Source organism: Salmo trutta, chromosome 18 (assembly GCF_901001165.1).
Source record: "Salmo trutta chromosome 18, fSalTru1.1, whole genome shotgun sequence".
Lineage (NCBI taxonomy): Eukaryota > Metazoa > Chordata > Actinopteri > Salmoniformes > Salmonidae > Salmo > Salmo trutta.
Window position 1 is genome coordinate 49,300,849 of NC_042974.1, and position 144,179 is coordinate 49,445,027.

Genomic DNA, 144,179 nt, shown 5'->3' on the forward strand with positions numbered 1-144,179 from the left:
AGCCACAAGCTCTGGGCCTGCTCTGCATAGCATTTCTTGTTTCTTTTTTCACCATTATTTTAATTAGGCCTACTCGGTTGTAATTATTTAGCCTGCTCCACCCACAGTAACCAGTAGCCCAGTAATTCATTTTGTTTGTTAATTTAAAAAGAACCTCTATGTACGTATGTGCATTGAACATTCTTCTTGATAAAGGCATAGAAGGATAGAGAGACTTATGTTCTGACACTTGAATAAAGGTGTGTTTTTGCTATTGTCTGTTGTCAATTCAGTTTTAACAAGCAAACCATGTGGCTGTAATTTGATGTAGGCTATTACTCTAATCTCATGTTATTATCATGCCACAGCTATTTTACCCCCCTATATCTGAGCAATTTGATAAGATGTGATTTGGTACACCCTGCACACTTCAAAGAAAGAGAGTGCACATGTAGTAAGCTTTCGATCTAGCAGACCTCCATTAGAACATATAGCATACGTACAGCCTGCATTACATACTGACACTTTCTCTGGACTCTATAACCCCAGCGGCTATTTACTTTGTGTGTTTGGGATCAGTTTAAATGTGATATTTTACTATAAATATCTTATTAGTGCAGTAAACAGGCACGGGTTATTCCTCTTTGGTAGTTTATTCCGTTATTCCATCAGGGCATAACCTGCAGGGTCTCATTATAATCCTGCATAAAGCAGTATTGATTCATGACCTGAAGGCGTGACTCAATTTTGTCATCTGCAGGAAGATAACGAGATTCCAATATACCATAGTACTCTATTACATTTAAGTAAGGAAGTATAATCGTGAGTCCAGTAGGACAGTGTCACAAGGCTACACAGTGTGATGGAAATATTATTGGTTGTGCTTTTCTAATAACCAATTTCTGTGTTCATGCAAGTGACTGATGTCCTCAGGCCAGGATGTCCTCAGTCGTGGTCCAAGAGTCTCAGGTCCGCCGGAAGGAGAGACAGAGAAAGATAAAATATCTGGGTTAGTGAGAGCATGGCAAAGACCATAGTACACCACATGCATTGGGAGTAGAGAATAATCAATAGTGTTGCTGTTAACACAAGATAATCTGACTAACACACACACTTGTTTGACCTCGCTGCGATACTGTAGGCATACTTATGTTATTTTTCTGAGGCAGTTCAGGTAGCATTCAATGTCCAGCGTTTGTGTTAAACACGGCAGCCAGCACTGTAAATAAAGAGATGTGCAGAAAGATAATCTGTGTCTGTGGATTCTTTTCCCTTGAATGTATTTTTCATGTCAACCAGGCCCATCTTTTCAAAGAAACACCATTTATTTCAATCTCTAGTTGAGTAAAATAAGGAGTCTATTGCTTGAGTCCTTGTTTCGTTTTCACTTCTTGTTACCTGGTAAATAACCAACAACCATGGATGATCCCAATCATTTAGGTAGTCTAGTAAACAGTGCCCCCTCTGGTATGTTCTATTGCAAACTGTCTGGGACTCGTTTCCCTGTTACCTACTCAAAGATATTTTACTTATTAAGTCATAGAGGAAATTAACTGCAATAGAATGGTCTCAAATATATTAGCATTACTAGGCTACACAGAACCACAGCGGAGCCATTGTATATTGAGAGGCTTTTCTTTATTGTAAATTGAGAGGCTTTTTTTCATACTATAAAACGTGTCCCAGTAATCTGTGTTCTCTTTTGGTAATATCAGCATTGCGCATGCCCTCGGTGACAGACTGTTCGATTACAACTATGAAAAGAATCCGATACTGGCCTTGATTAGTTATATTAGGGTGTTTCTATTCTATATATTGCCTACCTAAAGCATCCATTAATACATTTGAAATCCTTCAAAATAGAAACTACATATCTTAATATTAGAAAGTAGAATATAAACTAGATATGGGCTACTGTGGGTGGGTTCGGCTAAATAATTACAACCAAATGGGCCTAATTAAAAGAATAGTGATAAAGTAAATGAAAAATGCTAGGCAGCAGAGCATGCCCAGAGCTTGTGGCTGAGCAGTACCAGAGAGAAATTGGACCGGGAGAAAATGCAGACACCATTTTTGAAATCTGCCCAATTACGCTCTCCTCATCGCTCCACTCTTGCCCACTTACATGGTTTGGCATTCAAAAGCAGCCCTGTTTTAAGCAATCAAATAACTGTCAATAAATTATCATATCCATGGATGGATAATGACACCGGAGGAGATGGCTGCCGTTTTACGATCTCCTAACCAATTGTGCTATTGTGTGTTTTTCGCGTTATTTGTAACTTATTTGTACATAATGTTTCTACCCCTTTCTCTTATGACCGAAAATAGCTTCTAGATATCAGGACAGCAATTACTCACCTCGTACTGGACAAATATTTTTTCTTAACAAGTCGCACGCAAAGGATTTACTTCAGACACTAGACAAGGCCCACATCCCTGTCATTGGTAGGAGAAAGAGACTGAGATATCGGGGACGTGGGTCGGGGTGCCTTGTAAGTATCCAATGGCTAGTGTGTAATCTGCCTCTACCATCAGTCCTATTAGCCAATGTACAATCATTGGATAACAAAATAGACGACCTACGATCACAAATATCATACCAACGGGACATTAAAAACTGTAATATCTTATGTTTCACCGAGTCGTGGCTGAATCAGCAAGATAGAACAGCTGCCTCCGGTAAGGGGGGGTGGCAGTCTGTGTATATTTGTAAACAACAACTAACTGGTGCACAAAATCTAATATTAAGGAAGTCTCAAGGTTTTGCACGCCTGAGGTAGAGTATCTCATGATAAGCTGTAGACCACACTATTTACCAAAAGAGTTTTCATCTATATTTTTTCACAGCTGTCTATTTACCACCCCAAACCGATGCTGGCACTAAAACTGCACTCAATGAGCTGTATAAGGCCATAAGCAAACAGGAAAATGCTCACCCTGAGGCGGCGCTCTTAGTGGCAGGGGACTTTCATGGAGGGAAACTTAAATCCATTTTACCTAATTTCTACTAGCATGTTAAATGTGCAACCAGAGGGGAAAAAATCTAGACCACCTTCACTCCACACACAGAGACGCGTACAAAGCTCGCCCTCGCCCTCCATTTGGCAAATCTGACCATAATTCTATCCTCCTGATTCCTGCTTACAAGAAAAAACTAAAGCAGGAAACACCAGTGACTCGTCAATAAAGGTGTCAGATGACACAGATGCTAAGCTACAGTACTGTTTTGCTAGCACAGACTGGAATATGTTCCGGGATTCTTCCGATGGAATTGAGGAGTACACCACATCAATAAGGGCATCGATGACATCGTCCCCACAGTGACAGTACGTACAAACACCAACCAGAAGCCATGGATTACATGCAACATCCGCACTGAGCTAAAGGGCAGATGGGACGCTTTCAAGGAGCGGGACTCTAACCCGGATGCTTATAAGAAATCCCGCTATGCCCTCCGACGAACCATCAAACAGGCAAAGCATCAATACAGGACTAAGATTGAATCATACTAGAGCGGCTCTGACACTCGTCGGATGTGGCAGGGCTTGCAAACTATTACCGACTACAAAGGGAAGCACAACCGCAAGCTGCCCAGTGACACAAGCCTACCAGACAGGTTAAATTACTTCTATGCTTGCTTGAGGCTAGCAACACTGAAGGATGCATGAGAGCATCAGCTGTTCCGGATGACTGTGTGATTACGCTCTCCATAGCTACGGAGAGCGTAATCACACAGTCATCCGGAACAGCTGATGCTCTCATGCATGCTTCAGTGTTGCTAGCCTCGAAGCAAGCATAGAAGTAATTTAACCCGTCTGGTAGGCTTGTGTCAGGTCAACATTAACAAGGCTGGTTAATTTAACCCGTCTGGTAGGCTTGTGTCAGGTCAACATTAACAAGGCTGGTTAACAAGGCAGGTCAACATTAACAAGGCTGCAGGACCAGACGGATTACCAGTACGTATACGCCGAGCATGCGCTGTCCAACTGGCAAGTGTCTTCACTGACATTTTCAACCTGTCCCTGACTGAGTCTGTAATACTAACATGTTTCAAGCAGACCACCATAGTCTCTGTGCCCAAGAACACCAAGGTAACCTGCCTAAATGACCCGTAGCACTCACGTCTGTAGCAATGAAGTGCTTTGAAAGGCTGGTCATGGCTCACATCAACACAATTATCCCAGAAACCCTAGACACACTTCAATTTGCATACCGCCACAACAGATCCACAGGTGAGAATGCTATTCATTGACTACAGCTCAGCGTTCAACACCATAATGCCCTCAAAGCTCATCAATAAGATAAGGACCCTGGGACTAAAAATCTCCCTCTGCAACTGGATCCTGGACTTCTTGACGGGCCGCCCCCAGCTGTGCCCTGGACACCATATGTGAATTGATTGCCCCCCATCTATCTTAAAAGCTCGTGCTGTTAGGTGACCTAAACTGGGACATGCTTAACACCCTGGCCATCCTACATTCTAAGCTTGATGCCCTCAATCTCACACAAATTATCAATGAAACTACCAGGTACAACCCTAAATCTGTAAACACGGGCACCCTCATAGATATCATCCTAACCAACCTGCCCTCCAAATACACCTCTGCTGTCTTCAACCAGGATCTCAGCGATCACTGCCTCATTGCCTGTGTCCGTAATGAGTCTGCGGTCAAACGACCACCCCTCATCACTGTCAAACGCTCCCTGAAACACTTCAGCAAGCAGGCCTTTCTAATCGACCTGGCCCGGGGATCCTGGAAGGATATTGACCTCATTCCGTCAGTAGAGGATGCCTGGTTATTCTTTAAAAGTGCTTTCCTCACCATCTTAAATAAGCATGCCCTATTCAAAAAATGTAGAACCAGAAACAGATATAGCCCTTGGTTCACTCCAGACCTGACTGCCCTTGACCAGCACAAAAACATCCTGTGGCGTACTGCATTAGCATCGAATAGCCCCCGCGATATGCAACTTTTCAGGGAAGTTAGGAACCAATATACACATGCAGTTAGGAAAGCAAAGGCTAGCTTTTTCAAACAGAAATTTGCAACCTGTAGTACAAACTCCAAAAAGTTCTGGGACACTGTAAAGTCCATGGAGAATAAGAGCACCTCCTCCCAGCTGCCCACTGCACTGAGGCTAGGAAACACTGTCACCACCAATAAAGCCACGATAATTGAGAATTTCAATAAGCATTTCTCTAAGGCTGGCCATGCTTACCACCTGGCTACCCCTACCCCAGTCAACAGCCCTGCACCCCCCACAGCAACTTGCCCAAGCCTCCCCCATTTCCCCTTCACCCAAATCCAGATAGCTGATGTTCTGAAGGAGCTGCAAAATCTGGCCCCCAACAAATCAGCCGGGCAAGACAATCTGGACCCTCTCTTTCTAAAATTATCCGGCAAAATTGTTGAAACCCCTATTACTAGCCTGTTCCACCTCTCTTTCGTATCGTCTGAGATCCCCAAAGATTGGAAAGCTACCGCGGTCATCCACCTCTTCATAGGGGGAGACACTCTAGACCCAAACTGCTTCAGAACTATATCTATCCTACCCTGCCTTTCTAAGGTCTTCAAAAGCCAAGTTAACAAACAGATCACCGACCATTTAGAATCCCACCGTACCTTCTCCGCTACGCAATCTGGTTTCCGAGCTGGTCATGGGTGCACCTCAGCCACGCTCAAGTTCCTAAACAATATCATAACCGCCATCGATAAGAGACAATACTGTGCAGCTGTATTCATCAACCTGGCCAAGGCTTTCGACTTTGTTAATCACCACATTCTTATCAGCAGACTCAACAGCCTTGGTTTCTCAAATGACTGCCTCGCCTGGTTTACCAACTACTTCTCAGACAGAGTTCAGTGTGTCAAATCGGAGGGCCTGTTGTTCGTACCTCTGGCAGTCTCTATGGGGATGCCACAGGGTTCAATTCTCGGGCCGACTCTTTTCTCTGTATACATCAATGATGTCGCTCTTGCTGCTGGTGAGTCTCTGATCCACCTCTACACAGACGACACCATTCTGTATACATCTGGCCCTTCTTTGGACACTGTTAACAACCCTCCAGACGAGCTTCAACTCCTCCAACTGATCTTAAATGCAAGTAAAACTAAATGCATGCTCTTCAACCGATCGCTGCCCGCACCTGCCCGCCCGTCCAGCATCACTACTCTGGACGGTTTTGACTTAGGATATGTGGACAACTACAAATACCTAGGTGTCTGGTTATACTGTAAACTCTCCTTCCAGACTCACATTAACCTGTTAGGGCTAGGGGGCAGTATTTACACGGCCGGATAAAAAACGTACCCGATTTAATCTGGTTACTACTCTTGCCCAGTAACTAGATGCATATATGCATATAATTATTGGCTTTGGATAGAAAACACCCTAAAGTTTCTAAAACTGTTTGAATGGTGTCTGTGAGTATAACAGAACTCATATGGCAGGCAAAAACCTGAGAAGATTTCATGCAGGAAGTGGCCTGTCTGACAAGGTGTCGTTCTTCTTGTCTCTGTTTATTGAAGAGTGAGGATCTTAGCTGTAACGTGACACTTCCTACGGCTCCCATAGGCTCTCAGAGCCCGGGAAAAAGCTGAACGATATCGAGGCAGCCCCTGGCTGAAACACATCATTGCCTTTGCCAAGTGGCCGATCAGAGGACAAAGGGCTTAGGCGCGTACCCCATGCTGTATTTTCTTTCGTCTGTTTACCTAATTGCAGATTCCCGGTCGGAATATTATCGCTTTTTTACGAGAAAAATGGCATAAAAATTGATTTTAAACAGCGGTTGACATGCTTCGAAGTACGGTAATGAAATATTTAGAAATCTTTTGTCACGAAATGCGCCGTGCACGTGACCCTTATTTACCATTCGGATAGTGTCTTGAACGCACGAACAAAACGCCTCTGTTGGAACATAACTATGGATTATTTTGGACCAAACCAACATTTGTTATTGAAGTAGAAGTCCTGGGAGTGCATTCTGACGAAGAACAGGAAAGGTAATCAAACTTTTCTAATAGTAAATCGGAGTTTGGTGAGTGCTAAACTTGCTGGGTGTCTAAATAGCTAGCCGTGATGGCTGGGCTATCTACTGAGAATATTGTAAAATGTGCTTTCACCGAAAAGCTATTTTAAAATCGGACATATCGAGTGCATAGAGGAGTTCTGTATCTATAATTCTTAAAATAATTGTTATGCTTTTTGTGAACGTTTATCGTGAGTAATTTAGTAAATTGTTAGTAAATTCGCCGGAAGTTTGCGGGGGTATGCTAGTTCTGAACGTCACATGCTAATGTAAAAAGCTGGTTTTTGATATAAATATGAACTTGATTGAACAAAACATGCATGTATTGTATAACATAATGTCCTAGGTGTGTCATCTGATGAAGATCATCAAAGGTTAGTGCTGCATTTAGCTGTCTTCTGGGTTTTTGTGACATTATATGCTAGCTTGAAAAATGGGTGTCTGATTATTTCTGGCTGTGTACTCTGCTGACATAATCTAATGTTTTGCTTTCGTTGTAAAGCCTTTTTGAAATCGGACAGTGTGGTTAGATTAACGAGAGTCTTGTCTTTAAAATGGTGTAAAATAGTCATATGTTTGAGAAATTGAAGTAATAGCATTTCTAAGGTATTTGAATATCGCGCCACAGGATTCAACTGGCTGTTACGTAGGTGGGACGATTTGGTGCCACCTGCCCTAGAGAGGTTAAGCATCTCCAGTCCAAAATTAAATCTAGAATCGGCTTCCTATTTCGCAACAAAGCATCCTTCACTCATGCTGCCAAACATACCCTCGTAAAACTGACTATCCTACCGATCCTTGACTTCGGTAATGTAATTTACAAAATAGCCTCCAACACTCTACTCAGCAAATTGGATGCAGTCTATCACAGTGCCATCCGTTTTGTCACCAAAGCCCCATATACTACCCACCATTGCAACCTGTATGCTCTTGTTGGCTGGCCCTCACTTCATATTCGTCGCCAAACCCACTGGATCCAGGTCATTTATAAGTCTTTGCTAGGTAAAGCCCCGCCTTATCTCAGCTCACTGGTCACCATAGCAGCACCCACCCGTAACATGCGCTCCAGCAGATATATTTCACTTTTCCTTCCAGTTCTCTGCTGCCAATGACTGGAACGAACTGCAAAAATCACTGAAGCTGGAGACTCATATCTCCCTCACTAACTTTAAGCACCAGCTGTCAGAGCAGCTCACAGATCACTGTACCTGTACATAGCCAATCTGTAAATATCCCATCCAACTACCTCATCCCCATACTGTTATTTATTTATTTTGCTCCTTTGCACCCCAGTATCTCTACTTGCACATTCATCTTCTGCACATCTATCACTCCAGTGTTTAATTACTATATTGTAATTATTTCTCCACTATGGCCTATTTATTGCCTTACCTCCCTTATCCTACCTCACTTGCACACACTGTATATAGACTTTTTCTATTATATTATTGACTGTATGTTTGTTTATTCCATGTGTAACTCTGTGTTGTTGTTTATGTCAGTCGCACTGCTTTGCTTTATCTTGGCCAGGTCGCAGTTGTAAATGAGAAGTTGTTCTCAACTAGCCTACCTGGTTAAATAAAGGTGAAATAAAAAAATAACAAAAATAAAAGTTAACAACACATCTGCCACGCTGATCCTCAACACGGGGGCCCCTCAGCGGTGTGTGCTCAGTGTTTTCCTGTACTTCCTGTTCACTCATGACTGCATGGCCAGGCACAACGCCAACACCATCATTAAGTTTGCCGACGACACAACAGTGGTAGGCCTGATCACAGACAACGATGAGACAACCTATAGGGAGGAGGTCAGAGACCTAGCCATGTGGTGCCAGGATAACAACCTCTCCCTCAATGTGATCAAGACAAAGGAGATGATTGTGGACTACAGGAAAAGGATGACCGAGCATGACCCCATTCTCATCAATGGGACTGTAGTGGAGCAGGTTGAGAGCTACCACATCACCAACAAACTTTCATGGTCCAAACACACCAAGACAGTCGTGAAGAGGGCACGACAAAGCGTATTCCCCCTCAGGGGACTGAAAAGATTTGGCATGGGTCCTCAGATCCTCAAAAAGTTCTACAGCTGCACCATCGAGAGCATCCTGACTGGTTGCATCGCTGCCTTGGCGTCTGACCATAAGGCGATACAGACTGTAATGCGTACGGCCCAGTGCATCACTGGGGCCAAGCTCCATGCCATCCAGGACCTCTATACCAGGCGGTGTCAGAGGAAGGCCCAAAAAATGGTCAAAGACTCCAGCCACCCTAGTCATAGACTGCTCCCTCTGCTACCGCACGGGAAGCGGTACCGGAGCGCCAAGTTTAGGTCCAAAATGCTTCTTAAAGCTTTCTACCCCCAAGCCATAAGACTCCTGAACAGCTAATCAAATGACGACCCAGACTATTTCCATTGTCCCCCCACCCCTCTGTTATACTGCTGCTACTCTCTGTTTATTATCTACGCATAGTCACTTTAACTCTACCTACATGTACATATTACCTCAATTACCTCGACTAACCTGTGCCCCCGCACATTGACTCTGTACCGATACCCCCTGTATATAGCCTCGCTACTTTAATGATTTGTTATTTTTGTTACATTTTTCACTTATCTATTTTTTACTTAACACTTATTTTTCTTAAAACTGCAGTGTTGGTTAAGGGCTTGTAAGTAAGCATTTCACTGTAAGGTCTACACCTGTTGTATTCAGCGCATGTGACAAATACATTTTGATTTCATTTCATTTGAATCACCTGTGACGGATCCCCGGGTACTGATGCTCATTCTGTTCACCAGTTCCGGAGGTCTAAGTCAGCAGCTTTCTAGGCTTCACTGAACGGAATTCATCATCATCAACCCCGGACTGTCATGTCTGATTACACACACCTGGTTCCCATTTCCCCTGATTAGTATGTTATATATGTGCCCTCTGTCTTTGTCGGTTATTGTTCCCGTGTCCGTTGGTTGTGTGAGTACCTATGCGTTGGTGCAGCTGTTATGCTGCTTGCTTTATATATTGTGTATTACGGGTATCGTGTCGTTCAACGAGGTTTACCCTTGCTGTTTTGTTTGGGTACAGCCCAGTGTTTTTGTATACGTGTTTGTTTTGGGTGTATTAAAAAACACTATTGTATATTCCTGCGCCTGTCTCCAAATTCTTTATACCAGCGTGACATCAGCGAATGAATGGCTAACAACCAGGGGTACTAGGACCCCTGGGGGTACTTGGCCTATCCACATTGGGTACTTGAGAAAACTCATGAGACCATATGGCTACTGGTAAATGCAGATGTGGGGGTAATTCAAAGGTTCTCCAGGCAGAACAAAATTCAGTTGGTGGTACAGTCACTGGAAAAGTTTGGGAACCAATGCATTACATCAGGTATTCCCAAACGGGTACGTGCAATGCCGTAGGGGGTACGCCATATAAAAATGTGATTCACATTTTTAAAAAATCGGAATAATATATACATTTTTAAATATTCACATTTTCAAACAGTCCATTTATATTTTCCAACAGGGCTATACATTTGGGTGAGGATTTTCTCTCGCCTGAGTAGCCTCGTTTCACTGCCAAAAATAAAATGAAAGCATCTAGTGTTCAGCGAAACAACAACACAATGTCAAATACAGGTAGCCTAGTCAAATAATTAACAATCACATTAACCGTTACTCTCTCACGGGAATTCCACTAACGGTCCGTATTGTAGCCAAACGTAGCTGCTGCTCATTCCGTTTGCTCGAAAATTGATAAATGGTTAAAAAAAGTAAGGCCCGCATCCATAGAGACACATACCAGCTCTACTGGTAGTACTGCTACTACCAGCAGTACTACACCTGCACCTTTCGATGACACAATTTGTTCCGCTTCCACGAGCACATCCAATGCTAGAATCAGTAATTCTACACTTGTTAGCCCAGCTAGCATGGACACTGACAGTTGTGAATCTGATACAGCCAAAGAGCTACTCACCTGGGAAAGCACCGAACAACAGACAGGGACAATGGACCATCGAAGAGGCGCAAATGTGATGAGAAGTACATTGATTTGGGGTTCACTTATATTGGGAGTAGTGTTATGTGTGCAAAAGTACTATCCCACAACTCAATGAAACCTTCGCTCTTGCGCAGACATTTAGAAACAAAACATGCCAATTTGAAAAATAAGCCACAGGAGTTTTTTGAGATTCGAGTAGTAAGACATGTATAAAAGCAACAGATACCATTAATAAGAAGGGTCTAGAAGTATCTTATATGGTGAGCTACCGAGTGGTTAGGACAGGCAAGCCCCATACTACTGTGGAGGACTTAATTCTTCCTGCTGTCGCGGATATGGCTGGGACAATGCTGGGGGGAAAAGGCCAAGAAAACTATACAGACAATACCTTCATCAAACAATACTGTTTCATGACGCATTAGTGACATGGCAGGAGATGCTTTGAAACAATTGTCGCTTTGCCTACAAGCCAGTGAATTCTATGCGTTACAGCTGGATGAGTCAACAGATGTGGCGGGCCTGGCACAGCTCCTGATATATGTCCGTTAGGACAACAGGAGAGGATATTTTTAAAGTATTGGACAGCTTTGTGACATCAAATGGACTTTGGTGGTCAAGATGTGTTGGTATCTGTACTGATGGTGCAAAAGCCATAACAGGGAGACCTAATGGAGTGGTAACGCGCAAGCAGTTGCTCCTGACGCCACTTGGGTACACTGCAGCATCCACCGAGAGGCTCTTGCTGCCAAGGGAATGTCTGACTGCTTGAAAGACGTTTTGGACACTACAGTGAAAATGGTTAACTTTGTTAAAGCAAGGCCCCTGAACTCTCGTGTATTTTCTGCAACATGCAATGATATGGGCAGCAAGCATGTAACACTTTTACAACATACATTGTATAATTTTGTGTGTGCAAATGAACTAAAGCTTATGGACAATGTCAAATGTGATATAGCGAAGCACCTGAGTGAGTTGGGTGCGCAATTACGCAGGTACTTTCCCGAAATGGATGACACAAACAACTGAATTCATTATCCCTTTCATGCCCTGCCTCCAGTCCACTTACCGATATTTGAACAAGAGAGCCTCATAAAAATTGCAACAAGCGGTTCTGTGAAAATTTTATTTAATCAGAAGCCACTGCCAGATTTCTGGATTGGGCTACGCTCAGAGTATCCTGCCTTGGCAAATCGCGCTGTTAAGACACTGATGCTCTTTGCAAACACATATCTATGTGAGAGTGGATTCTCAGCCCTCACTAGCATGAAAACTAAATACAGGCACAGACTGTGTGTGGAAATGTATTTAAGACTGAGACTCTCTCCAAAACAACCCAACACTGCAGAATTATGTGCAGCCTTTCAAGCACACCCTTCTCATTAACCAGGGGTGAGTTATTCACAATATTCAATGAAGTTTGATATGTAAGATGGCTAAATAAAGAGCAAAATTATTGATTATTATTATATTATTATTAGTGCACTGGTCCTATGAACTCTATGTCACTTCCCACAAGCCAGGTTGTGACAAAAACTCACACTCATTCCTATGTTTAATAAATGTATCGTATACTGTGTGTGTGGCAGTCTTACAATGATGGCAAAAAACAACATTTGAGAGTGCGCTGACCCTGGTGCTAAAGGGGGTACGCAGCTGGAGGTTGAATGTTTGAAGGGGTACGGGACTATTGAAAGATTAGGAAACACTGCATTACACGTTCTGACAAGCTTTGTAACAAATTAGACAAAATAGCAATTGTCTTTCAAACGAGATACTAGTGCCAAGTGATAATATCTCAAACAAGATAATTCCAAGAGTAAGTTTTAGTAGATTTTTTTTGCCTTGGGCTTCAGGGCTTCCATATGTCTTTGTAGGAGGACTCTTATTTAGAAAATTAAATAAAACCAAGATTGTGCTGCCAGCATAATATTCTGCTGCCAGGAGAACGGTAATGAAGTGATCAGTGAAAGTCCGAAGTGCATGCACAAGTTCCCTGTAGCTCAGTTGGTAGAGCATGGTGTTTGCAACGCCAGGGTTGGGGGTTTGATTCCCACGGGGGGCCAGCACAGAAAAAAAAAATGTATGAAATGTATGAAATTGTATGAAATGTATGCATTCACTACTGTAAGTCGCTCTGGATAAGAGCGTCTGCTAAATGACAAAAAAATTAAAAAAAATAAAATGTGCTCACAACCATCTGCACTATTTCCTGTTCTCTCCAATTCCCCAATAGTGTGTGATTGCAGCCCACAATTTGGGGCATTCCTGCATGTGGTTATTCCCCGACCCTTGAGTATCCCATTGGTTCCTGCATGAACACCCTCCCCTCGAGCGTCCCATTGATTGGGTGGGCCTGAAGAAGTTTGGGTGGGTAGAGAAACAGTTAACCTCTTGCAATTCTATACATTTTGCCATGAGGCAAAGAGAAAAATGTGCAGTTTTATAGCTAATCTCATGCTATTCTACACATTTTGCCATGAGGCTGAGAGAAGATTTTGCATTTTTAAAGTTAACTAAAGCTAAAATATAGGTGATAGAGTCACTATATGAGCTCTCTTGTTGCTAAATTAACAAATGAAGTAGGCAGTGGCATGGTGCATATAGCCATAGAAGCACAGCAACATTCTTTGTGTGTGTGTATATATATACAGTACTAGTCAAAAGTCTGGACACACCTACTCATTCCAGGGTTTTTCATTTTTTCTCAATTATCTACATTGTAGAATAATAGTGAAGACATCAAAACTATGAAATAACACATATGGAATCATGTAGTAACCAAAAAAGTGTTAAACAAATCAAAATCTATTTTATTTGAGATTCTTCAAAGTAGCCACCCTTTGCCTTGATGACAGCTTTGCACACTCTTGGCATTCTCTCAACCAGCTTCATGAGGTAGTCACCTGGAATGCATTTCAATTAACAGGTGTGCCTTCTTAAAAGTTAATTTGTGGAATTTCTTTCCTTCTTAATGCGTTTGAGCCAATCAATTGTGTTGTGACAAGGTAGGGGTGGTATACAGAAGATAGCCTTATTTGGTAAAATACCAAGTCCATATTATGGCAAGAACAGCTCAAATAAGCAAAGAGAAATGACAGTCCATCATTACTTTAAGACATAAAGGTCAGTCAATCCAGAAAATGTCGAGATGTTTTTAAGTTTCTTCAAGTGCAGTCGCAAAAAGCATCAAGCCCTATTATGAAACTGGCTCTCATGAGGACCGCCACAGGAAAGGAAGATCCAGAGTTGCCTCTGCTGCAGAGAATAAGTTCATTAAAATAACTGAACGTCAGATTGCAGCCCAAATAAATGCTTCACAGAGTAACAGATACATCTCAACATGAACTGTTCAGAGAAGACTGCGTGAATCAGGCCTTCATGCAAAGAAACAACTACTAAAGGACACCAATAAGAAGAAGAGACTTGCTTCGGCCAAGAAACACGAGCAATGGACATTTGATCGGTGGAAATCTGTCCTTTTGCCTGATGAGTCCAAATGTGAGATTAATGGTTCCAACCACTGTGTCTTTGTGAGACGCAGAGTAGGTGAATGGATTATCTCCACATATGTGGTTCCCACCGTGAAGCATGGAGGAAGTGTGATGGTGTGGGGGTGCTTTTCTGGTGACACTGACAGTGATTTATTTAGAATTCAAGGCACACTTAACCAGCATGGCTACCACAGCATTCTGCAGCGATACGCCATCCCATCTGGTTTGCGCTTAGTGGGACTATCATTTATTTTTCAACAGGACAATGACCCAGACCACGAGAAACAAAATGATCTGGTCTGATCAAATCAAATCAAATCTTATTGGTCACATACACATGGCTAGCAGATGTTTTTACGAGTGTAGCGAAATGCTTGTGCTTCTAGTTCTGACAGCGCAGCAAAATCTAACATGTCATCTAACAATTCCACAACAACTACCTAATACACAGAAATCTAAGTAAAGGAATAAGAATATATACATATAAATATATGGTTGAGCAATGGCAGAGTGGCATAGGCAAGATGCAATTGACAGTATAAAATAGAGTATATACATATGAGATGAGTAATGTAAGATATGTAATTCTGGCCTGATGACTCCTTGCTGTCCACAGTCCATCTGGTCGTGCTGCTGCTCCATTTTCAACTGTTCTGCCTGCAGCTATGGAACCCTGACCTGTTCACCGGACGTGCTACCTTGTCCCAGACCTGCTGTTTAAAACTTTCAAGAAACAGCAGGAGCGGTAGAGATACTTTGAATGATCGGCTATGAAAAGCCAACTGACATCTACTCCTGAGGTGCTGACCTGTTGCACCCTCTACAACAACTGTGATTATTATTATCTGACCCTGCTGGTCATCTATGAACATTTGAACATCTTGGCCATGTTCTGTTATAATCTCCACCCGGCACAGCCAGAAGAGGACTGGCCACCCCTCATAGCCTGGTTCTTCTCTAGGTTTCTTCCTAGGTTCCGGCCTGTCTAGGGAGTTTTTCCTAGCCACCTGCATTGCTTGCTGTTTGGGGTTTTAGGCTGGGTTTTGTTACAGCACTTTGTGACATCAGCTGATGTAATAAGGGCTTTATAAATACATTTGATTGAAATTTGATTGATTTGATTGATGTAAACATTATTAAAGTGGCATCATTAAAGTGGCCAATGATTTCAAGTCTGTATGTAGGCAGCAGCCACTCTGTGTTAGTGATGGCTGTTTAACAGTCTGATGGCCTTGAGATAGAAGCTGTTGTTCAGTCTCGGTCTAAGGCACTGCATCTCAGTGCTAGAGGCGTCACTACAGACCCTGGTTCGATTCCAGGCTGTATCACAACTGGTCGTGATTGGGAGTCCCATAGAGCAGCGCACAATTGGCCTAGTGTCACCCAGGTTAGGGTTTGGCCGGGGTAGGCCATCAATGTAAATAAGAATTACTTCTTAACTGACTTGCCTAGTTAAATAAAAGTTAAATAAAATAAAAAACGAAAAAACTGAAGACAGACCAATAAACTGTTGTGTGCAGAACAGTTCAAGTGCTGTCCAGTAGAGGGAGTCCCAGTGCAGTCATTACATGCAGTCCTCAGTAGAAGCAGTCTGTGTGGGTGGACCACTTCAGTTTGTTCGTGATGTGTACACCAAGGAACTTAAAACTTTCCATCTTCTCCACTACTGTCCCGTCAATGTAGATAGGGGGGTGCTCCCTCTGCTGTTTCCTGAAGTCCACGATCATCTCCTTTGTTTTGTTGATGTTGAGTGTGAGGTTGTTTTCCTGACACCACACTCTGAGGCCCCTCACCTCCTCCCTGTAGGCCGTCTCGTCGTTGTTGGTAATCAAGCCTACCACTGAGGTGTCGTCTGCAAACTTGATGATTGAGTTGGAGGAGTGCATGGACACGCAGTCATGGGTGAACAGGAGAGGGCTGCGAACACACCCTTGTGGGGCCCCAGTGTTGAGGATCAGCGGGGTGGAGATGTTGTTTCCTACCCTCACCACCTGGGGGCGGCCCGTCAGAAAGTCCAGGACCCAGTTGCACAGGGCGGGGTCGAGACCCAGGGTCACGAGCTTATTGACGAGTTTGGAGGGTACTATGGTGTTAAATGCTGAGCTGTAGTCGATGAACAGCATTCTTACATAGGTATTGCTCTTGTCCAGATGGGTTAGGTCAGTGTGCAGTGTGATTGCGATTGCGTTGTCTGTGGACCTATTGGGGCAGTAAGCAAATTGGAGTGGGTCTAGGGTGACAGGTAAGGTGGAGGTGATGTGATCCTTGACTAGTCTCTCAAAGCACTTCATGATGACGGAAGTGAGTGCTACGGGGCGATAGTTGTTTCGCTCAGTTACCTTAGCTTTCTTGGGAACAGGAACAATGGTGACCCTCTTGAAGCATGTGGGAACAGCAGACTGGGATAGGAATTGATTGAATATGTCCGTAAACACACCAGCCAGCTGGTCTGCGCATGCTCTGAGGACGCGGCTAGGGATGCCGTCTGGGCTGGCAACCTTGCGAGGGTTAACACGTTTAAATGTTTTACTCACGTTGGCTGCGGTGAAGGAGAGTCCGCAGGTTTTGGTAGCGGGCCGTATCGGTGGCACTGTATTGTCCTCAAAGCGAGCACAGCACAACAAGGTGAGTCCAAAAATGCATTGTATGCCACTGCCTAAATGATGTAATATGCCAGGGAGATATGTATACTGTAGCTAAGAAAGTAATTCTAACTGTATGTTTTGTAGTAAGATGTTACTAGTCCATGTGCCTCACCTTAATAATTTGGTCTATTGGTGGTGCACATGTAGCCTATAGCCTGTTTTAGAGAAATGTAATCATCGAATATTGTAAGAGCTTTCATTGTCTGCTTAAATGCCCCCTTTATTTATCCTATGGTTCCGACTTGGTGTAAAGGGAGAACACTAAGAACGGCCCATGTTCTGAATTCTGTCACTGTACATTTCAAAAGTGCTAAACAAATAGTTATATTGATTACGTCCGTCCTAGCTCGCTCAACAATGGCTTAAACGAAATGATGAACTGCCTCTTATCCGCTTGTCGTCCCCTTATTCCATAGTTTGTACATCTCAATTATCATTAGAAACCACATTTGTTTAAACAAGTCAGCCTTATCAGCTGTTTTTTAAAAAGGCAATAAATGAGGCTGAATTGAACTGTTTCGCTGCCAGATAAGGCTCCGCTGATAGCCAGGTGTAGCAGCAGTAAGATGTTGGGACAGCTTTATGTAGGCCGTTTGCGGACACTGTTTGTCAATGTTATAGTGCAGTTAATGTATTTAGTGGCATTGCTGGCATGCATCCCACTTATTTTTTTTGCCCCACCAAGATTTACATGCTAAAATCGCCACTACCTATTTGATACATTTGGGTTAACTTGCTCATATCAAGCAACACATACCAGTTTGTGGAAAGGTAAAAATAACAAGTGATCGTTTTTTGAATGATCGGACAGCGAAACCAAAATAAATTGGTAGCTAGCTGGTGAGACTTATTTATTTCCCAATTAATTTGGTGATGAAGCTGAAGCTGGTTTCCCAAGTCGTTCAGACGGTGCTAACTGCTCATGCCGGCGGCACGAGCTAGCTAGACAGATGGCTCTGTAGAGCATCTGTGAAGTCACACACGCAAGAAGGCTCAACCAATCACCCAACAGGTACTATGTTTACAGATGAATATTCAGGATATTGACTGCACCCTTCTCGTTCAACCAGTTTTCAACCCACTAAAAAGTAAGAAATTCAATCCAAATGATTTTGAATGTCATTCCTTTATTACTAAAGTCTCAAAAACACAAATGAACACAAGCATGCTTGAATCATCACTTTCAGATCAGGTTCAGTTATGTGCTATAGGGTAAAGGTGAGTACATAAGATCAAAGTACATAGGTATGTCTCTTTGGCTGACTGCATTAATAAGTATTAAAGGACAGGCATTAGAGCAGCACAATCTTCTGAACGTTCTAAGCAGTGCATTAGATTGTTTTAGAGGGACATTTTGAAATTAACATAAAAAATAGAAATCTATTCAATCAACATGCAAAGATTATACATTTCAGAGCCTTCAATTTTCATTCCATATTTGTTTTTAGGAATGTTTGATCTGTAGCGAAGGCAGCGGTAGAAGTCCCAGTACTACAACATTTCAGCAAAACAGTCTGTCCATGTACATATCAGAAATTAAACAAATTTGACAATTTTAAAGAAAATACCTGAATTTCAAAGTAGACTTGAAACAAACTTCAAAGTGAACAATAATATACCATTGAAACCGAGCGGAATAGTAACATTTGTGATTCTAAACTTTTTATACAACGCCATTTGGTAGACATTTCCAACAGCATTGCATGTGGGTGCGTTTGGTAGCCAGGATTTATTTTCTGACCAGTGATATACAAAAGCATGATACATTATCATGCTGTCATGTAATAACAGAATAAAATAGAGACTTGAAGCTTTGCGCCAGTGTATGAAAAAGACATGGACATTGAAAAACAAATAAACTCCTCTTAGCTTGATGAAACACCAAGAGGTACTTTATTTACAACAAAAAAATTAAAATATTAAAACATTACTTTGGAAATTCCACAAGTTTCTCAAAATCAAGTGCATTAAAACTAAAATATTCCAGCATATACTACTGCCCACCAAAAGCTCATGAACTGTGGAGCAGCGGTCTAAGGCACTGCATCTCAGTGCTAGAGGCATCACTACAGACCCTGGTTCGATTCCAGGCTGTATCACAACCGGTCGTGATTGGGAGTCCCATAGAGCAGCGCACAATTGGCCCAGTGTCACCCAGGTTAGGGTTTGGCCGGGGTAGGCCATCAATGTAAATAAGAATTAGTTCTTAACTGACTTGCCTAGTTAAATAAAAGTTAAATAAAATAAAAAACTGAAGACAGACCAATAAACTGTTGTGTGCAGAACAGTTCAAGTGCTGTCCAGCAGAGGGAGTATCAGTACAGTCATTACATGCAGTCCTCAGTAGAAGCGAAGCCAAGGACTGACTAACTCCTATATAAGGCATACATTTCTGTGTACAATTGGCACAATAGTTTCTACAAGAATTGTGTTATTATTTACAATCAGCTTGTTTGCTTTTTTAATCAAATTGACGGAATTAAACAAATTGAATGAAATAACGTTAACTGTTTTGTCGTTACACATTGTTATTAAAGGAAGGATAGGATAAGTAAGCGAGGCCTTGGCGTGGCAGTTTCTATTACCACTGCCTAATTAAATCCTTATCGGAAGAGCCCTTTAATAAATAAATAAACTAAGAATAGCGTCATGTAAAGTGACAATGGAAAAAGTCATGTTTATATTATGAAAAACAATGGACATACAGTATTATTTTGTTATAGTGATGCCTATTATACAGTTGGCTTTGTATACAAATAAATATTAATTCTATATAGGGATACTCTACAGTTGGCCTTCTCAATACATAGCTATCTATACCCCTTGTGTAATCTATAACATGGTATAAAAGGCAGTGTACACAAAAATTCCTCTGAATAACAAGCTGTCCCAACAGAATTTGTTTAAGAAAATCTAAGGAAAATGTAGTACACTTGCAATCTTTAGGTCAACTACAAAAGACAATACAATATTGGTTCTTCAGGTAGAGCAGACAGGACATTGACCTGATAACAGATGTGTTGCTCCACCTAAAATACCTATTCGATACCCCTGCACTTGTATCAAGTTTGGCAACAATTTGTGGAACTTTTGCAACAACTCAAACAAGCAAAACAAATACAGCAGACACCTTGGAACTTCGCATTCAAAAAAAGAGAACATTAAACATGTATGGCTAAGTAACCATCACTAAAGACCTAAACCCTACATCATCAACATATCAATCAATTGGATAAACACTAATCACTCTTCTGTAATGAGTACTTTGTAATGAGTACTGAATATTAAATCTGCTCTCTAATGCTGGGTTCACATGCTTCTCAGAATAGTAAACTCTAAGCTATCTTACTGGGAAGCTCAGACTCAGAGAACGATACATGTTATTGTTACATGTGAAACTCCCCACTCCTATTTACTACTTGGAAACTCAAAGAACGTTTTTGGATGTTGTAAACTCAGTTCTGAACATTCTGGGAGCTTTTGGGGAGTTTCTCTGTCCTGAGATGTCAATAATTCCAAGAGCACATGAGTGCAGCATAACATCTCAAACAGAGAGCTGAACTCTTAACTCTAGTCAACTAATGGAAGATTACATCGTGTTGAAAAGGGATGCTGGACACTGGACATGCAAATGTACAGAATTGGCTACATTTATTATGTAACAGGCCTAAAGGTTTTAGGGAAGAAATCTATCGAGTTATACTTTATGGCTGAAATAAAGGGGCCTCCATTTCAACATCCCCCATTTATATTTTTCTCACCTTATCTGGCTGCAAGTTCTGATGCACGCATCAATAGAGCAAGGAACAAGCAGCACAAGAAACAAAACTGCTTCTCTCTCCCAATCTCTCTTACAGCTGTTTAGTTAGGAAATGAGCCACATTATTTGGACAGAATTGTAGAAGCCCATAAACCTTAACAGCAACAAGTGCTTTGTTTGAAAAAACACTCCCCTGCTTGATGGGTGAGTGAAAGGTCAAGGTCTTTCCATACCCATAGCAGATGGCATGATGACCACCACAAGCTTCCTATGGACTAACATTCACCCAGAGCCATCCCAACAGAGTCCCATACACCCAGGTTCGGACATAGAGTTTCCTGCCAGACTCCGTCAACAGCATTGGCAGTGTTAGCCCCCCCAAAAATAGCAGCGATGGCAACGTCTTCATAATACTCAGATGGGACCTTTGACCTTCTCCAGGGAATTTGCCTTTTTTGTCTGGATCCTCAGACTCATAGAAAGTAGTCAACATCCTGTGGAGAAAGAGAAGGTTCACTTTAGAGTTAACACATATCCCCAGTTTGTGTATAAAATTAGCCTATCATACCAATTTATAACTGTAAATGGTCAGTTCTAGGTTTGCAAATTTTCGCTAATTCTGAGATTTTCCAGAAATTATGGTTGAAAGATTCCCGGCATCAAATGAGAATAACCAAGAAGTCCGGAATCCTCCAATCAGGTTTTCCCATAAACCTGGATATTCTGTGCACACTTTTATTGTGTAGTCAGGGCACTCATATGATTGAATGAGCAATCAAAACAGACCAGCTCTAACATCCTTAAAACTATCATTGCAGTCCACCATTTGAAGTGGTGGCGGCATTTCTGATAAATTTTCCTAACATGATGAACTGAACCTTGGCCTACATGTGGAAATTGTGTATAGCAGGTTGGTCAGTGTCGTAATGTCAGATAGGGTTAGAGAGAGGGGGTAAGTAAGAGGATACTCACTGGTCCTTGATCTCAAATCGCTTGTGCAGCCACCCACGGAAAAACACAGACTCCGGAGGAATTTCCTTCATGTCCACACGTTCAAAGTGGATGTGAACTCTTGGAGATTCCTTACACAGGAATTCTATCAAAAAGAGAAAACATGAATGAGACACAGAACAACATGAGGAAGAGGATAGGAGCCAAAAGCCACGTAGTCAGCCATCAAATCAAAAGTGTGTTCAACTGGTTGTTAATGAGGCACCATGTAGGTTCAGAAGATTATGGATGTGACCCTAATTAATTTCCTAATTAACTCCAAATTAGGAAATTAAGCGACTACAATTTACACTCAGGTGGTTTTCCCCATAATTTCCAAAACACTATAATCTGAGCATAATTTCACTGCCCATTTTAAGAAACTATAGAATCCTCAAGAGCCCTGCCTGCTTTGTTTTTCTTACAGGCCCTCAGATAGGCCTATTCTTAATCATAGCACTTATTTGGCATTTTCATATGACTCAACCAATCAGCCAGATCCACGAGGGCAAAGCAATCATTAAAATCATTATTGCACACTACTAGCTGGATTGTATCATGAAAACCTCCTGAGATATAAGAACCCAAGTCACATCAGGCCAGAAGAGTCAGCCTTTGCTGTGGCCGCACTCCTAGTCTCCTTCACGCTTTTCAGATTATGAACATACCGGTCCCAAATCTTTCTCCATGTTTCTTTGATATCGGTGCTCAAATTTCATGATCTCTCTCTCCAGCTATCGTCTTTTGCTTGCTTGTCCGAATACAACCGCATCGAAGGGTTGTAAAGGTTCTCGTATCGTCTCACCAGCTCACACAGACACTCCTCCAAACTGGTCAGACAATGGCGCTTAGCCATCTTCTGTGTTTATACCAGAAGGGATACCGGAAAAGATGTGACGTTGACACAGGGGCCGGACTTGCTCAATACTGCCGGTCAGTCTTTAAAAGGAATGATACTTCGGGTCTCAATTTCCAGGTAGGAAAAAACTGTGTTGAATGACGGAGCTTATTACAAGGAGCTGCCCCTTTTGTGACAAAAAACGGCATTGCAACACTGCGCTATGCGCCGTCGGCCCTGTTTGCATATTGTCTGTAGACCCGTTTAGAGTTCAGAAATCGACATTTTCAAAAAGCAGACCTTCCAAAAATCTGCGTTTTAAACAATTTCACCTGCGTTTTATATTGAAAATCAATCGAGCGTCAATCGAGTGATCAGGGGCGTGCAACTATAGTTTTCCTTCACAGAAAATACATTAGTGCAACACATTTGGCAGAAAAAAAGCTTAATTTTGATCAGATTACAAGAGAAGTGCAATGCTATCTGGCTGGCAGGTCTTTTTTTTCAAAAACAATGCATGGCCATCACATTTCTAATGTTTATCATAGAAAGAATGTAGCCAATGTTTTGCTAAAAGTTAATCTTGTATTTTACCTGAGAAAAGTAGGCTACATCGAAAAGTACCAGAGAATGTAGCTACACATCAGTCCAGCACTGATGTCTGCTGATCGAATGCCTGTTCCTGAATGTCGAGCAGAAATTACAATAAAAAGCATTTTAGATCTTCGTTTACAAAACACAGCAAGATAATTCTTATGCGTTTAGTTTTTTTTCTGAGTGAAAAACAAAGAATTCTGCGTTAACCCCGAAGCTTAACTTGTTAGTCATCCAAGTAAGTGGCTGAATTGAGAGATGGGGCATTATATACCGCTAGCTTTCTGCCATCTGAAATCTGTACAGCTGCCACTGCTATCTTGATTTCCTTGCGTTTTTTTCTAATCTCTGTCTGTCTGCTCCACCCCCCTCTTTTCTGAGCAGAACAGGCAGGCCCGTTGCCCTAGCAACTCCAGACTCCACAGTGTGTACACATGCTGCTCCAGGGCCAGTACAGTTCTTCCTTCAAACAAGCATGCATCAACATTTTGTTAATTTGCACAATGTCTCTTGTTCACATTCACTTGTAAATGTCAAAACAAAAAAAAGGACATTCGGTAGCTCCTACCTACACTACCTTCCAAAGGTTTGGGGTCACTTAGAAATGTCCTTGTTTTTGAAAGAAAAGCAACTCTTTTGTCCATTAAAATAACATCAAATTGATCAGAAATACAGTGTAGACATTGTTAATGTTGTAAATGACTATTGTAGCTGGAAACAGCAGATTTATTATGGAATATCTACATATGCGTACAAAGGCCCATCATCAGCAACCATCCCTCCTGTGTTCCAATGGCTCGTTGTGTTAGCTAATCCAAGTTTATCATTTTAGAAGGCTAATTGATCATTAGAAAAGCCTTTTGCAATTATGTTAACACAGCTGAAAACGGTTGTTCTGATTAAAGAAGCAATAAAACTGGCCTTCTTTAGCCTAGTTGAGTATCTGGAGCATCAGCATTTATGAGTTTGATTACAGGCTCAAAATGTCCAGAAACAAATAACTTTCTTCTGAAACTATTATTTTTCGGAGAAATTAAGGCTATTCCATGTGAGAAATTGCCAAGGAACTGAAGATCTCATACAACGCTATGTATTACTCCCTTCACAGAACAGTGCAAACTGGCCCTAACCAGAATAGAAAGAGGAGTGGGAGGCCCCGGTGCACAACTGAGCAAGAGGACAAATACATTAGTATCTAGTTTGAGAAACAGCTGCCTCACAAGTCCTCAACTGGCAGCTTCACTAAATAGTACCCGCAAAACACCAATCTCAACGTCAACAGTGAATAGGTGACTCCGGGATGCTGGAGTCCTCTGTCCAGTGTCTGTGTTCTTTTGCCCATCTTAGTCTTTTCTTTTTATTGGCCAGTCTGATATGTTTTTTTCTTTGCAACTCTGCCTAGAAGGCCAGCATCTCGGAGTCGCCTCTTCACTGTTGACGTTGAGACTGAGCCAAACCCAGATGGTGAGTGAAGGCAACATCACCTCCGCCACGCTGACCCTCAACACAGGGGTGTGTGCTTAGCCCCCTCCTGTACACCCTGTTCACCCACGACTACGTGGCCACACACAACTCCAACACTATCATCAAGTTTGCTGACGACACGATGGTGGTAGGCCTGATCACCAGTGACGATGAGTCAGCCTACAGGGAGGTGGTCAGTGACCTGGCAGTGCTGTGCCAGAGCAACAACCTCTCCCTCAAAGTCACTAAGACCAAGGAGCTGATTGTGGACTACAGGAAATGGGAGGGCGAGCACGGCCCCATCCACATCACCTGTTCTGCCTGCGGCTATGCAACCCTGAACTGTTCACCGGACGTGCTACCTTGTCCCGGACCTGCTGTTTTAGTCTCTCTACCTCTCTCCACTTCTGAATGCTTGGCTATAAAAAGCCAACTGACATTTACCCCTGAGGTGCTGACCTGTGGCACTCTCTACAAACACTAATTATTATTTGACCCTGCTGGTCATCTATGAAGGTTTGAACATCTTGAAGAACGATCTGGCCTTAATGGCCATGTACTCTTATAATCTCCACCCCGTACAGCCAGAAGAGGACTGGCCACCCCTCAGAGCCTTGTTCCTCTACAAGGTTTCTTCCTAGGTTCCTGCCTTTCTAGGGTGTATTTCCTAGCCACTGTGCTTCTACATCTGCATTGCTTGCTGTTAGGGGTCTTAGACTGGGTTTCTGTATAAAGCACTCTGTTACATCTTCTGATTTTAAAGGGGCTTCATAAATACATTTGATAACAGGGCTGCAGTGGAGCAGGTCAAAAGCTTCAAGTTCCTCGGTGTCCAAATCACAAAAAACTTAAAATGGTCAAAACACACGCGACAGCACCTCTTCCCCCTCAGGAGGTTGAAAAAGTTTGGCATGGACCCTCAAATCCTCAAAAAGTTCTACAGCTGTACCATTGAGAGCATCTTGACTGGGCTGCATCACTGCCTGGTATGGCAATAACACCGCCCTCGATTGCATGGCGCTACAGTGTGTGGTACGGACAGCCTAGTACATCACTTGGGCCGAGCTCCCTGCCATCCAGGACATCAATATCAGGCAGTGTGGAAGGAAGGCTGGGAAAATCGTTAACTCCAACCCCCCAACCCATAGACTATTCTCTCTGCTTCCACACGGCAAGCGGTACCGTTACATCAAGTCCGACACCAACAGGCTCTTGAATAGCTTCTATCCCCAAGGACTAAGACTGAAAAATAGCTAACAAAAAAGCTACACAGACTGAGTTAACCTTGTATCTTTATTGACCTTTTAGTATTGCCCTCTATTCACACTCACAGGACCCTACACACACACACCATCAACTCCTCACTCATAATATGCATACTTTTATACTGACTCTCCACATGCACACCTACTCACATACAAGCTGCTGTTACTCTGTTTATCTTATGTCCTGTTGCCTAGTCACCTTACCCCTATACATATCTACCTCCATCACTCCAGTATCCCTGCACAATGTAAATATGGTATTGGAACTGACCCTGTATATACAGTTGAAGTCGGAAGTTTACATACACCTTAGCCAAATACATTTAAACTCAGTTCACACAATTCCTGACATTTAATCCAAGTACAAATTCCCTGTCTTAGGTCAGTTAGGATCACCCCTTTATTTTAAGAATATGAAATGTCAGAATAATAGTAGAGAGAATGATTTATTTCAGCTTTTATTTCTTTCATCACATTCCCAGTGGGTCAGAAGTTTACATACACTCAACTAGTATTTGGTAGCATTGCCTTTAAATTGTTTAACTTGGGTCAAACGTTTTGGGTAGCCTTCCACAAGCTTCCCACAATAGGTTGGGTGAATTTTGGCCCATTCCTCCTGACAGAGCTGGTGTAACTGAGTCAGGTTTGTAGGCCTCCTTGCTCGCACACGCCAATGCAGTTCTGCCCACAAATTCTCTACGATTGAGGTCAGGGCTTTGTGATGGCCACTCCAATACCTTGACTTTGTTGTCCTTAAGCCATTTTGCCACAACTTTGGAAGTATGCTTGGGGTCATTGTCCATTTGGAAGACCCATTTGCAACCAAGCTTTAACTTCCTGACTGATGTATGGAGATGTTGCTTCTATATATCCACATAATTTCCTCATGATGCCATCTATTTTGTGAAGTGCACCAGTCCCTCCTGCAGCACATCAGAATATTCTAAAGCCATAACATCATTTTCAGGTATTTTCTAAGCTGTTTAAAAGGCACAGTCAACTTAGTGCATAACCCACTGGAATTGTGATAGTGAATTATAAGTGAAATAATGTGTCTGTAAACAATTGTTGGAAAAATTACTTGTCAAGCACAAAGTAGATGTCATAACCAACTTGCCAAAACCATAGTTTGTTAACAAGAAATTTGTGGAGTGGTTGAAAAATGAGTTCTAATGACTCCAACCTAAGTGTGTGTGTGTGATATATATATATATATATATATATACACACACACACACACACACACACACACAGTACCAGTCAAAAGTTGGCACCTACTCATTCCAGTTTTTTTCCTACGTTGTAGAATAATAGTGAAGAAATCAAAACTATGAAATAATACACATGGAACCATGTAGTAACCAAAAAAAGTGTTAAACCAAAATACATTTTAGATTCTTCAAAGTAGCCACCCTTTGCCTTGACAGCTTTGCACACTCTTAGTAAATAGTCAAAATAAATTAAAACCCTTGAATAAGTAGGTGTCCAAACTCTTGACTGGTACTGTGTGTGTGTATGTGTATGTGTATGTGTATGTGTATGTGTATGTGTGTATGTGTGTATGTGTGTGTGTGTGTGTGTGTGTGTGTGTGTATGTATATATATATATATATATATATATATTCAAAAAAATAAAAAAAAATACATAAAATGATGCCAGCTGATTCATGATTTCGACAGGCTGAGAAGTTCTGCCTGCCAGTCCGTCTCATCCTGACACGTTCATTACATTACAGCTGGAGATCGAATTTGAATACTGAAACAATCCTGCAAATGTCAGAGGCAGACAGCAAGGTTTATATAAATCTCCGCTGTTGAAAACTAAATATTAGTCTAAAAGAAATGTGAGAATGTCTAGATGCTTTTTACAGTGGAGATCAAGTTAATAAATTGGTGTTTAAGGCTGGGTTTCTGTACAGCACTTTGTGACATCAGCTGATGTAAGAAGGGCTTTATAAATACAATTGCCTGGCTGGACCAATGAGACAGTTGATTGCAAAGTCAGATGGAGGTAAATAGGCATTTTAACGCCGTAGATTTAGCTGGTGGTAACTTGTGGAATAGACACGGGCTGGAATGCAGTTTTAACCAATCAGCAATCAGGATCAAAACCATCTTTATAAAAAGAGTAAAAACACCAGGAAATCTGCTCCAAGTGATTTTAATTTAAGAAATCTGTTAAAGTACTCCCATACATAATAGAAAGACACATTAACGTATACAAATGTAAGCAAGGTTTGAAATGATTGTCTTAGTCAGATATATGTTAGGGCTTCTTGGTCAATTTTCAGTCTACAAATGATTTGTAATTATATTGGAGAGAGATGGTAAGGATACAGCACAAAATCCCAGCGGATGGTGGCTGTATTACATACATTCAGCAGTTCCTGTCAGTCTGTTTGATGGCGATGTATTGGACGTGTCACTTCTTGGTAGAAGAGGTTACTGAAATTTTTCTTGATTATACATTGTTTAAAAGCTAACAGTAGTGGGTAAGTGCTCAACATACATAATCAGTAACCTATAACGATCATTATCACAAGCGCTGTTTGGCGCAATGGTAACGCATTTCAATCGCAGACATGACTCATGAAATCTCATTCTAACCAAAAACGGGGCATGCTAAATATAAATACATTATGATTTAGTATCAGTATCAGACTCTCTTTTATGATTTTGTTTGCAGTGCATACACTCTGGCAGCTAACCGCCAGTTCACCCTATGAACACAAGGGAGAATTGGACGAGGTGTATGGTGTGCCATCCCTGCGCATGCCGTCTCTTCCATAAAGGGCAAGTGGCATTCACATAGGGTTTGAATAAAACCAGTTAATTTAGTAAATCTAGCCTGCTGTAATGTTTTCAAGACATGGGCCTAATTTGAGTGTGGTTACATTTCTTCAGCCCCATCCCTCAGCTTTTTACCGAAAGAGGAGCAGGGAGAACACTTTATTATTTCAACTGCTGATTGCCGCTTTAAGAAGATAAATTGCATATTTAATACCAAAATATGTTAAAGATACTATAAAAATGTCACATAACTCACACAGTTAGTGAATACACAGCATAGCAAAAATTTTACAAATCCCTTTTCACATCAAAATAATAACCAGTGGTTATAGAAGGTGCAGCGCTTCACCCCCTCAGGAGCAAATGTCAGTTGGCTTTTCATCGCTGAGCATTCATACGTCCAGACAGCAGGTCCGGGGGGTAGGAGGGTGAAAGTGTCGAAACTGCAGGTCCGGGACAAGGTCGCACGTCTTTTGAAACAGGTAACAAAAAAAAATCTGTATAAAAACAATTCCACTCAAATTGCCTCTATGGATGGGTGTATTTTTGAATTTGCTGTTGAATGGCCTGCTCCTTCTCCATTTTCAGGAACATCAGCCCGCTTCCCCAAAGTGACCACCGCTCTCTCTCTTTGGGCACTCAGGAGAGTCTTCTGGGATGGTCCTAGAGACATAAAAGTTATACAAATAATTTTAGCAAATTTCTCTCTCCATGTCTACATCTGACATAGTCGTGGCCAAAAGTTTTAAGAATGAAAAATAATATTTGTGTCAAAGTCTGCTGCCTCAGTTTGTATGATGGCAATTTGCATATACTCCAGAATGTTATGAGGAGTGTTCAGATGAATTGCAATTACTTGCAAAGTCCCTCTTTGCCATGCAAATGAACTGAATCCCCCAAAAAAGGACCTGCCACAAAAGGACCAGCTGACATGTCAGTGATTCTCTCGTTAACACAGGTGTGAGTGTTGACGAGGACAAGGCTGGAGATCACCATCATGCTGATTGAGTTCAAATAACAGACTGGAAGCTTTAAAAGGAGGGTTGTGCTTGGAATCATTGTTCTTCCTTTGTCAATCATGGTTACCTGCAAGGAAACACGTGCCGTCATTGCTTTGCACAAAAAGGGCTTCACAGGCAAGGATATTGGTGCCAGTAAGATAGCACCTAAATCAACCATTTATCGGATCATCAAGAACTTCAAGGAGAGTGGTTCAATTGTTGTGAAGAAGACTTCAGGGCGCCCAAGAAAGTCCAGCAAGCGCCAGGACCGTCTCCTAAAGTTGATTCAGCTGCGGGATCGGGGCACCACCAGTACAGAGCTTGCTCAGGAATGGCAGCAGGCAGGTGTGAGTCCATCTGCACAGCCAGTGAGGTGAAGACTTTTGGAGGATGGCCTGGTGTCAAGAAGGGCAGCAAAGAAGCTACCTCTCTCCAGGAAAAACATCAGGACAGACTGATATTCTGCAAAAGGTACAGGGATTGGACTGCTGAGGACTGGGGTAAAGTCATTTTCTCTGATGAATCCCCTTTCCGATTGTTTGGGGCATCTGGAAAAAAGCTTGTCCGGAGAAGACAAGGTGAGCGCTACCATCAGTCCTGTGTCATGCCAACAGTAAAGCATCCTGAGACCATTCATGTGTGGGGTTGCTTCTCAGCCAAGGTAGTGGGCTCACTCACAATTTTGCCTAAGAACACAGCCATGAAAAAAGAACGGTACCAACACATCCTCCGAGAGCAACTTCTCCCAACCATTCAGGAGCAGTTTGGTGACGAACAATGCCTTTTCCAGCACCTTGCCATAAGGCAAAAAAGTGATAACTAAGTGGCTCGGGGAACAAAATATCGATATTTTGGGTCCATGGCCAGGAAACTCCCCAGACCTTAATCCCATTGAGAACTTGTGGTCAATCCTCAAGGGGCGGGTGGACAAACAAAAACCCACAAATTCTGACAAACTCCAAGCATTGATTATGCAAGAATGGGCTGCTATCAGTCAGGATGTGGTCCAGAAGTTAATTGACAGCATGGCAGGGCGGATTTCAGAGGTCTTGAAAAGAAGGGTCAACACCGCAAATATTGTCCTTTGCATCAACTTCATGTAATTGTCAATAAGGTGCAATCTTACTGGCAGCAATATCCTTGTCTGTGAAGCCCTTTTTGTGCAAAAGCAATGATGACAACACGTGTTTCCTTGCAGGTAACCATGCTTGACAGAGGAAGAACAATGATTCCAAGCGCCACCCTCCTTTTGAAGCTTCCAGTCTGTTATTTGAACTCAAATCAGTATGACAGAGTGATATCCAACTTGTCCTCGTCAACTCTCACACCTGTGTTAACGAGAGAATCCCTGGTTTGATGTCAGCTTGTCCTTTTGTGGCAGGGCTGAAATGCAGTGGAATTTTTTTGGGGGGGGATTCAGTTAATTTGCAAGGCAAAGAGGGACTTTGCAATTAATTGCAATTCATCTGATCACTCTTCATAACATTCTGGAGTATATGCAAATTGTCATCATACAAACTGAGGCAGCAGACTAATTAATGTGTCACTCAAAACCTTTGGCCACGACTGTACTGTGGGGACGATGTCACTGTGGGGACGATGTCATCGATGCACTTATTGATGAAGCCGACGACTGAGGTGGTGTACTCCTCAATGCCATTGGATGAATCCCGGAACATATTCCAGTCTGTGCTAGCAAAACAGTCCTGTAGCGTAGCATCCGCGTTATCTGGCCACTTCCGTATTGACAAGTCTCTGGTACTTCCTGCTTTGGTTCTTGCTTGTAAGCAGGAATCTAGAGGATATAATTATGGTCAGATTTGCCAAATGGAGGGCGGGGGAGAGTTTATTATGTATCTCGGTGTGTGGAGCAAAAGTGGTCCAGAGTTTTTTTCCCCTCTGGTTGCACATGTGACATGCTGGTAAAAGTGGAATAAAACTGATTTAAGTTTGCTTGCATTAAAGTCCCCGGTCACGAGAAGCACAGCTTCTGGGTGAGCATTTTCCTGTTTGCTTATGGGCTTATAGAGTTGGTTGAGTGCGGTCTTAGTGCCAGCATCGGTCTGTGGTGGTAAATAGACGGCTACGAGTAATACTAAGTACTTCCCCGCACAAAAAACACACTGGGCGATCCTCATTATGTCTCAAAGTTTGTATGAAAATGAGAGCGTAACTCATCGCTGTATTTGCGTTCCATGGCGATCGAGCTCAGTCAGAACTTGTGGCTAGCTTGAGTCCATTTGATGAGTGGTGAGTGCTGGCGAGAGGGAATGACAAGTCAGTGGCTGACAGCGCATCATCTGCTGTTGAAAGACAGTGCTGCAGCGTGTGGGTAGCGGAGTGATCTTCAAGAAAACTGCCGGGGGAAAAAAACAAAATCTGATAAAATGCTTAGCAGGCATCTCCCTCTCGCACAGCTGCCAAACTGAGCAGAGAGCGCACTGAACAGTGAGCGCATTTGCACTTGGCCAAAACAACAAAATATTCATTGACTCCGACACATCGCAACCCACCATTAACAGGTCCGTGACCCACTTTGGGTCGAGACTCATACTTTAAGGCTGCCACAGACAATTTGATGATTCCTGCCAGTGACTCACTGGCGTCAGTCATTACTATTGCAATTTAAAATGGCGCTGACCATAGCTCAAATAAAGGGAAAGGGGGATACCTAGTCAGTTGTACAACTGAATGCATTTTGAAATGCGTCTTCCGCACTTAACCCAATCCCTCTGAATCAGCCTTGTCGATGATCAAAATACTAAATAGAGCGTTTATGTTAAATGCACATGTTTACTATTAGTGGATTGAATACATCGCTTTGCTTAGTTTTACTTCCTAAAGTGTTCCCATTCCCCTTTAATACCTGAAAGAATTGAATTGTCTCGAACAACTTCATACCTGGCATGGTTGGGGCAGGTTGTCTATCACTGCTTTTGCCCAGTGTTGCCTCATACACAACGGTGATATCATAAACAGCATCCAGGTGATCCCTCATGGTCTCTATGGCAACGTGAGAGGCTTTCATTCTTGGGGTTAGAACATGGTCTAAGGCAGCCAGCCCTGAGGGAAATAAACAGGAGAGCATTGGTTAACTCTGATGTGCCAGGCAACATGCAGTGGTAGCCCTTTACACTCGTACATGTATACGTGTTAAAAATGGCAGATTTGGGCACTAATATGTGTCTCAAATGGAACGTAGTAGCTGTACAGTAACATGCTATACATGACGTCAGAGCTCGGGCTCTGAGCTTCACAGTGCTGTATGGGTTTTGATTGACAGCTGTTCTGAACTTGAGCGTGACAAGTAGTCCCCCTCCTCCCTCCCAGTAATTGGGAAACTTTTGCAAATATTTTGTCTGAGTGAGGGAAATGCTGTAAATTAAGAGGACTCAAAGTATTTTGAAAGATGAGACATTGAGGATTATAATAAATACTGCTTTGATGTCATACAAGCCAAACACCGGTGAGTCCAAATGTGCACTGCACATTTCCAAATCATTTAACTCATGTCATACAGTTGAAGTCAGAAGTTTACATACACCTTAGCCAACTACATTTAAACTCAGTTTCACAATTCCTGACATTTAATCCTAGTAAAAATGCCCTGTCTTAGGTCAGTTAGGATCACCACTTTATTTTAAGAATGTGAAATGCCAGAATAATAGTAGAGAGAATGATTTATTTCAGCTTATTATTTATTTATTACATTCCCAGTGGGTCAGAAGTTTACATTCACTCAATTAGTATTTGGTAGCATTGCCTTTAAATTGTTTAACTTGGGTCAAACGTTTTGGGTAGTCTTCCACAAGCTTCCCACAATAAGTTGGGTGAATTTTGTCCCATTCCTCCTGACAGAGCTGGTGTAACTGAGTCAGGTTTGTAGGCCTCCTTGCTCGCACATGCTTTTTCAGTTTTTTCAGCTTTTTCCTCCTCATGATGCCATCCATTTTGTGAAGTGCACCAGTCCCTCCTGCAAAGCATCCCCACAACATGCTGCTGCCACCCCCGTGCTTCACGGTTGGGATGGTGTTCTTCAGCTTGCAAGCCTCCCCCTTTTCCCTCCAAACATAACAATGGTCATTATGGGGCCAAACAGTTCTATTTTTGTTTCATCAGACCAGAGGACATTTCTCCAAAAAGTACGATCTTTGTTCCCATTAACAGTTGCAAACCGTAGTCTGGCTTTTTTAATGGCGGTTTTGGAGCAGTGGCTTCTTCCTTGCTGAGCGGCTTTTCAGGTTATGTCGATATAGGACTCGTTTTCCTGTGGATATAGATACTTTTGTACCCGTTTGCCCAAGCATCTTCACTTTTCGCACCAAAGTACGTTCATCTCTAGGAGACAGAACATGTCTCCTTCCTGAGCGGTATGACGGCTGCATGGTGTTTATACTTGCGTGCTATTGTTTGTACAGATGAACCTGGTACCTTCAGGCGTTTGGAAATTGCTCCCAAGGTTGAACCAGACTTGTGGAGGTCTACAATTGTTTTTCTGAGGCCTTGGCTGATTTCTTTTGATATTCCCATGATGTCAAGTAAAGAGGCACTGAGTTTGAAGGTAGGCCTTGAAATACATCCACAGATACACCTCCAATTGACTCAAATAATGTCAATTAGCCTATCAGAAGCTTCTAAAGCCATAACATTTTCTGGCATTTTCGAAGCTGTTGAAAAGGTACAGTCAACTTAATGCATGTAAACTTCTGACCCAATGGAATTGTGATCAGTGAATTATAAGTGAAATATTACTTGTGTCATGCACAAAGTAGATGTCCAAACCAACTTGCCAAAACTATAGTTTGTTAACAAGATATTTGCAGAGTGGTTGAAAAACAAGTTAATGACTCCAACCTAAGTGTATGTAAAGTTCTGACTTCAACTGTATATAGTGTCAACATTCAACATACAGTTACAAGATATCATGCCATACCCTGGGTTGTTCTGAACATAATTAGCCTGTTTATTGTGAAGAAAATTTACTGCGGCACACACACTTGCATGCACTTGACTCCTTTCTACTCACACAAAAATTACAGAATCGGTTTCTCTGAATTGCCTAAGATCGTATTTCATAACTTAGCTTAAATCATGCCCAAGTGACCCAGATTGCGATTTTATAATGGCCGTTTTTAGATTGTGTAAAATAAACAGGATTTGTGTGATGGGGGGGGTGCAGGGTTGTGTTCCAAACAAAACTACAAGTGTGCTTGTTCTAGTTCCTCAATGGCACTGCTGGGAGACCTAAAAAAGTACCTTTTAGTTGAAGACTTATTTGAGTCAAAAGTGCATTGAAATTGCTTAGGAACTGTGCACACTTTGGAGAGGTGCATGGCCACTTGGAGACACCAGTCCTCTCACTCAAACCCTTGTAGTTTGTTTATTTAACTAGGCAAGTCAGTTAAGAACAAATTCTTATTTACAATGACGGCCTACCAAAAGGCCTCCTGCGGGGACGGGGGCTTGGGATAAAAAAAAAACATACAATATAAATATAGGACAAAACACATCACAAGAGAGACAACACAACACAGAGACTTAAGACAGCATGGTAGCAACACAAAACATGGTATAAAACATTACTGGGCAGAGTCAAAAGCACAAAGGTCAATTAGGTAGAGACAATACAACACACAAAGCAGCCACAACTGTCACAAAGTGTCCATGATTGAGTCTTTGATATAAAACTGTCCAGTTTGAGTGTATGTTGCAGCTCGTTCCAGTTGCTTGCTGCAGCGAACTGAAAAGAGGAGCGATCCAGGGATGTTGGTATGTTGCACCTACCCCACATTTTCCAGGAATATTCCTCTCACGTATCCAGAGTATTTTCTGATTTTGCTAACGAAAATGAAAAGTACAGTAAATATAATAATTTACCACCACAGTAAATGTAATAATTGTACCATTATCTCCAAACTGTTCCCTTTCAATTTCTGCCATGGTTATGCAAATGCTTTTTGGATCTTTCAATAAATGCTAACAGCAATACAGCGCTCCATTTAAATAATCAGGTCACATATCTGAATGGTAGACAGTAGACAAATTGCAGGATCAATGGACAAACGAGCCCATACTTCACTGACAGGTGACTAATGTCTTTCAAAAATGTCACCCGGTTGTTGTAATCACTAAAATCAGATAGAATGTCGGCTGCACTTGAGACCAGCAATTATCTAAAACCATATATGTAATGGCGCCGAAGGATGGCTGCCGTTTCATGGGCTCTTCACCAACCGTGCTATTTTGTTTGTTTTTTCGCATTTTTGTAACTTATTTTGTACATAATGTTGCTGCCACCGTCTCTTATGACCGAAAAAAGCTTCTGGAAATCAGAACAGTGATTACTCTCCTTGAACTGGACGAAGAATCGCACTTTAACAAGACGGACGAGAGGGATTTACTCCAGACACCCGAACAGGCCCTCATCTCTGTCATTCGCAGGAGAAAGAGATGGAAAAGATATCGCAGAAAGAGATCAGGGTGCCTTGTGAGGATCTGCCGACGAGTGGCTAATCTGCCCTTGCCATCCGTACTACTGGCCAATGCACAATCGCTGGAAAATAAACTGGACAAGCTAAATGCACGTTTATCCTACCAACAGGACATTAAAAACTGTAAAACGAATGAACAACGACATGATTAACATACAGCTGGTGGGTTACACACTGCATCGTCAGGATAGAACAGCAGCCTCTGGTAACACAAGGGGTGGCGGCCTATGCATATTTGTAAACAACCGCTGGTGCACAATATCTAAGGAAGTATCAAGGTTTTGCTCAGCTGAGGTAGAGTATCTCATGATAAGCTGTAGACCACTCTACCTGGAGAGTTTATCTGTATTTGTCGTAGCTGTCTACATACCACCACAGACTGATGCTGGCACTAAGACCGCACTCAATGAGCTGTATACAACCATAAGCAAACCGGAAAAAGCTCATAAAGAGGCGGCTCTCCTAGTGGCCGGGGACTTTAATGCAGGGAAACAAATCTGTTAAACCCAATTTCCATCAGCATGTTAAATGTGCAACCAGAGGAGAGAGAAAAATACATTTTAAACTCTAGCGACCCCCTTTACTCCACACAGACGCTTACCAAGCTCTTCCTCGCCCTCCATTTGGCAAATTTGACCTTAATTCTACCCTCCCGATTCCTGCTTACAAGCAAAAACTAAAGCAGGAAGCACCAGTGACTAGATCAATAAAAAAAAAAAAAAAAAGAAAAAAAAAAAGAGGTCAGATGAAGCAGATGCTAAGCTACAGAACTGTTTTGCTAGCAGACTGGAATATGTTCCGGGATTCCTCCAATGGCATTGAGGAGTACACCATATCAGTCATCGGCTTCATCAATAAGAGCATTGATGTTGTCCCCACAGACACTACATACATACCCCAACCAGAAGCCATGGATTACAGGCAACATCCGCACTGAGATAAAGGCTAGAGCTGCCCCTTTCGAGGAGTGGGACTCTAACCCGGAAGCTTATAAGAAATCCCGCTATGCCCGCCGACGAACCATCAAACAGGCAAAGCGTCAATACAGGACTAAGATCGAATCATACTACACTGGCTCTGATGCTCGTCAGATGTGGCAGGGCTTGCAAACTATTACAGACTACAAAGGGAAGCACAGCCGAGAGCTGCCCATTGACATGAACCAACCAAACGAGCTAAATTACTTCTATGCTCGCTTCGAGGCAAGTAACACTGAGACATGCATGAGCGCACCAGCTGTTCCAGATGACTATGTAATCACGCTCTCCACATTCGATGCGAGTAAGACCTTTAAACAGGTCAACATTCACAAGGACGCAGGGCCAGACGGATTACCAGGACGTATACTCCGAGCACGCGCTGACCAACTGGCAAGTGACTTCATTGACATTTTCAACCTCTCCCTGTTCGAGTCTGTAATAACAACATGTTTTAAGCAGACCACTATAGTCCCTGTGCCCAAGAACACTAAGGTAACCTGCCTAAATAATTACCGATCCATAGCACTCACGTCTGTAGCCATGAAGTGCTTTGAAAGGCTGGTGATGGCTCACAACACCATTATCCCAGAAACCAAAGACCCACTAATTTGCTTACCGCCCCATCAGATCCACTCCACACTGCCCTTTCACACCTGGACAAAAGGAGCACCTATGTGAGAATGCTATTCATTGACAGTAGCTCAGCGTTCAACACCATAGTACCCTCAAAGCTAAGCTAAGGACCCTGGGACTAAACACCTCCCTCTGCAACTGGGTCCTGGACTTCCTGACGGGACGCCCCCAGGTGGTAAGGGTAGGGAACAACACATCCTCCATGCTGACGCTTAACACGGGAGCCGCTCAGGGGTGCGTGCTCAGTCCCATCCTGTACTCCCGGTTCACTCATGACTGCACGGCCAGGCACGACTCCAACACCATCATTAAGTTTGCAGATGACAAGTGGTAGGCCTGATCAACAATGACGTGACAGCATATAAGGAGGAGGTCAGAGACCTGGCCGTGTCGTGCCAGGACAACAACCTTTCTCTCTCTCAACGTGATCAAGACTAAGAAGCTGATTGTGGATTACAGGAAAAGGAGGACCGAGCACACCCCCATTCTCATCGACAGGGCTGTAGTGGAGCAGGATCAGCGCTTCAAGTTCCGTGGTGACCACATCAACAAACGAACACGGTCCAAGCACACCAAGACAGTCGTTAACCTGTTTGGGATAGGGGGCAGTATTTTCACGGCCGGATAAAAAACGTACCCGATTTAATCTGGTTACTACTCCTGCCCAGAAACTAGAATATGCATATAATTAGTAGATTTGGATAGAAAACACTCTAAAGGTTCTAAAACTGTTTGAATGGTGTCTGTGAGTATAACAGAACTCATATGGCAGGCCAAAACATGAGAAGATTCTATACAGGAAGTGCCCTGTCTGACTATTTGTTCTCCTTCTTGGGCATCTCTATCAAAAATACAGCATCTCTCCTGTAACGTGACATTTTCTAAGGCTTCCATTGGCTCTAGGAAGGCGCCAGAAACTGGAATGAGAGCTCTCCAGTCTCTGGGCAAAAAAAACAGCAGGAGTTTGTGAGTGGTCCTGCTGAGAACAATGACACTGAGGCGCACGTGCACGAGACGACTCCATGTTTTTCTTTCAGTGTTTGAATGAATACAACGTCGCCGGTTGGAATATTATCACTATTTTACGAGAAAAATAGCATAAAAATGTATTTTAAACAGCGTTTGACTTGCTTCGAAGTACGGTAATGGAATATTTTGAATTTTTTTGTCACGAAATGCGCCCGCGCGTCACCCTTCGGATACTGACATGAACGCACGAACAAAAAAACGGAGCTATTATTTGGATATAACTATGGATTATTTCGAACCAAAACAACATTTGTTGTTGAAGTAGAACTCCTGGGAGTGCATTCTGACGAAGAACAGCAAAAGTAATTACATTTTTCTTATAGTAAATCTGAGTTTGATGAGGGCCAAACTTGGTGGGTGTCAAATTAGCTAGCCATGATGGCCGGGCTATGTACTCAGAATATTGCAAAATGTGCTTTCACCGAAAAGCTATTTTAAAATCTGACACCGCGATTGCATAAAGGAGTTCTGTATCTATAATTCTTTAAAAAAATAAATGTTTTTTGTCAACGTTTATCGTGAGTAATTTAGTAAATTCACCGGAAGTTTGCGGTATGCTAGTTCTGAACATCACATGCTAATGTCAAAGGCTGGTTTTTGATATAAATATGAACTTGATTGAACAAAACATGCATGTATTGTATAACATAATGTCCTAGGAGTGTCATCTGATGAAGATCAAAGGTTGGTGCTGCATTTAGCTGTGGTTTTGGTTTTTGTGACATATATGCTTGCTTTGAAAATGGCTGTGTGATTATTTTTGGGAGGGTCCTCTCCTGACATAATCTAATGTTTTGCTTTCGCTGTAAAGCCTTTTTGAAATCGGTAGCGGAACGTCTGTCCCTAACAGGTTTTAAGAGGGCACGACAAAACCTATTTCCCCTAAGGAGACTTAAAAGATTTGGCATGGGACCTCAGATCCTCAAAAGGTTCTACGCCAGAGAGCATCCTGACTGGTTGCATCACTGCCCTGGTATGACAACTGCTCGGCCTCCGACCGCAAGGCACTTCAGAGGGTAGTGCGTATGGCTCAGTACATCACTGGGGCCAAGCTTCCTGCCACTCAGGACCTCTATACCAGGCAGTGTCGGAAGGCCCCAAAAATATTATCCAAGACTCCAGCCACGCTAGTCATAGACTGTTCTCTCTGCTACCGCACGGCAAGCGGTACCAGAGCACCAAGTCTAGGTCAAAGAAGCTTCTAAACAGCTTCTACCCCCAAACCATAAGACTACTGAACATCTAATCAAATTGTTACAAAGACTATTTGCATTGTCGTCCACCTGCGGATATTGCTGCAGTCAGCATGCCAATTGCATGCTCCCTCAACTTGAGATATCTGTGGCATTGTGTTATGTGACAAAACTGCAGATTTTAGAGTGGCCTTTTATTGTTCCCAGCACAAGGTGCATCTGCGTAATGATCATGCTGTTTAATCAGCTTCTTGAAATGCCACACCTGTCAGATGGATGGATTATCTTGGCAAAGCAGATATGCTCACTAACAGGGATGTAAACACATTTGTGCACAACATTTGAGAGAAATAAGCGTTTTGTGTAAACAATTTCTGGGATCTTTTATTTCAACTCATTAAACATGGGAGCAACATTTTACATGTTGCGTTAATATTTTTGTTCAGTGTAGTTAAATCTGTTGCTATGCAAACATAAGACTGCAGTTTATCGAGGGCAACACTGGGTTTATATTGCATTCCATTTCATGGTGATATGGCTGTGATGGCCAAAGCAGTTAATTGAGAAATCAGCAATTGCAAATGTTATAACTTCAGAAGCGGCTCACACAAGGGATTATGATCTAAAAGACCCAAAGCAGCAGTTTCTCAATATCAAACAATTTCTGGGTAACAAACTAAGTACCTAATTGTTTTCAATTCAAATGGTAAAAAATAAACAAAAATAGCTTCTTAGCAAAGAGAAATTTCTCAAGCAAGAATTTTGCTAGGACATTCTGGGAGTGGTCCGAGAGGGGCGAGGAAAACTAGCTGTTATTGGCAGAGGTTTGGAACTCTCGTTCTTATTGGTCTACTAACTAATTAACTGCCTGGTAAGGTCACCAGGCAGGCCAAAACGACATTCCACCAAAACAGACTGAAATCCCAGGCAGTCTTTTCAAACATCTCATACACTTTAAGGGCATTATAATTTTCACAATATTATTCCAACCACAGTGTGGAAATATAAAAACACAGGAATATCACTTGACTGCACAGGGCGTTTGATCTTTAGCATTCGCTTAATTTTATTAATACTCTACTAAGTATAGAAAAATAAGTACATTATAGTAAACAAGAAGTATGTGGACACCACTTCAAATTAGTTGATTTGGCTATTTTAGCCACACCCGTTGCTGATGTGTGTAAAATAGAGCACACAGCCATGCAATCTCCATAGTCAAACATTGGCAGTAGAATGGCCTTATTGAAGAGCTCAGTGACTTTCAACATGGCACTGTTATAAGATGCCAAAAAGTCAGTTCGTCAAATTTCTGCCCTGCTAGAGCTGCCCCGGTCAACTGTAAGTGCTGTTATTGTGATGTGGAAACGTCTAGGAGCAACGTTTCAACCGAGAAGTGTTAGGCCACAAAAGCTCACATAATGGGACCGCCGAGTGCTTCAGCGCATAAAAATCGTCTGTCCTCAGTTGCAATACTCACTACGGAGTTCCAAACTGCCCCTGGAAGCAACGTCAGCACAATAACTGTTCATGGGGAGCTTCGTGAAATGGGTTTCCATGGCCGAGCAGCCACACACAAGGCTAAGATGAGCAGTAGCAATGCCAAGCGTCGGCTGGAGCAGTGGAAACGCGTTCTCTGGAGTGATGAATCTCGCTTCACCATTTGGCAGTCCAACTGACAAATCTGGGTTTGCCGGATGCCAGGATAAACTACCTGCCCCAATGCATAGCGCCATCTGTAAAGTTTGGTGGAGGAATAATGGTCTGGGGCTGTTTTTCATGGTTCGGGCTAAGCCCCTTAGTTCCAGTGAAGGAAAATCTTAAAGCTACAGCATACAGTAACATTCTAGACGATTCTGTGCTTCCAACTTTGTGGCAACAGTTTGGGGAAAGCCCTTTCCTGTTTCAGCATGACAATGCCCCCGTACACAAAGTGAGGTGCGTACAGAAATGGTTTGTCGAGATCGGTGTGGAAGAACTTGACTGGCCTGCACAGAGCCCTGACCTCAAACCCATAGAACATTTTCGGAATAAATTGGAACGCCGACTGCGAGCCAGACGTAGTCGCCCAACATCAGTAGCCAACCTCACTAATGCTTGTGGCTGAATGGAAGCAAGGTCCCGCAGCAATGTTCCAACATCTACTGGAATGCCTTTCCAGAAGTTGGGAGGCTTTTATACTCCATATTAATGCCCATGACTTTGGAATGAGATGTTAAACGAGCAGGTGTCCACATACATTTGGCCATGTAGTGTGGTAGTCGGCTACCAAACGAAAATATCCTACTTTATGAAACAAAAGGTCTTAAACAAGAAGCCATTTCAAACCTTTCAACTTGCTCTTGAGAATTAGGTCTACCAACATAAATCACTTACAGGTCAGCAGTAACATACTTTTGTAATCACAAATTAATCTTTTGCCCAATTTATAAGCTACAGCCTCTGGAATATTTAATTAAAAGGAGCTCACTGGTCCAAGCTGCCAAACTCTTAGCACTGTACCAGCAATCCACTGACAAGGATAAAAAATAATAATAGGCAAAATGAAAAGCCGCCTGGCTGTTCTAAGGTTCCACTCTAATGCGGTCAACAAACATTTGGGTTGTGAGATTTTGACAAAAGATTGCAAAAAGTTAGTTGGGAGGGTAGATTGTATCCGCTGTTACAGTAAATGTATCTTGCTTTTAAATTGCAAGTTGTATTTGTTCAAAACCTTGTTACCAAATACCTTATGACCCAAAAACCATTATACAGTTTTAAAAAAAGTTAGGGATTGAGTCCTCCTCTGTATTCTGCCACTGAACATGGCCACTGGGAAGTTGCTGAGGTTAAAGGTTGAAAAAGAAAGCAGTGCTACAACAATCACTTTCAATGTGGGATAAGGAATCCATTAAGCATGGGAGGGGAAGAAGGTGAAGTACCCGTTCCAATGCATTACCCCTACATGACCTCCATTTGTTAATCCTCCCCAAAGCTTTGCTATTAGTCATGAAAGAATACACTAGCTCGGAATGTATAAATCAATGTGAAATTATGAAAGAGCACCTTCTTTAGTGGCAAAAGCCTGACTGTCGCTGATCATCTTCTTGAGTTCAGGGTTGTATCGGGTTCCTTCTGGGAAGATGACAAGATACATCTGCACAGAAATCAAAACAAACGGGGGTTTAGTTACAGCAAGTGAAGACTTGCAGGGGAGATCAGCACATCATTACTCGTAAGGTAAGTAGTCTAAGACTATGTTTCTACACTCTACATACAGCGCATTCGGAAAGTATTCAGAGCCCTTGACTTTTTCCACTTTGTTACGTTACAGCCTTATACTAAAATGGATTAATCTACACACAACACCCCATAATGACAAAGCAAAATATCACAAGTGTTCAGACCCTTTACTCAGCACTTTGTTGAAGGACCTTTGGCAGGGATTACAGCCTCGAGTCTTCTCGGGTATCACGCTACTAGCTTGGCACACCTGCAGATCCTCAAGCGCTGTCAGGTTGGATGAGTCTCTCCAGAGATGTTCGATCGGTTTCAAGTCCGGGCTCTGGCCACTCAAGCACATTCAGAAACTTGTCCCGAAGCCACTCCTGCGTTGTCTTGACCGTGTGCTTAAGGTCGTTGTCCTGTTAGAAGGTTAACCTTCGCCCCAGTTTGAGGTCCTGAGCACTCTGGAGCAGGTTTTCACCAAGGATCTCTCTGTACTTTGCGCTCTTCATCTTTCCCTCAATCCGGACTAGTCTCCCAGTCCCTGCCACTGAAAAACATCCCCACAGCATGATGCTGCCACATCATGCTTCACCGTAGGGATGGTGCCAGGATTCCTCCAGACGTGACGCTTGGCATTCAGGCCAAGTTAAATCTTGACTGTAGCAGACGAGAGAATCTTGTTTCTCAAGGTCAGAGTCATTTAGGTGCCTTTTAGCAAACTCCAAACGGGCTGTCATGTGCCTTTTACTGAGTGGCTTGTCTGGCCACTACCATAAAAGGCCTGATTGGGTGAGTGCTGCAGAGATGGGATAACCTTCCAGAAGGACAACCATCTCCACAGAGGCAATCTAGAGCCCTTTCAGAGTGGCCATCGGGTTCTTGGTCACCTCCCTGACCAAGGCCCTTCTCCTCCGATTGCTCAGTTTGGGCGGGCGGCCAGCTCTAGGAAGAGTCTTGATGGTTCCAAACTTCTTCCATTTAAGAATGATGCAGGCCAGTGTTCTTGGGGACCTTCAATGCTGCAGAAATGTTTTGCTATGCTTCCCCAGATATGTGCCTCGACACAATCCTGTCTCGGAGCTGTACAGACAATTCCTTCGACCTCATGGCTTGGTTTTTGCTCAGACATGCACGGTCAACTATGGGACCTTACATAGACAGATGTGTGATTTCCAAATCATGTCCAATCAATTTAATTTACCAAAGGTGGACTCCAGTCAAGTTCTAGAAACATCTCAACGATAATCAACGAAAACAGGATGCACCTGAGATCAATTTTGAGTCTCAATTCAAAGGGTCAGAATACTTATGCAAATAAGCTGTTTTTCTATTACCAAATTTGCTAAGATTTCTAAAAACCTGTTTTCGCTTTGCCATTATGGGGTATTGTGTGTAGCTTGATGAGGAAAAGGCTGTAACATAACAAAATGTGGAAAAAGGTCTTAATACTTTCCGAATGCACTGTACCCATGCACATATGAAAACCTGGGTGTCATGAAGACAAGACTAGTCAGAAAATCATGATAAAATGCTAGCACAGAAGCCCAGGGACAAAGGGTAGTCCAGAAGCTCAAACAACAAGCTGTGGATCTTCGTGTCCTGGGAAAAAGTTATTTGGCAACAGCTGTTCTTCCTGATATGGACTAGGCACAGGGAAACATTTAGAATGGACATGCCAGTGACCAAAACGGCCATTATAAATATTTATTTCAGTTGGTTTCATGTATTTTGTATATTTTAGAATAGCAATGCTCTTCAAAGAATGACAAATTGGGATAAAGTAAGAGCACTTTTATGGTATTTCACTGGCAGCCTCACAGCCCATCAATAGAATCCATTGAATGAAGTGACAGTATTAAATATTAGTTTTGTTGGCAGCGATGTAAAAAGTTATTGGCTTCGATGCAAGAAATAACATGCTTATCACCAAAAATGCTTTTGGGAGTAAATAACATTCATAAATCAGACAGTTTCTGTCAGTGTGCTCCTTAAATACTTACTGGTGTTCCCAACACTGTCTGTGAAGAAAGCTTCTTTTTCATTGCCTTCTCGTCAAACTTTGCGCTTCGCTTCACGTAGACACCTCCATGCTAAATGAACATTTGATAAGAAAACTGATACCAAATAGGCTTAAATAGCTCTTACCAATAAGCACAATATATATTACAGCATCTAACAGTCCAAAACTTTTAGATAAATATATTACCTGAGAGAAATACCATCCGTATAATGGGAGCCATTTCAGCCCATCTTTTAGGACGTATCTCACATGGCCAAGTGCTTTCTGCCTAATGGCTAACATGTCAGCAATGATCCAGTCCGCTGTATGACAAGACAAGAGAAAGCAAGGGTTTTAGTCCAACTGCATCATGTGCCAAACTTTAACAAATTATTCTCGCTCAGAATGAACAGAAATTAATTAGTTAAGCATTTTGTTGAAAAGGAACAGCTCACCTGTGCATTGATGGTTGGAAAGGTAGACTACATTCTCTTTAATCTTTGGCACGTCTCCATAAATAACAATCTAAAGAAGAATGAATACTGTTACTTGGCCTAAAAGATAAGGGCATAATGACAAACAGAAACAAAATGGAAGAAATTTGGGTGGCAACCAAACTGAAATTTATGCGAATATTTGTAATTAGACATACACCCAGGATTTTGTGGAAAATCCAATTAGTGCTGAGGACGCCAATGCCAAGCCAATTGTGTCTTAAGTGTTTTGTTCATAAAAACGGGTCTCATCGTCTTAGCCTTTTAGAAGCTGTTAATGAACCAACTTTGCCACTTGTTAAAACACCACAACTCAGAAGTGTTGGTGTGCTTCATAAAACAAAGTGTGTTTCTCAATATGCATACTAATGTTATCCACACTCATGCTCCGAGTTAGTTCTCCAATGACGCTCTTGTGAGGACGAGAGGGTTGAGAACGCATAAACATTTGAATTTGTGAAGCTAGCTATATGTGAATCGTATTAATATAGCTAGCCAGCTAGTTTGACAGTTTGATTTGGAGTCATTCTCTGACCGTTGCATGCTCCAATTTGCTTGCTTGGAGCACGGTATAATGCATATTGAGAAACACCCAAAATGTTTGAAAATAGTAGGGAATTCCAGGTCTTCAACGTGTCTACTGGTATTCCTGTCGGCCTATGTGAAATATCATTTTGAAAGCCATATGCAAGAACACCCATAATAAATGAAGTCGTCACCAGACTAGGCCTAAATAGCAAACAAAGATGAACCACAAAAGAATGGCTGTGAAGTTATGTCATACATAAATCAGATAACATTGGCAATAGGCTAGATTTGTTCCTAACAACCTAAGGATTAATTTCATAACCCCTATGTAGCAATAGCTCAAACACAGACCAAATCAAAGCTTACTTTGTTAGTTGTTTGGTGAAAACGTTGTGTAAAATAGGCCTGGGCGGTATACCGTATTTTACTATACCGGTATTGATGCACGGACCGGTTTGGGTTTTTACTTTACCCTCTATAACAGTATTTGAATGTTTGTTAAATGTGATACGCCATGTCTAATGGTCAACACAGTACATGCAACGAAGTTGTTTCCACTTTAATCTTAATATAAATCCACAAGCGTTCTATAATTACAATATTAGTTTGTGTTTCTTACATCAGCAAACAGCTAGTTTGTATTGTCTTAGCAAGTTAAGCTACATCGTGTTAGCCACTAATGCTAATCGCTAGTCAGCTGGCTAAAAGTCAGAGAAAATGAAGCTAGCTAATACAGCCTGATCCAGTGCTGGTGGAGGCCTAAATCAGCATGTTTGTGCAACAGTATCTTCTAAATCAAAGAGAAATAGTTATGCTTTGCCTATGTTGGCTACATGAATAAAGATTTAATGTAGCCAAAGATTATAGGGTCCCCTAGGAAACACTGAACATCACTGTGGTTCCTACCCTGTCACAATAACTCATCCATTGCATTTTTAATTCGTTGTCATGTCAAACACTGTATTCAAAGTGCCCACTATTATTAGTATTCTAACTATGGAATTAGAATAAACATTCTATTTCCATGATTCCAACAGTTCCCCCAAGTGTTTTGATTTAAATCGCAACATTTGGTTAAAAATAAGGCCTAGTTTTTGGCCCATATTGTGGCAGTGTGGAAATGAGTACAGGAAATGCAGAAATTGATGGAAATGCAGGAAATTATTTTAGGTTGAAGTTGAATTGAACAGTATAAAACAATCAGAATGGAGAAAGACCCATTGAGATAATTTTGAATATATGTGTTGCCTAGGGTCACGCACTACTCAAAGCAAATGTAGAACTTTTATTAATCAAAAACATAAAATACCATTGAATTGGAAAAATACCATATGATATTTTGGCCATATTGCCCAGCCCTAGTGTAAAATAAACATTTTGACTCAGGGCTGGTGGTCAATAGCGGTAGGTCACAGAGAGACAAATAAGACATCATCATGATCTGTGGAGTCCTGGATTTAGGCGTGAATCAACGTATTCCGTGTTTATGCTTCGCAACCCTAACCGGAACGTAGGTAGCAGCAATCCTGAAATTAGGTCATCGGCTCGGACTGCTCTTAACTACCATATATGGGCATATGAATGTAAGTCACACCAACGACTTTAAGGCACAGATCAATAGCCAAGATACTCAGCTTTCCGCAGACATCCTGCTTTTGCAGAAAGGGGCTACTGTTCTCATACCAGACGGAATTGAATAAATACAAATCTAATATGGGGACTTTACATTTAAGAGGCGTGGTGCCACATAAAATAACCAAAACAATAAAAAAGCATACCACAGGTAAAACTGGATGCCTAATGCAATGTCCCAGGCCGATAAAGCACTAAATGTATACAGACCACATTCACACGTTTTTAACTAGCCATTATTTTGCTCCATAGAGGACTCGCTCATCAACTCATCCTTGTCCGCTGGCTACGTCCCTTCCGTCTTCAAGAGAGCAAGAGTTGCACCCCTTCTCAAAAAACCTACACTCGATCCCTCCAATGTCAACAACTACAGAGCAGTATCCCTTCTTTTCTCTCCAAAACTCTTGAGCGTGCCGTCCTTGGCCAGCTCTCTTGCTATCTCTCTCAGAATGACCTTCTTGATCCAAATCAGTCAGGTTTCAAGACTGGTCATTCAACTGAGACTGCTCTTCTCTGTGTCACAGAGGCTCTCCGCACTGCTAAAGCTAACTCTCTCTCCTCTGCTCTCATCCTTCTAGACCCATCTGCTGCCTTTGATACTGTGAACCATCAGATCCTCTTCTCCACCCTCTCCGAGTTGGGCATCTCCGGCGCGGCTCACTCTTGGATTGCGTCCTACCTGACAGGTCGCTCCTACCAGGTGGCGTGGCGAGAATCCGTCTCCGCACCACGTGCTCTCACCACTGGTGTCCCCCAGGGATCAGTTCTAGGCCTTCTATTCTCGCTATACACCAAGTTACTTGGCTCTGTCATATCCTCACATGGTCTCTCCTATCATTGCTACGCAGATGACACACAACTAATCTTCTCCTTTCCCCCTTCTGATAACCAGGTGGCGAATCACATCTCTGCATGTCTGGCAGACATATCAGTGTGGATGACGGATCACCACCTCAAGCTGAACCTCGGCAAGACGGAGCTGCTCTTCCTCCCGGGGAAGGACTGCCCGTTCCATGATCTCGCCATCACGGTCGCCATCACAACTCCATTGTGTCCTCCTCCCGGAGTGCCAAGAGCCTTGGCGTGACCCTGTTCAACACCCTGTCGTTCTCCGCTAACATCAAGGCGGTGACCCGATCCTGTAGGTTCATGCTCTACAACATCCGCAGAGTACGACCCTGCCTCACACAGGAAGCGGTGCAGGTCCTAGTCCAGGCACTTGTCATCTCCCGTCTGGATTACTGCAACTCGCTGTTGGCGGGGCTCCCTCCCTGTGCCATTAAACCCCTACAACTCATCCAGAACACCACAGCCCGTCTGGTGTTCAACCTTCCCAAGTTCTCTCATGTCACCCCGCTCGTCCGCACACTCCACTGGCTTCCAGTTGAAGCTCGCATCTGCTACAAGACCATGGTGCTTGCCTACGGAGCTGTGAGGGGAACGGCACCTCCGTACCTTCAGGCTCTGATCAGTCCCTACACCCAACGAAGGGCACTGCGTTCATCCACCTCTGGCCTGCTCGCTTCCCTACATCTGCGGAAGCACAGTTCCCGCTCAGCCCAGTCAAAACTGTTCGCTGCTCTGGCACCCCAATGGTGGAACAAGCTCCCTCATGACGCCAGGACAGCGGAGTCAATCACCACCTTCCGGAGACACCTGAAACCCCACCTCTTTAAGGAATACCTGGGATAGGATATAGTAATCCTTCTACCCCCCCCCCAAAAAGATAGATGTACTATTGTAAAGTGGTTGTTCCACTGGATATCATAAGGTGAATGCACCAATTTGTAAGTCGCTCTGGATAAGAGCGTCTGCTAAATGACGTAAATGGTGAAGTAACCCAACACTAATGACAACTGGTTTGGTTTCAGTTAGATTATTTTTTAACAATCTGTTTGAGAGAAGAAAAAAACGATAGTGTCCAAACCGTTTGGGCTATACACTAATATGACCGCTCTGTGCAAAGGTGAGACTCTCACGAACACTGTTGTTTTGCTCTAGGACGCCTACAGGCCTCACAAGACTCGTCTGAAGGACACCCAGTAACAGTTGAAAAATGAATGGAAGTATATATGGAGACTGTTTAGTTCCAAAAATGTGTCCTGATCTTATCTCTCAGATATAGGTCAGACACAGAACAAACTGCCTTAATTTTGAGAAAGGACTATCTGTTGTTCCATGTAGTGAATATGTTATTCAATGAGTTTGTATGGGCTAATAGCAGTAAGGCCAAATAAAATGTTCCATCAAAAACTTTTATACAGGGGTCTTCAAATTGATCCTTGGTATGACCTCTAAAACAGAATAAAACTATTAAAAGGGTAGTTAACATAAACGTAACTACATGTAACATATGGATTTGCATTAGTATACACATCAAAAGTCCCAACGCAAAGTCACACCTCACTTTTCTATTTTTCAAGTTATTACTTAAACCAATCAGAATTCCCGAAACCATGTCAGGAAATGTTTGAGGTGATATATTATTCCCTGTAATGTAAACTCCAACTGAAATAACATCAAATGTATAACTTCATTTTCAGCCAACAAGCAAATACTTTATGAATTTATTGTTACAAATCAACTTTACGTTAGCAATTGCCTGACTTGTGCAGTGCAATCAACACCTGGCTTACAGCTACATTAAAGTAAACCAAACTTTGGGAAATACATAACACTATCTTTTCATTTCATTTCACCTTTATTTAACCAGGTAGACAAGTTGAGAACAAGTTCTCATTTACAATTGCGACCTGGCCAAGATAAAGCAAAGCAGTTCGACAACATACAACACAGAGTTACACATGGAGTAAAACAAACATACAGTCAATAAGAGGTCGACTGATTAATCGGAATGGCCGATTAATTGGGGCCAATTTCAAGTTTTCATAACAATCGGTATTTTGTCCACCGATTTGCCGTTTTTTTTTTTTTACACCTTTATTTAACTAGGCAAGTCAGATTAAGAACACATTCTTATTTACAATGACGGCCTAGAAACGGGGTTAACTGCCTTGTTCAGGGGGGATTCGTTTTTGTAACCTTCGGTTACCAGTCCAACGCTCTAACCACCTGTCTTACATTGCACTCCACAAGGATTAACAGGCTGACTACCTGTAACGCAGGGGGCAGCAAGAAGCAAAGGTAAGTTGCTAGCTAGCATTAGACTTATAAAAAAACTATAAATCTTAACAATCACTAGTTAACTACACATGGTTGATGATATTACTAGTTTATCTAACGTGTCCTGCGTTGCATATGATCGATGCGGTGCCTGTTCATTTTCATTGAATCACAGCCTACTTCGACAAACGGGTGTTGATTTAACAAGCGCATTTGCAAAAAAAGTACTGTCGTTGCACCAATGTACCTAACCATAAACATCAATGCCTAACAGGAATATTTAGACTTAGCCACCCGTTAGATAAAATACAGAACGGTTCCGTATGTCACTGAAAAAAAAAAAAAAATTCCGAGATGAAAGTTTCCGGATTCGACCATATTAATGACCCAAGGCTCGTATTTCTGTGTGTTTATTATATTATAATTAAGTCTATGATTTGATAGAGCAGTCTGACTGAGCGGTGGTAGGCAGCAGCAGGCTCGTAAAAGCATATTCCAACAGGAATCTATTCCAAAAACTTCGTAAATAACAAGGTTTCCAAAAAACAACGCATACAAAGTTGTATAGCAGCAGAATAAGATACCGGGTAGGGAGTGGTCTATTTCATTGCGTTTTTCACTCATCACGTTTATTCCGAAAAATGTCTGTCCTCACATGTCTGTTTGCCTATGGACAAACATTAAGAATAAGCTACGTGTTGAGTTGATGCCTATTCGGCAGCTAGTTAGCTAGGTTTGTATGCGTTGCTACTTTGTATGCGTTGTTGTTTGGCAACCTTTTACTTTATGTTTTTTGGAACAGATTCCTGTTGGAACATTCCACAAATTAAACCCACCCCTTCAAGCCTATCAACTCCCAAGATTAGGCTGGTGTAAGCAATGTGAAATGGCTAGCTAGTTAGCCGGGTGCACGCTAATAGCGTTTCAAACGTCACTCGCTCTGAGACTTGGAGTAGTTTTTTCCCTTCCTCTGCATGGGTAACACTGCTTCGAGGGTGGCTGTTGTCGATGTGTTCCTGGTTTGAGCCCAGGTAGGAGCGAGGAGAGGGACGGAAGCTAAACTGTTACACTGGCAATACTAAAGTGCCTATAAGAACATCCAATAGTCAAAGGTATATGAAATACAAATTGTATAGAGAGAAATAGTCCTATAATTCCTATAATAACTACAATCTAAAACATCTTACCTGGGAATATTGAAGACTCATGTTAAAAGGAACCACTAGCTTTCCTATGTTCCCATGTCCTGAGCAAGGCACTTAAACATTAGCTTTCTTACATGGCACATATTGCACTTTCTTCTCCAACACTTTGTTTTGCATTATTTAAACCAAATTGAACATGTTTCATTATTTATTTGAGGCTAAATAGATTTTATTGATGTATTATATTAAGTTAAAATAAGTGTTCATTCAGTATTGGTGTAATTGTCATTACAAGTTTTTGATTTATTTAAATAAATCGGCCGATTAATCGGCACCGGCCTTTTGGCCCTCCAATAATCGGTATCGGCGCTGAAAAATCATAGTCGGTCGACCTCTAGTCAATAATACAGTAGAAAGATAAGTCTATATACAATGTGAGCAAATTAGATGAGATGAGGCAAAGGCAAAAAAAGGCTATGGTGGCAAAGTAAATACAATATAGCAAGTAAAACACTGGAATGGTAGATTTGTAGTAGAGGAGAGTGCAAAGTAGAACTAAATAATGGGGTGCAAAGGAGCAAAATAAATAAAAGAAATAAATACAGTAGGGGAAGAGGTAGTTGTTTGGGCTAAATTATAGATGGGCTATGTACAGGTGCAGTGATCTGTGAGCTGCTCTGACAGCTGGTACTTAAAGCTAGTGAGGGAGATAAGCGTTTCCAGTTTCAGAGATTTTTGTAGTTCGTTCCAGTCATTGGCAGCAGAGAACTGGAAGGAGAGACGGCCAAAGGAGGAATTGGCTTTGGGGGTGACGAGAGAGATATACCTGCTGGAGCGCGTGCAACAGGTGGGTGCTGCTATGGTGACCAGTGTGCGGAGATAAGGGGGGACTTTACCTAGCAGGGTCTTGTAGATGACCTGGAGCCAGTGGGTTTGGCGACGATTATGAAGCGAAGGCCAGCCAACGAGAGCGTACAGGTTGCAGTGGTGGGTAGTATATGGGGCTTTGGTGACAAAACGGATGGCACTGTGATAGACTGCATCCAGTTTGTTGAGTAGGGTATTGGAGGCTATTTTGTAAATGTCATCGCCGAAGTCGAGGATCGGTAGGATGGTCAGTTTTACGAGGGTATGTTTGGCAGCATGAGTGAAGGATACTTTGTTGCGAAATAGGAAGCCAATTCTAGATTTAACTTTGGATTGGAGATGTTTGATGTGAGTCTTGAAGGAGAGCTTACAGTCTAACCAGACACCTAGGTATTTGTAGTTGTCCACATATTCTAAGTCAGAACCGTCCAGAGTAGTGATGCTGGACAGGCGGGCAGGTGCAGGCAGCGATCGGATGAAGAGCATGCACTTACTTATACTTGTATTTAGGAGCAGTTGGAGGCTACGGAAGGAGAGTTGTATGGCATTGAAGCTCGTCTGGAGGGTTGTTAACACAGTGTCCAAAGAAGGGCCAGAAGTATACAGAATGGTGTCGTCTGCGTAGAAGTGGACCAGAGACTCACCAGCAGCAAGAGCGACATCATTGATGTATACAGAGAAAAGAGTTGGCCCAAGAATTGAACCCTGTGGCACCCCCATAGAGACTGCCAGAGGTCCGGACAACAGGCCCTCCGATTTGACACACTGAACTCTATCAGAGTAGTTGGTGAACCAGGCGATGCAATCATTTGAGAAACCAAGGCTATTGAGTCTGCCGATGAGAATGTGGTGATTGACAGAGTCGAAAGCTTTGGCTAGGTCAATGAATACGGCAGCACAGTATTGTTTCTTATCGATGGCGGTTACGATATCATTTAGGACCTTGAGCGTGGCTGAGGTGCACCCATGACCAGCTCTGAAACCAGATTGCATAGCGGAGAAGGTGCGGTGGGATTCGAAATGGTCGGTAATCTGTTTGTTGACTTGGCTTTCGAAGACCTTAGAAAGGCAGGGTAGGATGGATATAGAGCTGTAGCAATTTGGGTCAAGAGTGTCCCCTCCTTTGAAAAGGGGGATGACAGCAGCTGCTTTCCAATCTATGGGCATCTCAGACGACACGAAAGAGAGGTTGAACAGGCTAGTAATAGGGGTTGCAATAATTTTGGCAGATCATTTTAGAAAGAAAGGGTCCAGATTGTCTAGCCCGGCTGATGTGTAGGGGTCCAGATTTTGCAGCTTTTTCAGAACATCAGCTGAATGGATTTGGGAGAAGGAGAAATGGGGAAGGCTTGGGCGAGTAGCTGTGGGGGGTGCAGTGCTGATGACTGCAGTAGGGGTAGCCAGGTGCAAAGCATTGCCAGCCGTAGAAAAATGCTTATTGAAATTCTCAATTATAGTGGGTTTATCGGTGGTGACAGAGTTTCCTATCCTCAGTGTAGTGGGCAGTTGGGAGGAGGTGTTCTTATTCTCCATGGACTTTACAATGTCCCAGAACTTTTTTGCTTTTCTGCTTGAAAAAGCTAGCCTTGGCTTTTCTAACTGCCTGTGTATATTGGTTTCTAACTTCCTTGAAAAGTTGCATATCACGGGGGCTGTTCGAAGCTAATGCAGAACACCACAGGATGTTTTTATGTTGGTTAAGGGCAGTCAGGTCTGGGGAGAACCAAGGGCTATATCTGTTCCTGGTTCTAAATTTCTTGAATGGGGCATGCTTATTTAAGATGGTGAGGAAGGCATTTTTAAAAATAACCAGGCATCCTCTACTGATGGGATGAGGTCAATATCCTTCCAGGATACGAGGGCCTGGTCGATTAGAAAGGCTTGCTCGCTGAAATGTTTCAGGGAGCGTTTGACAGTGATGAGTGGAGGTCGTTTGGCCTCTGACCCATTACGGATGCAGGCAATGAGGCAGTGATCGCTGAGATCTTGGTTGAAAACAGCAGAGGTGTATTTAGAGGGAAAGTTTGTTAGGATGATATCTATGAGGGTGCCAGTGTTTACGGCTTTGGGGTGGTACCTGGTGGGTTCATTAATAATTTGTGTTAGATTGAGGGCATCAAGCTTGGATTGTAGGATGGCTGGGATGTTAACCTGTTAGGGCTAGGGGGCAGTATTTACACGGCCGGATAAAAAACGTACCCAATTTAATCTGGTTATTACTACTGCCCAGAAACTAGAATATGCATATAATTATTGGCTTTGGATAGAAAACACCCAAAAGTTTCTAAAACTGTTTGAATGGTGTCTGTGAGTATAACAGAAATCATATGGCAGGCAAAAACCTGAGAAGATTCTGTACAGGAAGTACCCTCTCTGACCATTCCTTGGGCTTCTTGGCTCTGTTTATTGAAAATGTAGGATCTTTGCTGTAACGTGACACTTCCTACGGCTCCCATAGGCTCTCAGAACCCGGGAAAAACCTGAATGATGTAATTCCAGCCGCTGGCTGAAAAACTTTAGCGCCTTTGGTAAGTGGCCGATCAGAGGACCATCAGACTGAGGCGCGTGCACGGGCCGACCTCATGTTTTTACTTTCTCTCTCTTTGAACTAAAACACAGATTCCCGGTCGGAATATTATCGCTTTTTTACGAGAAAAATTGCATAAAAATTGATTTTAAACAGCGGTTGACATGCTTCGAAGTACGGTAATGGAATATTTAGATTTTTTTGTCACGAAACGCGTCGGGCGCGTAACCCTTATTTACCCTTTCGGATAGTGTCTTGAACGCACGAACAAAACGCTGCTATTTGGATATAACTATGGATTATTTGGGACCAAACCAACATTTGTTATTGAAGTAGAAGTCCTGGGAGTGCATTCTGACGAAGAACAGCAAAGGTAATAACATTTTTCTTATAGTAAATCTGACTTTGGTGAGGGCTAAACTTGGTGGGTGTGTAAATAGCTAGCCCTGTGATGCCGGGCTATCTACTTAGAATATTGCAAAATGTGCTTTCACCGAAAAGCTATTTTAAAATTGGACATAGCGAGTGCATAGAGGAGTTCTGTATCTATAATTCTTAAAATAATTGTTTTTTGTGAACGTTTATCATGAGTAATTTAGTAAATTCACCGGAAGTTTGCGGGGGGTATGCTAGTTCTGAACGTCACATGCTAATGTAAAAAGCTGTTTTTTGATATAAATATGAACTTGATTGAACAAAACATGCATGTATTGTATAACATAATGTCCTAGAAGTGTCATCTGATGAAGATCATCAAAGGTTAGTGCTGCATTTAGCTGTGGTTTGGGTTTATGTGACATTATATGCTAGCTTGAAAAATGGGTGTCTGATTATTTCTGGCTGGGTACTCTGCTGACATAATCTAATGTTTTGCTTTCGTTGTAAAGCCTTTTTGAAATCGGACAGTGTGGTTAGATTAACGAGAGTCTTGTCTTTAAAATGCTGTAAAATAGTCATGTTTGAGAAATTGAAGAAATAGCATTTCTAAGGTATTTGAATAACGCGCCACAGGATTCCACTGGCTGTTACGTAGTTGGGACGATTTCGTCCCACATATCCTAGAGAGGTTAAGCTAGTCCCATTTTAGATCACCTAGTAGCACGAGCTCTGAAGATAGATGGGGGCAATCAGTTCACATATGGTGTCCAGAGCACAGCTGGGGGCCGAGGGTGGTCTATAGAAGGCGGCAACGGTAAGAGACTTGTTTTTAGAGAGGTGGATTTTTAAAAGTAGAAATTGAAATTGTTTGGGTACAGACCTGGATAGTAGGACAGAACTCTGCAGGCTATCGCTGCAGTAGATTGCAACACCGCCCCCTTTGGCCGTTCTATCTTGTCAGAAAACGTTGTAGTTAGGGATGAAGATTTCAGAGTTTTTGGTGGACTTCCTAAGCCAGGATTCAGACACGGCTAGGACATCCGGGTTGGCTAAAGCAGTGAATAAAACAAAACATAGGGAGGAGGCTTCTAATGTTAACATGCATGAAACCAAGGCTATTACGGTTACAAAAGTCATCAAAAGAGAGCACCTGGGGAGGAGGAGCTTGGCACTGCAGGGCCTGGATTCACCTCAACATCATCTAACCAGTTATCAAAGAATGTTAGCTATATGCAGTAATCCTAGCCAGCCAGCTAACGTTAGCCATTTAACCAAATAGCTATTAGCCTCGCCATCCTAGCCAATCACCACAGTTATGGTCAGCAAGCCAGAGCCCAACTACTGGAGACCAGCTAGACCACCACAACTAAAACATAACCACAGATCAAAAGCAAAGAGAGCAGAGACTTACAGATTGTTTGCTAGGGCTCATCCGTTGATAAAACCTTTCAAAGAGTGCAGGTTGAGTTAGCTACAAAAGCAAGGGGGAGGCGGGCACTTCACCAGGCTGAGGGAAATCTAATAGCAAGAACATCTAAATTACATTGATTCCAGATGTCAGTCAGCTAGCGTGCTAGCACTAAGCCAAGGAGGGAAAAGTGACAAAACTCCCATAGCCAACTCCACAGAGAACATGGTGACCAAAAAAAAAAGAGAACAGACAAGTTGCTACACAATTAGAGCAATTGTTTGGAGCCCACGGCAAGAAGGCACCAGAGCCTGCCATGCTAACGGGTTCCCACTAAATAACACAGCCACAGAGTCTGAAGAGTATGAGGATGCTAACCGAGCTAGCATACAAACTTGGGAGCACAGAGTAGATACTCCATTTGACGTTGATAAATACTGCAGTGGGTAGTTTAGAAGATACCTGAAAATAAGTTAATACATTTGTAATAACCCAAAAACATAACCGTTGGTAGTTATATGTACCAGATCGTGACTACAACTAAGTTACTAACTCTGACCACATTGTTGTTACTTTGGTGAGTAAAAACTCATGCTTCCTACCCTTTAATAAGAGCCCCATAATGGTAGAAACTGCCCATTACGGCTTATCACTTATTAACCATAATTTGTAAGCATTACTTCAAGTAATATACTGAAATATTGTTAGTTTTACTTTGCTCATTTATGTAATGTCTTACCTTGCTTCAAAGTAGTAGCCAAAATCCAACCACAGAAAGGTGGAGGCAATTATTTTATAAAGACTTCCTATTGGTTTTCATAACTTTATTTCATTGTCCAGAAGCCAAAGGCACAATCCTAGTCATTATCAACCAATCCTAGTTGTTACTATTAGATTCCCTCTCTTTTAACTGAGATTTTCATCTCTGTCACATATGGAACTACTCACATTAGGTGCGCTGTTTAGAAAGGTGGTTTCCCGCGAACTGCATTTTGGCAAATGTTTGAAAATGACTTTTTATTAGCTGCTTCATTATACGGGAGTAGCATGTTCAATAATAGGCTATAGCCTTTTGACTAAGATGATAGGCTTGCTATTGTTGCATGTTTTCATTAAGAGGCATTCTCTCTATAAAACAGGTATGACTGAAGAATGAAGCAGTTGTTCAATATGGCTTTGCTACACAGAAAGCAGCAATTGACTACTCCATTGTCACTGACTAAATCAGCAGACCCATAGTGCATTCGGAAATTATTCAGAACCCTCGACTTTCTCCACATTTTGTTATGTTACAACTTTATTATAAAATTGATTAAATTGTTTTTCCTCATCGATCTACACACAATACCCCATAACGACAAAGCAAATTTATAAAAAATGTAAAACAGAAATATTTCATTTACAAGACCCTTTACTCAAACTTTGTTGAAGTAACTTTGGCAGTGACTACAGCCTCGAGTCTTCTTGGGTAGACTCTACAATCTTGGCACACCTGTATTTGAAGAGTTTCTCCTATTCTTCTCTATAGATCCTCTCAAGCTCTGTCAGGTTAGATGGGGAGCGTTGCTGCACATCTATTCTCAGGTCTCTCCAGAAATGTTCCATCGGGTTCATGTCCAGGCTCTGGCTGGGCCACTCAAGGACATTCAGAAACTTGTCTCGAAGCCACTCCTGCGTTGTCTTGGCTGTGTGCTTAGGGTCGTTGTCCTGCTGGAAGGTGAACCTTCGCCCCAGTCTGAGGTCCTGAGCGCTCTGGAGCAGGTTTTTATCAAGGATCTCTGTAATTTGCGCCGTTCATCTTTCCCTTGATCCTGACTAGTCTCCCAGTGCCTGCAGCTGAAAAACATCCCCACAGCATGCCGCCATCATCATGCTTTACCGTAGGGATGGTGCCAGGTTTCCTCCAGACGTGACGCTTGGCATTCAGGCCAAATCGTGCTTTCATCAGACCAGAGAATTTAGTTTCTTATGGTCTGAGTCATTTAGGTACCTTTTGGCAAACTCCAAGTGGGCTGTCATCTGCCTTTTACTGAGGAGTGGCTTCCATCTGGCCACTCTACAATAAAGGTCTGATTGGTGGAGTGCTGCAAAGATGGGAGAATTTCCAGAAGGACAACCACCTCCACAGAGGAATTCTGGAGCCCTGTCAGTGGCCATCGGGTTCTTGGTCACCTCCCCCGATTGCTCAGTTTGACTGGGCGGACAGCTCTAGGAAGAGTCTTGGTGGTTCCAAACTTCTTCCATGTAAGAGTGATGGAGGCCCCTGTATTCTTGGGGACCTTCAATGCTGCAGACATTTTTGGGTACCCTTCCCCAGATCTGTGCCTCGACACTATCCCGTCTCGGCGCTCTATGGACAATTCCTTTTGCATTGACATGTGTTAAGCTCATCGCCATTGGACTCTGGAGCAGTGGAAACGCGTTCTCTGGAGTTTTGAATCACGCTTCACCATCCGGCAGTCTGATGGACGAATCTGGGTTTGGCGGATGCCAGGAGAAGGCTACCTGCCCCAATGCATAGTGCCAACTGTAAAGTTTGGGTCGAGCTAGGCCCCTTAGTTCCAGTGAAGTGAAATCTTACGCTATAGCATACAATGACATTCTAGACAATTCTGGGCTTCAAACTTTGTGGCAACAGTTTTGGGAAGGCCCTTTCCTGTTTCAGCATGACAATGCCCCATGCACAAAGCGAGGTCCATACAGAAATGGTTTGTAGAGATCGGTGTGGAAGAACTTGACTGGCCTGCACTGAGCCCTGACCTCAACCCCTTCTTAAACCCTGGGGATGAATTAGAAAGCCAAATGTGAGCCAGGCCTAATCTCCCAACATCAGTGCCGACCTCACTAATGCTCATGGCTGAATGGAAGCAAGTCCCTGCAGCAACGGTCCAACATCTAGTGGAAAGCCTTCCCAGAAGAGTGGAGGCTGTTTTAGCAGCAAAGGGGGGACCAACTCCATATTAAAGTCCATGATTTCTTAATGAGATGATCGACAAGCAGGTGTCCACATACCTTTGGTCAGGTAGTGCAAGTAGTTTGGAGGTGCATTTTCAAAATGGTACAGTATAAATGCTTTTAGTACATAAGATAGATAGTGGAGTAGTTGTAACACTAAGTAAACTCAATTGATTCATTTATTTGAAACAGTCTTAATTGAGTCTTTAATAGGGATGAATGTCATTATCGCTTATGTGATTGATGTAAGTATGTTTGGAGGGGTGCATTTCCAAAATGGTAAAGTAAAAATGCTTCTAATGCATAGCAGATAGTGGAGTAGTTGGAACCCTGACCTGTTCACTGGTTGTGCTACTTTGTCCCCGACCTGCCATTTCTACCTCTCTTTACCTCTGAATGCTCAGCTATGAAAAGCCAACTGACATTTACTCCTGAGGTGCTGATCTGTTGCACCCTCTTTAACCACTGGTATTATTATTTGACCCTGCTAGTCATCTATGAATGTTAGAAAATCTTGAAGAACGATCTGGCCTTAATGGCCATGTACTCTTATAATCTCCACTCCGCCCAGTCAGAAGAGGACTGGCCACTCCTCGGAGCCTGGTTTCACTCTGTCTTCCTAGGGGAGTTTTTCCTAGCCACTGCTTCTACATCGGCATTACTTGCTCTTTGGGGTTTAAGGATGGGTATCTATCCGTATAAGCACTTTGTGACAACTGCTGATGCATAAAGGGATTTCAATAAAATGTGATTGAGTAGTTGTACAACATAAATACACTGAGTTAGCTGACAAAATATTTGAAAAGGTCCTTTTATCAAGTCTCCAATATGGGATCAATGCCATTATTACAAATGCGATGTGTATTTTCAAAATGGTACATACCGTAATTGAAAGAGTATGTTAAACTAACACTCAGTCTCAAATACAGGATACATATTTTTGGAATATGAGATGAAACTAACCCAGTAAATACTTGTATTGGCAATCTATTTGAATTAGCTCTTCAATAAAAAAAAACATTCAAATATTACACATGATCATATTTGACAATAGGATATGATTAGAATTTCCAATCATGGCTATACTAATCCGAATATGATTTTAAATCAGAACCGTGCCTTTATAAAGTAGTTAGATGTTTCTTTGCAGCAAGACTATTCCTGACCTAACTTATGTCATGACATCCAATTGCAATCATAGTTAAAAGCAATCTCAATCACTAAAGATGGTCTAACCGATCTAGCGCGTTTCCGAAGCGAAACAAAAAAAAGGGTGAATAAAGTCAATACAAATTGACCTCACTTTTTGAATCAAGTTACTGGGTGTAAACATCACGCCATCATACAATTACTTCACTGGCAACACTAAATATGTTCAGAAGAGGTTCATAGATCGGAGATTCTCCCCTTTCAAGCATATTCCGCGCGATACCATAATGTACAGTGCATGCGCGCACTAAAATTCTACAGCTCGTATGGCTTGACCGATCATTTTCAGGATAGGTTGACTGCAATGAGGATTCCCCACGTGCAATCAGCTATCGTATAGCAAGCCAGGGGGCAATACAGGTTGCATGCAATTCCATTTAGGACCTAACAGTTCAATGTGAGTCCTTAAAATGAAATGCAGGCCTACTCACCTCCACCCCGGTATAGTTTTCGAAGAAAAATAGGACGAGGCTCTGGTAGATGTTATAGAGGTGGTCGTCCATCCTGCGGTATAGTCTTGATGGTAGGACAGCGGTAAGCACACGACATGCACCCCATGACAGCACATAAGCCGGAGCTGTGCCTAGCATTACCACCGCAGGGAACCAGTATCGCAACGAGTACGTGTGCACAACCAGGGAGAGCAGCATTCTGTACTACTGCACTTATAGCTTGTTCAACTAGCTATAACTATAAGGTATCTGCACGTTCACTTCTCGGTTGACTGTTTCCTGTTGAAAGTAAGCTAGGATGAGAAGTTGCAAATATAGCTTATACAACGGCCACATAGTAACACCACATGTCAACGTTATGCATATCGCAACAGCTCAATGTAACAACCAGCAAACGACCTCGAATCTCCGATAGCCAGCTAACTTTACCTAGCTAGCTAAGCTAACTTACTTTGCGGCTAAACACTGCTCAACCGGCACATGAACCAAACGAATGGTTTCGTACAAAACCACGGTTAAAACAGCAGTGGTAAATCATTACTACATGCTTAGCATGTAAATTCTCTTCAGTCAACAGTGAAGTTTTAGTTCAAAAACCAAAGTCACACACACGCCTCCTCATGCACTCAATGGGGAATCTCAATCGCGTTCTCCTCGCCTCCTCAAAACCCATTGGAGGAGTAGGTCGGAGGGGCGGGACTTCTGGCTTTCTCATCTAATGGGGTTTGAGGAGGAGCGAGGACGCAATTGCGATTGGTCCGTGCTATCCGGGATCTTTGGGACTTCTCTACCCCACTGAAGTTGACATTTTAAATTAATTTTTAAATGAATAAGGTAGGGACATCCCAATGATCCCACATAGCACTGGCTATTTAAATTCTAGCCATGTTTAATAATGATTCATGCCATCTGGGGTCCTTGGGGCTTCTGTACCCTAAACGTAACCCGTACTACGCTGCAGTAGAGAACGACCATTTGAAACACCGGAAGGGTTGTGGGACGCTGTCAGTATCGCTACTTCCCTTTAAATACGTAACTCATTGCTTGAAGCCACACCCACCAAACGGGAGCAAACGTACCTCAAACGCCTTGTTCACCGACAAGGTGAACCAGTACATTACACATGGTCACACCGACAGCATCATTGCATTTTGGTACACTAGAAGTACATTCATTTCCAATGGAATGCTGAGTTTGCCTTGCAGCATTGTGTTGCAGAGGCAGTATGTTCTGTGGTGCATATGTTGGATTTATCGATTTTTTTTTGCATCAAACTGCATAGATGGCTTGACAGAAATGGTAGCAGATTGTGAATGTTGAACTTTTGTTGCAAGCATATCCAGATGATGCTGCATACTACACTGCTCAAAAAAATAAAGGGAACACTTGAACAACACATCCTAGATCTGAATGAAAGAAATAATCTTATTAAATACTTTTTCTTTACATAGTTGAATGTGCTGACAACAAAATCACACAAAAATAATCAATGGAAATCCAATTTATCAACCCATGGAGGTCTGGATTTGGAGTCACACTCAAAATTAAAGTGGAAAACCACACTACAGGCTGATCCAACTTTGATGTAATGTCCTTAAAACAAGTCAAAATGAGGCTCAGTAGTGTGTGTGGCCTCCACGTGCCTGTATGACCTCCCTACAACGCCTGCGCATGCTCCTGATGAGGTGGCGGATGGTCTCCTGAGGGATCTCCTCCCAGACCTGGACTAAAGCATCCGCCAACTCCTGGACAGTCTGTGGTGCAACGTGGCGTTGGTGGATGGAGCGAGACATGATGTCCCAGATGTGCTCAATTGGATTCAGGTCTGGGGAACGGGCGGGCCAGTCCATAGCATCAATGCCTTCCTCTTGCAGGAACTGCTGACACACTCCAGCCACATGAGGTCTAGTATTGTCTTGCATTAGGAGGAACACAGGGCCAACCGCACCAGCATATGGTCTCACAAAGGGGTCTGAGGATCTCATCTCGGTACCTAATGGCAGTCAGGCTACCTCTGGCGAGCACATGGAGGGCTGTGCGGCCCCCCCAAAGAAATGCCACCCCACACCATGACTGACCCACCGCCAAACCGGTCATGCTGGAGGATGTTGCAGGCAGCAGGCGTCTCCAGACTCTGTCACGTCTGTCACGTGCTCAGTGTGAACCTGCTTTCATCTGTGAAGAGCACAGGGCGCCAGTGGCGAATTTGCCAATCTTGGTTTTCTCTGGCAAATGCCAAACGTCCTGCACGGTGTTGGGCTGTAAGCACAACCCCCACCTGTGGACGTCGGGCCCTCATACCACCCTCATGGAGTCTGTTTCTGACCGTTTGAGCAGACGCACATTTGTGGCCTGCTGGAGGTCATTTTGCAGGGCTCTGGCAGTGCTCCTCCTTGCACAAAGGCGGAGGTAGCGGTCCTGCTGCTGGGTTGTTGCCCTCCTACGGCCTCCTCCACGTCTCCTGATGTACTGGCCTGTCTCCTGGTAGCGCCTCCATGCTCTGGACACTACGCTGACAGACACAGCAAACCTTCTTGCCACAGCTCGCATTGATGTGCCATCCTGGATGAGCTGCACTACCTGAGCCCCTTGTGTGGGTTGTAGACTCCGTCTCATGCTACCACTAGAGTGAAAGCACCGCCAGCATTCAAAAGTGACCAAAACATCAGCTAGGAAGCATAGGAACTGAGAAGTGGTCTGTGGTCTCCACCTGCAGAACCACTCCTTTATTGGGGGTGTCTTGCTTATTGCCTATAATTTCCACCTGTTCGTCTATTCCATTTGCACAACAGCATGTGAAATGTATTGTCAATCAGTGTTGCTTCCTAAGTGGACAGTTTGATTTCACAGAAGTGTGATTGACTTGGAGTTACATTGCGTTATTTAAGTGTTCCCTTTATTTTTTTGAGCAGTATATTTTGCGCAATGACACTGTAGGTGTGATCAAGGTGTTTTCTTTCCCGCATTGAGTTGTAGAGGCAGGTGTAGTGCATTCTGTGTGGCACTTACCTTGTATTTATCAAACATATATATCAAATTGTATCCTGTAGACAGCTTGCTGTTGCGTACCAATTTGCGCAATGATGCTGTAGGTGTGATCAAGGCGAAAGTTTGTTCAAGAAAGTACAAGAACGTTTTGGGGAAACTTGTCATTCAGTACAAACCCATTCCGCAAAGTAGCAAACTGAATCCACCTCTAGTGTCATGTCAGATGGCGTCCCTCCTATGCTACGCTCGTCCCTCGTCATCATCATGCACTACTCGAAACAAGGAAACTCAGAAATGTCCGACTTGCTAACTGGTTGAAAGTGGCAGTGGCACCTGTATAACTACAACCATTTGGCAAGTCGGAAATGTCAGTTTCCTAGTTCCAACTACCACATAAATGCGGAATCAGTGTAGACTGCGGTCACGCTATCTGACTGAAGACAATGACCCTAAACCCTACCCTTACGCCTCGATCACACCTACAGCGTCATTGCGCAAAATGGTATGCAGCATCATCTAGATATGTGTGCAACAAAAGTCCAACATTCACCTTCTGCTACCATTTCTGTCAAGTGGTCCACGCATACAGTTTGATGCATATGTTTGATAAATCCAACACTTATGCACTGCAACTGCCACTGCAATGCTGCAAGGCGCAAACAGCATTCCATTGGAAATGAATGTCCTTCTGGTGTAGAAATGCAACAACTCTGTCAGTGTGATCAAGGCTTTACCATAACGCAATCACTTAAATTTAAACTCAACTGAGGTAGGGACATCCCAAGGAACCCGGATAGCAAGGACAGTTGAATAATAAGACATTATGCCTCGATCACACCTACATTGCACAAATTGGTACGCAGCATTTGGATATGCTGTTTGCCTTGACCACGCAGAAAGTTAAACATTCACCTTCTGTTACCATTTCGGTCAAGCTGCCGACTTGTACAATTTGATGCATACTTCGATAAAATCCAACACATGCCCCACACAGAACGCACTGCAGCTGCCTCTGCAATGCAATGCTGCAAGGTAAACGGAGCATTCCATTGGAAATTAATGTACTTCTGGTGTACCAAAATGCAATGACACTGTTGGTGTGATGGAGGCTGGAGGTGTGATTGTTTTCAATTAAAAATGGTAAATAAAATAGCTTCTTAGCAATAATTTTGCAAGATGTCTGGGAGGGGTCTGAGTGGGGAGGAAAAAACGGAAAATTATGTTATTTGTAACTAATTCCCCAGTTAGGCAAAAACTCTACCCACCAAAACAGGCTGACATTTCAGGCTGTCTTTTCAAACAACTCTTACACTAAAAGGGCATTATAATTTTCACAATATTATTCTAACCTCACTGTGGAAATAAAAACACAGGGAAATCAAGTTTTTTGGCTGCACTGGGCCTTTAAGGTTAGGGTAAGGATGTCCCAAGGACCCGGCATTGAACTAACCCTGGTGTCAGTGCCAGATGCCAGCAGCAGTAAAGCAAGATCTGCCGAAAACTAAGGCTGAGTTTTAAAGTTATTTAGATAGTAGTGTGTGTCTGATGAAACCTGACAAGTGTGTGACCTGTGCTATCCAGTATAACTTGACAGTAAATTACTGAGTGAATTGTTAAATAGATACTGTATAAGCACTAGCCTGGTCCCAGATCAGTTTGTGTCATATAACCAGCGATCTTTGATGCATAGTAAACTCCTATGACATTAAAGCACTGCTTTGACAATAGACTCATCTTTGAATTGGAACTGTGATGAGTGGATGGACTGACTAGTTTTGTGACAAATAATCACAAATAGAGATGTCCTTATACTTCAGTCTATATCAAACAAAAACCTGCAAAGTTATGCTGCGATGAGAACATTCTGACAAGTTAAAAGTTTTATTAAATAGAATGCAATAACAGTAGAAAGTCAATTCACATTCAAGGGGAATAAAAGCCAAAACGATTTCCATGTGTGTTCTCTCAATGTTTGGGTCCAACTTCATATTACCGGGACTTCCATTCCAAGTCATACTTCTCATATGGAAGTTGCTTGAGATGTGTGATACAATCTAGAGGAAAAAGGAAGTCAATGAATGCCATTGTTAAAAAAACATAATGAGACAGAGGGTAAAAACTTCAATTTACATAAATATTCTAAGCTAAAGCCAAATGTAACACCACACAATCAAAAAACAAAATCACAACATTTAGTAACATAATACAAATATTCATGAACATTTGGGGTAGGTGCAACATGAGAAAGTGAAAATGTCAAGGGTTTGAGTGAGAGGTGTCTCCAAGTGGCTATACAGCTATTCAAAGGCATTTCAATGCACTTTTATAACTCAAGGAAAGAGCGTTCAACTATTATTAGATGCTTTCTGGAGCTCTCCAAGCTGTTCCATTGAGGAATTGAATGAGCACAGTTTTTTGTTTGGAATGCAGCCATGCACCCCACCTTCACGCAATTACTGTTGGTACACAATCCAAAACCAGCCCATCACAAATCGCAATCTGGGCAAGGTGGGCATCATTTGAAAGCTTATTCTATTGCCAACATGACTAGCTTTCCCAAGGTACTTCAGAGAACACAATTTTGGTGCATATGGAATGTCATGAGTGCATTCAGCTGAGTCTTCCATGGCCATTTTCTTCACAACACACAGAACATAGGCCCATTTTGTTCAAAATAACCTGGGGTATGACGCAATGTCATTCTTGTAACTGTAAAGCATCATTGCGATCATATATTTCGATGCTGTAAATGACATGAGTTGGAAATATGAAGTGCACATTTGGACTCATGGGTGTGTGTGGTTTGCTTGTGTGACAAAGACGTATTTATAATTTTTGACTTCTCATCTTTCCGAACACATCAAGTGCTCTTGATTTACAGCACTCCCCTTACTGAGACAACACTACAAACCCAATTTGCGGGAAGGATGGGGGCATCTTATTGCGGGTGATGCTCCGGCTTAGAACTTGAATCCCATACATCGCAGTAAAGTGGAGACCCAGAGCCTGCTCTGTACAGCCACTGTGTTCCAATTTAAGTGCTTATCAGTGACGTAATCTACATTTTTTAACCTGTATATGGGATGGAGAGTAAAAGGGCTACACATTAATTAACACTGGGCTGACATCTTACCCAGCACCCACTGCTCAGAGAGAATCCTGCTCCCTTCTGGTCTCTTGCCGTTGTACTCCCCTATGCAGAGGCCTGTCTGCCGGACCGTTTTGCAGACTGTGCCCCCACACAGCTGGATGAGCTCCACCAGGCTGTGGGTGGGGGGCTGGGTGTTCCGGGAGACAAACATTGCAGGCTGATCCAGGAAGAGGTCCTGCTGGTGCTCCCCTGCAGACAGGTGCTGCTGCAGACGGCAGATCTGGGAGGAGAGACATGATAAGGTCTTAGATGGGATGTATTTTCAAGAAGAGTAGAGTTGTTTGCAGTGGTGTTTTAAAAGAGCTCATCTTAATAGAGCTAAATGAGTAGTTATTCAGAAATGTACATTTTGTATATGTATTGTGCCTTTGCCTGACCATTAGTTGTCACAACTCAAGTGTGTTGCAGTGTTCTCTTTTCACAAGGAGAGGGCAGAAAAACACCTTGAATTTGTAAATACATTGAACAAAAATATAAACACAACACGTAAAGTGTTGGTCTTATGTTTCATGAGCTGAAATAAAAGATCAGACATGTTCCATACCCACAAAAATCTGCGATCCGACTCATCCCAAACCATCTCAATTTGGTTGAGGTTGGGGGATTGTGGAGGCTAGGTCATCTGATGCAGTAAATGACATGAGTTTATAGTTATATTATAGTGAAGACATCAAAACTATTAAAATAACACATATGGAATCATGTAGTAACCAAAAAAAGTGTTCAACTTAAGTCCAAATATATTTTATATTTGAGATTCTTCAAAGTAGCCACCTTGATGACAGCTTTGCACACTCTTGGCATTCTCTCAACCAGCTTCATGAGGTACTCACCTGGAATGCATTTAAATAAACAGGTGTGCATTGTTAAAAGTTAATTTGTGGAATTTCTTTCCTTCTTAACGTGTTTGAGCGAATCAGTTGTGTTGTGACAAGGTGGTGGGAGGGGGGGTTATACAGAATATAGCTCTATTTGGTAAAAGACCAAATGGACATGGACTCCAATCAATCTGTAAAAGCATCAAGGATGATCAATGGAAATCGAATGCACCAATTTCGAGTCTCATAGCGAAGGGTCTGAATAGTTATGTAAATAAGGTATTTCTGTTTTTTTTTTATAAACTATCAATTCCCATAACGTTGTTTCAATATGGCTGCGGCCACATCTCTAAGCTTGTGCTAGGCTCTTGAAAACGTTTAATATTATGTTCTCAAAGCATTTTCATAACATCACATTCAACAAGGTTACCTAACATCGACATGTAAAACAATGTAGGTTGATTTGAGCATTTCAGTGCCACTTAGGTCCAACCAAAATTTTACTTCCGCTTTATCCCACCCGCTTTATCCCAGCCCCTTCCAAAAGATACATATACAGGTTGGAGCAGTGGGCTGCCACACTGGGCGATTGTGGAGCAGTTTTGCATCTTTGAAAATAAGTTGTCTTTAATGATCTTAAAATGTGTCCCAAGAACAAACTACTATCGAATTAACTAAACATATCCTCTACACCAGGTATTCCCAAACTGGGGTACGTGCAACGCTGTCGGGAGCACGCCAAATAAAAATGTGATTCACATTTAAAAAACAAAAAGAAAATTGTTTTATTTTTCTTCACATTTTCAAACAGTCCATTTATATTTTCCAACGGGGCTATACATTTGGGTGAGGTTTTTTTCTCGCCTGAGTAGCCTCGTTTCACTGCCAAAAATAAAATTAAACCATCTAAGCAACAACACAATGTCAAATACAGGTAGCCTAGTCAAATAATTAACATCCAATCACATTAACCGTTACTCTCTCATGGGAATTCCACTAACGGTCCGTATTGTAGCCAAAAGTAGCTGCTGCTCATTCCGTTTGCTCGAAAATGGATAAATGGTTAAAAAAAAAGGCCAGCGTCCATAGACACATACCAGCTCTACTGGTAGTACTGCTACTACCAACAGTACTAGACCTGTCGACGACACAAGCTGTTCCGATTCCACGAGCACATCCAATGCTAGCATCAGTAATTCTACATTTGTTGTTAGCTCAACTAGCATGGACACTTACAGTTGTGAAACTGATGCAGCCGAAGAGCTGCTGCCCCCTTACCCGGGAAAGCACCGAACAACAGACAGGGACGTTGGACCATCGAAGAGGCGCAAATATGATGAGAACTACATTGATTTGGGGTTCACTTAGATTGGGAGTAGTGCCTTTCCTCAGCTACAGTGTGTTATATTTGCAAAAGTACTATCGCATCACTCGATGATGATCACTCGAACCTTAAACTCTTGCGCAGACATTTAGAAACAAAAACATGCCAATTTCAAAAATAAACCACAGGAGTTTTTTGAGCGAGAATTAAGATGACTTTCGAGTAGTAAGACGTATAAAAGCAACAGATACCATTAATAAGAAGGGGCTAGAAGCGTCTTATATGGTGAGCTACCGAGTGGCTAGGACAGGCAAGCCCCATACTATTGTGGAAGACTTCATTCTTCCTGCTGCCGTGGATATGGCTGGGACAATGCTGAGGGAAAAGGACTAAAAAACTATAGACAATGACTTCATCAAACACTGTTTCATGACGCATCAGTGACATGGCAGGAGATGTTTTGAAACAATTACTGCTTCGCAAACAAGCCAGTGAATTCTGTGTGTTACAGCTGGATGAGTCAACAGACGTGGCGGGCCTGGCACAGCTCCTGGTATATGTCCGTTACGTTTATGGGGGGTCAAGTAAGACATCCTCTTCTGCAAACCAGTGGAAACCAGGACAACAGGAGAGGATATTTTTAAAGTATTGGACAGCTTTGTGACATCAAATGGACTTTGGTGGTCAAGATGTGTTGGTATCTGTACTGATCGTGCAAAAGCCATGACAGGGAGACAGTGGAGTGGTAACGCGCGTGTAAGCAGTTGCTCCCAACGCCACTTGGGTACACTGCAGCATCCACCGAGAGGCTCTTGCTGCCAAGGGAATGACAGCTGCAAAGACGTTTTGGATACTACAGTGAAAATGGTTAACTTTGTTAAAGCAAGGCCCCTGAACTCTCATGTACAGTGCTGTGAAAAAGTATTTGTTCCATTCCTGATTTCTTATTTTTTTTGGCACATTTGTCACACTTAAATGTTTCATATCATCAAACAAATGTAAATATTACACAAAGATAACCCAAGTAAACACAAAATGCAGTTAAGTGATGATTTTATTTATTAAGGGAAAAAAGCTGTCCGAACCTTCATGGCCCTATGTGACAAAGTAATTGCCCCCTAAACCTAATAACTGGTTGTGCCACCCTCAGCAGCAACAACTGCAATCAAGCATTTGAGCTTAGCCCACTCTTCTTTGCAGAATTGTTTTAATTCAGCCACATTGGGGGTTTTTCGAGCATGGACTGCCTTTTTAAGGTCATGCCACAGCATCTCAATCGGATTCAAGTCCGGACTTTGACGAGGCCACTCCAAAACCTTTATTTTGTTTTTTTTTAAGCCATTCAGAGGTGGATTTGCTAGTGTGTTTTGGATCATTGTCCTGCTGCAGAACCCAAGAGCGCTTCAGCTTGAGGTCACGAAGAGATGGCCGGACATTCTCCTTCAGAATTTTTTGGTAGAGAGCAGAATTCATGGTTCCATCAATCACAGCAAGTCGTCCAGGTCCTGAAGCAGCAAAGCCTTCCCAGACCATCACACTACCACCACCATATTTGACTGTTGGTATGATGTTCTTTTTCTGAAATGCTGTGTCACTTTTACGCCAGGTGTAACGGGACGCACACCTTCCAAACAGTTCAACTTTTGTCTCGTCAGTCCACAGAATATTTTCCCAAAAGTCTTGGGGATCATCAAGATGTTTTTTTTTTGTTGCCAAAAGTGAGACGAGCCTTTATGTTCTTTTTGGTCAGCAGTGGTTTTCGCCTTGGAACTCTGCCATGGATGCCATTTTTGCCCAGTCTGTTTCTTATGGTTGAGTCATGAACACTGACCTTAACTGAGGCAAGTGAGGCCTGCAGTTCTTTAGATGTTGTTGTGGGTTCTTTTGTGACCTCTTGGATGAGTCGTCGCTGCGCTCTTGGGGTAATTTTGGTAGGCCGGCCACTCTTGGGAAGGTTCACCACTGTTCCAAATTTTCTCAATTTGTGGATAATGGCTCTCACCGTGGTTCGCTGGAGTCCCAAAACTTTAGAAATGGCTTTGTAACCCTTTCCAGACTGATAGATGTGAATTACTTTGTTTTTCATCTGTTCCTGAATTTCTTTGGATCGGAGCATGATGTCTTGCTTTTTGAGATCTTTTGGCCTACTTCACTTTGTCAGACAGGTTGTATTTAAGTGATTTCTTGATTCAACAGGTCTGGCAGTAATCAGGCCTGGGTGTGGCTAGTGAAATTGAACTCAGCTTTCCAAAAAATTTGATTTACCCACAGTAAATTCATGATTTAACAAGGGGGGGGGGCAATTACTTTGTCACATAGGGCCATGAAGGTTCGGATAGCATTTTTTCCTTAGTAAATACAATTATCACTTAAACTGCATTTTGTGTTTACTTGGGTTATATTTGTGTAATCTAAAAAATTTTTTGATGATCTGAAAACATTTAAGTGTGACAAATGTGCAAAAAAATAAGAAATCAGGAAGGGGGCAAATACTTTTTCACAGCACTGTATTTTCTGCACTATGCAATGATATGGGCAGCGACCATGTAACGCTGGTTATCAAGGGGCAAAGTATTGACACATTTTTTTTAATTGAAAGACGAGCTTAAAGTTTTCTTTACTGACCATCATTTTCACTTGTCTGACCGCTTGCATGATGATGAGTTTCTCACACGACTGGCCTATCTGGGTGATTATTTTATTTTATTTATTTTTTTGAAAATCGCCTGAATGATCTGAATCTAGGATTACAGGGACTCTCCGCAACTATATTCAATGTGTGGGACAAAATTGAGGCTATGATTTAAGAAGTTTGAGCTCTCCTGTGTCTGCATTAACAAGGACAACACACAGGTCTTTCCATCAAATGAACTCAAGCTTACGGACAATGTCAAATGTGACATAGCGAAGCATCTGAGTGAGTTTGGTGTGCAATTACGCAGGTACCTTCCCGAAACGGATGACAAACTGAATTCATTATCCCTTTCATGCCCTGCCTCCTGTCCACTTACCAATATCTGAACAAGAGAACCTCATCGAAATTGCAACAAGCGGTTCTGTGAACATTTAATTTAAATCAGAAGCCACTGCCAGATTTCTGGATTGGGCTGCACTCAGAGTATCCTGCATTGGCAAATCGCGCTGTTAAGACACTGATGCCCTTTGCAACCACTTACCTATGTGAGAGTGGATTCTCAGCCCTCACTAGCATGAAAACTAAATACAGACACAGACTGTGTGTGGAAAATGATTTAAGACAGTCTCTCTCCAATACAACCCAACATTGCAGAGTTATGTACATCCTTTCAAGCATACCCGTCTCATTAACCTGTGGTGATTTATTCAACATTTTTGATTAACAAATAAAGTGTTATATGTAAGATGGCTAAATAAAGATCAAAATGATTGATTATATTATTATTTGTGCCCTGGTCCTATAAGAGCTCTTTGTCACTTCCCACGAGCCAGGTTGTGACAGAAACTCACACTCATTCTTATGTTTAATAAATTTATCATATAGTGTGTGTGTGTGGCAGGCTTACAATGATGGCAAAAAAAACTACATTTGAGAGTGCACTGACCCTGGTGCTAGAGGGGTACGCAGCTGGAGGTTGAATGTTTGAAGGGGTACGGGACTATAAAACATTTGGGAACCACTGCTCTACACTATACACCAGATGTAGCCTATTGTGTCTATAGAGCCTTGTAGCATCCACAAAGGGACATGAAGCAGATTGGGTTTTGAATGTCAATTCCGGCAAAAAAAAAAGGCTAGGTCATTGTGTGACACTTCCTTCCCCCTGATGCTCTTCCTCCCGACATGAAACGACTGACAGACAAACATCCACGCCCACACATCTAATGGTGTAGCGATTCAACCAGAACACCTGAACCATTCCGTGTTCTGTGTTTCTGGAATGAACAGCCTTCCTCTGTGGTCATCTGCCTAAAACGTGCCGCATTTCCTTCACATTCTATTACATCACTTCACTTCCTGTAGTTCAGCTTCTTGAGTCTGCTGGGACTAAAGAGAGAGTGTGAGTAGAAGGCAAATGCAATGCGTTCATGGATCGCCTCAATAACAGAGGATGTTGGTTATTGTGTGGTAGGCCTATATGATGATGGTCAATGCAATGTAATAGGAACTGATGCTTAGAACTAGACAGAATATACCTAAAAAGGGACAAGACTAAAGGACCTTTGGAATAATGTAAGACCTTTGGCTATGTTGATCATTTTCTCAAAGTACAAAACTGTCACTCAAAAGGCTTCTGCATTCTTTGGTTTGGCTAGGTGAAAGAGTGTGCTCGCATACCTTCGATCTTCACTTGAAAAACGAGAAAAAAGTGTCAATAGTACCGCTTGTCAATTTTGAGATGCCATAGCCAGTATACACTACCTAAAAAGTCTGAATTAATAGATAACTCAAGATATCGGTCATTAATTCTGATGTTTTTGTAGAGGAGAGCTTAGGTCGCTCAATTTTACATCTATACTAAACAAAAATAAAACACAACATGCAACAATTTCAACGATTTTACCGAGTTACAATTCATAAAAGGAAATCAGTCAATTCAAATAAATTCATTAGGCCCTAATCTATGGATTTCACGACTGGGCAGGGGCACAGCCATGGGTGGGCCCCAGGAGGGTAAAGGCCCACCCGCTGGGGAGCCAGGCCCAGCCAATCAGAATGTGTTTTTCTCCCACAAAAGGACAGAAAGACTCTTCAGTTTCATCAGCTGTCCAGGTGGCTGGTCTCAGATGATCCCACAAGTTAAGAAGCCAGATGTGGCGGTCTTGGGCTGGCACGGTCACACGTGGTCTGTGGTTGTGAGGCCGGTTGGACATACTGCCAAATTCTCTAAAACGACGTTGGAGGAGGCTTATGGTAGAGAAATTAACATTAAATTCTCTGGCAACAGCTCTGGTGGACATTCCTGCAGTCAGCATACTAATTGCAGGCTCCCTCAAGACTTGACATCTGTGGCATTATGTTATGTGACAAAACTGCACTTTTTAGATTGGCCTTTTATTGTCCCCAGCACAAGGTGCACCTGTGTAATGATCATGCTATTTAATCAGCTTCTTGATATGCCACACCTGTCTGGTGGATGGATTATCTTGGCAAAGGAGAAACGTTCACCAACAGGGATGTAACCAAATTTACGCACAAAATTGGAGAGACATAAGCTTTTAGTGCGTGTGGAAAATTTCTGGGATCTTTTATTTCAACTTATTAAACATAAGACTAACACTTTACATGTTGCGTTTATATTTTTATTCAGTATATTTCAGATGTTTGGTGCAGTATTTCTGAAGTGAAAGATGTGCATGAAAATGAGTCTATCGTTGAATGAAACACTTAATTGAAGAATCTCTACTGTTGACTAATCACCAACGAAGTGGCGTAGACTTCGGAAGCCGAACTTAAGCTTCCCCCGAGATAAAAATGACATGCAAAAAACATTGTCGTAATATATGCAAACTGTTTCGAACTGTTTCAGATGGGAAGCATGCGGACACCTGAGAGACTCAAGCGGTTTCACTCAGAGGTGAAATGTGTTCAGCTTCAGTGTTAAAGGAAATGAAGAATGAAGCCAGTGGAGCAATAGGAAGATGATCATGATTGAGAAACATCCCTGGGGTTTAAGACAAAACATCCTCCAAGCGGATTCACTTCCTGTACAGACCACCTCCATCGCACCGTGTGTGATATCAGCTGTTTGATATAGCTCACATCATTGGAATAGACAATGACAGAAAAACACCTTTACTATACATCGCAGGCTGGCTCATTATCTTGAAGATAATAAATGCAATACACTCTCCATAAATCTTATGTTTGATGTTAAACTGTATAAACTGAGCGATAAGCAGCCTTATTAGTAGTTTTGACATTAAACTTATTTATGTCGGTCTTCACAAAAAGCCATAAACTAGGAATATCAAAAACGTGATATTCCTGTGTTTTATATACAATTCCACACTGAGTTTGGAATAACGTGAAATTGTGAAAATTATAATGCCCTTTTAGTGTGAGAGCGGTTTGAAAAGACCACCTGACATTTCTGCCTGTTTTGGCCTACCTGGTGACCTCACTAGGCGGTAAATTAGTTAATAGATTAATAAGAAAGAGTTCCAAACCTCTCTGCTAATAACAGCTAGTTTTCATTTTCCCCTCCCAACTCTGACCACTCCCAGACAGTCCTAGCTAAATTCTTGCTTGAGAAATTGCTCTTCACTAAGAAGCTATTGTTTCTTTTTGACCATTATAATTGAAAACAAATCACAGTAAGGTACTTAATTGTTACCCAGAAATTATTTGATATTGAGATAAAAACAGCTGCATTGGACCTTTAATGTGTGACCCTCACCTTGCACCGACCCAACTTGATCTCTCATCCATTTAAGCCAAAGGTTAATGTAAACTAGTTATGTTTGCCAAGTGTGTCAGTTGGACATCTAAATGAACAGCAGACAAACCATTAACATTCCGGAGCTTGGTTGGCACCTATGAAATTAAGCGTCTGCTTTCCTCGAGAGGCACAAGTCTCTTTGGAAGACAGTTTCCCAGCAAAATGTATTGCCTATACCCCCTCCCTAAGAATAAATAATTATCAAACCATGCTTGAACTCCTGAATAATCACAATATTTTATCAGTATGGACAAAAAGGCTCCACATTAAAAAAAAATATATATTTTTTTATTTTATTTGAACCTAGGTCTGGGCTCAAATGACTAGGCTATTTGGGGCCGTTTTTTTCTCATGCTACTCCATGATAGTCTGAGAAGGATTGAGACAGGATGCAGGGAACACAGCCGCCCTGACCTGAAACATCCTCTAAAATCAAAGGTGGGAAAATCGTGAGGGGAACGTGGTCTGGCGACAGCCAGGCACCACTGAAGATTGTAATCGAAAGTTAACTACAGCACAATAAGCTAATATTCAGGCTACATTACCTTAGCTTCAGACATGGCTACTGTGTAGTTTGATTCAGCTGCCCGTCTACAGTTGCCAGAATCAGAGGATGGAAAAAATATACTTTAAAAAAGGACTAGATTAAGAACCTTGACTACTTCATTCCCACACAGGAAAAAAAAGCAGGCAAAGCTGCACTCTGGACAACAGGGCTCTGTGAAGCCAAGATCAGTCTATTTTAAGTCACATTAAAATTGAGATTTAGCATCTTATCATGATGACATGAAGTGGAAGGATGAGCTTTATTAATGTCCTCAGAACCCCAGCCAGATACTCGTCTCCCTCTGTAAACATACTGGATCTCACCCCTACATGTGTAACAAGATCCAGATACAACCCAGAGTTGGAGAATGACAGGAAATAAGAGCTAATGTTTTTTATGACTGAGCAAAGAGGTCGGAATGGGATGTGACAGAGAAAAGGCTCTCCTTACTTTAACATTCTCACTTAAACGCCTGTGCTTTGTCGCGGGGAGAAAAATATTTACCACGGTTAAGGATAGACATTGCAATTCCAGACTTTACTTGAAGGAAGCTGCATCCTGAATAGATGTTTGGCCATCGGCTTGTGAAAAACACAAATATGGGCATTGTTGTTTTATCCTCTCTGCCCTCCCTGACCTGTTGATGAAGCTCTATCTCAGGCAAAGATGAGGATATGGTGGGAAGTGTTAAATTAGTGCATCTGCTCCTGTGTGTGTGTGTGTGTGTGTGTGTGGGTGTGTGTAACAAGTGGCGTCTACACATTGCTTCTTCCAGCCTAGCAGCTCTTCACGGTGACTGGCTACAGGGATATAGTGGGAGGGGCCTTGCCATTACTCCCATAGCTAGTAACCAGAGGGCCAACTGCAGCTGAAATCAAGAGGCTGGAGGCTTAGTGAAAAAGGGGGAAACGTGCAGTCTAGGAATGACACCATCTACCCGGCGTACCCACTGACTGTATCCCCTCCTCCTGCCTATAAAAGAACCTGAAGTATTGGACTGTGTGCACTTCGATATTCCAGAGGATACCAATACAACAATATTTAACCTCGAAAAACATTCAACTGAAAAAAGGCAGTGACCCAAAAGGAGAGCTTTGGGTAAAATTTTTACAATAACATTTTTGTTTTAATTCTTATAAATGTTTTATGTTGGCTTACTGGTGGTCTTGAGTGGCTGCCTGGCCCTGGGGGCAGGCTACAGGAAAACTACAGACCCAACAGCTGCTAAGAGACAGTACCAGATCCAAAATGGCCCGTGCAGCTACACCTTCCTGCTGCCTGAGCAGGACAACTGCAAGACCTCAAGCAGCACCTACACCAACCTGGTCCAGAAGGACGATCCGGCAGAGTATGATGAGTCGGTCCAGAGGCTAGAGCAGCTGGAGAACATCATTGAGAACAACACACAGTGGCTCCTCAAGGTAAAGTCTTCTGCTTGACGTCACACAGCAGCTTCTCTACTGGGAGTGCAGGTCTGTGTTCAATGCCGTCTCACACCTATTCCCATGGTATTATACTTTTTTGGAGTCCCTCTATTTTGTATGATATTTTACATCCCTCCAATTTGTATGTTATGTGTTACTTGCATGTCCAGGTACACTCTGGTATAGTGCCTGCATTTAAAATGTAACAAGGAACTTGGTTCCGGATAACCTGTTGGGTGCTGTGAACCTTTCAGAGATTAAAAAGTAAATTAATGGTTCTGCTGCTCTGCAGTCATGTTACGTCAACTTGAGATGATAAAGAGACCACAAGTTTTTGCAGCCTTTGGTATAGAGGTATAATTTGGAAGGGGGTGGGGGGGGACAAACTGATCTCATTATGTAGCCTACTGTGCAGAGGTGATGTTATGTAGTGTCATGATTTCCCACTCTGCACAATATTATTAAGAAGGTGCTTTCTACAGGAATGTCTCATTTCCCACCCCATCAGAAAAGATGAGTATACACACCAACTTTTCAGTGATGTGCAGACGCGTTATACTCCAGTCACCTTCGTTACTGCAAAGAAGGCTTTGAAAGACTCATTTCAGATTCAAAAAATCTTCAGATTCTGATTGAAAGCAGTGAACTTGACCTTGTAAGGAAGCAGGCAAGTGAATCGTGACATTGTCCTACTATTTGAAGGGGGCATCTTCACATGGAATTCAGTCTTGAGCAATAAGAAAGCGAATGTGAGCCGAAGTAGGGAGAAAGTAACCTGTGTCACAGAAGCAGGGCTGTGGTGGCTCTGAGTGGGTGAGAAGGGCTGAGTAGTGACAAAGCCTCTACACAGGTGCCCAGATGAAGGATCTGCGCATCCCTTTCAGCGCTACTGAGCCATCACTTGTGTGAAAGGAACGGGCTCAGGCTCCCTACATTCTTTCCCACTCTTTAGAGTTTGATTAATGATGAGATCTATAGAGCTCTGACAAGACAAGCACAACTCATTGCCTGATCACACAGCTCACAACCCCAAAAAAAACAGACCCTGGCCTGAATCATTCCACCAGCTCAGTCAGCTGCTACTAAGCATTGGGGTCCCTAGATCTTTTGTCATTGCCGTTTTATCAGACCAGAGCCACTGCTTAAGAACACTTTATTTAGAATAATGTAGGCTTGTCTTTAAAATGCTTTGAATTTGGCACTGAACATAATTTAGCTTTTAAGGTAAAGACAGAAACTTTTAAGCTAAGGACAGTGATTGGGCTACTGTTTTAATAAGATGCCCTCACACCGGAAGAGTTTAAATACCTAGAAATTAAGCGGTTCAAATAGTGAATCTCTAGTCTTTAGACTCCATAATGATCCTTCATTCAGTTCGTTAAGCATTTACTGCCTCACAGGCTTTTATCCTCCAAGGACAGATTTGTTACGTGAGACACATTTGCGTAACTGTGCCAAAATCTCAAATCAAATTGACATGCATGATTTATGCTGCATAAAAGTCAGAGTAATGTGTGTTTGAGGTTCGTCCCAAAGTGATTACTACGGAAGGATTAAGAACTTTGTCATTAATATCGGTCAAGGAGAGAATTGCAATACTTAATTGATTGATGTAAAACAAACATTAAGTGAGCGCAACTAATCTATGAAATATTTCCTGACGTGTCAATTTCATACACAACAGTTTGTTGGTATATTGGCATTATACGTAATAACAGAGGAAAAGGTCTTCCTTTGAACTTCCCCATGTAAGACCGAGTCGAAGACAGAGGAAATCATTGTACATCAACTGACGAAAAGACAATTTGTGAGAGCCGAGGTAATACCTCAAAATCTTGCACTGTCTCACTCAAAATTGGAAGACAGGATGAGGGACTTTGCTGTCGTGCCGGTAAAATAAAATGTCAGTTTGCCGTCACGCTTTTCATGTAAACCGGGTGTACAAACAATAATTCCTTGTGGAATACTTATAGGCAGGAGTGGAGTAAACAACTGATTAGATCATTTGCCGTCAATGGAATGTCCCGCTCTCAGTTCCGATGACACACTCTTCCAGCCTCCACGTGCCCGTGTCCAGGAACACAGACAAGATGGAAGTGGAGAAAGGAAGATAAACAAAATTAGCACTGATTGCAGCACTTTTTGTCATGGCAAAAAGCAAAATATACTTCCCGTTTTAAAATGGTCCCAATAGTTTACCTTTTTGGCAGATGGGTATACAGCCTAATTGTTTACGCAAACAAAGATCAGAACGACTAGGCCTACTAACGCTACTAATATCCTATTGCAGTGTAGGACGCAGTGTCGTAGAGGATGCAACTCGTCACTCATCATTTCCATCCTGTTTACAAGACTTTCAGGCCTGATTGCCACGCAGGAACTCAATGCAGGAAAGAGCTTTATGATTGGATTTGTTTTAAATCTGGCAGTTTCATTTTGACAGGTGGCTACTGGATAGGGGGACAAGACTCCTATTTATTTGCTCTAAAGAAAAGTATACAGTGTGGGACAGACAATAGAGAAAAAAGCTTATTTCAAACTTTTCTACAGGTAGGAATGTTACAATGAGTTTGCCTTCACGATGACTTAACCAAACTCATGTGAAGGCTCAGTCAGCAGTAACATTTCTCAAAAAAGAGCCTTAGAGGTTGAAAGGCCATTCCAGTGCAGTCCCCATTGACAGTGATACAATTTGATATGACCAAAAATGACCATATTAAAAACGTTTTAATTTTCAGGAAGCTATTAATCCCTTGTGTAGATCAAATATGAATCAGCAGGGAAAATATTCTCAGTCTTCCATTTTTGACCCCTCTGAAAAACAGAAGCACATGAACTTCCTGCCCCAATTTGTACAGCCTTCAACATCATGTAATCTAAACACTTGTCAAAAATGCCTGGCCCGTCACCGGATAATTCTGCCCACCACCGCTCAAGAGATTTCTAGGTCAGACACAAGGGGGAAAGCCATGAACTCCATGACAAGGCAGTAGTGCTTAAAAATAGTAATTCTAAAGAACAGCCTATACTTTCACTGTGACATCCATATGGTAAACAACAGTTTCGTACACAATTAATTTGAACCATTCACAATGACCCAATAACTCTGCCAGGGGACCAAGGCAGTACGCTCCAATCTTTATGCCCTGTACGAAATATAACCACTCCTTTTTCAGCTCCCCTACCATTGCTGAGAAAACATAGACAAAGGCCCAATATCATGTTATATCAGTTAAACCATCTCACTAACCTGCCTTCATCAACTTTTCTTCATCCTTACTGCAGCTGGAGAACTACATACAGGAAAACATGAAACAGGAGATGTTCCAGATCCAGCAGAATGCAGTGCACAACCACACGGCAGCCATGATAGAGTTTGGAACCAACCTGCTGAGTCAGACCGTTGAGCAAACACGGAAGCTGACCAACGTAGAGGCGCAGGTGAGGACCTTTTACTTAATATAGTTTTGAAAATATATGCTAAATGAATAAAACATTCAAAACCCAATAGCCTACACCAAACAAAAGTTATAAAAATGTGCAAAATATGAAAAAAATCAAATGCTGTCCAACAGGGCCAGGATTTGCTGTAGAAAGTCATTGACCTTTTGTGAACGAACTACACAGCATTTCCTGTTATTAACGGCATTGTATTCCCACAAGAAAGGGTCTATCAATTTGTCACAATCAGACATCCGTCTGTTCAAAGCCACCAACACCAGGTCCAATAGTAGACCGACACATACCCAACATTCATGTAAACAACAAATTGGCACAGGTTTTTGCTGAGTTCAGTTCCTCAAACTGGAAAATCAGAGGGGGGTTTCTAGAACCAGGAGTTCAATACGTCTGTGAGGAGACTTTCATTACATTATACAGCCACTTTCGCAGTAGGCCCTACATCCCCTGACCCCTTTCCAACATATCTGTCCATTATTGGAATTTGATTGTTCTGTTTTTTCCTGTTACGAAACAGATTTTTCCGACCATCTAGGCCTATGCACATTGTGCTCTTTAGAAAGTGAAGCGAACCACAAAACCGTGTTTGAACATGAAGTGAGATAGGACTGTTACAAATCGAGTTTGGACTGAAATTGTAATCAAGTTAAGCGCAACTATTACAAGATAAGTGTATTGAGGCCCTGTATTGTATTTAGTGTACTGTAAATCTTTTCTGTGAGAGGGAAAAAAACTTAACTGAAGGCTGGCTGTGCAGAATTTATTTTTAACTGTAACTGATCCAAAAGTATTGCAGTGAACTGTGGAATTGTTTGTGAAACGAATTACTCAAGAGAAAAACAGGGAGATGTCAAAATCCATTACATAATACCAATTTGAGATTTTTTCTAACCAGGAAAGACCAAGTTTTCATTTAATCATACCACATCCCTAATTGAGAGAGTACCTCAAGGGCAGGTTGTGAAATTACAAAAGTAAAATGACTTGTTAATTTGGTTCTTGACAAATATTCAACAATGACAAATAAAAATGGTGTTTACTTAATTTAATCTGTAAAGGGCTTGCAGCAATTACTAGCTCCATTTAATCTAAAATACCTTGTGGGAATTGTCTATTTAATCTTTAGGTAATAAATCATACAACTCGGCTTGAACGTCAGCTTCTTGAGAACTCTCTATCAACGAGTAAGTTGGAAAAACAGCTCATTTTCCAAACAAATGAAATAACCAAGCTGAATGACAAAAACAGGTAAGGATATTTGTTTGCATTAACAAACTTCACTTTCATTCAGGTGCCCCATCTCCAAATCATGCTTCAACTAAAACAAGGCTACAAACACTAGACAGTAGCCTAAATATTTAGGCTAATATTTCCTGTGTTTTCTGTTAAACACATTTTTTGCCCAATTGTAGGCTTATATGTTCTGTTCGCGTAAAACAATTTGCTTCTTGATATGAAATACTACAAGACCAGTAATGCCAACCAGCTCTGCTGCGAGTTGCTGAGCGTGTACCTTTGCCCTTGTTCCTCCCCAGCTACCTGGAGAAGAGGGTGGGGGAGATGGAGGAGCAGAGGCAGGTGGAGCTGAAGACGCTGAAGGAGGAGAAGGAGCAGCTCTCTACACTGGTACTGAGACAGACGGCTGTCATCGAGGAGCTGGAACAACAGCTGCTGCGGGCCACTACCAACAACTCTGCCCTGCAGCGGCAGCAACAGGAGCTGCTTGAGACCGTCAACAACCTCATCTACACAATCTCTATCCCCACAGGTGGAGGTGGGTGACACTATGACAGCGTCTGGTAGACTTAGGAGGGGGCTACATTGGCATCACTGATTAAGACCAGAATGCTATGGGCAATTCAATTTTTGTAGCGTAACTAATAAGCCAGTTTAGTAAAATATAGAATGTCAACTGTTGATCAAATCACAACCTTTGAAAAGTCACAGTATACTAGTATGTATTTATAGTGCCTTAGCAAAGTATGCAGACCCCTTGACTTTTCCACATTGTTAGGTTACAGCCTGCTTTTTTCCCCCTTATCAATCTATACACCATACCATAATGACAAAGCAGAAACAGGTTTGGCATTTTGGCTAATTTATTAAAAATAAAGTATTCAGACCCTTTACTCAGTACTTTGTTGAAGCATCTTTGGAAGCGATTACAACCGAGTTTTCTTGGGTATGACGCTACAAGCTTGGCACACCTGTATTTGGGGAATTTCTCCCATTCTTCTCTACAGATTGTTGAAGCATCTTTGGAAGCGATTAGGTTGGATGGGGAGCGTTGCTGCGCAGGTATTTTCAGGTCTCTCCAGAGATGTTCGATCGGGTTCAAGTCCGGGCTCTGGCTGGGCCACTCCAGGACATTGAGACTTGTCCCGAAGCCACTCCTGCATTGTCTTGGCTGTGTGCTTAGGGTTGTTGTCCTGTTGGAAGGTGAACCTTTGCCCCAGAGTCTTTAGGTGCCTTTGGGCAAACTCCAAGCGGGCTGTCATGTACCTTTTACTAAGGAGTGGCTTCCGTCTGGCCACTTTACCATAAAATCCTGATTGGTGGAGTGCTGCAGAGATGGTTGTCCTTCTGGAAGGTTCTCCCATCTCCACTGAGTAATTCTAGAGCTCTGTCAGAGTGACCATCGGGTTCTTGGTCACCTCCCTGACGATGGCCCTTCTCCCTCAATTGCTCCGTTTGGTCGGGCGGCCAGCTCTAGGGAGAGTCTTGGTGGTTCAAAACTTCTATTTAAGAATTATGGATGCCATTGTGTTCTTGGGGACTTTTAATGTTGCAGACATTTTCTGGTACCCTTCCCCAGATCTCTGCCACGACACAATCCTGTCTCGGAGCTCTACGGACAATTCCTTCGACCCCATGACTTGGTTTATGCTCTGACATGCACTGTCAACTGTGGGACCTTATTTAGATAGGTGTGTGCCTTTCCAAATCAATTAAATTTACCAGAGGTGGACTCCAATGAAGTTGTAGTAACATCAAGGATGATCAATGGAAACAGAATGCACCTGAGCTCGATTGTGAGTCGCATAGCAAAGGGTCTGAATAGTTATGTAAATAAGATATCAGTATTTTATTTGTAATAAATGTGCAAAAAGTTCTAAAAAACTGTTTTTGCTTTGTCATTATGGGGTATTGTGTCTAAATTGCTGCGGATTTCAAAACATTTTTTTATCAATTTTAAAATAAGGATGTAAAGTAACAAAATGTGGAAAAAGTCAAGGGGTCTGAATACTTTCCAAAGGCACTGTATGTTAAAGTACATATACAACTTTGCTGTATTATCAATTTGATCGGCCCTCCACTTTTTGCAGGGAACAAGCCTACCATGATGCAGGACACACCAACCACATACCCAGACTGTGCTGCGGTCTACAAGTCAGGAAACACAGACAGTGGAGTCTACTCACTGACCCTTCTCAACACTACACAGGAGATTAAGGTAGAATTTAACTCTTATGTTAATATTGGTCCTATTCAAGCTATAAGCTCCCAATATTAAATCAAAAGTACAATCACATGGAGACTAGTTAAGAAATAAGTTATATTTTTCTAACACCACAGCCAATCCTTTAATTCAGAGTAAATTCAAATGTTCTCAGCCTTTGGTTTGTTTTGTGCATGCCCGAGCTCAAGTAGGGATCTCCTTAGATACTTTTCAGTGGTTAGAGTTAGACTCTGGCACATCACTTGTTTTAAGAAACCTCCCATTCCATTCAACTAGACTGAGAGGGCACTGCTTTTGTCAAGTTTGCTGCTGAAGTCAAAAGTCCCTCAGTGTAGTCAATAATCAGAATTTATTATCATTGATAGCTGGAGTAATCTATGTTTTTTGTTTGAAGGCTTACTGTGACATGGAGACAGAGGGGGGTGGATGGACAGTACTACAAAAACGATTTGATGGCCGTGTTGACTTTCACCGTACGTGGAAAGAGTACAAAATGGTGAGAGCTAGAGGAAACTATCCAAGTTCCACAGCACAAAGCTTAGATAACACTGCCAAGTGTCAACAAACAGTGAAAAAGGTTTTAAATATCTCAGAATGCAGCTCAACTGTGACATTGTGATCATGCTAAAGGTGAATCATTGTTTTATGTTCCTTCAAAGGGCTTTGGAAACCCTTCAGGTGAATACTGGTTGGGAAATGAGTTTGTTTCGATACTGACCAATCAGCACCCATACGTCTTGAGAATACAGATGATGGATTGGGAGGAAAACGCAGGATTCTCACTATATGACCAGTTCTCTCTAGGCAGTGAAGCAGACAACTACAGGTAGGCATAGGTTTCCCAGGTGTGGTATCTAAATATAGGCTACATATGTAATGTAAAAATAATGTTGGGGGAGTCTGTGTGTGTGGAGGACCACTGAATATAGGTGATAGCTTTTATTACTTAGCGATGTTGACTGAAATATATCATAGCTGCATAAGAGTCCATTAACATTACTATATCAAAACATATTGAGTAAAGTATTATAATGAAATGGTGTGCAAGTCATGTTCTTGAAAATCAACAAAAATTACAAACAAAACATTTAACTTGCCTGAAAATACACAAATACATGGGGTGGAAGGGTCACCAGTCCAAAACAAATGGAAAGTGTTGCCATCTCGAAAATGTTTTGGATCTGTGACACAGAAGGCTAAAATTAATCAGTCTCCTAAACCTTCAATCTGTACCCCTAGACATCACCAGCGCCTGCTAGAACATAAGCTGATTTCAAGGAGAGAGCCAATACTTCCTTTCTATTTGAGCAGCAGACCTCAACTCAAGCACACTCCTGTTAATTCCTTTAGTCTCAAAGTATATCCAATGAAAATTCTAGAGCCAGACAAAGCTGATTTCCATATAAATTATTTTTACACTGGAATTGAGAGGCCACAAAACAATGGAGGTCAGCAATGACATCAATATCTCATCACCTGCGTTAACATTTTTTACAGAATGAATGACAACCAAACCATTACAGTGCACTTCTTTCAGAAAACCCTGCTGCAGCTTTCATGAGTCACTTAACATCTAAATGACTAGTGTGTAGACATAGCCTATAGGTTCTCATGGAGCACAAGAAAGGTTAAAAAGTCAGTAAAAAATAAAAAGGAAAACCAAGGGATACGCATCTACAAATACAACCTCTCTTGTACATAGTTTACTGCTAGCAGAGTAAGGAATACATGGCGGACTCAATTCCAGCATTTCCCTTATATTGTAAAAAGATACATAAAAAATAAACAGCACCAGCGAAAGTTTGGACACAGCTACTCTTCATTTGTACTATGTTCTACATTGTAGAATAATAGTGAAGACATCAAAACTATGAAATAACACACATGGAATCATGTAGTGAACAAAATAAAAATATATTTGAGATTCTCCAAAGTATCCACCCTTTGCCTTGACAGCTTTGCACAATCTAGGCATTCTCTCAACCAGCTTTATGAGGTAGTCATCTGGAATGCATTTCAATTAACAGGTGTGCCTTGTTAAAAGTTAATTTGTGGAATTTCTTTCCTTCTTAATGCCCTTGAGCCAATCAGTTGTGACAAGGTAGGGGTGATATACACAAGATGGTCTTTCACCAAATAAGGCTAAGTCCATATTATGGCAAGAACAGCTTAAATAAGCAAAGAGAAATGACAGTTCATCATGACTTAAAACATGAAGTCAATACGGAACATTTCAAGAACTTTTAAAGTTTCTTCAAGTGCAGTCGCAAAAAGCATCAAGCGCTATGAAACTGGCTTTCATGAGGACCGCAACAGGAAAGGAAGACCCAGAGTTACCTCTGCTGCAGAAAATAAGTTCATTAGAGTTACCAGCCTCAGAAATCGCAGCCCAAATAAATGCTTCACAGAGTTCAAGTAACAGACACATCTCAACATCAACTGTTCAGAGGAGACTGCATGAAACAGGTCATGTTCGAATTGCTGCAAAGAAACCACTACTAAAGGACACCAATAACAAGAAGAGACTTGCTTGGATCAAGAAACAAGAGCAATGGACATTAGACCAGTGGAAATCTGTCCTTTGTCTGATGAGTCCAAATTTGAGATTTTTGGATCCAACTGCTGTGTCTTTGTGAGACGCAGAGTAGGTGAACGGATGTGTGGATCCCACCGTGAAGCATGGAGGTGGTGTGATGGTGCATCGCTGGTGACATTGTAATTTATTCGAATTCAAGGCAACACAGCATTCTGCAGCGATACGCCATCCCATCTGGTTTGCGCTTAGTGGGACTATCATTTGTTTTTCAACAGGACAATGACCCAACACACCTCCAGGCTGTGTAAGGGCTATTTAAACAAGGAGAGTGATGGAGTCATGCATCAGATGACCTGGCCTCCACAATCACCCGACCTCAACCCAATTGAGATGGTTTGGGATGAGTTGGACCGCAGAGTGAAGGAAAAGCAGCCAATAAGTGCTCAGCATATGTAGGAACTATGTGATTCATGTGTTATTTCATAGTTTTGATGTCTTCACTATTGTTCGACAATGTAGAAAATAGTAAAAAATAAAAACCCTTGAATGAGTAGGTGTGTCCAAACTTTTGACTGGTATTGTATATAATATATTACATTTTCGGGAAGGTAAAATGTTTTCATTGTCAACTTAGACTAAAACCATATATAATGAAGAAGATAATGGAGCCATATATTTTTTTTTATAAGATCATCTTTGAGAACTAACAAACAAAATAATTGCCACCACTGCTAAAAAAAAAAAAACAGAGGGCAAACACTGATAATTCATTCCCTAAACTTGGGTCATTTGAGGAATGGCAATTATGTACTTCCTCCTCACAGTGCATTTCTCCGTTTTCATTTCACAGAATACACCTTAAAGGCTACAGTGGCACAGCAGGCAAAATTAGTAGCCTTGGTCAGCCGGGAAGTGATTTCAGCACAAAAGATGCAGACAACGACAAATGTGTTTGCAAATGCTCACAACTGACAACAGGAGGTAAGGAACAGGTTCATTTGCAAATCACCTTAGAGTTTTCACTGGCCTTTATTAAGAAGATCAATTATTCCCTTCATTATTCCCTCCACTTGACCCCCCCCCCCCCAAGCTTTGGTACTTCTGCAAGAAAGTTAAAAGACCTCTTGCTTTTTCTTTCTGTCACGGGGTCAAGGTTCTTGAGCAAAATTAGCTCAGAGTTAATCACTGATGAGCTCATTTGGGAATTCTTCCCCTGCAACTGCTGACATTAATAGTCTGGGAACTGAGGATTTTTCCCCTCCCTCTCTTGAAGCTCAGAATAGAGGTCCTGCTCCATGCCACTGACATTTGGACTGCTCTGGGGCCAGACTTGGACTCCTTCAATGTATCGGTGTCTGCTTACTTGACATATGAGAGGGTCTCCACCAAATGAGAGGGTCCCCTCAGAGGTCTTGCACAGAGGAATCCCTCCACCTCAGGGAATTGTTGGTGATAACCAGCTGCATATTAACGAAATAGGACTAAGATGACAGACACCCGGGGGGAATGACCTAGACTAGCTTGCACTCCATGTGATAACAATCCAGACCTTCCCATTTAACTCAACAAACTAGAGGTACGAAAGTGTGCAAGTTTGTTGTAATGTGATAATTAAAAGCATCAATGTTAGAAGGAGAAGCACAGTTACTCATTGGGCTTGTTGTCTTATAGACAATGCACCCAATGCACATCCTGAAAACCCTCAGACTGACAATCTCGTTTTCTGCTTTCCTAGGCTGGTGGTTTGACGCCTGCGGCCCCTCCAACTTGAACGGAATATTTTTCCAGCAGGGCCAGAACTCAAATCGATTCAATGGAATCAAATGGTACTACTGGAAAGGCTCAGGCTACTCACTGAAGTCTACCACAATGATGATCAGACCAGTAGACTTCTGAGGCTGTGACAGAGACATGCCTTTCACTGACATGCATAGAATGGAGAGCAGAGCTCTGCTACTCTGGGAAACAACTACACAGACAAGACAGACAAACAAAAAAGACCTAACAGACCGAAGTGCTCCATAACAGCAACCTCATCACTTCCGAACATTCCACAAGGGAAGGAACAATTTGCTTTGCTCCAACAAGTCAGCAATATTTTTTTTTCTTTTTCTTTTCTTTTTTTACTTTTGTACAAAATGGACAGGTGAAGACTAGCAGAAAAGTCTATGAACTATCTATACTCAGAAATATATGGGCTTTGGACTGCATAACCAACCAGGACATGGCAGTCAAAAGATGACCAGTTGGACATCTTGTATTTATAGCAAACTGGAACTGTGGTATAGATAACAGTATTGTTTTCTATTAATAAGCAATACTAGGGGAAATGTCAGTGTGTAACACATTGCAAGGTTGACAAAGTTAATTTTGTAATAACGATATTTCACCCCATTAACATTAGATACAATGAATTGGAAAATAAGTTAGATTTGTAATGTAAAATAAAAATGTAACAATAGCCCTAATTTTAAAAGCAAAGAAAACTAGGGTACAAAGCACAATACTTCATACATATCAAATATGAACATAATGCAAAAAGGCAATCTGTAATGAATCGACGGCTTTTCTTCCTTACAGGAATTGTACATACTCCGTGCCTTCAGAAAGTACTCATACCTCCCTGGTCTTTGTGGTTGAATGTGTGTTTGAAATTCACTGCTCAACTGAGTGTCCTTACAGATAATTGTATGAATGGGGTACAGAGAAGATAGTCATTAAAAAAATCATGTTAAAACACTATCTATTATTGCAACTTATTATGTGACTTGTTAAGCACATTTTTACTCCTGAACTTATTTAGGCTTGCCATAACAAAGGGGTTGAATACTTCTTGACAAGACATTTCAGCTTTTCATTTCTAATTCATTTGTAAAAACATCATTCCATTTTGTCATGAAGTACTGTGTGTTGGCCAGTGACACAAAATCCCTATTTAATCAATTTTAAATTCGCACTAAGACAACAAAATGTGGAAAAAGTCAAGGGGTGTGAATACTTTCTGAAGGCACTGTACATTATTTAATTCAAATGTATAGATGGTTCACAAAATGTATTAAAATCAGTGTGATAACTTTGATCGGCATGTTACTCAAAACATGTCATCAATGTCAATTAACCTAATTATGCAAACAAACGTGATATCAATTGCAAATCCTAAAGTGTGTTCAACTTTTTACATGATTACTTCGACTTCCACCTCTTTTGCCTGACTTAGACTACATGCTCTGTCATGACTCCAATCTGTACAAGTTATCCAGTACTATGGAGCATATCTGCTTATATTTATCAATCTAATTTAATTGTTTTACTGTAACTTATTCATGTAATATACTTCACCCATTGTTTTGTGAACATTCGGGACCACAAGTTAATTTTCACTTAATTCTTCTAAGTGACTTGTGGTATGAGTAAGATTAGTCTATTTGGGACTTTTTTATGTGGAGTATGGATAATGGTTTTGTCAACGGCAGGAATGCAAACAAATAGACTTTAGAACTTAATTCCAATCATGTTGAAACTACAACCTACAGTTCTTATGTTTTCATTCTGCTTTAACACAAAACATAAAATATTTGTTTTAATGTCTGATGTGTCATATGCCTCTGCTTTAAAAATGCCTTTAACTTTCAATTCAGTTAGATTCTCTGTAAATATCAGACGTTTTTCAGGAACTGCCAGGAAGCCATTTACCTCAACACTATCCACAAGACAGAGGAATCAGCACAGATGGAGTATGTGTCAGGTAAAAATGCTGATTGGCCCCCCATCAAAAAAGCCTTTAGGGAATGTGTGGATTGTTTTGGCCACCACAACAGAACTGTGTGTGATTTCAAGAGGAAATGTGATGAGACATATTCTATACCAAAACACCCCTTCCCCTTCACAGATGCAGGACAAAGATTCATGAATGAAGGAGGACAGGAAGAGGCAACATCCACATCTGACACAGGATGCCGGAGTAAAAAACAACCGCCTTAAATTAATGAATGGTAATAAAATTAGCAGGTTTCCAACCCACTTCCTTCTGTTTGGAATTCCAGGTCTATGATAGTCAAAAAGATGGTAAACTGACTAGGCTATTTCATTATAAAAGCATAGATTTAACCAATTTGACCCCAAGGGCTATGGGTTTAGATATGAATGGTATACAATATTAGCAGAATCTTCAGTTACTTACAGATGCTGCTGGAAACTGATCTGAAAGTTCATATGGTTCTTCTGGAATCCATCGTCTTTGCTCCAAACACCACAAAATCTGTTTAGGGGAAAATTACTAGAGTTTACCATTGGCCAGAATTTTTGAGCTGTGGAGTTTATGGATGTCAAAATCATGTGTAATGTACAATGTACTGTACAACGTGTGCTAAACAGTGTTGTGTTCTTCAACTAACACTCAAACCATCTAAAATCAGCTAATTCACGTTGCCAAAGACCCACACAAATAACATACATACCCACTCAAAAGAGAGGATCCAACAGCCACGGGCGATGCCCAGGAGAATGTTGAGGGTCCGTCGGTGGCCCCCTGACACCACGTGGGTTGTGCTCTCACACACCTGGGCCACCACTGAGAACCCACCCAGAGCTCTGACCACCTGGGTCACTGTGTGCTGCTTTCTGAGGAACCAGAGGAGAAAAGAGGAAAGCCTGAAATGGGATTTCTAAATACCTAGGTTAGTAGGTTGAGAAGGCAAAGCATTGGATTCAACAAGACACTATCAAATGTTAATCTGTCCAAAAGATGGATGTGTCATACAGCTGGATATACTTACTCGGTGGGCATGCTTGTCATAACTAATGTCCTTAGAGTCTGAAATGAAAAATCAACCAAATGTAAACCAATTATATGCACTTGAGTACATTCGCATGGAGTGAGGTTCAATACAAAGTACACACCTAAAAATTACCATGGGATAATAGCATTGATAAAGGCATTATCAGTTGTCAATAGTTTCCTTATTGCTTTCCATTGTTGATATTGAGGGGCAACACAGTGGTACAGCTCTGGATAGGTAAACAGTATCTCGCTCATTTTCACAAAAAAACACCACATGCCGGATATCTGCATATCTGATGTGTGAAAAGGAAATGAAACCCAAGGCCATAAACAGTGATAAACAGGCTGGAGAGCACCGGTATTGAAATAGAATTGTAGGTTAGTGTGGTTTTGTCCCATCCATATCATGTACTGAAGCAGTGCCGTGGTCCCCCACACAGCAAGCCATCAGCACTGAACACCTGATCGCCAGTTAGAGAGACTGACAGGGTGACCAGGGTCTTTCCTGTCAGGAACCGCTCTCCAGTCCCCGAGCAGGAAGTCTGGGGTGAAGGCCTCCTGAGTAGAGGGCAGCCAAAGCAGCCCACCAGTACACAGCCTCATATATGACTGCTTCACAGGCATAACAGGGTGTCCGTGACATCAATATGTGGCCAGGTGTGATCACTAATAAAAAGTTGCTTGTTGTGTATTAGCAATGCGGGGGTGGAAACTGGCAGCATACGGCAGGGGCTGAGGTAGTTTAAAACAGGCATTAGGATGAGAAGAAGCTAACACAGTATATTGACTGAGCTGAGGATTGTTTGACATTTTATCCGAGGGCTGTCATGACTCAAATAAATAACTTAGTTAGAAATACAAAATAATTCACTGTGCCCAACCCCGCTATAAAGAAGTCCTTGCTTTTCATTTGTTACTCTACCATACCCAACAGAAACTCAGCAAAAAAAGAAAGTCCTCTCACTGTCAACTGCATTTATTTTCAGCAAACTTAACGTGTAAATATTTGTATGAACATAACAAGATTCAACAGACATAAATTGAACAAGTTCCACAGACATGTGACTAACAGAAATGGAATAATGTGTCCCTGAACAAAGGGGGGGGGGGGGATCAAAATCCAAAGTAAGTCAGTATCTGGTGTGGCCACCAGCTGCATTAAGTACTGCAGTGCATCTCCTCCTCATGGACTGCACCAGATTTGCCAGTTCTTGCTGTGAGATGTTACCCCACTCTTCCACCATGGCACCTGCAAGTTCCCAGACATTTCAGGGGAGAATGGCCCTAGCCCTCACCCCCAATCCAACAGGTCCCAGATGTGCTCAATGGGATTGAGATCCGGGCTCTTCGCTGGCCATGGCAGAACACTGACATTCCTGTCTTGCAGGAAATCACACACAGAACTAACAGTATGGCTGGTGGCATTGTCATGCTGGAGGGTTATGTCAGGATGAGCCTGCAGGAAGGGTACCACATGACGGACCCTCCACCTCCAAATCAATCCCGCTCCAGAGTACAGGCCTCGGTGTAACGCTCATTCCTTTGACAATAAACGCGAATCTGACCATAACCCCTGGTGAGACAAAACCGCGACGCATCAGTGAAGAGCACCTTTTGCCAGTCCTGTCTGGTCCAGCAATGGTGGGTTTATGCCCATAGGTGACGTTGTTGCCAGTGATGTCTGGTGAGGACCTGCCTTACAACAGGCCTACAAGCCCTCAGTCCAGCCTCTCTCAGCCTATTGCGGACAGTCTGAGCACTGATGGAGGGATTGTGAGTTCCTGGTGTAACTAGGGCAGTTGTTGTTGCCATCCTGTACCTGTCCCGCAGGTGTGATGTTCGGATATACCGATCCTGTGCAGATGTTGTTACACGTGGTCTGCCACTGCGAGGACGATCAGCTGTCCGTCCTGTCTCCCTGTAGCGCTGTTTTAGGCATCTCACAGTACGGACATTGCAATTTATTGCCCTGGCCATATCGGCAGTCCTCATGCCTCCTTGCAGCATGCCTAAGGCATGTTTACGCAGATGAGCAGGGACCCTGGGCATCTTTCTTTTGGTGTTTTTCAGTGTCAGTAGAAAGGCCTCTTTAGTGTTCTAAGTTTTCATAACTATGACCTTAATTGCCTACCGTCTGTAAGCTGTTAGTGACTTAACGACCGTTCCACAGGTGCATGTTCATTAATTGTTTATGGTTCATTGAACAAGCATGGGAAACAGTGTTTAAACCCTTTACAATGAAGATCTGTGAAGTTATTTGGAACTTTATGAATTATCTTTGAAAGACACGTCCCTTTTTCAGGACCCTGTCTTTTTTTGCTGAGTTTATAACACACCCAAAATCCCTATATGAATGCACATAAAGGGATTAATTGGTGAAAAAGTTCTCAGCTTTCTTTAGTAAAGCTTGGCATGGTTTGTGTCATCATTAATCACAAAGGATTGTTCTTAGCTCAGTGCTGAAATAAGTTACTAATCTTTAAGATGGACATAAACCATCACCACTGTGATGATGCTGATTAAGTGACATGGAAAATAATGCAGCTGCTGCTAATACCAAAGAAAGGTATTTATCAGGGGGAAAACAATGTTTTCAGTAGCAATTGTGTCTGCTACTGAGCAAGAGAATGCTTTTCAGACTTCAAAACAAGGCCACGAGGACTTTGTTAGAGGGGACAACCCTAAAGCACTAGCAGTTCTATTCACTTTTCACTTATTCAACAAACTACAAGGAATTTCAGCAGCTACGTTTTAATGGTTCCTCAAGGGGAATTTTTGGCTTCATTTATGCAATGGACATGTTCTTGCAGCAGTTGAAGAATGGGTCCACACTAAATAAACATGAGACAAAGAGTTGGTGAACTGTTGCACCAGGCTCCATTTCAATGTGCCTCACACAAATGAAGGAAATTCTTTTGGGTATGACGAGGTCCCCTTGATGGCCGGTCTATGCAAACTGAAATGACTCAGGCCCTATTCATACAGTGAGAGAGGTCAACTTCCATAGGCCCTTGTCCTAATCCATCTGGGGGTCTGGGATGGCCAATTATAACTGAAAAATCACCTTTGAGAGTACAAAAATCTGATTACAACTTGTCACAATTGAACAGTGAGATAATTTGCAAAGGCCGTGCATAGAAAAACTTCAATCACATGGTTAGGCTACATGCTATGAATAAAGTGGTTATGGCATATTTCCTGTAGTTCTTTAAGGACACATACACAATGCCATCGTATAGAGCCAAGTACTCTGGTAAAATCAACTCATTTCTACTTTAGGGCATCATACACATGCTGCATGATACACATACAGGACAACTCCCCTAGCTGCTAAGGGTACAAAGTACACATCAGATGCCATGCTTCATCAATCCAAACAACTTTTCACCAAATATGAGTTATTTTAAAATGACTTTTAGTGAGTATTAAAATCACTATGCTGTAATGCCTCAGTAAACTATTTTACAAAACCATTGATTGACTAAATCTGGTTCGTATGATACCGTCTAAAGAACAAGGAGGCTAAAAGTGGTTTCTGTCATGGCTGTTGCACATTACTTCTTTCCACTTTTGGTTAGACTACCTTTGTCCAAATGCTGAGGGGGATGGAGTCTAATCCAAACAAAGCACTCCATAACCTCATGAGTGCTCTTCTTACGTGGGCTGTTCTGTGAAGGTTGCACCTGCAACCTAGCACAGAAAACCAATACCATCTTTCACAGTTGTAAAACAAGGGGCCAGTTTTCCAGACCCTGCTAATTAAACTATTTCCTGGAATTAAAAATAAACTAATTTGGGGGTAGAAGTAACATGACAGTGTTATAGTCAAATCACAATTAATAATTTAAACTAATATTTAATCTTGATCATGTAACGATGAATGAATATTATGCATTCCGCGATACAGTTCACATGGGAATTCAAACAAGGTTCCTAGGGAAGATGAAAGCCATTTTCACCAATGTTAAAAGCTGAAGTTTTGTTCAGGTTGAGAGAACACAAAGACTGAGCCAGGTGCATTTTCACAGACAAGGATGTTGTGCTACCAACATGGAGGTAACACACAGGAACCCCTGAAGACTACACAGACAGAGCCCCTGTGGCAGCAGCTTCAAAGACTAAACATGAATACTCATGCGTGTATTGCATGCTTTCTGAGCAGCTGTATTCAAAAAGAATGGAACACAAAGGCAAAAAGATGCCACTGTTCCTACACGGTTTGGTTTTACCAAGAGATAGAGGACAAGTTTATAAAGTTTAGGTTTCATATTTAATTCAAACTGTCAGGTTAATCAATATCTAAGAAAAAAATCTGAACCATAACATTGTTGAAAATGCTATTGTATGTTTATAGCCTGTTTAAATGCTGTGCTATAACAATTACAGCAAACACCACAACAGCAACTTAGAAGATGGTTACCTTTGTATTTTTGTCCATGCTCTTCTCCACCACATTGACTTGTCCTTTCTGTTTGCTTAAATTGTCAGAAATTGTGTCCGTGACACCAGCTGTTGCAGCATATGCAGTCCCTCTGCCTACAACTGAAAACGTTGAAAACGTTACAAAACAACAACACAGGTGCATTTTCTTCCTGCTGAATGCTGATTCACTTGTGCTTATGTGTTTACGGCTATCATGCGAACAGATATTGTCAGTAAGGTTATTCTGGAACGAAAGGTTAACATCTGTTTATTAGAAAATGTACCATCACATCAGTATTAAAACAGTTAATTTAATCAATTTTCCAATTGTGCTGGAATGACACTAGGCTATACTAAAACTTAAATTCACAGTATGATTAACTTACATAGCCAAACATTTTCCAATATGAAAGTACATATTTTCAGCTTTTGCTTCACAAAATACTGATCAAGGTAATAATTCTGATGTGGCTAATAAGTGCTATGCCATTGCTGTGATAAAATCCCAGTTTTGGACACTTGCAGAGAAAAGATTGTAAACATTCATGTGGATAATGAAACCATGAACAACTACAGTACCAATTTCACAGCACATTATTACTACCTGAGAGTCTAAGGTGTTTTATGTTGATCAGTTATATTGATTAGTAAAACAAATCTCTTAAACGCTATTGCATTGATTATATTGATGACATGGTAACATGCCAACATCTTGTAATATTTAGGTTTTAGAATTCACATACTTTCCAAACGTGGGCTACTTTTCCCTTTATTGTCCTTGTGCCGAGGTAGGATATATGAACTGCTTTGCTTATCTAGTGATTTTTTGGCAGCTGTCAAATTTGGTTTTGAAAGTTGTGTGGGATCTGTTGACGCGCTCTGCTTCTCAGGGGCACAAGTCAGTTCATCGGCTGAGTCTTTAGGCACTCTGGAGAACGGCAATGTGCTTTGTGCACTTCTTTTAGTCACAGTTTGTTTTGTATTATCGTCCTCTGAGGATGCAAGTCCTTTTGTATCCTGGTGTGGGTGCTCGTGTTGAGACAACATGCTGCTTACACTTGGCACGCCATGTTTTCTCTTTTTGGCACTGGCCGACTCAGACCCTGTGGTTTCACTCTTGCCCCTCTTCCTCTTCCCAGGGCTAGGCTGAGGCTCCAGTTCAAAGGGAACAAGAACCTTCGACTCTGAGGGCAAGCAGGGCAAAAGGAGACTTTGTTGTCTCCGCGTGTTATTAGCTGGAGCGAAGAAGTCCTCAAATACCCCATCATCATCATCATCATATGCACAGGAGGAGGCATGAGAGTAATTTGAGGCAGTGCAAGATCTTTCCAAAGCAGGAAGCAAGGATTTTTTTCGTTGGCTCACTTTTGATTTCAGTGTGGTCATCTTTACAGACGTTTGATGAGGCATATTGGGGTTTTCTGGTAAAATTTTATCAGAACGGTGACTAGAAACGCTAGAAATGTCCAGATCAACAGTTGGCTTACTTTCTGGAAGAGACTGTGGTGTTCTGCTTTTCCTAACAGGTGGTGTGACTTTTGCCATGTTACTTCTGCTGGTTGATCGTCTATTTTTTCCCACTACAAAACTGTCAAACGTAAACACTGATTGCACACTCTTGCTACCCTCCAGGAGTTCATCCAGGCATGGACTCTCTAAAGACATGCGTTTCTTGATGCCATCACTTTTGATTGAGGTCCTTTTAGGATTTTTGTCTTGTTTATTTTCTTTTTCTTTAGCCGGTGAATTGGGTAACGGACTTGTCTTTTGTCTCGGCACAATACTGCAAGGTGACATCCAAGGTTTCTGAAAGTCTTTCTTGTGCTGTGTTTCAATGGTGTCTTCATGTTGCTTCTCTCCATCTGTCTTATTTGAGCCAACAGATGCATTAAAATCCTCATCCGGTTCTTCATCTGCATAGGGAAAGATATGCCAATATGATAATTAGATACTGAAACTTATAGCATTATATAAATGACTACATCAATGCATCTTATGTCCAAGTACTTACACAGTTGTTGCAAAAAAGAGCGGGATGGTGTATTCCCAAGATGAGGCTTGAGATCAGGTGATAACCTAGATTGTATCTGTGAAGCTGAGAGAAATCATTAACTAGAGTTGCCACATATCTCAGCTCTTTCACAGACTCTGTCCCATGTTTTGCAGGTGCTAAACATACTATACACATCAAACAATAGGCCATAGACACATAAAACTTACCTGTCGGGGAAAGGTTTTCCCTTTTTTCTCTCATTTCTTTCAGGCGCTGTGCCATGGACTCAGACCTTTTCATAGAAGGACTGTAAACTATTCCGTTCTCTTCGTCGATAATGTAAGGGGACACATCTGTAACTATACAGAAATACATTTCAATATGAAACCACATCCACGCACAAAATGTCAGATATGAGGAGAGATTTCTTACTAAGAGGTGATTTTGGCACTAGGTCTTTGATCATCTTGTCCAGTTTTTTTTTCATGCGCCTGTCATTCTCAGGGGTCCTCGGAGGGGTGTCTCTTGGCTGCATACAACGATGCTGTATGAAAGAAAATATAATATTATTTTGGATTTGGATGAATCTCATTAAAAAAACTAAGACCCTTTCAATAAATACACTTAATTAAACCAATAGACAAATTATTCATGTTCTTTGGCAAAAAGTTCTTGCTCAACTATTACAATTTTTAAGAAATAAAATAAACATAGTTTAACTCCAGACAGCCAAGTAGTTGACAGTGATCAAAGAAAAGTTATGTACAGTAATTATTTTAACCTAGCAAAGAATTGTACATTTGCTTACCACCCTTTTCTTGAGTGCTGGATTGACTTCATCATTTAATGCCGGACACAACTCTTCATTAACATGTTCACCATCATCTTTACATCTGCATTAATAAACAAAAACAACATGAGTGATAGAATAACAGAGCGCCCAACTATTTTATTTGTCAGTCAGTGACACCTTGTGGCTGGTGTAATAATTGCAAAAACAAAATGGTCATATCACTGACTTGTCATCACAATGACCAAAATATATTGAAGATACATTGTTGCCATTGCTATGAAGACGCACTTTAAAGAAAATAAAGAATATACACAGAAATTAAGCTTGAGGTTTACCTGGCCACCCAAAGGACAGACACAAGTTTCACACCAGTCTTCTTGGCTTTATTCCAGGTGGCTTGATGGCCATTTTTAAAGACTACGTGGGTGACTTGTTTATTGAAGGTTTTTGATACCTGGAATTATACAGGGAAAATCACAATGTGAAACTGCACATAGTAAAAACAAACTTCTGTGTAGTTAGCTAGCAGTGTAGCTAAAAAAGGGTAACTCACCTCAACTCCCATATCCTGCAGCTGCTGGATGAATGGTTTAGAGTAATTCTCTGTTTTACTTGATGACCACACGTCAACGTAGGCAACAACATCTAGAGAAAAGATCAAACCCCCATACTTAATTCGCAGAAAATTTTGAAAATACATGAAAAGGCTGTAGCTAGTTAGGCAAGCTAATCAAAGCATGAAAGGTGTACACATAATTTACCTTTTAGAATAGCAGCACAGTTAGGCCTACTGTTTGAGGTCATTTGAATCTCTTACTGAAGGATTTCCCTACAATCAGAGAAAAATAAGTAACCAAGTTAAATTTAGGGAAGGAAAGTGCAGTCAGTTAGTTGGTGAAATGCTGCGGGGGACGTGTTTCTGGCAAGCAACAAACCATCTGATGACATGTAACTTTAAGGCTACACCCACATGCAAACCGAAACTCATAGCTAGCTAGCTTGCTCTCCAGAATCTAAGGCATTCTGTTTTATCCCAAAGGTTCTCAGCTATAAGCACCGCTTAAGGCCCACCGCTTAAGGCCCGCCGATTTTAGCGGTCTTATGCCACGATTTTGCTGTCCCAAACTCTTAGGTAGTAAATGGTTGTCGGACGACTTGGCTTTTTCAGCGTGACAGGGTCTAGGTCTGCCGATTAAGTACAACTACGTGTGGTCGTAGGCTCCGACAAAGTTCTGGCAACGCCAGAAATGTTGAGCCTTTATCGTGTATGCCCTAGAGTGGTTGGTGTTATGAGCCGATCCCGATGACCGACCAATAGGAACACGGCCCTAATTATCTTGTTCAGGCTACTACATGACATCTTAAAATCAGGCTACCTAATGGGATTTTGAAAAGTCACAAATCAGCAAATCAAAATAAATGTTCTTCCACAGCGACCATTTATTTCTGAGTTCAGGCATATGAAGTATGCATGTGAAAACTATTTCTAAGATGCATACTTCCAGCATTTTCAAACTCACTTCACTCGCACATATGCATAGAGTGAGGCTTGCGCTGCTTTGATGGAACATACACCGCTGCAGTTGATATAGCTTACATCGGCTGACATATTCTGCGATTGGCATGCGAGGTTATGACGACAAAACTGAAGCAAATCGTACAGGTTGATATCAAGATCATGATTTGGTAACATTGCAGAGTGTGACATGTCATAATCGTAAAAGACTAAATCTGACGTACAGTGTGGGAACGACTAATTGTTAGGGCGCAGACATGAGCATCTCGTCATTATACACAGATCTATGGTGTAATTGGGAAGGTGCACAGAAATAAACCACATCCATGTTCTCCTTTTGGTAGGTATTTTCATTATTAAACATGCAATGAACTACAAGGAGGGAAAGTACACAGTCCGGCCTCTTGTTAATGGGTATGCACAAAAACAAGAAAGAGAGAGCTCAACATTACATTTAAACTACTCAATCAGTGAAGTCTCTGATGGGCATTGACTAGAGCAGTGGAGTAAGGTATAGTTTCTGACGTCGCTATGCGCAGGATAGCTGAGAGGTAAGAATCCGTAAGAGATGATCTGTGCCTTGACTTGTTATATTTCGTCACTGAAAATGTCTATTCACATACATAGGTTGACTCAAACAGTACAAACATCTTCCGAGCATGACTCCTAATCTTTGGAAAGTTTTGTTCGAGAGATGCATAGAACCTCGTCAGTGACATTGTTTTGAATAGTTCCCCAATCACTGCATCAGACTGAAGATCGCTAAGCTCAAGTTGCAGGTCAGTGGGAGCGTTATCCACGTTGAAGGTGAAAGGAGAGGAAACCAACAGCATGTCATTTTCCAACACTTTGAAATCCTCAAAACGAGGAGAAAACTCACCGTTCAAAGCACGCAGCAGTGATGTATACTTCTCCCGCTGGTCATCTGATAGGGAACAGACTAGTAGTGTTGGAAGGTGAATGAGACTGTTGGCTTCTACTTGGCGGGTCAGGAGTAATTTTCCCTTGAAGGCTTTGACAAGGCTGTACATCTGATGTGCAAAAAGGCCCTTCCCTTGTATTTTGGAATTCAGTTCATTCATGAGGGCCATGATGTCCACAGTGAAAGCAAAAATCAGCCAACCATTCTTTATCTTGCAGTTGAGAGAAATCCACATATTTTCCTTTCATATGCAAAAACTCAGCAAGCTCCAACTTCAGGTCCCACACCCTTTTAAGCACCTTCCCCAAACTCAGCCATCTCACGTTTGTGTGGTAGGTGTGATCTGCATGACCTGACTCGGTCTCTTCCAACAGTGAGACAAACTGCATGTGGTTTAAAGATTTTGCTCTTATCAAGTTCACCACTTTAGTGACTGTATCCACAACATGGCTCATTTTCAGAACACATTTACAGAGCACCTCCTGATGAATAATGCAATGCAGGAAAATCATTTTCTGATCTGGTTTGAGCTCAGCTACTTGATCTTGTATCCTTTTCAAAAGGCCAACGTTTTTTCCTGTCAAGTTTGGGCACCTATCAGTGGTCACGCTGGATAACTTTTTATAACTCAGTCCCAGCTTTGCCAAACACTTATTAACCTCCTCCAACTAATATTTCCCTGTGGTTGTGCTCTTCATTGACTGCACTGAAGCTCCATTGTAATTTCAAAGTCTGGGGTTATGCCTCGCAAGAATATCAACAACTGCGCCGTGTCACGTGCATCACTGCTCACATCCAGGGACAAGGTGAAATCCTTTACCTTGTCTTTCAACTGTTGTTCCATATTCTCTGCGATGTCTTCAACACGCCGTGTCACTGTTCGTCTTGACAGGGAAACATTTTCAAAACAGCTCTTTCTTGTCAGGGCAACGTATTGCTGCAGAGTCAATTAAACATTCTTTAATGAATTTGCCCTCAGCGAAAGGCTGAGTTGTTGAGCAATTTTGTGGGACAGTAAGTACATAGCTAGCTCTCGCAATTCCGTCATTTGCTGAATGCAGTTTTGTGAAAAGTCCTTGCTGCTTTTGCAACTGAGAAAGCAACTCTTTCGATGCACTTGCCCTCTGCTCAGAAGACAGATTCCTATATTTCTCTGCATGCTTTGTCTGGAAGTGTTGGGACAAGTTGTAGTCTTCAAGACAGCGATGCTCTCTTTGCACACTAAGCACACAGCTTTCCCTGATACCTCAAAGAAATATTTCGATGCACACTCTTGCTGGAACACCCTACATTCACTGTCTACTTTCCGTTTCCTTGAAAAACGAATTTTTGCACAATTTCTAGCTAGCTACTATTTGTAACTGTAACGCATGTGTCAGCCTGTCAGTCACTGTCTGTCCTCGTGCAGTTATTTATACGTGCCTTCAAAATAAATGTCCCACAAGCGGTGGGAGTTAAATCATTACACAAAGGCAAGTATTCATTGGGCTTTTCATTTAAATAACAAAAACATTTTTCAAAACTTTACTAATCCCAAATTATTTATGTGATTTGAGCATGATTCCGCGGGCTGTATTGAGTGAGGCCTTTGCCCAGGCCTGCACTAAACACATACTAAATTATGTCTGAGTGTTGGAGCATGCCCCTGGTTACCCGTAAAGAAAAATAAAAATAAAATGGTGCTGTCTGGTTTGCTTAATATAAGGAATATGAAACAATTTATATGTTTACTTCTAATACTTACAGTTGAAGTCGGAAGTTCACATACACTTAGGTTGGAGTCATTAAAACTCGTTTTTCAACCACTCCACAAATTTCTTGTTAACTTCTTTGGGAACGAGGGCAGTATTGAGTAGCTAGGATTAGAGGTCGACCGACTATGATTTTTCAACGCCGATACCGATTATTGGAGGACCAAAAAAGGCCGATACCGATATCGGCCAATTTTTTTTATTTATTTGTAATAATGACAGTTACAACAATACTGAATGAACACTTATTTTAATATATCAATAAAATCAAAAAATGAAACATGTTCAATTTGGTTTAAATTATGAAAAAACAAAGTGTTGGAGAAGAAAGTAAAAGTGCAATATGAGCCATGTAAGAAAGTTAACGTTTAAGTTCCTTGCTCAGAACATGAGAACATATGAAAGCTGGTGGTTCCTTTTAACATGAGTCTTCCATATTCTCAGGTAAGATGTTTTAGGTTGTAGTTATTATAGCAATTATAGGACTATTTCTCTCTATACGATTTGTATTTCATATACCTTTGACTATTGGATGTTCTTATAGGCACTTTAGTATTGCCAGTGTAACAGTATAGCTTCCGTCCCTCTCCTCGCTCCTACCTGGGCTCGAACCAGGAACACATTGACAACAGCCACCCTCGAAGCAGCGTTACCCATGTAGAGCAAGGGGAACAACTACTCCAAGTCTCAGAGCGAGTGACGTTTGAAACGCTATTAGCGCGCACCCGCTAACTAGCTAGCCATTTCACATCGGTTACACCAGCCTAATCTTGGGAGTTGATAGGCTTGAAGTCATAAACAGCGCAATGCATTGCGAAGAGCTGCTGGCAAAATGCACGAAAGTGCTGTTTGAATGAATGCTTACGAGCCTGCTGGTGCCTACCACCGCTCAGTCAGACTGCTCTATCAAATCATAGACTTAACCTCTCTGGGGTATGTGGGACACACTATTCAACAGCCAGTGAAATAGCAGGGCGCCAAATTCAAAACAACAAAAATCTCATAATTCAAATTTCTCAAACAAATTACAAAAAGGCTTTACGGCGAAAGCATAACATTAGATTATGTTAGGACAGCGCCGAGACAAGAAAAACCACACAGCCATTTTCCAAGCAAGGAGAGGCATCACAAAAAACAGAAATACAGCTAAAATGAATCACTAATGGCACTTCATCAGATGGCACTCATAGGACTTCATGTTACACAATACATGTATGTTTTGCTCGATAAAGTTCATATTTATATCCAAAAAACCCATTTTACATTGGCGTGTAATGTTCAGAAATGTTTTGCCTCCCAAAACTTCCGGTGAATGAGCACATCAATTTACAGAAATACTCATCATAAACGTTGATAAAATATACAACTGTTATTCAAAGAATTATAGATACACTTCTCCTTAATGCAACCGCTGTGTCAGATTTCCAAAAAGCTTTACGGCGAAAACAAATTTTGCAATAATCTGAGTACAGCGCTCAGATATCAAAACAAGCCATACCGATACCCGCCATTTAAGTCAACAGAAATGACAAATTACATTATAAATATTCACTTACCTTTGATGATCTTCATCAGAATGCACTCACAGGAATCCCATTTCCCCCAAAAATGTTTGTTTTGTTCGATAGTCCATCATTTATGTCCAAATACCTCCTTTTTGTTTGCGCGTTTAGTCCACTACTCCAAATGCAGGAAGCGCACGCAAAATGTCACGACGAAAAGTCAAAAAACTTTATATTTACGTTCATAGAAACATGTCAAACGATGTATAGCATCTATCTTTAGGATGTTTTTATCATAAATCTTCAGCAATATTCCAACCGGACAATTCCAATGTCTTCAAAAAAGAAAAGGAACGCAGCTAACCACCACGTGAGTGCGCGCCACTGAGCTCATGTCATTTTCTCACTCATCTACTTCCAGGAGCTCTTATTCTCTCCCTATTCACAGTAGAAGCATGAAACAACGTTCTAAAGACTGTTGACATCTAGTGGAAGCCTTAGGAAGTGCAACATGAATCCTAAGTCACTGTCTACTGTATAGGCAATCACTTGAAAAACTACAAACCTCAGATTTCCACACTTCCTGGTTGGATTTTTCTCAGGTTTTTGCCTGAGTTTTCTATCCAAATCTACTAATAATATGCATATCCTAACTTCTGAGCCTGAGCAGCAGACAGTTTACTACGGGCACGCCTTTCATCCGGACGTCAAAATACTGCCCCCTACCTTAGAGAAGTTAATTATAACATAATAACACACAGAAATATGAGCCTTAGGTAATTAATATGGTCAAATCCAGAAACTATCATCTCGAAAACAAAACGTTTATTCTTTCAGTGAAATACGGAACCGTTCCGTATTTTATCTAACGGGTGGCATCCCGAAGTCTAAATATTCCTGTTACATTGCACAACATTCAATGTTATGTCATAATTACGTAAAATTCTGGCAAATTAGTTCGCAACGAGCCAGGCGGCCCAAACTGTTGCATATACCCTGACTCTGCGTGCAATGAACGCAAGAGAAGTGACACAATTTCACCTGGTTAATATTGCCTGCTAACCTGGATTTCTTTTAGCTAAATATGTAGGTTTAAAAAGATATACTTGTGTATTGATTTTAAGAAAGACATTGATGTTTATGGTTAGGTACACGTTGGAGCAATGACAGTCCTTTTTCGCGAATGCGCACCGCATCGATTATATGCAACGCAGGACAGGCTAGATAAACTAGTAATATCATCAACCATGTGTAGTTAACTTGTTATTATGATTGTTTTTTATAAGATAAGTTTAATGCTAGCTAGCAACTTACCTTGGCCTCTTACTGCATTTGCGTAACAGGCAGGCTCCTTGTGGAGTGCAATGTAAAGCAGGTGGTTAGAGCATTGGACTAGTTAACCTTAAGGTTGCAAGATTGAATCCCCGAGCTGACAAGGTAAAAATCTGTCGTTCTGCCCCTGAACAAGGCAGTTAACACACCGTTCCTAGGCAGTCACTGAAAATAAGAATGTGTTCTTAACTGACTTGCCTAGTTAAATAAAAGGTGTAAAAATATATATATATAAAAAAAAATATATATATATATAAAAAAAATAATAATAACAATAAATAAAAAATAAAAAATAATAATAATAAATATAAAATAAATAAAAATCGGCAAATCGGTGTCCAAAAATAACGATTGTTATGAAAACTTGAAATCAGCCCTAATTAAATCGGCCATTCCGATTAAATTGGCCAACCTCTAGCTTGGATGAATAAGGTGCCCGGAGGAAACTGCCTGCTACTCAGGCCCAGAAGCTAGAATATGCATATAATTAGTAGATTTGGATAGAAAACACTCTAAAGTTTCCAAAACTCTTCAAATAATGTCTGTGAGTATAACATAACTCATATGGCAGGCAAAAACCTGAGAAAAATACAACCAGGAAGTGGGAAATCTGAGGTATGTAGTTTTTTTAAGTGATTGCCTATCCAATATACTGTGTCTATGGGGTCAGATTGCACTTCCTAAGGCTTCCACTAGATGTCAACAGTCTTTAGAACATTGTTTCATGCTTCTATTGTGAAAGGGGAGCGAATAAGAGCTGTTTCAACCAGGGGTCTGGTTGAAAGCCTTTAGTTGTTGATCGCGCGTGATTTCCGTTCCCTTTCCTTTCTAAAGACAAAAGAATTGTCAGGTTGGAATATTATTGAAGGTTTATGATAAAAAAAACATCCTAAAGATTGATTGTATACATCGTTTGACATGTTTCTACTAACTATAATGGAACTTTGACTTTTCGTCTGGACTTTGTGAGCGTGCCTTGTGCATTTGGATTACTGGACTAAATGCACAAACAAAAAGTAGGTATTTGGACATAAAGATTAACTTTATCGAACAAAACAAACATTTATTGTCTAACATGGAGACCTGGGAGTGCCATCAGATGAAGATCATCAAAGTTAAGTGATTAATTTTTACGCTATTTCTGACTTTTGTGACACCTCTCCTTGGTTGGAAAATGGCTGTATGGTTTTCTGTGGCTAGGCACTGACCTAACATAATCGCATGGTGTGCTTTTCCCGTAAAGCCTTTTTGAAATCAGACACTGTGGCTGGATTAACAAGAAGTTTATCTTTAAAATGGTGTATAATACTTGTATGTTTGAGGAATTTTAATTATGAGATATCTGTTGTTTGAATTTGGCGCCCTGCAATTTCACTGGCTGTTGGCGAGTTGGGACCATATCCCAGAGAGGTTTTAACAAATTATAGTTTTGGCAAGTCGGTTAGGACATCTACTTTGTGCATGACACAAGTATTTTTCCAACAATTGTTTACAGATTATTTCACTGTATCACAATTCCAGTGGGTCAGAAGTTTACATACACTAACTTATACACTATGTTAAAACAGCTTGGAAAAGACCAGAAAATAATGTTATGGCTTTAGATGCTTCTGATTGGCGAATTTACATCATTTGAGTCAATTGGAGGTGTACCTGTGGATGTATTTCAAGGCCTACCTTCAAACTCAGTGCCTCTTTGCTTGACATCATGGGAAAATCAAAAGAAATAAGCCAAGACCTCTGATTCATCCTTGGGAGCAATTTCCAAATGCCTGAAGGTACCACGTTCATCTGTACAAACAATAGTATGCGAGTATAAACACCATGGGACCCCGCAGCTGTCATACCGCTCAGGAAGGAGACGCGTTCTGTCTCCTAGAGATGAACGTACTTTGGTGCAAAAAGTGCAAGTCAATCCCAGAACAACAGCAAAGGACCTTGTGAAGATGCTGGAGGAAACAGATACAAAAGTATCTATATCCACAGTAAAATGAGTCCTATATTGACATAACCCGAAAGGCCACTCAGCAAGGATGAAGCCACTGTGCCAAAACCACCATTAAACAGCCAGACTACTGTTTGCAAATGCGCATGGGGACAAAGATCGTACTTTTTGGAGAAAATGTCCTTTGGTCTGATGAAACAAAAATAGAATTGTTTGGCCATAATGACCATGGTTATGTTTGGAGGAAAAAAGGGGAGGCTTGCAAGCCGAAGAACACCATCCAACCATGAAGCACGGGGGTGGCAGCATCATGTTGTGGGGGTGCTTTGCTGCAGGAGGGACTGGTGCACTTCACAAAATAGATGGCATCATGAGGAAATTATGTGGATATATTGAAGCAACATCTCAAGACATCAGTCAGGAAGTTAAAGCTTGGTCGCAAATGGGTCTTCCAAATGGACAATGACCCCAAGCATACTTCCAAAGTTGTGGCAAAATGGCTTAAGGACAACAAAGTCAAGGTATTGGAGTGGCCATCACAAAGCCCTGACCTCAATCCTAGAGAAAATTTGTGGGCAGAACTGAAAAAGCGTGTGTTCCGAGCAAGGAGGCCTACAAATCTGACTCAGTTACACCAGCTCTGTCAGGAGGAATGGGTCAAAATTCACCCAACTTATTGTGGGAAACTTGTGGAAGGCTACCCGAAACGTTTGACCCAAGTTAAACAATTTAAAGGCAATGCTACCAAATACTAATTGAGTGAATGTAAACTTCTGACCCACTGGGAATGTAATGAAAGAAATAAAAACTGAAATAAATCATTCTCTCTACTATTATTCTGACATTTCACATTCTTAAAATAAAGTGGTGGTCCTAACTGACCTAAGACAGGGAATTTTTACTAGGATTAAATGTCAGGAATTGTGAAAAACTGTATTTTAATGTATTTGGCTAAGGTGTATATAAACTTCTGACTTCAACTGTAAGTATATTTGAGCAATTACATTTACTTTTGATACTTAAGTATATTTAAATTACTAAAGTAGTATTTTACTGTGTGACTCACTTTTACTTGAGTAAAAGTAAAGATACTTTAATAGAAAATGACTCAAGTATGACAATTGGGTACTTTTTCCACCACAACTTTTCTCCATCCTTTTCTCAGTGTAGCCAGCCTACTTTTCTTGGTGAAATGCAAGATAAACTTTATGCAAAACATTAGGAAACGTAGCTGTTTACATTATTGCTATGATAAACATTAGAAATATGATGGCCATGCCTAGGTTTTTGAAAAAACATATCTTGCTTTTTCATTGTAAGCTCATTTACTTGTGTGGCTGACAGTCAAATACTGTTGCACTTCTGTTGTCATCTGATGACAATGAAGCTATTTTCTGCCGAATGTGTTGCACTAATGTATATTCTGTGAAGGAAAACTATATATGCATGTGCCTGATCACTTTGCGGCAAAAAAAACACTTGACTTTCAATGTAAAACGCAACCCGTCAATACACAGCTGGACTCACCTGCTCCCGCTTTCTCCATTGTACTATTTACAAACAAACACTTGACTGGCTCAACTGTTCTGGAGAACTAAGGTAAGCTTCATACTGTAAAATAATAAGACCGGTGAAATGAAAAATGCAATCTGTTTTATCTCCTAACATATTGCACAATTTGACTGCAGGTATTTACTTAAATTGTTAAATATCCAAATGTAAGGAAAAACGTCAAAAAAAATTGTTTCAACGATATTGAAAAACCATCCCATGGCTATTTCCAAATACCCCAGTATACCGCCCAAGCCTACTAGGCTGGCCACTCAACTACAGTACATTTTGAATGCACCAAACAGCAATGCTGCATTCAACCGCACCAGTAATCCATGCAGTACTAAAAAAATGAAAAACATGTTTAAATGTTACACAGGGCTCGACATGAAAATTGTTGGACAAGGGAATTATAGATTTAAGTTGTCAGGAAAAAAATTATTATGTACACAATATCAAACAATTGGGCTGCTCCAGATGCAATGTTTTGCTCACTGTCCCCTCAATTTCTGCAGAGCCCATGAGCGTTTAATTATTGTAGGCCTGCATTGACAGGTACGAGCAGTCTTTCAATCATGCAGTTGCGAGTTGAGTTTGAGATCAAAGCAAGCCGCATTTGCTGATCATTTCCATTGAGTCACTTGCAAATGTTAGTTATTTGCCCAGTTAAAGCAATGAAAATCCTGGAAATGTAATGGTGTGTGTATCACCTGCGTGTGTGCCAGTGGGCAGTTGCGGGGGGGTAGCCAATTCAAAACATTGTGTCGCTTGCCTGTACTTTTTATTATGAACACATTTTTATTATGAACGCTTGGATGGTTATCTCGCTAGTTAACCATTTAGCATACATTAATGTATCATTGTTATGTCCAATGTCCTAAAATAACTTCACACAGGCACTTGTGTATAACCGCAAATGACTAACACTCATTTGATACGGGTGCCTTCTATTGTCAATACCAGTCATAATAATGGTTATTTTGTGAAGTGGTTATTTGCATAACTTTTCATTCACCTTTTAAGCCATTATGTTACAGACCATTTTTTATTTTTGGACAAGCGACTTGAGCTTTTGGACAAAAATAAATAAAATCTGTCCTACTTGTCTGAAGGACAAGAGGCAAAAAAGCCCTGTTACAACAACCTAAAGCTACCTTTTTTGTTATTTGAAGTAATTAAATACTTTGATCAGGGTCGCAGCATATTACGCACATCTGCAAGCATAGGAGCAAAGACTGGACAAATATTACTTATCTTTTGCTTTAATATGTTAAAATGCTAAATGCTAGTACATAGTGGGCATTATAAAAAGGGACATATGTTTTCTAATAAAACAATGGCCAGTTTGGGTCCCCCGCAAATTTGTTGTGGTTTTTAATATGGCCCGTGTGCTGATCGAGTTTGGCACCCCTGTGCTAGTGAATCTATTTATGTAGCTAGATATTTATTAAGCAAGCTAAAAACCCAGACTCAACTTAGCTAGCTAGCTGCTAGGAGGATGTCATGTCATTGGAGGAGTGGGTGAGTGACTTAATTTCCCCCCCTCATATCATTTTTGGGTGGCTACAGCTAGAGATGCAGGTGTCATTTGGTTAGCTAGCAAGAAATGTGAATCGCTTTGCTAGCTCGCTAGCTAGCTAGGCTGAACTTGTTATCCACAGTTAGCGTATCTCCTAGTTATCAATCAAATGTATTTGGCATTGATCAAATGGGCAGGTAGGCAGGCAAGTTCCCATTCAGTTGTCAAAATGTGGGTTGAGACAAGCATGCATTGGCAGTCAAACTGCAGAAGGACGAGCAGGCTACTATTCCCCATTGTTTATCTAGCTGAAACAGTTTAAGAGGGTTTATCTAATGTTCCCTATTTTGATTTTTAGCTCATCTCGCTCTGGCTAGCATTAGTCGTTGATCTTGTTGATGGGCATAGGCAACTGCGGGAGAGAGCCTACCTTTTCATGGTTGTTTTGATCAATAGGACTGAAGTTCCCAAAATGTAACAAGACTCCCGTGGTATACATTTGTAGAAATCCATTGTGTATTTTGTGGCTTAGGGCAAACGTTTTCTAATGATCTAACATCACGCTGTTGCTAATGCCTGTAAAAACACAGTCAATTTCAAAGTAAATTTATGGCAGGCCCGTGTGGAAAATTGCTTATTTTTATATAGGCTTACTGTAGTTCTGATTGGCTATGGCACATCTGTCTGTGTTGACTCAGGTCCTGGACAAGACAGATGTTTTTATTTACTGCAGTGTATTAAAACATCCAAACGCACGGCCGCTTTCCCACTATATTGCAAACTAATTTTCACAAATGCCTTACTATATTCCCAAACGTTCTATGAATTTATGAAAAAAAAATGTGTTATTCTTCCTGGGGGTGTATATGAACATATTTTAATAAGACTTCATGTTTGTGCTATTTTGTTTGTTTTTTTGCGCTGTTTGTAACATATTTTGTACATAATGTTGCTGCTACTGTCTCTTATGACTGAAAATAGCTTCTGGACATCAGAACTGGGATTACTCACCATGAACCTTTAACGAGTCCGACGAGAAAGATATACTGCTCTCCAGGGAACAGGCATAGATCCCCGTCATTTGCGTGAAGATAAGACGGAGGAAAAGAGGACGCAGATCGGGCTGCCTTTTGAGAATCGGTAGGCGTGCAAGTAAACTCCCACGGCCATCAATTCTACTTGCTAACATGCAATCATTGGAAAATAAAGTTGATGACCGACGATTATGAGTATCCTAGCAACGGGAGATTAAGAACTGTAAAATCTTATGTTTCACCGAGTCGTGGCTGAATGACAACGCGGATAATATAGAGCTGGAGGAATTTTCAATGCACCAGGAAAACAGAGAAGCTACGTCTGGTAAGACGAGGGGTGGGGGTGTGTGTCTTTTTGTCAATAACAGCTGGTGCCACGATGTCTAATATTAAAAAAGTCTTGAGGTAGAGTATCTTATGATAAACTGTAGACCACACTATCTACCAAGAGAGTTCTCATCTATATTATTCGTAGCCGTCTACCTACCACCACAGACCGATGCTGGCACTAAGACCGCACTCAACAAACTCTATGAGGCCATAAGCAAATAAGAAAAAGCTCACCCAGAAGTGGCGCTCCTAGTGGCCGGGGAATTTAACGCAGGCAAACTTAAATCAGTTTTACCAACTTTTTACCAGCATGTCACATGTGCAACCAGAGGAAAGAAAAACTCTAGACCACCTTTACTCCACACACAGAGATGCAAAAAAAGCGCTCCCCAGCCCTCCATTTGGCAAATCTGGCCATAATTACATCCTCTAGATTCCTGCTTACAAGCAAAAACTAAAGCAGGAAGTACCAGAGACTCGCTCAATACAGAAGTGGTCAGATGACGCGGATGCTACGCTACAGGACTGTTTTGCTAGCACTGGAAAATGTTCCGGGACTCATCCAATGGCATTGAGTATAATACCACCTCAGTCATCGGCTTCATCAATAAGTGCAACGATGACATCGTCCCCACAGTGACCGTACGTACATATCCCAACCAGAAGCCATGGATTACAGGCAACATCCGCATCAAGCTAAAGGCTAGAGCTGCCGCTTTCAAGGAGCGGAACACTAATCCGGACGCCTATAAGAAATCCTGCTATGCCCTCAGACGAACCATCAAACAAGCAAAGCGTCAATACAGGATTAAGCTTGAATCCTACTACACCGGCTCTGGTGCTCGTCGGATGTGACAAGGCTTGAAAACTATTACGGACTACAAAGGGAAACCCAGACATGAGCTGACCAGTAACGTGAGCCTACCAGACGAACTAAATGCCTTTTATGATCGCTTCGAGGCAAAAAACACTGAAGCATGCACGAGAGCACCAGCTGTTCTGGATGACTGTGTGATAACGCACTCGATAGCTGATGTGAGCAAGACCTTTAAACAGGTCAACATTCACAAAGCTGAGTGGCCAGATAGATTACCAGGACGTGTACTCAAAGCATGCGCGGACCAACTGGCAAGTGCTTCACCTGACATTTTCAACCTCTCCCTGACTGAGTCTGTACTTATTTGGCTTCTACCCCCAGGCCATAAGACTGCTGAACAATTACTCAAAAGAATTCTCCCCCTTTCGCGTTCTTCATTGCTGCGACTTGCTTGCTAGTTGAGATTTCTGCTCTTCATTCCATTGTCAGTTTAACCTACGTCTCACTGATCTTAGTAGCAGAAAGAATTTTAGTCTGCAGTTTTCAGTTTGGCTATTTGTTTCATGTGTAAGTGGCAGTTCTAGCTTGTATGGCGCCCTGGGCGAACCCCGCCTTCAGCACCCGCCCCGCCCATGTCGCCAGTACCTAAATCCGCTACTGATTTGTATTAGTCTATAAATACATCTCTTTGCCAAAATTCGTCATCTCTGCCATGTCTTATTCGACTAGTATTTTTGAAAGTGTAAGGATAATAATTCAGCCATTTATTGCTTGCCAACATTTTACTCCCTCTGTTTAATATAACACACATTCATTCATTATTAATTTCGGTTGCCTATCCTGACGTGAAACTTGTTCTATATTAAGTATTTGACTCTGATGTGTGCCACAGAAAGTATTTGACTCTAGCCACAAAATTAAGGGAATTAGAAGGGGGAGGGGAATTCTGGCAAGGGGGGGATTTTTCACGGTAAGGTCTACATTGTATTCCGCGCATGCGACATACAGTTTGATTTGTTGCCAAAACGCTTTCAGTTCCACGTTAATATTAGCATGTTCGAATCAAAAAACAATGTAATTCAATCTCCCCCAGATAGCATACTCTAAAATGTCATGCCCAAATAGTATCTTCAAACCAAGAACTCGAAAGTGTAACCAAAGATTTGTATAACTCATTCTGTCTGTGGTGTAACGTTAACGTTTAGGTATTTCTTTGACAACTAGCAAATTCACATAACTTTGAGTCCGACGATATCTAGCAAAGTAGCTAACAATAGCTAACTTCCTAGCTTGTGAACACAAATCGTACCATAACGATACTTAGCAACTTGACAAAAAGGTATGAGTGCTAACGTTGGCTAGCTACTCTAGCTAAACAAAGCAATTTAGCTAGTATATTCCGACTGAGTGTGTCGACAATTTCAAACAGATCCAGTACTGTCATCCAGCCAGTTACTTTTATAAAGCGTGTACTAAAACTGTATGGCTTTAAAAAAAACACTTCGCTACTTACAATCTTGAGACTTTCCGCGGGTGTAATTTTATGACAGAAGGCATGCTGGGAAATAGAAGACGTACGAACCTGTCATTGGTTGGTCTGAAATATACAGTAATATACATTATTAGCTAGCTAGATTTGTGGGTCTTTTAATAAGATCACGATAGAGCATTTATCAGAACAATAGCTTTTGAATCCATAGCCTACCCCTCTGGATATAATCTCCTCTCCTCATTCTAGCTTTCACTTATCTGATGTCCCTAGACACCTCCTGACAAGCTGTTTTGTGTTTCAACTAATATCTCTGCTAAGCAATTCATTTTTTTGTTGATAAAACAGTGAGGATGACAAGAGTGACGGACACATATTATTTGGGTATGATGATGCTGCTGAATAAAAACATGTTCCGTAATGCTTCTGACGAACCAGGGCCCTTGAGAAGTAAGAATAGGCCTGCATGTTAATTTTGTTAAAAATGTATTTGGTTGGCACGTCTCAAAGGCATACTATGAAAGGCTGGTGAGGCTGGGTGATGGAGTTGATTGTTCTAAGTTATCCATGCAACACTGGCATCTGGAATCACAATACCTGCCTGACTATCATTCTAATTCATCATTCTTTTGGATATGAATGCACTCATTTGCATAAATAGTTGCCACATTTGTGCTCATACTGTGCTGTGCTTGCTGGTTGGTGAGACATTTTTACTCTCTCTGAAATTCCAATTGTACCTGTTATCTTTAATGAGAATAATGACAAACAGTTGAACATTTTTAGAAAGTAACTAATGTATTCAGTGCAGGCTGTGAGAAAAAAAAATGAATTATGAGAGTTCATATAAAGCTAAGTAATATAAAGCTAAGTAATGTGCAGTGGACACAACCATCAAAAGGTTGACTGTCAATCCAATAATCATTATTACATTTCCCCCTCCATACAAAAACACAACAATTTGGGCAAAGAGCCATGGAGAAAAGTCTCAAAATGCATTAGCTCAGATTGATTGATCATTTAGATATGATGCAATCACAGGTGCATGGCACTGAGAAGCTTTCCATCACTCATTCTCATTAGCAGGGGTAATGCTAAATTGATTTTCAACTGCTCTATTGGATTCATAGACCCTAACATAGAGCAGCACATTTGCAGCTCTTGCCCAAGCAAACAGCAAGACAGTACACACAAAAACGTTTTTTTTATACAGTTTATCATATTTTTAGAATAATCTATTTTGAATGTTTTTTGAATGACCCTCAATGTAAAGGTTTACTAACCTAATATAATGTAACCTCTTGCCAGTGGAGGTCTCTATGTCACCAGCTTGCCGCAACATTCTGCAGTGGATGCTTGCTGTGTGTGTATTTTTATCCACTGAGTTTTGAGGTGTGATTTTATTTAGCAGTTCATCAAGGTGATACAATACCTAATATGCTGTAACCTCTTGCCAGTAGAGGTCTCTATGTCTCCAGCTTGCCTCAACATTCTGCAGTGGATGATTGCTGTGTGTGTGTATTGAGGTGTTGATTCTATTTTGCAGTTCATCAAGGTGATACCATACAGTGTACCAAAGACACATTGTCTTTTTCATAAATATTAATAAATCAAATATTAATCAAATATTAATCAAATATTTTAGCTTTTGCACTTCTGGGACTATTCTATTGGTTCCAGAATACCAGGCAAATTTAATCAGAACATGTATTTATTTGACCTATGTCTGGAGTCTTTGAGTAGAAATACAGTACCTCTGGTATTGTGCTTAGGCCAACATCTACCTGTTTCATGGAGAGAAGAATGACATTATTTACGTAAATCTCTAAAATGGTCAGTGTATAAAATAAGTAAAGATGGTTGCCTGAATGTGCTACCACCGACAGCATGCAGTTCTCTCCTCATGCACAATTCACCTTGACATGATGAAAACACATCTAATAGCATTTTTGTTTAGAGCCCTTTGAAAAAGAAAGCTAATTGACAGAGTTCCATTGTAACAGACACTGAGTTGGATGACATCAATGAGGATCTTCTTCAACGCCAGAGATGGAAAGAACTTATCCCAGCTATGAAAGCTGCCATAGAGTGTGGGGACATTGCTTGCATCCGCAATGACAAGCTCATTGTCCAGAGTTTCAGGGTCAGATTGTCCAGAGTTTCAGGGTCAGTAGCTTCAGCCCAACATCATACACACACAGTGGTGTAAAGTACTTGAAAGTAAAAATACTTTAAGTCATTTGGGGGGGTATCTGTACTTTACTTTACCATTTATATTTTGGACTACTTTTACTTTTACTTCACTACATTCCTTAAGAAAATATTGTACTTTTTACTCCATACATTTTCCTTGACACCCAAAAGTACTTGTTACATTTTGAATGCTTAGCAGGACAGGAAAAGTCAAATTCACGCACTTATCAAGAGAACATCCCTGGTCATCCCTACTGCCTCTGATCTGGCGGACTCACTAAACACACATGCTTTGTTTGTAAATAATGTCTGAGTGTTGGAGTGTGCCCCTGGCTTTCTGTAAATAAAAAATACAAGAAAATGGTGTCATCTTGTTTGCTATATATATGGAATTAGAAAAAATGTATACTTTTACTTTTGATACTTAAGTATATTTTAAACCAAATACTTTTAGACCTTTACTCAAGTAGAATTTTACTGGGTGACTTTTACTTGAGTCATTTTCTATTAAGATATCTTTACTTTTACTCAAGTATGTTGGGTACTTTTTCCACCACTGCACACACACACACACACACACACCAACTGACACTCAGAAGTGCCCAATTGACTGACTATTAGCTAAACTATGTTTTTATTGTACTTATTTTTTGTCTATCACTGCTAAGCACCGCTAAGCACTGCTAAGCTACCCTGGAAAGGGCTAAGAATAGCCCATATTAGGGCCTCCCGGGGGGCGCAGTGGTCTAAGGCGCAGTGTACGGTGTTCGCCAGGTGTACGGTGTTTCTTCCGACACATTGGTGCGGCTGGCTTCCGGGTTGGATGTGCGTTGTGTCAAGAAGCAGTGCGGCTAGGTTGGGTTGTGTTTCGGAGGACGCATGGCTCTCGACCTTTGCCTCTCCCTAGTCCGTACGCGAGTTGCAGCGATAAGACAAGACTGGATACCACGAAATTAAGAGGTAAAAAAAAAGAATAGCTGTATGTAGCCTTAGAAATAAGGTTCATGAAATCATTTTACATTTAAGTCATTTAGCAGACACTCTTATCCAGAGCGACTTACAGTAGTGAATGCATACATTTCATTTCATGCATTTTTTTTTTTTTTTTTTGTACTGGCCCCCCATGGGAATTGAACCCACAACCCTGGTGTTGCACAAACCATGCTGGCATTGCAAACACCATGCTCTACCAACTGAGCCACAGGGAAGGCCAGTCAATCAAATCAATAACATTCATGTACTGGCCATCTCTGAAATGCACTTAGATAATTAATTTGATGATACAGCAGTAGCAATACAAGGATATAACATCTGTAGAAAAGACAGGAATGCCATAATCAGACGCTGCTATTCATTGTTGCTGTATATGTTCAGAGCCATTATTCCTGTAAAGCTTATAGAGGATCTCATGTCAAATGTTTTTGAAGGGCTGTAAGTTCACTTGCCTCATCTTTTAGGGTGCTGCTATAGGCCACCAAATGCTAACAGTCAGTATTTGGATAATATGTGTGCAATGCTTGATAGTGCATGTAATGTTAACAGAGAGCTCTATTTTCTGGGTGACCTGAACATTGACTGGTTAGCAACTAGCTGTCCTCTCAAGAGGAAGCTTCTAACTGTGACTAAGGCTTGTAATATGACCCAGGTTATCACTCAACCAATTGGAGTGCACACCAATAGTGTTGGATCTGTGACATACACTTGTATTGATCATATCAAATCAAAATAAAATAAAATGTTATTGGTCACATACACATATTTAGCAGATGTTACTGTGGGTGTAGCGAAATGCTTGTGTTCCTAGTTCCAACAGTGCAGTAGTATCTAACAATTCACAACAATACACACATCTAAAAAGTAAAAGAATGGAATTAAGAAACATATAAATATTAAAACAAGCAATGTTGGAGTGGCATTGACTAAAATACAGTTGAATAGAATAGAGTATATACATATGAGATGAGTAAAGCAGTATGTAAACATTATTAAAGTGACTAGTGTTCCATTATTAAAGTGACCAGTGATTCCATGTCTATGTATATAAGGCAGCAGCCTCTAAGGTGCAGGGTTGAGTAACCGGGTGGTAGCCAGTTAGTAATGGCTATTTAACAGTCTGATGGCCTTGAGATAGAAGCTGTTTTATAGTCACTCTGTCCCAGCTTTAATGCACCTGTACTGACTTCGACTTCTGGATGATAGCGGGGTGAACAGGCCATGGCTCAGGTGGTTGATGTCCTTGATGATCTTTTTGGCCTTCCTGTGACATCGGGTGCTCTAGGTGTCCTGGAGGTCAGGCAATGTTCCCCCGGTGATGCGTTGGGCAGACCCCATCACCCTCTGGGGAGCCCTGCGGTTGCGGGCGGTGCAGTTGCCGTACCAGGCGGTGATATAGCCCGATAGGATGCTATCAATTGTGCATCTGTAAAAGTTTCTGAGGGTCTTAGGAGCCAAGCCGAATTTCTTCAGCCTCCTGAGGTTAAAAGAGGCGCTGTTGTGCCTTCTTCACCACACATACTCTGTGTGGATGGACCATTTCAGATCGTCAGTGATGTGTACGCCGAGGAACATGAAGCTTTCCACCTTCTCCACTGTGGTCCCGTTGATGTGGATAGTGGCGTGCTCATTCTGCTGTTTCCTGAAGTCCACTATCGGCTCTTTCGTTTTGTTGATGTTGAGGGAGAGGTTACTTTCCTGGCACAACTCCGCCAGGGTCCTTCCTCCTCCCTGTAGGCTGTCTCGTCATTGTTGGTTATCAGGCCTACTACTGGTGTGTCGTCTGCAAACTTGATGATTGAGTTGGAGGCGTGCGTGGCCACGCAGTCATGGGTGAACAGGGAATACAGGAGGGGGCTATGGGGCCCCTGTGTTGCGAAGTGGAGGTGTTGTTTCCTACCTTCACAACATGGGGGCGGACCTTCAGGAAGTCCAGGACCCAGTTCCACAGGGCGGGATTCAGACCCAGGGCCCCGAGCTTAATGATGAGCATGGAGGGTACTATTTTGAAGGCTGAGCTATACGTAACAGTGTAGGTTCCGTCCCTCTCTTCGCCCCAACCTGGGCTCGAACCAGGGACCCTTGCACACATCAACAACTGACACCCACGAAGCATCGTTACCCATCGCACCACAAAAGCCACGGCCCTTGCAACGCAAGGGGAAGAACCACTTCAGGTCTCAGAGCGAGTGACGTCACTGATTGAAACGCTATTAGCGCGCACTAACTAACTAGCCATTTCACATCGGTTACATATAGTCAATGAACAGCATTCTGACGTAGGTATTCCTCTTGTCCAGATGGGATAGGGCAGTGTGCAGTACGATTTCATCGTCTGTGGATTTATTTATTTTTTATTTCACCTTTATTTAACCAGGTAGGAAAGTTGAGAACAAGTTCTCATTTACAATTGTGACCTGGCCAAGATAAAGCAAAGCAGTTTGACACATACAACAACACAGAGTTACACATGGAGTAAAACAAACATACAGTCAATAATACAGTAGAAAAATAAGTCTATATACAATGTGAGCAAATGAGGTGAGATAAGGGAGGTAAAGGCAAAAAAGGCCATGGTGGCAAAGTAAATACAATATAGCAAGTAAAACACTGGAATGGTAGATTTGTAGTGGAATAAAGTGCAAAGTAGAAATAGAAATAATGGGGTGCAAATGAGCAAATAAATAAATAAATAAATACAGTAGGGGAAGAGGTAGTTGTTTGGGCTAAATTATAGATGGGCTATGTACAGGTGCAGTGATCTGTGAGCTGCTCTGACAGCTGGTGCTTAAAGCTAGTGAGGGAGATAAGTGTTTCCAGTTTCAGAGATTTTTGTAGTTCGTTCCAGTCATTGGCAGCAGAGAACTGGAAGGAGAGATGGCCAAAGGAGGAATTGGCTTTGGGGGTGACCAGAGAGATATACCTACTGGAGCACGTGCTACAGGTGGGTGCTGCTATGGTGACCAGTGAGCTGAGATAAGGGGGGACTTTACCTAGCAGGGTCTTGTAGATGACCTGGAGCCAGTGGGTTTGGCGACAAGTATGAAGCGAGGGCCAGCGAACGAGAGCGTACAGGTCGCAGTGGTGGGTAGTATATGGGGCTTTGGTGACAAAACGGATGACACTGTGATAGACTGCATCCAGTTTATTGAGTAGGGTATTGGAGGCTATTTTGTATATGACATCGCCGAAGTCGAGGATCGGTAGGATGGTCAGTTTTACGAGGGTATGTTTGGCAGCATGAGTGAAGGATGCTTTGTTGCGAAATAGGAAGCCAATTCTAGATTTAACTTTGGATTGGAGATGTTTGATGTGAGTCTGGAAGGAGAGCTTACAGTCTAACCAGACACCCAGGTATTTGTAGTTGTCCACATATTCTAAGTCAGAACCGTCCAGAGTAGTGATGCTGGACGGGCGGGCAGTTGCAGGCAGCGATCGGTTGAAGAGCATGCATTTAGTTTTACTTGTATTTAAGAGCAGTTGGAGGCCACGGAAGGAGAATTGTATGGCATTAAAGCTCGTCTGGAGGGTTGTTAACATGTTGGGATAGGGGGCAGTATTTTCACGGCCGGATAAAAAACGTACCCGATTTAAACTGGTTACTACTCTTGCCCAGAAACGAGAATATGCATATAATTAGTAGATTTGGATAGAAAACACTCTAACGTTTCTACAACTGTTGGTGTCTGAATGGTGTCTGTGAGTATAACAGAACTCATATAGCAGGCCAAAACCTGAGAAGATTCCATGCAGGAAGTGCCCTGTCTGACAATTTGTTGTCCTTCTGTTGCATCTCTATCGAAAATACAGCATCTGTGCTGTTACATGACACTTTCTAAGGCTTCCATTGGCTCTCTAAAGCATTCAGAAAGCGGAATGACGTGTCTCATGTCTCTGGGCAAAGTACAGCAGCAGAGTTTGTAAGTGGCCTGTCTGGGGACAGTGAGAATGAGATGCGCGTTCACGAGAGTTCTCAATTTTTTTCTTTCAGTCTTTGAATGAATACAACATTGTCCGGTTGGAATATTATCGCTATTTTACGAGAAAAATAGCATAAAAATTGATTTTAAACAGCGTTTGACATGCTTCTAAGTACAGTAATGGAATATTTGGAATTTTTTTGTCACGAAATGCGCTCGCGCGTTACCCTTCACATAGTGACCTGAACGCACGAACAAAACGGAGGTATTTGGATATAACTATGGATTATTTGGAACCAAACCAACATTTGTTGTTGAAGTAGAAGTCCTGGGAGTGCATTCTGACGAAGAACAGCAAAGGTAATCCAATTTTTCTAATAGTAATTCTGAGTTTAGGTTGCCCCAAACTTGGTGGGTGTCAAATTAGCTAGCCTGTGATGGCCGAGCTATGTACTCAGAATATTTCAAAATGTGCTTTCGCCGAAAAGCTATTTTAAAATCTGACACAGTGTTTGCATAAAGGAGTTATGTATCTATAATTCTTAAAATAATTGTTATGTATTTTGTCAACGTTTATCATGAGTAATTTAGTAAATTCACTGGAAGTTTTCGGTGGGTATGCTAGTTCTGAATATCACATGCTAATGTAAAAAGCTGGTTTTTGATATAAATATGAACTTGATTGAACAAAACATGCATGTATTGTATAACATAATGTCCTAGGAGTGTCATCTGATGAAGATCATCAAAAGTTAGTGCTGCATTTAGCTGTGGGTTTGGTTTTTGTGACATATATGCTTGCTTTGAAAATGGCTGTGTGATTATTTTTGGCAGGGTACTCTCCTGACATAATCTAATGTTTTGCTTTCGCTGTAAAGCCTTTTGGAAATCGGACAACGTGGTTAGATTAAAGAGAGTCTTATCTTTAAAATAGTGTAAAATAGTAATATGTTTGAGAAATTGAAGTTATAGCATTTTTGAGGTATTTGTATTTCGCGCCATGCGATTCCACTGGCTGTTGACTAGGGTGGGACGCAAACGTCCCACTGGCCCAGAGAGGTTAACACAGTGTCCAAAGAAGGGCCAGAAGTATACAGAATGGTGTCGTCTGCGTAGAGGTGGATCAGAGACTCACCAGCAGCAAGAGCGACATCATTGATGTATACAGATAATAGTGTTGGCCAAAGAATTGAACCCTGTGGCACCCCCATAGAGACTACCAGAGGCCCGGACAACAGGCCCTCCGATTTGACACATTGAACTCTATCAGAGAAGTAGTTGGTGAACCAGGCGAGGCAATCATTTGAGAAACCAATGAGGATGTGGTGATGTGGTGAGTGACAGAGTCAAAAGCCTTGGCCAGGTCAATGAATACGGCAGCACAGTATTGTTTCGTATCAATGGCGGTTACGATATCGTTTAGGACCTTGAGCGTGGCTGAGGTGCACCCATGACCAGCTCTGAAACCAGATTGCATAGCGGAGAAGGTGCGGTGGGATTCGAAATGGTCGGTAATTTGTTTGTTGACTTGGCTTTCGAAGACCTTAGAAAGGCAGGGTAGGATAGATATAGGTCTGTAGCAGTTTGGGTCAAGAGTGTCCCCTCCTTTGAAGAGGGGGATGACAGCAGCTGCTTTCCAATCTTCTGGAATCTCAGACGACACGAAAGAGAGGTTGAACAGGCTAGTAATAGGGGTTGCAACAATTTTGGCAGATCATTTTAGAAAGAAAGGCTCCAGATTGTCTAGCCCGGCTGATTTGTAGGGGTCCAGATTTTGCAGCTCTTTCAGAACATCAGCTGACTGGATTTGGGAGAAGGAGAAATGGGGAAGGCTTGGGCGAGTAGCTGTGGGGGGTGCAGTGCTGTTGACCGCGGTAGGGGTAGCCAGGTGGAATGCATGGCCAGCCGTAGAAAAATGCATATTGAAATTCTCAATTATAGTGGATTTATCGGAGGTGACAGAGTTTCCTATCCTCAGTGCAGTGGGCAGCTGGGAGGAGGTGTTCTTATTTTCCATGGACTTGGATCTATTTGGGCAGTAAGCAAATTGGGTCTAGGTGGGTCTAGGGTGTCAGGTAAGGTAGAGGTGATATGATCTTTAACTAGCCTCTCAAAGCACTTCATGATGACAGAAGTGAGTGCTACGGGGTGATAGTCATTTAGTTCAGTTACCTTTGCTTTCTTGGGTGTATGAACAATGGTGGACATCTTGAAGAAAGTGTGGACAGCAGACTGGGATAGGGAGAGATTGAATATGTCCGCAAACACTCCAGCCAGCTGGTCTGTGCATGCTCTGAGGACGCAGCCTTGCGAGGGTTAACACGCTTAAATGTCTTACTCACGTTGGCCACAAAGAGCGAGAGACCACAGTCCTTGGGAGCAGGCCGCGTCAGTGGCACTGTGTTAGCCTCAAAGCGGGCGAAGAAGGTGTTTAGCTTGTTTGGGAGTAAGATGTCAGTGTCTGCGACTTGGATCGGTTTCCCTTTGATTGTCTGTAGACCATGCCACATACGTCTCGTGTCTGAGCCATTGAATTGCGACTCCACTTTGTCTCTATACTGACTTTTTGCCTGTTTGATTACGTTAGAGGGAATAACTACAGTGCTTGTATTCAACCATATTCCCAGTCACCTTGCCATGGTTAAATGCGATGGTTCACGGTTTCAGTTTTGTGTGAATGCAGCCATCTATCCACGGTTTCTGGTATGGGTAGGTTTTAATAGTCACAGTGGGAACAACATCCCCTATACACTTCCTGATGAACTCAGTCACCGTGTCCGTGTAAGCGTCAATGTTATTCTCAGAGGCTACCCGGAACATATCCCAGTCCGCATGATCAAAACAATCTTGAAGTATGGATTCTGATTGGTCAGACCAGCGTTGAATAGACCTTAGCACGGGTACTTCCTGTTTGAGTTTCTGCCTATAGGAATGGAGGAGCAAAATGGAGTCGTGATCTGATTTGCCGAAGGGAGGGCGGGGGAGGGCCTTGTAGCCATCTTGAAAAGGCAAGTAGCAGTGGTCTAGTGTTTTTCCTAAGCAAGTACTACAGTCAATGTGTTGATAGAATTTGGTAGCGTTTTCCTTCATTTGCTTTGTTAAAATCCCCAGCTATAAATGCGACCTCAGGATATGTGGTTTCCAGTTTGCATAAAGTCCAGTGTAGTTCCTTGAGGGCCGACCATGGTATCAGCTTGAGGGGGAATATACACGGCTGTGACTATGGGAGGTAATACAGTCACCATTTGATTGTGAGGTGTTCTAGGTCAGGTGAACAAAAGGACTTTAGTTCCTGTATGTTATCACAATCACACCATGAGTAGTTAATCATGAAATATACACCCCCGCCTTTCGTCTTCATGGAGAGTTCTTCATTTCTGTCTGCGCGATGAACTGAGAACCCAGCTGGCTGTATTTACGGGGACAGTATATCCCAAGAGACCCATGATTCCATGAAACAGAGTATGTTACAGTCCCTGATGTCTCTCTGGAAGGAGATCCTCACCCTGAGCTCATCTATTTTAATGTCCAGAGACTGAACATTAGCAAGTAATATACTCGAAAGCGGTGGATGCTGTGCTTGCTTCCTGAGTCGGACTAGATGTCCACTCCGAATACCTCTTCTCCAACGTTGGCGTCTTGGAGCAGCCTCTGGGATAAGTTCAATTGCCCTGGGGGGTACAAACAAACGTGTGGAATGATCTACAATGCACTTAAAAATTTGAGGAATTGGTGTCTAGGGCATTTCAGACAGATGCTAGGGGACCTTTTTACTGAAGAATGTGTCTGTTTTTTATGATTGTGTTTTGCTTTTCATGTATTGTTGTGTATCATAACATGTATGCATTCATAGTATATTGTAGCTTAATGTGTTTATTGTATTTTGATGTGTGTTGTGGTGCTGTACAGGGCTCATCTGGAAAAGAGACCTTGGTCTCAGCATTGACTTCCTGTCAAAATGTTAAATAAAAAGTCACATTGACAAAGATGTTGTGAAATTGTCTGTTACAAAAATATGATTTGCGTTTTTTTAATAAAATAATTAACTGTACTAGTTGTTCAGGCTCTGGTCTTGTCCCATCTTGATTACTGTGGGGTAATATGGTCAAAGAAAGATCTACCAAAGCTGCAACTGGCTCGAAACAGAGCAGCACGCTTTGCTCTTAACTGCACATACAGGACTAACATCATCAACAGCATGCATGCCAGTCTTTCCTGGTTGAGGGTTGACGAGAGATTAACTGCATCTCTTCTAGTTTTTATGAGAAATATTACTGTGGTGAAAATTCCAGATTGTCTGCATAATTAAATAACATTCAGGTCAGACACCCATACATACCCCACAAGACATGCCACCAGAGGTCTAGTCACAGTCCCCAAGTTCAAAACGAATTCCCGGAAACGCACAGTATTATACAGAGCCATGATCGCATGGAACTCTCCAATTACTCAAGCAAACAGCAAAATTACCTTTACAAAACCAATTAAACAGCATCTCATGGAACAGCAGGGACTGTGAGGGGACAGACAATAACACACGCACACATTCTAACATACATCCTTTTTTAGTTGTGTAGTTTGTACAACCTTTTTGTTGTATTGTTTGTATATCGTTGTATTTTACATTTGTGTGACTGTCTTTGACTATCAGTGTATCAGTGTTTTGTTACTTGACATCTTTAGTTGTTTTTGTGGACCCCAGGAAGAGTAGCTGCTGCTTCTGTAAAAGCTAATGGGGATAGGCTAATAGGCCCACAGAGGGTATGGTAAAGAGATTTGCCACTTGTGAGACTTGCAATCTGCTAGGAGAAATTGATTTTTCAGCGTCTGTCTGTCTGCCTGCCTGCCTGCCTGCCTGCCTGCCTGCCTGCCTGCCTGCCTGCCTGCCTGCCTGCCTGTCTGTCTGTCTGTCTGTCTGTCTGTCTGTCTGTCTGTCTGTCTGTCTGTCTGTCTGTCTGTCTGTATCACAAATAGTTATCTACCTTTATAAACAATGCATCACATAGCAGATCTCACTTATTGCCAGTGAAGACAGAGCTGTTAGTTTAATAACTGAACACAGATATCAGGGCTCACAGTAACATGTATTGACAAAACAAGCGTTGTTTTCCTTCCCACTAGGCACAGACGTCTGTTCAATGTCGAGTTTTGGTTGAGTTGTCAACTAATGTGAGTTCAACATGAAATCAACAAAAAGTGTTGATTTAGGTTCAAAGTTGGGTAAAAAAAAGTCCCTTACATTGATTACTTTTTGCAAATCCAATCAGTTTTCCACGTTGATTCAACATCACATAGATTTTTTGGTTGAAATTACTTGATTCAGACCAGTTTTTTCCCAGTGGGTTGGCATTCTCCATGATCAAACTTTCATACAAATACGGCTCTAATTTGTCCTTTCTTCACAGATATACTGGGACATTTTCAGAGCAAGACCTGTGGTTATTTTTGCATTGAGGCTACAATACCTTTAATTTCTGATGCCTTTGATTAAGCTCTGAAGCTAGAATTCTCAAAATTTGGCAGCTGCTTTCCTGTGCGTGTCGGTGTGTATTGGCATCTACCTTTATTCCAATTCATTCTAGGGAGAGGTGGCGTTCCAATACCAGAGAGCAGATGCACTGGGCCCAGCTGCACTGAGACAGCTTGCCACTGGGACTTAGGTGGATGGCTCCAGGGCTAACATAAAAGGAGGAACGGGACCACTGTTTGCTTTTTTCACTCCACCACATAGTTGGCAAAGGAGACAGAAAGAGGGAAAACAAACAGCAGACCTGATTAAACAGTGAACGAAGCAACAAGAGAATGCTCTTGCCATCAACCCAATGCTCTCCTGCACAGCTGTACTCTCACCAGCATCAGACACAGCCACTCTGTGCTCAGTCACTTTTTGGACAAAGGTCTCCAACTTCTGCATGTGTCCCAGAGCTATCTGGCTCACAGTTTTTACAAAGACTTTGTCTTCCTGCTGTAAAATCTATTTTAACCCCTGAGCTGGTCAGTTGATGGAAGACTAGCTTCAAGCTGGTGGAAACATGTTTGAGCTGGTAGACCATAGCTTGGCTAAGCTGGTGGAAATGTGCTTTAACTGGCCATGTTGGTCAAGATGGTATGTTAATATATTTGCTTGAGCTGATATTGACATTGGCATTGATGTTTATTTATTTTCCTACAGAAAACGAATATATGGTGGACATATATATTTTTTACAGAATATAAACATAGCCTATCCATGATTTTCATACACAAATGAACATTGAACATTTTAAGGTAGACTCAGCAAAATGTCGTTGCCACGAGTAGCACCACAAATATTGCGATGATCGAGCTGCAAGACTTCGCTCCCAAACAGTCACAGATAGTATCTACGCATGTGCATGGGTTTGCTTCACGCTGTTCGAGTGTGGTCGGTATGGGACCAAAACAGTATTTAGAGTTTATTAGTCACATGCACAGGGTCGCAGATGTAATTGCAGGGTACAGTTACATTCTTAAGTTCCAATGGTACAGGTCAAAGCGAAGTGAATGAAACAATAATACAAATAAAAATAATAATATATACAGTACCAGTCAAAAGTTTGGACACACCTACTCATTCACAGCAAAGCTGTTATCAAGGCATAGGGTGGCTACTTTGAAGAATCTCTAATATAAAATATATTTTGATTTGTTTCAGACTTTTTTGGTTACTTCATGATTCCATATGTGTTTTTTCATAGTTTTGATGACTTCACTATTATACTACAATGTAGAAAATAGTAAAAATATGGCAAAACCCTTGAATGAGTAGGTGTGTCCAAACTTTTGACTGGCATTGTACATATTTACAACTGTAACAGTGATAAATGTCCATTGGAGGTGGGGGCAGGGAAAATGTCCATTGAGAAGGGGGGTGGGGGGGTAAAATGTCCATAGGGGGATTAGCAGGGGGGTGGGGGAGGGGTAGGAAGTCTGGAGGACAGGAGGGGGACAGGGGAGCAGGTAGCTGACTAGTGGTGGCTGTTCAGCAGCCTGATGGTCTGGGGGTAGAAACTATTGGCCAGTCTGTCAGTTTTTGCAATGATGCTCTTATATTGCCCGCCTTTGAGTGATGGAGGCAGGGAGAACACGCCGTGGCTCGAGTGCCCTGTCTTCATAATAGGAATACCTATGTGAGAATGCTGTTTATTCACTGCAGCTCAGCGTTCAACACCATTGTCCCCTCCAAGCTCGTCACCAAGCTTAGGACACAAGCTTAGGAACATCTCACTCGGCAACTGGATCATGGACTTCCTGACAGGCCGAACAATGGTGGTGAGGGTAGGCCGAGCTCCATGCCATCCAGGACCTCTATATCAGGCGATGTGAAGGGAAGGCCCGGAAAATCGTTACAGACTCCAGCTACAGACTGTTCTATCTGCTTCTGCACGGCAAGCGGTACTGGTGCATCAAGTCTGACACCAACAGGCTCCTGAACAGATTCTATCCTCAAGCTATAAGACTGCTAAATAGCTAACAAAATGGCTACACAAACTATCTGAGCTGACCCTTGTATTTTTTTTATTATGTACACACACACGGCTGTACACACTCACCCATAAAAACACTCCAACACACACACAAACACACATAATATGCACATACATTTATACTGACTCTACACACACGCACTCACATACACTCATCATATACACTGTTGCTACTCTTGTTTATCATATATCCTGATTCCTAGTCACCTTACCATATACCTCTTTCACTCCAGTATCCCTGCACATTGTAAATATGGTACTGGAACTGACTGACCTTGTATATAGTATGGTTACTTTCTCGTGTTCTGCTTATTTCTTATTCTTATTTCTTGTGTGTTTTCTGTTTTACCTTATGTTATCTTTAGTATTACATTATTGATTACTGCATTGTTGGGTTTAGAGCTTGCAAGAAAGGCATTTCACTGTACTTGTGCATGTGACATTAAAACTTAAAACTTTAAACTTGTGGACAATCCTGACGCTCTGTTTTAACATAGACATGTTAATAATCCTCGCTTGAGATGCGGTTTTGGAAACCTTTTGAACTTAACTTTCATATCAGCGAGAAAGAATATTTAAAACACTTACTGTTCGCAGTTTAGCTAAGTTGCACCTGGATGTGTTTTCAATAACACAGCCTCTAGACAAGGTACGACACATTCTCTAACCTCGGGCACACATTTTCATTGGACCATTCCATTCCACATTTCTGTCTTGAAGCATGTTATTCAAAACACATTCAGGTGCAGTGTATCTTATGCATTTAACATTTTTTTCTTCTTGCTGAGTTATGTTCCAAATATTTCCAAAACCGTATCGCAAGCAGGCATATTCATGTTTAGACAGTGTTTGGGCATTTCCCTCACACAGCAGATATGTAAGTGAATGGACCCTAATGCGCTGGGATAACCATCTATAAATGGGCTAATATAAGCTATTTGGGCTAGCTATATATTTACTGTAGATTTCATTTTATATCAAGCAATACATGTCTTGCTAGTTAGCTAGCTTTGATGTCACGTCCTGGCCAGTATAAGGGTTAATTGGTATTGTAGTTTGGTCAGGACGTGGCAGAGGGTATTTGTTTTATGGTATTCGGGGTGGTGCGTTTGTTGTAGGGGATTTGATTTGTGTATTCCGGGGTTTTTGGGCACTGTTCCTTGTTATGTATGTCTATGATTGATCTAGCTGTTGTATGTCTATGTTTGGTTAATTGGGGTTGGGACTCTCAATTGAAGGCAGGTGTTGTCCATTTGCCTTTGATTGAGAGTCCCATATATTAGGGTGTGTTTGTATGTGTCTTTTGTGGGAGATTGTTTTTGCACTGCAAAACTGTTTCGTGAGTATCATTTATTGTTTTGTTTGTCAAGTGGATGCTTTACTCTTGTTTTTTGTCAGTAATAAAACATGAGTGTCCACAATCCCGCTGCATTTTGGTCCTCCGTTCCTCAACACGACGAAGAATGTGACATTTGAAGTTTATAGTGATGTTGACTAGGTCTGGGTTTCTCTGACAGCAGATATTTAGAGCTGGCTACCTAGATAGATCAATACTATTTAAATAATTAACTCTCCCGCATTGGATCCTCATGTTCTGGAGCCTCGGCTGCCTATCAGACACAAATGTAAGTCTTTCCCAATGAAATAAAAATTTGTGTTCACAAAACATTTAGGCCTACCCCTAAGTGGGCTTTGTTTCACTGCGTCTGTCATCTATGAATTTTTGTAGGTAATTGCAACTGATTTTAGGGGTGCAACAGAGCTCAAGAATGAGAAGCATCATGCTTAGATCCCTGTATTTTGGATGAATGGATATCCTCCATATAGGGTTCTAGCGTAGGAAAGAATATGGATCGGGGACACATACAACCTACCTTTACTTGGCAATGTTAATAAAACAGCAGTGCATGTACTAAATGTGCTCAACAGTTGCACATTGTCATAGCTGTAATTGAGACATATTGAATCACTACCAATGGTCAGGCCAGGGAGAGCAAGAGAGGATGAAAGGCTCACTCCCTCACTGTGCTGCCCCTGTAGCAGATTAGCTTTTCTTCAGTGGGGCTCTGTCTGGAGGTCGCTCACAGCTGTCCACAATTCCTCCACCACTTATGCATGCCAATGATTAATTATTGATATGCCTGACCACTGTGTCCAAGCTGTCAGACTTAATGAGATAGACAGGGGGGAAAAAATCATAATTTGGTTCAGTTCCAAAAGGTGCTCTTTAGGGTTTCCATGTGTCACAACACATCTCATCACATAAATTCCTCTTGACATAGAATAGGCACATTGACATTTTCTTTTTACATAATGTCTATAATTCTAAGTCCCCAAAACCCATTTAGAAATACCCATGTTTGTCCTCTTTAACTGAATACTGTTGCATTGATTGACGGATATTCAAATGTACATATTCAGACTATATTTAAATTGTGTGATTGCTATTCTCAAAAGCACTTTTGTGTCTAGCTCTAGGCCATGGCTATCTGTTCAAAAAATAAAAGTGTGGATTCAGAGGATGGACCCACAGCCCTACCTGTAGAGGTGTTCCATAGATTCGATACATGCTCAGAATCATGTAGAATAGCTTTAGGCAACTCAAACAGCCAGCTCAAGTTCACATGTCCCCCTGAGTTCAAGGGCTCATAACACAAAAATCTTCGGTTGATAGGAGGGAAACAAATGAAGAGACAGACTGATGCATTCTAGACCACAGCTCTCTACAGTCCTCACACCTTATTTCTTTCCAACCCAGATACGGTATGCCATAAAAAGTCAGAAAGCAAGCAACTTCTATCAATCTAATCTGAGTATGGTTGTTGAGCGTGGTTGAGCTTGGTTTGATAAAATGGGGTCTTGACATGGTTCACTAGTCTATATACTGTAGGCTTGAAATTATTAGTTGTTACTGGTAAAATTTGGAATGGGTTGATTTGACAGACTTCATTGAGCTTGGACAAGCAGACTCATTGTCAGAGTGGGAAATGAGGCCGTCAATAAAGGGTTCAATATTGTAGTGTTCTGTGAAATTGTTTAATAATGTTCCACTTGACTTCCTTTAGGGCAGTTCCTATACCGTATCTTGAGCTATGTATGCGTAACTTGAACTTTTCCATACAATATGCATTGAAGTTTAATGAGTAGACTCACTTGTGTAAAAATAGAATTACACATATTTACTGTGGAAAAACACTACTCTAAGCAACCAACAGTAGCTCATGGCAAGTAGCAGCTGTGCAGAGTGAGATCTCTACTGTCGATGCACAGCAGCACTGACTCACTGTTAGCCTGACCCCTAGAGACCTTCTGGAGAATGCTGCAGAGCATGCCCACAGGCCCAGGCTTGAGTGTGATACAATATAGAATCTTGATGGGGACAGATACAAAAATCCTCTACTTTCAAACTCTTTCGTTGGTGTGTTTAGGCCAAAGCTTATGTTCAGTGGGCCTGTTGACTGATTCAATCACCTATACTCTGCAGCACTGTTTAACATCCTCCGTTTTAGGTAGCTACATATCTTTGAAGCAACATTTAGGTAAGAGACGGGAAAAATAACTAGGGAAGATACTGTAATTCTGGAATTTTCTGTAGCCTAAATACTTCCATAATTACATATTGTAGCCTATAAAATGAATTTAATAACGGATTAATATGATGTGATCGCGTTTGGACTTCCTCCCACAGATGCTCCCAGAGAGTTGTTTTCCTCACACATAAAGAGGCACAATCATTTAAGGTCCACATAAGGTGAAATAAACAGATGTTCGTATATATATATATATTTTGATGTGTCACCATGGAGTCACGAAGGAGTCACCATGTGTCATCTATTCATCTGTCCTGTTCTCTTCTTCATCTGTGCACCATCTGAGTTTCTCTTCAAAGAGTCTCGTAATAGAGTGCAACGGTCGGGAAGCAATGGGCTGCTCGAGCAGGGGTGTTCATGAAAGAACCAACAGAATGCTCGAGGGGGGAATTCGTGCAGAAGCAGGAATGCCCTGATTTGCGGGCTGCAGTTGCACACTAGTGGAGATTTCTGTTAAAAATAGAATCACATGGTTTGTTGTGTCTCCGTGACCGCTGATAACTTCAGAACAAAGTTCACTACAAATACATATAAGTTGCCAATGTCTTTGCAATTGATACAAACAAGCTTCAAATATAGAATGCTTCAAATTAAAACCAAGATGACTGCATTCAAGTATAAACAGTAGGATATACATTTACATCATTTAGCAGACGCTCTTATCCAGAGCGACTTACAAATTGGTGCATTCACCTTATGATATCCAGTGGAACAACCACTTTACAATAGTACATCTATATCTTTTTTTGTGTGTGTGTGGGGGGGGGGGGGTAGAAGGATTACTTTATCCTATATAGTCCTATTTTAATCATATTAAAATACATTTAATGCATTTATATGTTTGATGTGTAACCTAATGTGCTTAATTTGCCAAATCTTTGATTTAGTGAATTTCTATTGGGTAAGCAACATTGCACATGGTAGGTCAGGCGCATTTTTTTCTAAATCTTTCCCATCTGGACTGTTTCTAATGGAATCTTATTGGTGTTTTTGTCTCAGCGGCCAAAATAAAAGTAGAACTGTGAAGTTAGACTTGATTCCCAATGTTGTCTTTGAGCGTGTATGTACAGTGCATTCCGAAAATATTCAGACCCCTTGACATTTTTTTACGCACAGCATTATTCTAAAATGGATTAAAAAATAATGTTTTTTCATCAATCTACACACAATACCCCATAATGACAAAGAAAAACATGTTTTTTAGAAAATTTTGCAAATGTATTTAAAAAAAACAAAAAAACTTATTTACATATGTATTCAGACCATTTGCTATGAGACTTGAAATTGAGCTCAGGTGCATCCTGTTTCCATTGATCATCCTTGAGATGTTTCTACATCTTGATTGGAGTACACCTGTGGTTTATTCAATTGATTGGACATGATTTGGAAAGGCACACAGCTGTCTATATAAGGTCCCACAGTTGACAGTGCATGTCAGAGCAATTGTCCGTAGAGCTCCGAGACATGATTGTGTCGAAGCATAGATCTGGGGAAGGGCACAAAAACATTTCTGCAGCATTGAAGGTCCCCATGAACACAGTTGCCTCCGTCATTCTTAAATGGAAGGAGTTTGGAAACACCAAGACTCTTCCTAGAGCTGAGCAATCGGGGGAGAAGGGCCTTGGTCAGGGAGGTGACCAAGAACCCGATGGTTCCTCTGTAGAGATGGGAGAACCTTCCAGAAGGACAACCATCTCTGCAGCACTCCACCAATCAGGTCTTTATGGTAGAGTGGCCAGATGGAAGCCACTCCTCAGTAAAAAGGCACATGACAGCCCACTTGGAGTTTGCCAAAAAGCATCTAAAAGACTCTCAGACCGTGAGGCACATTCTCTGGTCTTTTGAAACCAAGATTGAACCCTTTGGCCTGAATGCCAAGTGTCACGTCTGGAGGAAACCTGACACCATCCCTACGGTGAAGCATGGTGGTGGCATGCTTTAGATCTCACAAAGCAATCTTCTCTTCTGCTTATTATAAATATTTCATTGGGGCTTCCAGCTTTGCATTTAACTGTTCAAAGTTGCAGAGCTGGGCTAAAGACCCGGGAGTGCCTGCGGGATAGAACTGACCCCAAAGTGCTGGATATATGTTGCAGCAACAGGGTGTTTTTCATACTACACCATAAGATTTTGATATTTTACTTTGACACTCTTCTGTCCTGAAATTCTATACAGACACGTCTACCTTAACAAACACCCCTCACCTCGACCCACTGACAACGCATGCATCAGCATCTCTCATGCTCTGTTCCTTTATTTATTTTGTCCATAGGGAGTTGTTTGGGGCAGCACAGCCCCATTGGTGAAGGGATCAATAAAATAACAAGGTTATCACCCGTCTCTATGCTATCAAACACATTATATGATTTCAAAGACATACCATCATAGGCTTAACTTTGTAAATGAACATGATGTACTGATCAACTCACACCTTTAAGGGCCCAGTGCAGCCCCAAACATTTATATATTTTTCCACACTGATGTTTGAATAATACAGTAAAATTGGGAAAATTATGATGATCCTTTTAGTGTAAGAGCTGTTTGACAAGACTGCCTGGAAGTTCAGGCTGTTTTGATTGGATGGAGTTTTGGCCTGCCTGGTGACATCACCAGGTAGTAAATTTAGTTAATAGACCAATAAGAAAAAATTCCAAACCCATGTTTTTGTTCTCCCATTAAATGTAATGTGCTGCAATGCAAATAAATGCCATTTCTAGGAAAAAGCACATTTAGTTCCAGGGGAAGTTGTGGGAAAGTACGTTTTTGGTTTCCCATTTTTCTGGGAATGAAGCCATGAGTTTCCTGACTGGTAAAACGGAACATTTTTTAAACATTCTGAGAACAGAAGTAAAAATGTTGCCTGTTCTGGGAACATTCATTTTTAGGTTGCAGGGAGGTTTTGATAATGTTTTATGGTAGCCAAGTTTCCAATACTCAAAAATCTGTATTAATAAATATGCGCATTTTCCCACCAGATATGTTTTCCCATCAAATTGGCAGATAAAAGGCTGCGTGTGATGACACAGTGCACATACAAATATCTTTTGCATTAAGTTAAATGGGTTTCCATTGCATTTTCAACTCTACTGATCGTTTTCTCACAAATGTTTGCGTTATATAGCCAGTGTGCCCACTCTGGTATTGGTACGTGCGCTCTTGCCAACAGTGCTAATGTAACTGCACGCTGTTGGCTAGAGCACACTTATAGCCTACATGATGAGATTATGATTATGCCCAAAAGAGCGAAATTATTTTTATTTGTCAAACGGCATCGATTATTATGTCACCAGAATAAGACCCTCGATATTTATTGGAAAGGAGCATCAAGCTCTTCACCTTGAACTTTCACCACCCACATTTACTTAATATGTAGCCTAATAAACGGCATGCTTCCCCGTGAGTGGGAGGACCACACAACATGGCCTGACTCCAAGTTTACTTCGACATGGTTATTATATATCCTACCTTGCCTAACATTTTTTTTTACATTGTTTTGTTTCCATCAGGCCTGTAATGACTTTTTTTTATCAGACATGTACTTTATTTCCATTAAAACCTGTTTGGGCTAGGGGGCAGTATTGAGAATTTTGGAAAAAAATATGTGCCCATTTTTAACTGCCTCCTACACCAACTCAGAAGCTAGAATATGCATATTATTGTTCAGGTTTGGATAGACAACACTCTGAATTTTCTAAAACAGTTTGAATGGTGTCTGTAAGTATAACAAAACTCATATTGCAGGCAAAAACCTGTGAAAAATAGATTTAAAAAAATGAGAATTTTGTGACTGTACTATTTAGTGTCATTGTTTTATAGATACCATAGTGAGAAAGGATTCAGTTCGCAACTCCTAAGGCTTCCACTAGATGTCAACGATCTTTATAAAGTTGTTTGAAGCATCTGTGATGAATACAGACCGAATTAGAATGCTTGTAAGTTGACACGTCATCACTTCATTTTTTGCGCCTGCGCATAAATCTGAGAAGAGTGTCTTTGTCATAATCGTTTATTCTAGACACTTGATAGGTTGTGTGAAAATATTACTGATGTTTACTGATGTTTCACGTTAAAAATGGACCAAAAGATTAATGCTAAACAACGTTTGACATGTTTGAACAAACGTAAATAGATTATTTACTAGGTTTTTTTTAGCTTTTCGGCGTGACTTTACACTGCCCACCTCATTTTGTGGGAGCCTACTGAACGCTAACTATTTGGACATAAATTATTAACTTTGTCAAAAGAAACCACATTTGTTCTGGACCTGGGATCCCTGGCAGCGCCTTCTGATGGAGATAATCAAAGGTAAGGGGATATTTAGAATGTTATTATCGATATTAGATGATGCTAATGCTAACTGTATAGCTTAGCTTAGCTTAGCTTAGCTTATAGCTTAGCTTATGTTGTTAGCATAGTACCCAGTTTATTGCAAAATGTGATTTCCCAGTAAAGTTATTTTGAGATCTGGCCATTCGGTAGCAATTACGAGATGATAATATATTATTCTTTGAATGGCAATATTATAATTTACCAATGTTTTCGAATAGTAATTCCGTGATTTGTAATGCTGGATTCACTGGGAGCATTCGAGCCGAAAAAAATTCTGAATTTCACCGCGACTGTAAATGCTGTTTTTGGATATAAATATGAACTTGATGGAACTAAAAATGCATGTATTGTATAACATAATGTCCTATGAGTGTCATCTGATGCAGATTGTCAAAGGTAAGTGCATAATTCTAGCTAGTTTTCTGTCTGTTGATGCCCTTCTTTGAATTGGCTAAACATTACACGCAGCTATTGTCAATGTACTCTCCTCACATAACCTAACTTTATGCATTCTCCGTAAAGCCTCTGAAAATCGGACAGCGTGGTTAGATTTAGGAGATATGTCTTTCAAATGGAGGAAAATAGTTGATTATTTGAAATGATTACTCTTGCAGTTTTGAATTCCCCGCCATGGTCACATGACAATGAATCCCAATACCGGGATAAGATCCTGCCCCCTGGCCTCAACAGGTTAAAAAAGTTGGATGGAAATCTGGTTAGTAGTTCCCTGAAAGTTTTCCTGGGAGAATTTATTAAAGTTCTGAGAACAAAACTGATAGGTTATTTGAAGTTAATTATACTGGAAACAAAATATAAATGCTACATGTCTGTCCCATCTTCCATTAGCTGAATTTGTTTTTATCCCAGACATTTTTCATAAGCACAAGACGTTTATTTCTCTCACATCTTTTGCACAAATTGGTTTACAACAATGTTAGTGAGCATTACTCCTTTGCCAATACAATCTATCCACCTCACAGGTGTGGTATATCAAGAAGCTGATTAAACAGCATGATCATTACACAGGTGCACCTTGTGCTGCGGACAATAAATGGCCACTAAAATGTGCAGTTTTGTCACACAACACAATGCCACAGCTGTCTAAAGTTTTGAGGGAGTGTGCAATTAGTATGCTGACTGCAGGAATGTCCACCACAGCTGTTGCCAGAGAATTAAATGTTCATTTCTCTACCATAAGCCTCCTCCAATGTCATTTTGGCAGTATGTCCACAACCGCAGACCATGTGTTACCACGCCAGACCAGGACCTACACATCCGGCTTCTTCCCCTGCGAGATGTTCTGAGACCAGACACCTGGATAGCTGATGAAACTGTGGGTTTGCACAACTGAAAAAGTTCAGCACAAACAGTCTCAGGGAAGCTAATCTGCGTGCACGTCGTGCTCACCAGGGTCTTGACTTGACTGTAGTTCTGCATCGTAACCGACTTCAGTGGGCAAATGGTAACCTTCGATGGCCACTGGCATGCTGGGGTAGTGTGATCTTCACGGATGAATCCCGGTTTCAACTGTACCCGGGCAGATTGCAGACAGCATGTATGGTGTCATCTGGGCGAGAAGTTTGCTGATGTAAACGTTGTGAACAGAGTGCCCCATAGTGGTGGTGAGGTTACGGTATGGCATATGGGCAAGCATAAGCTAAGGACAACGAACACAATTGCATTTTATTGATGGCAATTTGAATGCACAGCGACACCGTGATGAGATCCTGAGGCCCATTGTCATGCCATTCATTTGCCGCCGTCACCACGTTTCAGCATCATAATTCACAGCCCCATGTTGCAAGGATCTGTACACAATTCCTGGAAGCTGAAAACGTCCCAATTCTTCCATATCCTGCATACTCGCCAGACATGTCACCCATTGATCTGTTTGGGATGCTCTGGATCGACGTGTACGACAGCATGTTCCAGTTCCCGCCAATATCCAGAAACTTCGCACAGACATTGAAAAGGATTGGGACAACATTCCACAGGCCATAATCAACAGCCTGATCAACTCTATGCGAAGGAAATGTGTTGCGTTTCATGAGGCAAATGGTGGTCACACCAGATACCGACTGGTTTTATGATCCATGCCCCTACTTTTTAATTTTTTTACTGTTTTGATCTGCAAGCACATATGGAATCGGATTTGCTTAGGCATTAATCATGCAAGGACATTTTTTATTTTTTATTGTGGCACGGCATCAGTGAGATTCAAACCTATGATCTTCTTTATCAACGGAATTAGTCCACTGCCCCACCAGGATGGAGCTATCATGCCATGTTTTTTAATTCATACAAAGCTGTTCCTTTTAGTCTATTCAAACAGATCACAAGCACTCTAAAATCAGGTGTGGCCAATTAGTGGGTGTGGCCAACACACCTGAACACACTTAACAAGAGAGGATTGAGAGAGTTATGTTGATGCTGAGAACAGAATGGATATGTTTTAAATATTTGTATATTGTATTTTTCGTTTAAAAAAATATATATTTTCACACCAAATACAAACATACACATAGCAACAACAATTTACAGACAACGACTACATCTCTGTCCAGAACAGCATGCTCGCACCTCCAACCCTAGTGCTTGCATTATTGTTTGCCACATGGCCTTTAATTGTACCAATTTGTTTTTCCTCGGTGGCCCATGCTATTTCAATAATAAATCATTAAATTTTTCAATTGTTTTAATGATGCCGGATTAATTGATTTCCATGTTTTTAATATACGTTTTGTCATTATGAGTGTTGATAAGAGAATCGTCCAGCCCATTGGGTATCTCCCTACACTCCCACATGCCATGTCTTGAAATATGCAAACACACAGATTAAAAGTATGTTTACATTGTAGTACATCTGACGGCCAACTTTCTAGCTCCGCCCATAACCTTTGGACATTATAGTGTTCCCAGACAGCATGGATTATTGAATCTTTGACAAAAACTTGAGTATGAACTTGGACCCAGGCGCAGAGAAACACAGCATGCAGAGGTGAGGGTAAATCCAGAATGTTTACTGAAGTATTCACAGGAAAAGCAAGTGCTCATGAGTACAACACAAGGCAAGAGACCTGAGCAACCGGCCCAGTTCAATAGAGGAACCTAAATAGTCCTAAACCATGTGAACCCAATAATCCCAATCAGGCTCACCTGGACACTAGAAACATAAGGGTGCCCTCTAGTGGCACCCTCAGGGATAACACTCCATGATGACCTCTAACCTGTGACAGAATCATTGTTAGTTTTACACTTAAGACATGACTCTGCTGTTGTGCTTTACAATTCTGAATTTTGTCTCTTGTATAATAAATTCTATACATTAGTTTATACTGGATTAAGTGTAAACTTTCATAATCATATAAGCCAAATATGCCTATTACATACATGCCCTAATATCAGTAATCTGTCAAAAAGAGGGTGTCTTGTCCTGCTACTGATATTTGCTCCTGCATTCATCCTAGTTATCAGCAACAGAGCATTGGTGTAGGTGCATGTCTGACATCAATGTCTGCACAATTACAATGATAATTTAATATGATACATTTAAAAAATATATATTTAACATGAATATACTGTTGACATGTAGGCTATAGTGTAATGGAATGTTTGCCTTGTCTGGTAGGTGTTATGGGTTTTGGCACGCTTATGTAGATGTCATAACCAGCCATTAAATAACGCAATATATGTCACAATCGGTCTAAATATGTGTCATGACAGTGTTATGACATGTGACATGGTTATGACCTGTCATAACGTGTTATGACGCTGGGTGTCAAGTAACGTGTTACCCTTACCTATCACATGAACATCTGACTCAAATAAGATTCCCTCAAGGTTGCTCTGATGTCCAAAAGATTTCAAACCGAAATTTCCTGAAATGTAACTTTTAAGTTGCATGTATTTGAAACTATCTACATTGGTCATTCCAAAATTACTTTTTAATTCTGTCATTGAAATAAAGGTATTTTCTGTTACCAAGTCATTTACTGTTTCTATGCCTTTAGTTTTCCTTGGGGACCAATTTATCTGTGAATTCTGAAAAGCTATCCAAGGATTGTTCCATAAGGTTGTTTTTTTGTGAGTGATATTGGTTCTTGTAGAATACGTTTCATTTTCTTCCATATTGTTATAGGGTTCTTACCAGTGAAGTTGCTCATTTTCTTATCTTTATCCCTTGAAAATAGACATAAAAAGATTATGGGGATGAGCATGAACATCTTCAATATGTACCAATTGTTCCTCCTTAGAGCATTTAACTATGTTCTATGTTGCAAGTAAAAGCCTTGAGAGCTGATACCATTCAAAATCTCAAAGGTTATAACCACCTTCAGACTTAGAATAATTCCATAAGAATAAAAAGGAAAGTTTTATATCTTCCTATGATTTTTATCAGCCCCCAAAAAGTCTGTTATGACCGAGTAATTGGTGTATTACCAAAAAGAAATAAAAACTTTGTGAGCCATGCCATTCTAAAGAGGTTTATTGTGCCTGTAAGATTTATGGGAAGATTGTTCCATTTAATTAGATCTTCTTTAATATTGTTGAGGAATGGAATAAAGATATCTTTATATATTTGTTGTCACTTATTAAGCATCCTAAGTATTTCATATTTTTTGTGGTCCACTTAAATGATTGCTGTTGATTGTAATTATTTTTATTTTATTTTTATTTTTCCTGTTGCCGTTATTTATTTTTCTTCCACGTAAATGTTATAGTAAAAGATTGTATTCCTGCTTAAATTCAAAATGTGTGTTTTTTTTCTTTACCTTGTAAAGATTTTTCATGGGCTTTTTCTAAGATAGTGATTCATTTAAAGAAATGTAAAACAATTCTAAATCAGATTTACCTTTTGCAGTGTATGAGTTTAATATTCCCCTAACGTATGTCTTAATCGCAGCGGTGGAAAAAGTAACCAATTATCATACTTGAGTAAAATTCAAGATACCTTAATAGATAATGACTCAAGTAAAAGTGAAAATCCCTCAGTAAAATCCTACTTGAGTAAAAGTCCAAGTATTTGGTTTTAAACGTACTTAAGTATCAAAAGTAAATGTAATTGCTCAAATATGCTTAAGTATCAAAAGTAAAAGTATTAATCATTTCAAGTTAAGCAAACCAGACAGCACCATTTTCTATTTATTTTTTAATTTACCGATAGCCAGGGGCACGCTCCAACACTCAGACATAATTTACAAACAAAGCATATGTTTAGTGAGTCCGCCAGATCAGAAGCAGTAGGGATGACCAGGAATGTTCTCTTGTTAACTGTGAATTAGACAATCGTCCTGTCCTGCTAAGCATTCAAAATGTAACGAGTACTTTTGGGTGTCAGGGAAAATGTATGGAGTAAAAAGTACATAATTTACTTTAAGATTGCAGTAAAGCAAATGTAAAAAGTATAAATAGTAAAGTAAAGCACAGATACCCAAAAAACAACTTAAGGAGTACTTTAAAGTAGTTTTACTTAAGTACCTTACACCACTGCTTAACGGCATCCAAAATGTAATCGGGGGTTGGGTTTTCTCTGTCCTCAATGTCTACATTTGTAATGGTAAAGGATTTAAACTTTTAATTTATGTATTTAATACATTTCTGGTCTAGAATATGCAATCTGTTCATTCTCCAAATGTTGTTGCTATTAAGCATGATACCAGACAATTATCTATACTGAACAAAAATATAAACGCATCATGCAACATTTTCAATGATTTTACT

At 41.5% G+C, this 144,179-nt stretch overlaps 3 protein-coding genes across 11 annotated transcripts; 1 reads left to right on the forward strand and 2 right to left on the reverse strand.

Annotated features, from left to right (window-relative positions):
• Positions 1-19,595: 19,595 nt before the first annotated feature.
• On the reverse strand, positions 19,596-62,848 carry LOC115153443 (1-acyl-sn-glycerol-3-phosphate acyltransferase epsilon). Of its 4 annotated transcripts, XM_029698889.1 has the most exons (9): positions 62,558-62,848; positions 62,086-62,385; positions 45,844-45,913; positions 45,596-45,711; positions 45,390-45,479; positions 43,228-43,318; positions 32,758-32,919; positions 21,887-22,010; positions 19,596-21,408 (listed from the first exon to the last, which is right to left on the reverse strand). In XM_029698889.1, the coding sequence occupies exons 2-9, from the start codon at positions 62,302-62,304 to the stop codon at positions 21,183-21,185; spliced, it is 1,098 nt and encodes a 365-aa protein (XP_029554749.1). In that variant the 5' UTR covers positions 62,305-62,385; positions 62,558-62,848; the 3' UTR covers positions 19,596-21,182. The 4 variants fall into 4 exon arrangements, with proteins under 4 accessions (XP_029554749.1, XP_029554748.1, XP_029554750.1 ...); XM_029698888.1 differs by having other exon boundaries at positions 62,086-62,848; XM_029698890.1 differs by lacking the exons at positions 19,596-21,408; positions 21,887-22,010 and adding an exon at positions 28,211-29,518 and having other exon boundaries at positions 62,086-62,841.
• A 4,108-nt stretch (positions 62,849-66,956) lies between these two features.
• Positions 66,957-116,026, reverse strand: mcph1 (microcephalin 1). Of its 4 annotated transcripts, none has more exons than XM_029698892.1 (15): positions 115,953-116,023; positions 100,982-101,049; positions 100,774-100,865; positions 100,556-100,674; positions 100,236-100,320; positions 99,860-99,971; positions 99,655-99,786; positions 99,446-99,529; positions 98,178-99,347; positions 97,433-97,554; positions 93,008-93,045; positions 92,690-92,852; positions 92,413-92,490; positions 68,228-68,465; positions 66,957-67,148 (listed from the first exon to the last, which is right to left on the reverse strand). In XM_029698892.1, the coding sequence occupies exons 2-15, from the start codon at positions 101,022-101,024 to the stop codon at positions 67,084-67,086; spliced, it is 2,541 nt and encodes an 846-aa protein (XP_029554752.1). In that variant the 5' UTR covers positions 101,025-101,049; positions 115,953-116,023; the 3' UTR covers positions 66,957-67,083. The 4 variants fall into 4 exon arrangements, with proteins under 4 accessions (XP_029554752.1, XP_029554754.1, XP_029554753.1 ...); XM_029698894.1 differs by lacking the exon at positions 115,953-116,023 and adding an exon at positions 113,270-113,290; XM_029698893.1 differs by lacking the exon at positions 115,953-116,023 and adding an exon at positions 102,617-102,656.
• Positions 78,123-90,760, forward strand: LOC115153445 (angiopoietin-2-like). Of its 3 annotated transcripts, XR_003867692.1 has the most exons (10): positions 78,124-78,774; positions 82,063-82,218; positions 83,363-83,484; positions 83,772-84,010; positions 85,563-85,690; positions 86,091-86,192; positions 86,356-86,522; positions 89,083-89,213; positions 89,506-89,808; positions 89,968-90,097. XR_003867692.1 is itself a non-coding variant. In XM_029698896.1 (9 exons), the coding sequence occupies exons 1-9, from the start codon at positions 78,493-78,495 to the stop codon at positions 90,126-90,128; spliced, it is 1,488 nt and encodes a 495-aa protein (XP_029554756.1). In that variant the 5' UTR covers positions 78,126-78,492; the 3' UTR covers positions 90,129-90,760. The 3 variants fall into 3 exon arrangements, 2 of the variants coding, with proteins under 2 accessions (XP_029554757.1, XP_029554756.1); XM_029698896.1 differs by lacking the exon at positions 89,506-89,808 and having other exon boundaries at positions 78,126-78,774; positions 89,968-90,760; XM_029698897.1 differs by lacking the exons at positions 89,083-89,213; positions 89,506-89,808 and having other exon boundaries at positions 78,123-78,774; positions 89,968-90,111.
• Positions 116,027-144,179: the final 28,153 nt, after the last annotated feature.

What these genes read in the sequence shown, in the direction of transcription:
- LOC115153443 (XM_029698889.1), bottom strand. Translation starts at nt 62,304, where the DNA reads ATGCTGCTCTCCCTGGTTGTGCACACGTACTCGTTGCGATACTGGTTC. An exon ending in AAAACTATACCGGGGTGGAG is followed by an intron (nt 45,914 to 62,085) that starts GTGAGTAGGCCT and finishes ATTCTTCTTTAG; the next exon opens with ATTGTTATTTATGGAGACGT. An exon ending in TTCCAACCATCAATGCACAG is followed by an intron (nt 45,712 to 45,843) that starts GTGAGCTGTTCC and finishes CTTGTCATACAG; the next exon opens with CGGACTGGATCATTGCTGAC.
- LOC115153445 (XM_029698896.1), top strand. Translation starts at nt 78,493, where the DNA reads ATGTTTTATGTTGGCTTACTGGTGGTCTTGAGTGGCTGCCTGGCCCTG. An exon ending in AAGCTGAATGACAAAAACAG is followed by an intron (nt 83,485 to 83,771) that starts GTAAGGATATTT and finishes GTTCCTCCCCAG; the next exon opens with CTACCTGGAGAAGAGGGTGG. An exon ending in CTCACAACTGACAACAGGAG is followed by an intron (nt 89,214 to 89,967) that starts GTAAGGAACAGG and finishes CTGCTTTCCTAG; the next exon opens with GCTGGTGGTTTGACGCCTGC.
- mcph1 (XM_029698892.1), bottom strand. Translation starts at nt 101,024, where the DNA reads ATGACCTCAAACAGTAGGCCTAACTGTGCTGCTATTCTAAAAG. An exon ending in CAGCACTCAAGAAAAGGGTG is followed by an intron (nt 99,972 to 100,235) that starts GTAAGCAAATGT and finishes TCTTTCATACAG; the next exon opens with CATCGTTGTATGCAGCCAAG. An exon ending in AAGTAGCCCACGTTTGGAAA is followed by an intron (nt 97,555 to 98,177) that starts GTATGTGAATTC and finishes CAACGTTTTCAG; the next exon opens with TTGTAGGCAGAGGGACTGCA.